At 38.7% G+C, this 144,179-nt stretch overlaps 6 protein-coding genes across 7 annotated transcripts; 4 read left to right on the plus strand and 2 right to left on the minus strand.

The window, feature by feature from the left end:
* Positions 1 to 1,774: 1,774 nt before the first annotated feature.
* Positions 1,775 to 21,549, plus strand: grhl1 (grainyhead-like transcription factor 1). Its single transcript, XM_059353360.1, has 16 exons — positions 1,775 to 1,834; positions 4,485 to 4,674; positions 4,975 to 5,048; positions 6,100 to 6,233; positions 6,324 to 6,559; positions 7,114 to 7,196; positions 7,514 to 7,667; positions 7,765 to 7,876; positions 8,248 to 8,342; positions 11,750 to 11,993; positions 13,115 to 13,242; positions 15,442 to 15,470; positions 15,674 to 15,759; positions 17,790 to 17,875; positions 19,481 to 19,545; positions 20,179 to 21,549. The coding sequence occupies exons 1-16, from the start codon at positions 1,815 to 1,817 to the stop codon at positions 20,291 to 20,293; spliced, it is 1,851 nt and encodes a 616-aa protein (XP_059209343.1). The 5' UTR covers positions 1,775 to 1,814; the 3' UTR covers positions 20,294 to 21,549.
* An 11,443-nt stretch (positions 21,550 to 32,992) lies between these two features.
* Positions 32,993 to 36,714, plus strand: klf11b (Kruppel like factor 11b). Its single transcript, XM_059354103.1, has 4 exons — positions 32,993 to 33,160; positions 34,008 to 34,286; positions 34,700 to 35,690; positions 35,936 to 36,714. Exons 1-4 carry the CDS (start codon positions 33,122 to 33,124, stop codon positions 36,235 to 36,237), a joined length of 1,611 nt encoding a protein of 536 aa, XP_059210086.1. The 5' UTR covers positions 32,993 to 33,121; the 3' UTR covers positions 36,238 to 36,714.
* A 3,476-nt stretch (positions 36,715 to 40,190) lies between these two features.
* dnaaf2 (dynein axonemal assembly factor 2) lies at positions 40,191 to 42,674 on the plus strand. Its single transcript, XM_059353041.1, has 2 exons — positions 40,191 to 42,071; positions 42,147 to 42,674. Exons 1-2 carry the CDS (start codon positions 40,392 to 40,394, stop codon positions 42,519 to 42,521), a joined length of 2,055 nt encoding a protein of 684 aa, XP_059209024.1. The 5' UTR covers positions 40,191 to 40,391; the 3' UTR covers positions 42,522 to 42,674.
* A 5-nt stretch (positions 42,675 to 42,679) lies between these two features.
* On the minus strand, positions 42,680 to 50,386 carry lrr1 (leucine rich repeat protein 1). Its single transcript, XM_059353043.1, has 5 exons — positions 49,815 to 50,386; positions 47,454 to 47,552; positions 46,471 to 46,723; positions 44,007 to 44,481; positions 42,680 to 43,405 (listed from the first exon to the last, which is right to left on the minus strand). Exons 1-5 carry the CDS (start codon positions 49,995 to 49,997, stop codon positions 43,150 to 43,152), a joined length of 1,266 nt encoding a protein of 421 aa, XP_059209026.1. The 5' UTR covers positions 49,998 to 50,386; the 3' UTR covers positions 42,680 to 43,149.
* A 4,700-nt stretch (positions 50,387 to 55,086) lies between these two features.
* si:dkey-13p1.4 (transmembrane protein 151B) lies at positions 55,087 to 60,626 on the minus strand. The gene is made up of 2 exons (XM_059353042.1): positions 60,498 to 60,626; positions 55,087 to 58,188 (listed from the first exon to the last, which is right to left on the minus strand). Exons 1-2 carry the CDS (start codon positions 60,624 to 60,626, stop codon positions 56,557 to 56,559), a joined length of 1,761 nt encoding a protein of 586 aa, XP_059209025.1. The 3' UTR covers positions 55,087 to 56,556.
* Positions 60,627 to 61,204: 578 nt separating this feature from the next.
* On the plus strand, positions 61,205 to 94,625 carry rpap1 (RNA polymerase II associated protein 1). Of its 2 annotated transcripts, none has more exons than XM_059353039.1 (27): positions 61,205 to 61,327; positions 64,249 to 64,448; positions 65,214 to 65,362; positions 65,582 to 65,674; positions 65,821 to 65,971; positions 66,091 to 66,246; positions 68,049 to 68,273; positions 70,986 to 71,101; positions 72,863 to 72,961; positions 73,368 to 73,469; positions 74,151 to 74,318; positions 74,526 to 74,705; positions 74,848 to 74,982; positions 75,482 to 75,652; positions 76,430 to 76,587; positions 77,233 to 77,403; positions 78,552 to 78,747; positions 79,714 to 79,823; positions 80,022 to 80,217; positions 80,846 to 80,992; positions 81,384 to 81,526; positions 82,473 to 82,905; positions 84,120 to 84,238; positions 84,338 to 84,569; positions 89,269 to 89,445; positions 91,069 to 91,125; positions 93,831 to 94,625. In XM_059353039.1, exons 2-27 carry the CDS (start codon positions 64,253 to 64,255, stop codon positions 93,978 to 93,980), a joined length of 4,230 nt encoding a protein of 1,409 aa, XP_059209022.1. In that variant the 5' UTR covers positions 61,205 to 61,327; positions 64,249 to 64,252; the 3' UTR covers positions 93,981 to 94,625. The 2 variants fall into 2 exon arrangements, with proteins under 2 accessions (XP_059209022.1, XP_059209023.1); XM_059353040.1 differs by having other exon boundaries at positions 66,094 to 66,246.
* The last annotated feature ends 49,554 nt before the right edge of the window (positions 94,626 to 144,179 follow it).

The raw sequence follows: 144,179 nt of genomic DNA on the forward strand, positions 1-144,179 counted from the left end.
ATACTTTTTTCACCACTGGTATAAAGTGCTTTTAAAGGTACTAAAAGTCACTCCTACGGGGAATTTAGAGTCACCAGTTAACCCTAATCTGATTGTCTTTGGACTGTGGGAGGAAGCTGGAGGAACCCACGTTGAAAACATGCAAACTCTACACATCAGAACCTACGACCCTCTTGCTGTGAGGAAAAAGTTCGAACCACTACACAACAGCTATTTTTACAAAAAAGAAAGAAAGAAAAAAGCATGCACCTTTTAAGGAGGGAGAATTGTCTTTGTGGAACAGGTTAAATGAACATGATAATTGCTCACCTCTATGCCCCCCCAAGCAGCTGAGCCCCAGAAGTTTCTTTCCTTTTTACCCCCTTATGTATGAAGGGCCCTGGGTATCAGATCAGTACTCGGTACTTGGTATCAGCCGATACTTCAAGTCTAGGTATTAGTGTCCGGACTGAAAAAGTTGGATGGATGCATCCACTGAAGTACCATTAGGCTCTATGACATTAATACTGCAGTGATCATGATGAAAAAGGGTATTTCTTGCTCAACCAGGCCTTAAATTAGCCATCTGCCAATGTGTTGTGTAATTAAGTCATAATTTGTAATATAATTGCACAGGTGTATACTTCATCTTTTAATCACCATTTAAACAACATCAACAAAACCTTTAATTATGAATTCACCTTCCTTTCCTTTTTATTTTTTAATGAATTGAGTACTTGTATATGTCTAATCCCTGTGGTTTGGTCATTGCTTATTGAATCACAGAAATCTATACAATTATGGTTTGAAGGTATGCTGGGATGTAAATAAATTAAGTCCAGATTAAAGTAAAACAGCATCAGAATGTCAGCCATTGCTTTACACTTGGGGTGAGGCTCCTGAACATATTTATTTCCAGTAGTGGAAAGTAACTAAGTACATTTACTCAAGTACTGCACTTAAGTACAATTTTGAGGTACTTGTACTTTACTTTACTTGAGTATTCCCATTTTATGTAACTTTACACTTCTACTACACTACATTTTAGAGGCAAACATTGTACTTTTTACTTCACAACATTTAGCTGAGAGCTTTAGTTACTTTTCAGGCTGAGATTTAACATTAAAAAAATACATTCTACATGTTGTTTTTCAATTAAACCTCATAACAGTATATTAAGTAGTTAAAATGAGCCCTATCTTGATAAAAAAGAAATGCTGCTTACATAAATGCATCATAATATTAACCCAATGATATATTTGGAATATATAAAACAATGAGTGGTTCCACTCTGTATAACAAGTACTTTTACTTTTGATACTTTTGTACTTTTACTTCAGCAAGTTTTGAATGCAGAACTTTTACTTGTAGTGGAGTCATTTCACAGTGTTGTATTAGTACTTTTACTTAAGTAAAGAATCTGAATACTTCTTCCACTACTGTTTATTTCCCAATTAATGACCAAACATCACATTTAAAAAAAATCACAGCTGTTGAAGCAGCCTGCTCCTCCTCTGGCTCAGTCCCTCTGCAGCTCTCAGGTAGGCCACCCGGCTCAGCCAATCACAGCCTCGGAGCGGGCAATTGACAGCGCGGCCCCGCCCCCCCGTCCACCTGTAATCCAATCCGCGGTCCTGTCACAGGTAAAACCGGCCTTAATTTCTCAGCATTGCCCCAAAAAAGCGAGAAAAGCCGACAAAACCCGTTCTCTCAGTAGGGGACACCTTGTTTGTTGCCGCGGCCCTCATCCAGCGTTAGCGGCGGAGTTTTTACACGGTAAAGAAGACGGATCGGATTTTCAGTACCAACTAGAAAGTCCAGTTCGACCGACCGAGATGTCACAGGAGCATGACAAGTAAGTTGTCCTGACTCCACTTTTAGCCTGCACCACGAGCACGAGACACTAAAGCTTCTAATACTCACTCTAAATATTGATTTTGGGATTTTTTAACACTTTTTTCTGTGAGTTTATTGCACGCATGGATTTAAAAAGGTCACACTGTGGTCCACCTCTGACCTGCAGCAGCTGCCTGATATTTTAAAAAAAGTCGTCTGTTATGATTTTAAGATTATTTATTATCTTTTGTATGTGTTTGTGTGTCTGACTGTAAAACTTGGCTGCCAAACGAGAAAAAGATTATATCTCATAGTTTCCCATGGTGTAACTCCGCTCAGTTCACCTGTCATGTTGGAGCTTGTACAGGTGTATCTCCACCTGTCGTGCGAGCAGAGGCGCCTGTTAGAATAAAAAGTGTCCCATGATAGCGATGGGCGGTTTAGTGTTTGATTTTGCTTTAAGCTCTAACAGTTATGTGGATAGTCTTAATGATGTTTGTTCAGGAATAAACATGAAGCTGCTGCAGGGAGCTGTCAGCTAAAGAAAACTGTCTGCAGACAGTTTTATAGCCTATTAATGTAAATGTGAGTTTTGAGCTTCACTAAAAACAATATGTGTATTTTTTCATGTTGGTATAAATGCTCAGCCTATATTCTGTATGTTTTTGAGGGCAATGACAAGGAGACTTTTGAGGGGAGTGAAATTGTACACCTGCTAGGCGTTGGCTCGACTTTACAGACAATGTAAGCAAGCACAGGGCTACATGAGGTTTTAGTGGATTTTACTCTACATGACTCAAATGTTTTGGGTGTCAAATATAAGAGACTACATGCACCCTTTTCTAAATGTTTAAAATGTGTTTTTTTTATGCAATTTTGAGTGCATTAAAATAATCCATGCCGCTTTACTGACTACTAGTATAGTCTAATTTTAATTTCTGTCTGGAAAAACAACCTTTTCTTTGTTTTAGTAATAGATTACATTTCCTTTTAGTGAGTTTTATTGCCAGTAAATAATGGTTCTTATCAGGTTGCCTTTTATGAATAGCACAATTAGATATAGGATTACTAATTATCACTTTGCTCTGACCATTGAGAGGGGGGAGAAAAAAAGCTGTATTTGTTGTAGATACTCACTAGCGTGGAAACCGAGCCAGTCCGTTTACACTTTATCATTATTACTTTGTTGTGGCAGAAAATCCAGCAGACAGATTTGGTGGCGGGATGATTGAGGGCGTATTACACAGGACGGGAGTGTAGTTTCCAGAGTTTGACAAGGAAAGCTAACTATCTAGATGAAAGTTTAACTATGACTTTAATTTGTTTTAGTCATTCAGGTTAACACGTCTAAGTAAACAGAAGCTAAGCAAACATTGAAATCCACTTTAAATATGCAAATTGTTGAAATATCCAATGTTTTCCACTTGTTGAAACTGCCATTAAATTAAATGTATATTAGAGTCAGATATTATATTAGTATATTAGAGGCAGATGAGACACATAAAACACAAGTTGGTGTGTTCCTATTCGTTTTACTGGGGCCTGTTTACAAAGCAATGACTCTAAAAGCCTCACAAGATGGAAGAGGAAGACGAAGGAGAAAGACGCAGTCAGTGACTTTGAATGATAACTCGTGATTCTCTTACAAAAACAGTAGTGAGACGCTGGAATGTGGCCGGGTTAGGTACGTCACTTGCGGTCACCTTCTCAGCCAATGAGAAATCCCGAAACCAGTCGCAGCACCGGACAAGCCTGTAGAACATCTTTCGCTGGAGACACGCCGATGGTTCCATGACTGAGATTTGTTGCACAATCATTGAAAATCTTGAACAACAGGTCCTACAGATAAAGAACATCTACATGGTTGATCTCTCGCTCTTATAACTTGTTTGTCTGTTCTGAACGAGGCTGTGATTGTAGGTCTTTGGCTTTGTGAACTTGCATGAAGTCAGGTCGGAGAAGCTGGCAGGCACTCAGAAGCTAAGCAATGTACTGCTGTGGACCAGGGGCAACAATAAAACATATTAAAGTCAAGACTTTACCTCTTCGTTAGAACTGAAACCGTTCTATGGTCCTGTCGAAGCCACCGGACTGCATTGACAAAAACTGTAATTTTACCTGGCAAAAACGGGGAGTTTCTGGTCGACTGCTACTTCGATTGGATCCTGGAAAGTCACACAATAACACAATCTAACCAAACTAACCCTTTAGAACACCAAAGTCACACAACAACACAAACAACCAAGCCAGCAATAAACCAGCAACTCCGTGTGTTCTGCTAGGTAAAAGAACTAATTTTGTCAATGGAGTCTGGGGGCTTTGAAGATAGATAGATAGATAGATAGATAGATAGATAGATAGATAGATAGGAACTTTATTAATCCCTCGGGAACGTTCCCTCAGGAAATTGGAATAGAATAGAATAAAAGTTAAAAACTAGTATAAATGTGCAAAATTAGAGAGGAGAGCATAGATAATGGCTTCGGTAACCGGGCTGACTCACATAATAATTCAGTTGTGGTCAATAACTGAAGGCTTTATTTCAAAGAGTTTCAACTGACATCTCATGAGCAGATCTCTGCATTGAGAAGCATGAACTTCCTAATAACTTGGTTGGTAGTGCAGTGAGTAAGTTATGACACTTCTTCTTCATCTTCTTCTTGTCACAGTAAGCGTGCGGTCCTGGTTCTCCAGAACGAGCCGGGCTATGGCGGCCAGCGTCGCTCCTTCACCACAGAAGACGAAGCCTGGAAATCCTTTCTGGAGAACCCGCTGACAGCCGCCACCAAAGCCATGATGAGCATCAACGGTGACGAGGACAGCGCCGCAGCTCTCGGCCTGCTCTACGACTACTATAAGGTAACAGAATTACTGTCCATGCTGGAAACAATTTTCCAACTTTCTGAGCTCTGTCCTTCATGAATTTGCAGTGGATCTTAAAGAGAAATCAAGAGTTTAAAATCTTGTGCCAGGGGATTAGTTACCAATCCTTACAGACAGTTCCTATATGATGTTTTTCCTTACTGACATCCGAACATGGAGCAGCATCTGTGAGGCAGAGCTTATGTCATGTAACTGATCTATAGACAGCAGGATGACCCGGGTTATTGGATGTGATGTGGTCAGACGCTGAGCGGCTGTGTTTACCCTCCTATACAGGTGCCCAGGGACAAGAGAACAATAACCCAAAACAAGCCAGAAGCCCTGGTCTGTGATGTGGATCCCAACAAAAGGTAAGCCCTCATCCAATTATATCCCCCTTTAAATAAAAAAATAAAAGCACGGAAAGAAGAGCGTAACCACGGCATGAAGGGAACGTAGAAATTCAAGCTCTTTCACATTCTCTGAATTTTGTGTGTACAATTACAAATATACGAGTGCAGCTAATGTATCCAAATCTATTTAAAACTGCACACATGAGACTGTTAAGAATAATACTAAATTAGAGAATAAATCAATTATAGTATATGAGTGACATTAATTAAAAGCCAAATTAAATAAGTAGGTTTTTAGCTGTCGTATTCAGTGGTGGAAGAAGTATTCATATCCTTTACTTATGTAAAAGTTCTAATACCACACTGTGAAATGACTCCACTACAAGTAAAAGTCCTGCATTCAAAACTTACTGACGTAAAAGTACAAAAGTATCAGCATCAAAATGTACTTAAAGTATCAAAAGTAAAAGTACTCGTTATGCAGAATGAACCCAATCAGACTGTTATATATATTCCAAATATATTATTGGATTATTATTATTATTGATGCATTTCAGGATTCATTTTTATCTTAACATACTGTCATCATGAGGTTTAATTTCAACAAATGTCAACAACAAAAAGTAACTGCTGTCTAAAGCTTGCAGGTAAAAGTACAATATTCACCTCAAAATGTAGTGAAGTAGAAGTATGAAGTAACATAAAATGGATATACTCAAGTAAAGTACAACTTCATCAAAATTGTACGTAAGTACAGTACTTTAGTAAATGTCCTTTAGTAAATGTCCTTAGTTACTTTCCACCACTGGTCATACTCTATACATGTGTGGCATAGCTAAATAAGCTGCACTGCAGATTTTCTTGTGCATTAATTTGTCATTTTACTATCTGACAAGCTTCTGTTCGTTTAAATACACACAGAGAGTCTGCAGGCAGGGTAAGTTAAAATATGAGTTTGGGATCTTATTCTCATACAGTATATAGATTGTGAAAGGGTATATGAAAGAGTTTTTAACATGGATGATACTTTAAATCAGAACTACATATGTGCTGTGTTTCTTTTTTGCAGACACCAGCTCCAGGCCGGACACTCCATAGGCCAGCTTCAGGAAGCTGGTTTAGAGAACAGGATCCAGGTCCTCAAGGGCCCCTTCAATATCCTTCAACTGGCCCAGGACAAGAGGGCCCAGTTCCCCTCTCCAGGTCTGTTCAAGCACCATAACATAAAGACACAGGAGCGGCTTAAAAGAAACAGATAACCTGATCGTCACTTTGCTGGTTTTGTCTCCTCAGACACGACCGTCACTGTTTCCATCGCCGCGGTGCCAAACTACCCAACGGTCAAGACAGAGGTTCCCACCCACGGCTTCTCAGTCACTGTGCCTAACGACTGCGCCGAAAACGACGGGCACGTGAGTGTCTTTGATCGCCAGCTTGCCCACAATTCAGTCCAGTTCAGCCCCAGCACCCAGTCCCGCACGCCGCCCGACTCCACCTTCTCCGAGAGTTACAAGGACGGTTCCCAGGAGGTGTGTGTTTCGATCCCCCTCTTTCTAAAACCCCACTAAAGCTCTCCCTGCACCCCCCCTTCGCTCTCGTCTCCTCTCCGCTCTCAGATCTCTCCCATCACACAATAGGATATTCACCTGATCCCACGGAGCCAGCGGTGGGCTCAGCCTTCCCTGGTTTTATTTGAACATGCCAAAATAGCGGCCAGTGTGTTATTATGCCATTGTCTCACCAACACAATAAAGTGCTGTACTTTTCTCCTACAATAGCCAAAGCCCTTTCTCTCTCCTCTTATTCTATTTTACCTGGAGGGGAATTACCTAAGAATAGAGTAACCCAACAAATCCCAGAGGGGGTTAGCAACATGACGGAACATTTGAACTAAAAGAAATGGGGATGAACAGATTAATTAAATCTACACAAGTGGTGAAAGAAAGAGCGAGAGGAAATCCCTGAGGGACACTAAAATATTCCTCTGGCGAATTATGGGAAGAGGCTCAAAGCGACGTTGATGTTTAATATCTTCTTTTCGCTCTGCCTTACTTCACACTCTGTTTTTCTTTGTGCGCTGCAGGTGTTTTCCTTCCCAGGGGATCTCCAGTTACGTATGGCCACCATGACGCCTGAGGACTACACTCAGTTTAACACCGTGCCGGGGTAAGTCGCGCTGCCGCCGGCCCACCGTCCGACTTCCACCGCTATTCAGCTTTCTGACACAAGACCGCAGAATGGCCTCATTCATGTCAGTCCCAGGGGAGACACCAGACTCCCCTCCGTGTGAAAGACAAGAGTCTGCACACACGGGCGTTATCTGGCCCAACACACTGATTTTAAGGTCATGATTTACCTGCAGCGGCTAAATGAAGCGTGCACCATTGTGCTCTACCAAGATCTTGAATGCTGTTGTTGCATTGTCGTCCAGTTTTACAGAAAAAAGGCTGATCTATACTGCTGCTATTTTGCTGTTTTTTTAGGAATAACTTTGAGTACACTCTTGAGGCGTCCAAGTCTCTGCGCCAAAAGACAGGTGACGGGACGATGACGTACCTCAACAAGGGCCAATTTTACCCGATCAGCCTCAGGGAGATTGACAACAAAGGCATGCAGCAACCCATCACCAAAGTCAGGGTAAGGCACAACAACATAGCATTACTGACAGTTATCACATGCTTAATTATCACTATAACATATTAAGTTGTCAGTGTGTGTGTTCATCCATTTTCAGAGTGTAGTGATGGTGGTGTTTGGAGAAGAGAAGTGCAGAGATGATCAACTGAAACACTGGAAGTACTGGCACTCCAGACAGCACACTGCCAAACAGAGGTGTTTGGACATTGGTAAGACTTTTTAAAAATGATTAATAAAGCTATCAATTACAGACCGAGTGTAACGTCTCAGATGGTGCACAGATGGTGTTGATTTTAATGATCCAATGATTCATTCCTGGTTTTATGATGGAGCAGGCTGATTAATCCTCCCCTGTCTGCACAGTTAAGTGGCTGGTTGAGAGGCCAGCTTAGTGGTAGCCAACAGTAAAAGGTGTGTTGCTAGGGATTAATTCTGCAGCTTTTTAAAAAAACTCAGCAGGACAAACAGTAACTCAGTGAATAAAGAAAAAGTTTTCTTTTACCCTGGCCTGATCGGTTCCACTGTATTATTTCCCTCTGCTATTAAAATGAGTCACTAAATTCTTGTTCTATTGTCACAGCTGACTACAAGGAGAGCTTCAACACCATCGGCAACATCGAGGAGATTTCCTATAACGCTATATCTTTCACCTGGGACACCAACGAGGAGGCCAAAGTAAGAAAACGAGACAATTTACACAGTTTCACAAATACAAAGCTAATTGAGACCCTCTTCCAATCACAAGGCTGCTCCTAACGTTGTGAGGAACTATTTCATAGTCCTTAGATGAGATCCCTTTTTTTTTTAGATTTGTGCCAAAACCATAACTAGCAAGCACCGTAGTTCTTAGAACGTCATTTTGAGGGTCTATTTTAGCTCCTATTTCAGAGTAGATACTCTCCCAGCACAAGAGGAACAGTACGATTGGTCCAGTGGTGGCAGAAGTATTAAGATCCTTTGTTTAATTAAAAGTACTAATACCACACTGTGAAATTACTCCACTACAAGTAAAAGTCCTGCATTCAAAACTTACTTAAGTAAAAGCATCGGCATCAAAATGTACGCAAAGTATCAAAAGTAAAAGTATTCGTTATGCAGAATGGACCCACTCAGACTGTTAAATACATTCCAAATATAATATTGGATCATTATTATTGATGCATTTATGTAAGCAGCGTTTGAATTTTCTTAAGTCATTTAAACTATTTAATATGTTTAAATTATGCTGTTATGAGGTCTAATTTTTGTCTCACTTTAATTTTTATCATGTTTTTATGTTAAATCTCGAACCTGAAAAGTAACTAAAGCTATCAGCTAAATGCAGTGGAGTAAAAAGTACAATATTTGCCTCAAGATGTAGTGGAGTAGAAATATAAAGTTACATAAAACGGAAATACTCAAGTAAAGTACAAGTACCTCAAAATAATACAGTACATGAGTAAATGTACTTAGTTACTTTCCACCACTGTATTGGTCAAACGCTTAAGCCAAGGCTGAAAAAGTATTTTAGCTATGTAAACAACAAACACCAAAAGACACAAAAAAGAGCTGGTAATGAAATAAATGGAAGAAAACACGAAAAAATTAAACTTTGAAAAAAAAGCTCTTGAAGGTACGTAGCACTTGGGGGAGCTCCTCAGTGGGCAGTTCATCTCAGGGAGTCCCCAGAACCGTTTAGTCCCAAAACACCTCTTCATGTAAGAACACGTACAGTGTTTAGGTCCGCCGGGCTCCGTCACACTTCCTTATCTTGAACTCTTAATAGGAGCCTTGAACTTTTCACATCAACTTACTGAAAGCCTTAAGCCCAAAAAAGAAGTCTTGAACTGAATTGAGGTTTCAGGTGTTGACAAGCCTTTTGTCGGTGATCACGAGGGGCTTTGTTCATTGTGATCCTCCAAAACAGTCGTTTGGGGCCTCAATAGAAGAGAGGATGCTGTCATGTCGTCCCTCCCTCCGCTTGTGTGTTTAGTCTCGTTGCGTAGACACATGGAGGTGTGCGGTGTGAGTTTTCTTGACTGGTTCAACCTGCCTGTCACCCCTATTGTGATGCTGCATGTTTAAAGGTATTTCTGCACGCCAGACGGGAGCAACAAAGAGCGCAGGAATGAGGAAACTCAGCAGGGGGGGTGACGAGGACAGGATCGGACAGTTAACAAATAATGTCCTGTTTAACGGGCAGGAGAGGTGACTGGAAAGAGGAGCTCTTTTCCCTCCTTTTGATTTTTCAGTTTGTTGTTGAGACAGCGCGACGCCACGACTCATCACCAGCGTTTGCTCTCTGTAGGCTACGCTCAACTTAAATAAAGTCACACACACAACACTCACACCAGGATGTGGGTCTAGCTGTCTCATGACTCGAGGCTGCTGTCCGTAGGATGTTCATCCTTGTGTGTGTTCATTACTCCTGTGTGTGTGTATTCTTGGAAGCACCGCCCTGCCGCGTTGTTTGAGCGTCTCATCATCGGGATATTAGATGACAGGTTAAGATATGTGTGTGTAAGCAGGTGTGTGTGTGTGTGTGTATGTGTGGTCTGCCCCCGGGGTGATTGCTCTGCATCGTATATGTATTTGCAAAAGGCAGCCCCTCCCTTATGTTTACCTGCTCTGGGGCAGTTAACTGGTGTTATCACAAAAACAGCCTTTGATGACAATGATTTCTTTTGAGTTAAAAATATTTGCCTCCTACTTTATCTCACAATTCTGAGAAAAGTAATTATCTACAGTCATTGAAAAAAATATTAGACCGTCCTTGTTTTCTTTTTCATTTTAATGCCTGGTACAACTAAAGGTACATTTATTTGGACAAATATAATGATAACAACAAAAATAGCTCATAAGAGGTTCATTTAAGAGCTGATATCTAGACATTTTCCATGGTTTTCTTGATAATAACCAAAATCATTATCAAGAAAACCTTGTTTTCATTATATTTGTCCAAACAAATGTACCTTTAGTTGTACTAGGCATTAAAATGAACAAGAAATTGAAGAAAAAGGTGGTGTAATTTTTTTTCCATGACTGTATGTATCCAGAAAAATCAAATGTTTTTCCCATTAAAACTGTTATTAGAATTCTTGGCTAATAATAGAAACAATTCATAAAATGTGATTGATTTCATTACGCTACCATATTTTTTATATTCCTTTAGCAAAATACAAAGCCACTGTAAGCTAAAAAATATACAAATATTTATTCATCATGTCTCCAAATATTATCATAGAACACTGCAAGGTTTTACACAATATTGTTATACAATTTATACACCCAAATACAGCAGAAATGTTTAAGAAAGTGTAACTCTGGGGGAAGTCAAGTCAATTTTAGAAGACAGATAAATAAACTGCACTGTGTAATCATGTAATCGAACTCTTGACCGTTTTCCTTGTAGTGTGTGACTGTATGTAATTTGTGTCTTGTGTGTTTGGTGTAACCATTTTGCTTTTGTGGTGTCTTGGCTGTCTTGGCCAGGTCACAGAAAAGAGGTTTTAAATCTCTTTTTTTACCTGGTTAAATAAATTATATTGAAGAAATACAAGTAAATAGAGACTATTTACATGTAAATAGATAAATACACTTTTGTTACTATAAATAAAAAATACTCGGTGCATTTCCCTATTAATACACTGTACTTATTACTGTATTTATGCACTGCATGAATGCACAAATACAGATTTTTTTAAATATCAGGGTTCTTACCACTTCTAATCCTCCCCGTTCGGCGCTTCTAAAAGCTGTGTTTGATAGTGTGTTTTGTTGACACAATGATAACCTGTTTTCAATACAAGCACCACAGGAGGACAAAGGAAGCATCTCCATGGTAGAAAAAAAAAAAACAGCTTGTGATGAGTGGAGTCGACCGATAGAGGGCAACACAGAACACTGAATGTAGTCTGAACTGCAGAAAGGCCTTCAGTGTTTCACAATGTTGCCAGTGAGCGATAAAATACTTATAGTGGAAACTTTCTTCATGGTTTAGAAACAGCCCTTTAAGAAATGGAGAAAGAGAAATAGCTGCTGTTGACTTTATGATACATTTTCTCTGTTTTAAACACAACTGTCCCTCCTTCCTCCCTCCACAGATCTTCATCTCCGTCAACTGTCTGAGCACCGACTTCTCCTCCCAGAAGGGTGTGAAGGGTCTCCCTCTGAATCTGCAGATCGACACCTACAGCTACAACAACCGCAGCAACAAGCCCATCCACCGCGCCTACTGCCAGATCAAAGTCTTCTGTGACAAAGGAGCCGAGAGGAAGATCCGAGATGAGGAGAGGAAGCAGTCCCGCAGGAAAGGCAAGGTCGCCGAGCTCAACCCCGGCCTGGCCTGTGAGTCACTATCTCACCCCAAAATCGCCCGTATCACAAGATTATTAGCTTCACTAATCAATATTTTTATGGGTCAAATTCAGTGGTGGAATGTAACCAAGTACATTTACTCAAGTACTGTACCTAAGTACAATTTTGAGGTACTTCTTCTTTACTTGAATATTCCCATTTTATGTAACTTTTTACTTCTACTTCACTACATTTTGAGCCAAATATTGTACTTTTTACTCCACTACATTAAGCTGACAGCTTGAGTTACTTTTCAGGTCAAGATTTAACAGGAAAAAATATATAAATGTAAGATGATTACACAGGTTTATAAATTAAACCACACAACATTGTATTAAGTAGTTAAATGAATCCTACCTTGACGTCATTAATAAATGTATCAAAATGAATTATCTTTCAAAGTATTTGGAATGTCTGAGTAGGTCCAGAAGTCCTTGAAGTACATTTTGATGCTGATACTTGTGTACTTTTACTTATAAAATATGAGTGCAGGAGTTTTACTTGTAGTGGAGTAATTTCACAGTGTGTTAACAGTATTTTACTTAAGTTAGGGATCTTCCACCACTGGTCGAATTAAATGACGATGTGTGATGTGAAAGTGAACGCTCAACTATGCATTTACTCTACAAAGCTGGTTAGCTTAGCTTAGCTTGTTTCGGCTCATTGTTTTGGTTTTACCACCCACAACTTTACTATTTTGGTTCACTCACACCACTCCACCACAAAATTAACATTGTGTCTGGCAAAACCCTTCCAAAAAAGCTCTGACCAGCTGTTAGCTACCTGCCTAGCACCAGCGAACATAATGAAACATTTAGCAGCTAAAATTCAGAGTTACTGGAGAGCAAAACCTACCAAAAAACAAAGTGAAAACTGAACTTATATGCACCAGTCGGCAGTCACATCAGTCAAAATAAATACTATTGTTGCTCTGTGTTTGCTGGATGTGTAAAGTACATGTTTAACAACCTTACGCTGCCCCCTAGTGGCCATAAAGATGTATCGATGCATGATGTTTAAATACTTTTATGATGCTTTTCTGCATTAACAGATTGTTAATTGAGACTTGAGAGGAAACTAAACTGCTCCCCTTTTGTGTCTTTTCTTTAAAGTTGTGGATGTCAAAGTTCCCATCCTCCAGAAACGCAACGACGTGACCATCTTCAAGATGATGAGCGACCACGAGACCCAGCCTGTCCTTTTCATTCCTGACATTCACTTCTCTACCTTTCAGCGCCATGTGAGTGAACACAAAACTCTGATACACGGATACTCAACTTAATTTGCCCCCCGGGCCACTTAACTTTGCAAAATAACAAGAGGCTGGGGGCCATGAAAAGACCTGTGACACCTCCTTTTTTTAAATTCTTATTTTTTAAAAACTGACTTACTAACTTATTCACAATTCACGTGGCACAATGATTGACACTCATATAGTCCATATGAGCGCTAAATCAGATATTTTATTGTATTTAGTAGTTGCACCTGCATTTCAGTTATAAATGCTTTGGGTTTTATTTAACAAAATCTATTTTATTGTTTTTTTTTCAATCTGGCTACTAAATAATTATAAACATGTCTTGCATGTGATAAACATTTTGTTTTGCTACACTTGTGTAACATCAGTAGCATGGTCCATAAACAGTTTTTTCTGCCTCTACCCACTCACCAGCCAGCTGGGTCGAGGTGACCCGCTTGCTTGCTAGTTGGCAGGAACAGTGAGTTCTGGTTTTGAGCTCTGATAGGAGTCCTACATACCGATGGCTGTATTTCAAACTGCTTACTCACAGGATGAATCATTCACCAGTGACTCAAAACAATACCGAGCATTTCAGCAGATACTACCTGTACTGCCAACATAATGTGTTTATATGCTCTTGAAAATAAAGAGTTAGATTTAGAGATAAAGAGATATGCAGTTTTAATGACATATGGCACGCTGTAAGCATGCGTTCAGTTTATCTTCTTCCTCTGTGATTGGACTCTGAGCTTTGCTTCTTCCCGTCAAAACGAACACGTCACATGACCTTTACATATGTGTGTGTGCATGTTCACCTGGTCCGCTCACGTTTCTTTTTGGGTAATTTTAGACACATTCTATGATTTATTTTACATTTATGATGAGCTGCTTTATTCTAAGTGAAATGACTCTGCAGGAAAAATTAATTGTGGCTCTTGAGCTCCCCCTGCTGGTGACATTATGATCAGTCCCAGCTGAGTGCAAGTAAAAATGTTCTCTTTCACCCTTTATCTTACTCAATAAGTTTACTTTGCTACCAGCGCAGCCGAGGGTGGGACAGGAGGTTATTTTTGGTGTTGTCGGTGACATTGAACCTGACTGGAATGCTATCAGTTTCTGATAAACTCTGGGTTTACCGGGTTCCCTCTCAGAATAGATTTCTATTAACAGCAACTCCTGAAATCAATCAATACAGTCGCAGAGCAAACAGCTCCAGAAAAGCAGCAACTTTCGTTTGATAATAGATTAAAATTAAGATTTATCTTTTATCAATTACAGAATGTGGAAATTCCATCCCGGCATTTAACCCATTCTTTTTTTTTCTTTTCTTTTTTTTTTACACACAAGTGAACACACCATGCAAGGAGCATTGGGCTGCACATTACTGCACATAGCCTATACATAGAAGCTTACAACATGTAACTGCAGTTTCACTGCACCAGTTGTATTTACTACATTTCATTTTGTCTAATTTTAGAGTTTAGATTTTTTAATCAAAATCAAATTTTATTCTATTTTAATTGATGTTATTGGACTTTTTTCATTGAGTTTTTAAATGGCATTCTAATGCATTTCATCACGTTATGTAAATCACTTTGAATCAGTTCTAGAGTTGAAAGGTGCTATAGGAAAAACGTTGCTTTGCCTTGCAACAAAAGAGGACGTGATAGCAACTGATATGCTTGGTATTTGACAGTAGACCGTAGATTTGTAAAATCTCAAAAACATGTATTTCCTATTTTTAATAACCAACCTTTCTGACTCCCATCAGAGTCCAGATATGCACTTTGATCACTGTTTGGTCCAGCTGTAACTGTACTTCCTCTGCTCTAGAAGTTGGTTAGTTGAGCCGACTTAGCTCTCAGTGATAAAGTAAGAATAAATGGGTCAACATAGGAAACCTTTTAAACTTTGCTATTGACTTTGTCTTTGACCTGGCTGACTGATTAAGTTGCCAACATGCAGGTTTAACACTGCTGCAGTTGCAAGAGCAGTACATTTTAAACATGCATCAAACGTGTAAAATCATATCCAAGTCCATCTTAATGTTGATTATTGATATATGGGGGTATTACAGACATCTATAGCTCACACTATCATACATTCAAAGTAATCTCTGATATTTTACTGTATGTAGTTTGTTGTTTTATCAACTGTTAAGTTCCATATGAGTTAATTTCTCTGTCCTTTCCTCTGCAGCCTTTCCCGACAGAAGATGGAGAGGACAGGTGAGTTCACTGTGGCCCTGCTTTTTTCACACATGCTTTTAAAGGAGTTTTGAACCGAGACAACCTTTGGCACCTTCCCAGTAAAAGGCATACAGAGGTGTTGTTTCTCGGAAATGCCCGTGGGTCTAACATGTGAGTTTAATAGACTGTTAGCTGGCTGTTAGGGGCATTTGAGCAGTGATTTGTGTTTGTGTCCACTGCAGCTCGGGGATGAAGAGATTACCCTTCAGTGATGATGAGTTCGGTTCGCCTCCAAACAAGATGGCAAGAGGGGAGGAACCAAAGAAAGGTACTACATGTGTGTATATGATTTGTGTGTGTGTGTGTGTGTGGGGGCATGTTTGTGACTGTGTATGTGTGTGTGTGTGTGTGTGTGTGTGTGTGTGTGTGTGACTGTGTGTGACTGTGTGTGACTGTGTGTGTGTGTGTGTGTGTGTGTGTGTGTGTGTGTGTGTGTGTGTGTGTGTTGCCATAGTGTAATGTGATGACTGTTCACATGCAGATCAGGTGATCATTATGCTCTTCTGAAGGGATAAATCAGTTGGTTAAAGTGTGGATTGGTTGTCTCCAGGGGCCGACCACAACACACACACACACACACACACACACGCTCACACATGCTCACACACACACACACTCCCTTTGGGCCATGTGATTATTCCAGGTCTTTCAAAACACAGGCACGTGTCTGAGGCCTCGACTGACCCAACAAAATACCACTGATCACTACGTGTACACACATGCAAACAAGTCCATGCCCTTTACCCTATTTCCTATTCATAGGCATACAGCAGGCATTGACATAAGCATTTTCAAAACTTCATCTATGCATTATATACATAAATGTGTTAACATTTATAATATCTAGAAGAGGAAAGTATTGGGCTTTATATTGATCCTTAAAGAAGCTGTTTCACGCAGATTTTGCATGAATATACCTGATAGTCAATAGCTTCACAAAGCCAGGCTGCACTTGATAGATTAAAGTCTGGAAATGGACTTGATGGAGAACTGACTGACCTTATCAAAAATTATTGAACCACAGTGACGTTTCAAGGGAGTCACCAAACGCTCCAGAGTTTTCTCTGAGGTTTCTAAAGGTTATTGAAATGATCAATCTCCAAAGATGAAATCACTCTTTGGTGGTCTTTGAACTGCTCGTCACTCAAGTCCCACTATACGACCATTAACCTGTGATGAGAAGCCGTGACAAGTAGACACGACCTCTGAAGCAGGTGTTGTAGATCTAAAATGAAGCGGGATTTGTCAAGAAGCATGGGAAATTTGTTCCTTCAAAGGTGTAATTTGTAATTCAAAAGCCCTTCTCACCAGCTCCACGAGCCGTAGAAAGGGCGAAAGCGGTGGTCTAGCATGAATCGAGGGAGCGTCATAATTGATGATTGAAAGGGATTCTTTTTTTTTGCTTTAGTTTATTCAGTTTTTTAGGAATATCCTGCATATCATACCTCGAATTGTCTTTGCATCAAACATAGTTGAGTTAAAAGTTTAGATTAACTTTTATAATCTTTCCACAACAGCTGTCGTGATTTTTCCAGTCATAAAATTGGCAGTCGTGCAATGGTTTGGAAGGGATCACAGTGACGTCGGAGTGAAAAAGAGACGTGCCAATCTGCCAGTGTGTTGATTGAACAGCCTCCTTTAAATGACGTCAGGCTTAAACAAAGTTATCCATGGCAGCTCCAGACCACAATGACCTGTGGCCTATATATACTGTAGCATTATGAAACACCAGCATGCAGCCATTTACTGTACTGCTTCACTTCTTTATAGTCATTTTGCTCCATATAAAAACTAGTAGGAACTCCTGTGCACATAGTTAGGTCTTTAAATAAGTGTTGTATGTATGTAGGTTCTGGAACAGGTTGGAAAACAATACAAGAAGATCTATTTAGGGCATGATCTATTTTGAGTGTGTGAATGAGAGGTGGGTCTGTCGCTGTGTGATCAGTGTGCTTTCTAGGTGTGCTTTGTCTGGGCCCAGTGCCACTTCTTTGAGTCTGAATGAGTGCCCATGCAGTCTGGCAGAGGGGGGTATCTATTAAAAATGGCCTGCAATGTTATACAGTATGTACATGTGCATGCTTGCTGTTTGCAGTAAAGCCACAAACCCTCAAGCCCACATAAATGAACCCAACCTGCAGCCAAGCTGTTCAGGCTGACGCAAATGCACGCTTCACGCCCGCCATTGACTTTCGTCTGAGGCCAGATTTAGGGTTTTGTTTTTGTGTCCAACCCATGAACATACGCGCTTTTGCTTTGACGCCTTCACATCTTTCCTTTCTCTTTTTAACCACACAGTCCTGCTGTACGTGCGCAAGGAGACGGAGGAGGTGTTTGATGCCCTCATGCTGAAGAATCCCACGCTGAAAGGCCTGGTGGAAGCTGTAAGTTGTGCTCATTGTACAATTGGTATTCTACTTCATGGTTCTGATTCATGTTGGTGGTCTTGGTCGTGCACTTGGGACTTTTGTCTGTGTGTCTTGGCAATGATGGCGAGACAAAAATGCTGTGACGGGAATATTGTAGGGAAGAATGAGTACAAGGAGTGGGTTGGAGAAATTAGGAGGAAAATAATGTGTGTGTGGGTTAAAAAGGGACACAGTGGAGTAATAAAGTCAGTAATGGTGAAAAGTGTTCAGATCTCTTTTAAGTAAAAGTACTAACACCACACTGTGAAATTACTCCACTATAAATTAAAGTCCTGCATTCAAAACTTAAGTAAAAGTACAAAAGTATCAGCATCAAGAAGTACTTAAAGTATCAAAAGTAAAAGTAATATTTATGCAGAATGGACCCACTCAGATTGTTTATATACTGTATATTCCGAATATATTATTAGTGATGTATTTATCTAAGCAGTTTTTTTTCTCAAGGTAAGACTCAATTTAACTACTTAATATACTGTTATAAGGTTGAATTTTAAAAGAAGTCAAATCCCTTTAAATAAATCATGTTTTATGTGAAATCTTGACCTGAAAAGTAACTAAAGCTGTCAGCTAAATGTGGTGGAATGAAAAGTACAATATTTGCCTCAAAATGTAGTAGCGTAGAAGTATAAAGTTACATAAAATGGAAATACTCAAGTAAAGTACATGTATCTCAAAACTGTACTTAAGTACAGTACTTGAGTAAATGTAATGAGTTACTTTCCACCACTCAAAATACTGTCAGTATTGGACGGGAGGGATGGGGGGAGAAATTGTGGAAAGGAGGCGTCCTGGAGAGAGGGAGAAAAGGAGGAAAATGTGGGTAAAATGCAAAGAGACATGAAGAAAAGAATGGAAAGAGGCAGGTGTGAGGCTGCTTTAAAGTACAAGGGTCATATTCAGTAATTATGATGAACTGGTTACTGATGACAGTGGAGTTTATGAGCAGGTGAGCCAGGTTTTTCTAAAGGATAAGGGTGTTTTCATGCCCCCATGCCAGCCATGTAGTCGGGTTGTCTGTCTGTAGTCTGTCCCATTCTTGTGAATGCGATGGCTCAGAAACGCCTGGAGAGAATTCTTCAAACTTGGCTGGAACATCCACTTAGACTCAAAGGTGAACTGAAACTGATTTAGATTTAAGAGGTCAAAGGTCACGGTCACTGTGATCTCACAATATCCCTTTTTAGCCATCACTCAAGAATTCATACGCTATTCATGACAAAGATTCACACAAACCTGTAATAAGTGATGACATTTTATATTCAAAAGGTCACTCAAAAAACTTTTTTTCTGGCCATTTAAACTATGGCGATCCTATAAATCTTCTGTGCTACCAGGTAGAAGATGTATTTCAAGCATCCATGTTTTAGAATCCCCAGCTTCTTTGTAGCAGCACCAACATTTGAAGCATTATCTGCTGCCATGGCTACATCAGTCTGGAAATGGATGTTAATTGCAACGTGACTGGTTTGCAGAGACATGCAACCTTGAAGCGGTATTTTTAGCTTGTTGTTCAAGCTTTCTTTCAATAATATTAAATTTCATTTTGTCTTTTTCTACCAGATTTCAGAGAAGTATGAATTACCTTTGGACAAGGTTGGAAAAGTCTATAAGAAGTGCAAAAAAGGGTAAGTGTGAGTCAGCAACACTGCACTTATCAATGTCTGCAACTTGAAGTTGCAGACATTAAAGCTAAATGTAGTGGAGCAAAAAGTACAATATTTGCCTCTAAATGTAGCGGAGTAGGAGTAAAAAGTTACATAAAATGGAAATACAAGTACAAGAATCTCACAATTGTACTTAAGTACAGTACTTGAGTAAATGTACTTACACTGAAAAAAAGTGACATTTACTTAAAAAAGTAAAAAAAGTTTTTTTTCACACAAAGTGTTTGTGATCTTTACTCAGGCTGTTTCTAAGTAATATTTATTTAATAGAACCTCTTGTTTTTTAATGAAAATACACAAGTAAATTGCAAGATTCACTGATGTCCCTCAATTACATTTTACTTGGAAATATCAACTAATTAAGCCAATGAACTGTTTTAGTGAATATTACCTGGAACGATATGATTCAATTTACATACAAAACTGAGGACACATAATAACAATCACTAAATAATGCACGACATAAAAAAACTGCTATTTTAAAGTAAAAGCTCTGAATTCAAATTTCTTTGTAGAATTTATATAGATGAGATATATAGATATAGATTTTTTTCAGCACACCACTGACTAAAACCCATATCTGTTTCATAACAGGATCCTAGTCCACATGGACGACAACATCATCAAGCATTACTCCAACGAAGACACCTTCCAGATCACCATGGAGGAGATGGGCGGCATGTACAAACTCACCCTCACTGAAATCTGATTGGACTGGAGGAGGTGACGTCACCCAGAGCAGAGGAATGGAGGGGAATGAAATGGAGCCTGTCATGAGTAGTGGTTTACATGTCTAGCAATGCAGTGATTATGGACTTCTGAAACTTAAATCATGTCATCTTTGCGCTGTTTTTAATGCAGCTTTTAAAAGTCCACAAGAGGTATTTGAAAAAGCTCTTAATTGGCCGCAATGTTGATTCGATATGTAAGTTATACATTATGATTAATTTTGAAAACCATTTATGTGCATCGAAATCAACAAGTGAGTACAGGTTTGATTGTTATGACACCTTATTTTGTATCTAGTAAGTTGCACCTCAGATAATTGTGCCTGTTTTTTGTAAATTTTATGTGCAGAGCGATTATGGTGCTGCTATACCTCATGCTATGCAAGCAGCAGTGTTTCTTTTTATGAGGAGAAACGGCTCGTCTTTCCCTTCCTTAAGCCATAGCACTGATAATTACAATCTGTAAAAGTTGGGTATTTCACACACAAAATGAAAGCAAATTGTTGATGGAGCCCCAGTGGTTCAGTGTATTAATACTAAACAACGAGGCAGTATTTAGTGTGTAAACTCTAACCATCATAGAACTAGATAGAATGTAGAATAAACTCCATGTTTGTTGTATTATTTTAGCTTAGAATACATGTTTGTGAATGAAATGACTTAAAAGATGTTTTTTTTGTCAGATCGATATAAATAACGGCCTCTTTGTAAGTATTAAAAAGCCACTAAATATTATTGATAATGTTAAAATACAGCTACCATTCCCCTGTAGGGTAGTTTTGTGAATGTTGGTAAAATAGGTCAATGGTTCAGTTAATGCAGATTGTTCTAGAAGTGCAATATGATATTTTGGTTCAGAAAATGCACATTCAGAAAATAATTCCTTTGTTTCCATGACTACAACATTATCTGAAGATTTTTTTTTTTTTTAAATGAAAATATTGTGTATATATATAAAAAAAATAATGGATCAGTATGATCCCTCCTTTTGTATCTCAGTACTTATTGTGTATATATTTATTAAGAGAATGGATGTGGGTCATTGTTTTTGTTTTGTTTTTTAACATATATCCAAATTATTCCTATTAATATAATGTTTTTTTTTCTTTTTATATGAAGTTCTTCCAACATTACATGTCAAGGGACAAAAAGTTATTAACATGTGTTTTTAATGAATGTTTCTTTTTGTACAGGATTTGATGCACAAAGTGCCCAATAAAGGCTCTCCAGTAGCTTCTGTTGTAGTTGTCTTCTTCTGTGTGTGCTTTTTATACAGTTTGACCTATTTTAATCCTTTTCAGACATAGCCCATATAGTCTTAAAACAGACTTTATCAAATCTATTGATACTGTTTTAATTGAGTAGTAGTAATAGGTCTGTCTGTGGTTGATGTGTTGAGCTGCAGCAGAGATTAACTGTGTCTATGCCAGTGTTTTCTGTGCCTGTCCACAGGAACAGATGTCTGGGCATCAACCCTAACCCTATGCACAGGAAACAGGCATGACAGGACAGCCTGCTGCAGAGAAGCTGCCCTGTCGGAAACCTGGCCACAAATTCCTGCATAAGAAGGTTTTTTTATATATATTTCAGCCACACTTGCAGTACAATTCTAAGGACTTAATGTCAATCAGCCAGTCTGATTCTGATGGAAATATCTGAAAACTTACAATACAGACATCCTTTCATTCGATTGGTTTGTTTGCATGCTGATGTTATATCTAGCTTGAAGCTCAGCAGTTCCTTCATCATGGATTTATTACTAATCAGAGACCAGACCAAGGGGCTGAAAGCGTCAGGGGGACCCTCCTTTTTATTCACTTGGCCACTCGTAACGCCAAACTTTTAACATGCAGTTGAGTTTGCCGAAGAAAGAGGTCAGTGTGTCAAATGAGTGTGTGACAGTGTGACAGGCACAAGTACACTCACCGTCCACTTATTACATACACCTGTTTAAGTGCTCATTAACACAAACATTTAATCAGCCCATCACATGACAGCAACTCAATGCATGTAGGCATGTAGGCATGTTGAAGACGAGCTGCTGAAGTTCAAACCAGCATCAGAATGGGGAAGAAAGTTGATTTGAGTGACTCTGAATGTGGTGTTTTGGGTGGGCCGAGTATTTCACAAACTGCTGATCTAACAACCATCTCTAGGGTTTAAAGGGAATGCCGGAAAAGGCCGGAAAAGGAGAAAAATATCCAGTAAGCCAAAATGCCTTGCTGAAGCCAGAAGTCAGAGGAGAATGGTCAGACTGGTTCAACAGTTATTAAAAAACTACTCATTAGAACCAAGGTCTGCAGAAGAACGTCTCTGAACGCACAGCACGTCCAACCTTGAAGCAGACGGGCTACAGCAGCAGAAGACCACACTGCCACTTTATTAGGTACACCTCGTTAGCTAATAAAGGGGCCAGTGAGTGTACATTTATTATAGGGCGAACTGTCCTGTCAGCTGTTGGAGTCATGATGCCACCACCTACATAGCACACAACGTCTCTCCGAGGGTTCAAGTGTGCAGGTATAGTAAGGCCCAAACACTCATTTAGTTATAATTTAACCAACTAGCCATGCCAATGTTGCCATGCTGCCCTCGAGTGCAAGGCCATCTGGTCTGTCTCTCTTTTATTGTCTCTCTCATTTTCTTCTGAGATGTCCTCATTTAAACCCACAGTTGGTGTCAAGATGTGTTTCCTGTCCTCTGACTGGCTGTAGTCACACCTCAGACTTTGTTTTTCATCGCATTTTCCCATTAACAGTCAAATGTTACATCAACATTATTTTTATTACATTCACATTATTGTGCATATTTAAATCGAATTCATTTGTTTTTATATCAAATTAAAGTTTCTTAATTTTTCGTAGTCTCACATGCCATAAAAGACTACATTTTTATCCAGGCTGGGACCGGCAAAAGAGACTCAAAAGAGACACTCTGGCAGAGCTATTTAGGTTTATTTAAAAAATATATTATTTAGTTTTTTGTTTTTTATTTAGTTTACCCTTATGCTCCACTTAGGAGCCTACAACACCCCATTACAAAACTAACTAACTAACTAACTAACTAACTAACTAACTAATGTTTCTCTTTTACTGTCTCTCTCCATGTCTTCTAATTAATTCCATCAGACAAAAAGATTGCCTCATTAAATAATAGAGAGCAAACAAAATTAAGAGAAGACTTTAGAATCTATTGAGAATTTGCCAATAGGAAATGAACACCACTTTTATGATGTTGGAAGCCTAAATGTAGCTGACAAGGTGATGCCAATGACTTCATCACCTAATTTGCATATTTGATCATGTTGTTGTAATTGATTCTTGTTTTTCTTTTTATGTAACAATTCCAACCCTCCTCTTTTATCCGGGCTTGGGACCGGCAAAGGTGACTCAAAAGAGACACTCTGGCAGAGTTACAGGTTTTGTTTTTAATATTGTGTTTTTAGTAAACTAACTAACTGACTGACTGACTGACTGACTGACTGACTGAATAACTGACTAATTAACACTAAAACTAATAAAAATTAAACTAGCATAATTTCAATCTAGACACATGCCTGCTACACAGTTACATGTTCACTGAAATCATGCACGCTGACTGTGGTACATAAAATTTACCTAGCACAATAAATAGAGTTCATCCGTTAACGTCAAAACATAGAGTAAAATAAAATCTGGTAAAATAAAATCTGGTGAAATAAAACGGAAGACATACAGGTATGCCTAAAATTCCAAGTTGCAAATATTTAATTTGCACAATTTTTCACATTGGCAAAACATATGTGAATTCACAGTTTATATTTTTTGCTATATAAATAATGAGTCATAATATGAGGAAATGTTTTGATTCTGTTTGACAATTTATTTTGTTATATACTGCCAAAACTTGACAGTTTGATGATGGATTGTGAATTATTACTTGATTATTTCGCTCATTCATTTAAAATAAGTGATGATCTGACACCTGTCGAGCAATGTCTGTGTCAGTGAGAGGAAATGGTTTGCTTTTATGTTTATGTAACTTTCAGGTCGCATTGTGGCTGAGAGATTTTGGCAAATTGTGTCTCTGTGTGTGCATGTGAGACTTTTAGTGCCTCAATAATTATAATTTTGTTATTTATAACAATGTAATATTATTAAAACAATAATAATTATTATAACAATTATAATAGACACCATTATAATAGTTATAACAATAACTATAGAATCATATTTTATAATGTAATTTAGATGCTTTGGTACATGTACTACAGACCACACACACACAGTTAGAAGAATCACCACACAAGTTCACATTTTAGACAGTTTCAAACTCAAAAGTGAGCAATTATTCTTCGCCATGGACCAATCTGAGATGATCAACACTATAGTTATCACACCGGAGTCTGTTCTGCCTATAGTGAACAGATATTTTGAGCGTATCTCCCAAACACAGTGGAGTTTGTTAGCTGCAGAGACAGTGGACTCAGGCACACAAGCTATACTGAGTGACATGCTGGCTGAAATTGTTCAGTCAGTCTCTGCAGACGTCCTGAAAATGATTTTATCAATGTTTCAGGACAACACTTCTCCAAATGATATCCTAACATATTTGGAGAATGTCCAACCTCTACTGGGAGACTCCCTCTCTGACAGCTTTGCCTCTGCTCTTCAGGTAACACAAGAGCAATGTAAGAGTGCTGAAGAGCTGACAGAGATGGTGGAGAGTGAAGTTGCTGCCAAGGTAAACTCTGCTGGTGTCTGAGTATTTCCTAGAAAGAAGCTCTGAATCTCCCATACCTATGCTTGTAATAGCAGAGGCAGAGAGGTGTGATTCAGCTCAGAGCGTAAAATCTAGGATCTCTGTTCCCTCTGCGACTCAGGCGGTGACCGACATCCTCCTCAGATGGTCTGGTAAGACACCAGAGATGGAGCAAGAGGAGGAAAATGTCAGTGCCTCTCTGGATGCTCATTTTGCAGCATCAGACATTGTCAGGACCATAAATAACGACCTTTACTACACAGACGATGGACCCTCTCCCTGCGGCAGTGAGAAAAGTACCTCAATGAAGCCTCATTTCAATATGGGGTTGATCATTAATAAGGTAAAAGACTTTTTTCAGTCTTCAGAAGTTGAGATCAGCCAAAAAGTTAAAAACTCTAGCTTTTTAAAGTTCGCTCAACAGCAGTTTGAAAAGATGAAGACAGAGCTCAGGGCCACATTCACTGAAGAAGATCAGTACTCCCTTGTCACATTGCAATCGTATCCAGGTTCCCCCCAGCCTCGATCTACACAAGATGCAGGCATTGATCAGACTTGTGATGAATCTTTGCCAGGAGTCCCACAGTCTCCCAGGTGCCAATCAGACCCTGAGACCTACAAGAGGCCATTACGTACTGTGACAAAGCAGCAGTCTTCTGAAATGGATTTTGAGACCATCAAAGGTGATGTTGACTGCTTGTTCAACAATCTAATCCAGCAAGAGAATTCATCAGCAGGTGACCGCAAAACTGTGGGAATTGCCAGTAGCGAGGTCAGGAAGTTCTCAAAGGAACTGACTGATAAAATGTACGAGCAAATGATGATTGGCGTGAGATATCGGATTCCCAGTGTTCAAACAGGAAGATGTCTCTCTGACTCTGTCATCTCTGTGGTCAGAAGGAGAGTGGACGCTAGTGGTTACAACTACAACATGCAAAGAGAAGTGTTCACCAGCCTCACACCGCTCTCCTGCAGCATCTTGTGCCAGTAAGATGACCCACTCAGGAAAGTCAGATGAGGTACTGTTGTCGACCAATACCTCATCTGAATCAAGGTGCTTCATCACTGCTCTGCTCACAAGAATTCTTATGAAAGCTCCTTGGACAAGCAGAAGCTCAGTGGCCATGACAGAAATCCAGACGGTGGTCAAACGTCTGTCAGAAAAGGTAGAGGAGGAAGAGGACATGCCAAGATGTTCTGTCAGGACAACCCCAGAGGACCTGAAACAATTCAGCAAGGCTGTAATGAAGGACCTTGAAAATGAGTTTGGCTCTTGAGAGGAAATATTGAAGGCTGCCACTGCATTGGACGACACATCTTTTGATGAGGTTGTTTTAAGCAGTCTGAAAATCCGGCTGATTTCCCTCCAAAGTCCAGCCCCGAAGTCCAAAGTTGCCCCAGCCCTTGTATTGCTTCTGTCAACACCTTAAAGCATCATGCATTCATCTTGACGGAAACAATTTAATAGGTTCAACATCACACCTTCTATCTCACCTGATTTAGGTCAGATGAGGTAGAGGGTAGTGATTTTACCATTGTTACAAAACCTATAAAAATTCTTTCCATCAAGATGAGTGCCATTAAAGACCTTTCTCACAGTGGGCATTTTACATATAATAGCAGCTGGTCCATTTAGAAGTGTTGGTAAGCCACATCTAAATCAAACACAGTTAAACTTCAGGACAAAGAGTGCTTCGGTTTCTTCCCGGTTTTGATTTACAAAATTAAAAAAACATGGTGGTACAGTGTTTAACACTGTCATTGCACGATGGGTACAATTTACATGTGGTTTTCTCTGGGTTGCTCCAGTTTCCTCCAGAATTTTGTGTAACAGCAAAAAAAAAAAAAAACCCCAGAGGTGCAGTGTTAAAACTGTGTGTCTGATGAGGCTCTCTATGAACACCAGCTGCCTGATTATATTTGGCATTTTTTTTGACAAATCAGCTGCTTACCAAGGTTATAATAGTTTTGGATTTTTCATTAGTTTTAGTTTCAGAGTGAGTTTGCTAGTTTTTATTGGTTGTTATTTTTAAATGCTTGGTTTTAGTTTAGTTTTAGTGTTTGTTAGTTAGTTAGTTAGTTAACTAACTAATAATAAAAACAAAACCTAAGTAACTCTGCCGGAGTGTCTCTTTTGAGTCACTTTTGCCGGTCCCAAGCCCGGATAAAAGAGGAGGGTTGGAATTGTTACATAAAAAGAAAAACACGAATAAATTACAACTACATGGTCAAATATGCAAATTAGGTGATGAAGCCATTGGCATCACCTTGTCAGCTGCATTTAGGCTTCCAACATCATAAAAGTGGTGTTCATATGTGAAGATTATCCAGCTTATTTTCTGCAATGATCCGTAACCAAATTCTCAATAGATATTGTGGCAATTCTAACTTCTTCCATTAATTTTGTTTGCTCTCTATTACTGTATGAGGTGATCTTTTGTCTCATGGAATTAATTAGAAGATATGAAGTGCATTCGCCACTCTGAACACCTCAGTAGGTCCCCACTCGTCTTCTCTGCATACATATAAGTTTATAGTCTTGTCAATTATAGGTATGAGAGATCAACATTATAAACACCTGACACATTTGCATTGGCTGTATACCACTGTCTCTGAAATGATGATGAATAGAAACATATTCTTTCTACAGAAGATTTTCCCCACAGACAGACAACCAGACAAAAAAATATTCAAAGGGTATTATTTAATAAAATCTATGATTTTTTTAAAGCCTTCTTCATGAGCACCACACATGCTCAGACCATCACTGGGGGAGCTCCTCCAGGGAGCCCGCAACCTGCCTCCTGCTCCTCATGTTGCCAGGACAACAGAAAGCGAACTGGCAGCATACGAGTCAGTGTCTCATAGCAACAGATTGGCTTTAGAATCCCATTCCGACCAATCAGGAGTCAGGTGCTTGCAGAGGAATCCTTGTTGTTGCTCCATTGTAATGTGTAGGAGGAGAGAAGGTGGGGCCACATGTGTTGTGTGGTACTTGCAGCATCGTCTAGTGCAGAGATGGCTCAAAAAAACAAGCCATTTGTGGTTTGTTGTCAGGCAATATTTACTATCAATAACACACAGATTTGTTATTTCATTGATCAAAAATCTCTGTGTTGGCTCTGCTCTAGCAATAACAAATCATGACTAATTTTTAAATGAATTTCACACATGATGTACCTACAAGCACCTAGTATCAATTTAAACATAGGCAGTGTGTTGTGTTGTGTTGTGTTGTGTTTTGTTTTGTTTTGTTTGTCACAGAATTAGAAAAGTAATTAATTTTAATTCTATTTTCTTTTGTTCTGTTTCAAATCCTCCTTTACAATCAAAGTACTGAGACTAAATGTCAAGGATATTTACATATAAAAAATGCCAGGCTGTCTATGAATCAGTTCAGTATAAAATGATGATATAATCTATTGACCCTTGATAAAAGCCTAAACCTCTGAAAGTGTTTGAAATCACCAGTACAGAAGATGTTACTTTAGTATAAAATGTAGGAGATAATGTAGTTAATTTGGATTTGTGATACATTTGTGATACACTGACATCTTATAATAACCCATTTTGTGAAAGTCAAATCAAGACATCTCGTTATGGTTAAAAAATAGTTCCAAAATGAAAATTATGCCAACATCTGTCACATTACCTGTCTTTCAGCTGGACGTCCTTCTTGGAAATGGACATTATGTCTTTAACAAATATGCATATTACGCTACTTTGGTAAAGCTTGTGTAAAACGTATGCATTCAGCACTTTCATATTATAAAAAATAGTAAAAATAATATATTTATGCCTGGTTAGAACAATTGTGATCCCTCTTGGAGGTTTTCTTTACCCTCTTTGCTTGCTGTGTCCTTTCACCCAGATGGCAGCTTGTAGTGATTGTGGGGAGGAGCAATTTACTGACAAGTGTTTTCCACAAGTTCAGCTGAGCTCACAAAGTATTCTGGATATGAAGTATGCACAACACTAGCATTAAAATATTATCACCAAACCTTGTGAAGCTGTAATAAAATATTCAATTCAGAGGCAGAGTGCAGACATTATCTTCAACAATAATCTGAAAAAATCCAGTTTGCCATTCCATAAAACAAAAAAATAATGTGGCAAGAGCACAAGGAAGAGATTTCACAACACCAAAGCATTCCCACTTTCTGTAGCTCTTGGGAATAAGATAATATCTGTAAGATGGTTTTGGGTCGTTTAACCACAGAAAATAATCACATTAGTTAGGCTTGTGAGTTTTTTTGAGGTACTGAATACACATTCTGCAGCTTTTAGCTTTAATTATTATTAATATGTAACATAAAACCAGACATATTCCACTTTGAACTCTCTTTTAACATTTTGTCAAAATCTTTGTAAGCATGCAAAGCATTCGCAGTCCTTGATATTAGTTTAGATGACTAAAAATTAATTGAGACTACACTGTAAAAAAAGTCTGTTTAATTTATGGTATAATACCAGCAGCTGTAGTTGCCAGAACTTCACCGTAAAAAATACAGTGAGCGTATGTAAATGTAAATATCAGCAAAAACTGTAATTTTTTACTGAAAAATCCCATTACTTTTAGGGTAATTGTGTCACCATGGCATTTCTCCATAAATTGTACATGAAAATTTTATATTTACTGCAAAACTATGTGTTTTCTACAGTTTATGACAGTAGAATTCAAAGTTTTATGCTATTCTTTGATTTACGGTAATTAAAAGTGTCTACTACGGTGATATACAATGTATAATTTTACAACCTGATGCAATTTGACAGTGTTTTACTGTAATTTCTACAAACATTTTTTACAGTGTAGAAGTGTGAACTCGTAAAACAATTTAAAACAGTTTGTATTCATGATCTCAAGACCTCATGTTATTACTCTCAGCAACCAGGATATTTTTAAAAACAAATAACAACCCTTAACAAAATTGTAATATGACAACATTTTGCATTGAGAGTGGATATACCTCATGTGGAAATGAAGCTCTTGTCTACATGTCACAGCCTATGCTGCCTGTCAGAGCTCAGGGCCTGTTAGTGAAATATAGCCCCAGGGTGATATATTTAACCCTGCTGGGGCAACTCCCCCCTTTTTGAGTCCACTCCTGGAGTTCCTGAGTTGGGGGAGTTGGCCGTACGGGGAGGTGTGCATGTGGAGGCCCACGTAGGGCCAGCATAACCTTTCCTCTAGATTCCCTGACTAAGTTGAAACCGCCTGGCCCACTTATATCACAAACAGGCTGCTGTGCTAAGGCCTGGGCTGCCTGAAATGCCGGCGTGCTAACTCGTTTTCCTCGTAACTCCTCCCTCTTCCCCTCTCTTCTCACTAACTGCTGGCACTGCAGCTACAAGCCCTCATTGCTCTCTGAGGTCATGCTTATGTGAGTCATACTGAGGCACGGCCTTTCTGAGCAGCCAGGCGCTGCCAGGGCCCGGCCGACACACCTGCTGCACTCCCTTCTGCTGCAGGCAAACTGAAAACAAACACTTATTTACCAATTTCATCCAAGAAAGTGTAAAAGTGTGGTCATGAGTTGTTTTTTTCTTATATTAGCAAGACAGATCAGAAACAGAAAATAAAAATGCTCATAGAAATGACACTTGGCCTACTATAATACTTTTTATATATGTTTTATTGACTTGGCAACATTTCAAAATTCCAGTTGGAGGCTTTTTCATCTTCCAGAAGTTCACTGGGGCTTCTGACACATTTCTTTCTTTGTCTAAATACAGTTGGTGATGTAACAGCATATGTAGGTCAAGACCAATTTGAATTCTCTTACGTGCTCTGGTGGGATTGATCCCATAGAAATGGTCACAGGAAAAATAGCCCAGCATGCATTAATGTTTCCTCAAAGTTTAAAATATATATTAAGTATCAGGGAAACAAAGTACAGTATTCTTTTCTCTGCACCCAGGACAAAAGGTTATCAGTGCAGTGCATCTGTACACTTGAATGCTGATGGAAATTAATTTGTCTGCTAATGTAACAATAATAATATAAATCAAAAATGTAATATAGGCCATATGTAGGCTATATAACGGGGGCAACGAGGTTGACTCCAGCCCAGAATTCCTAAAAGAAGTGGCTACACCCACAGACAAAACTAGCGTCAAGACCAAGAGTTTGGTATGCCAGTTGTTTCTGAAATTTTTTTTTTTTTAATCTAATGTTAATAATCTATTAAATGTAATTGGTGGCATCTCCTGGGTGACATAACTGATAAACTGAGAAACCATAAACATATGATAAGAAATAATGATAATAATAATAACACAGTAATTATGGCAATAGTGATATGGATAAAAAAAAACATTTTATTCACTTTCTTATTTAGTTACTATGTGTTTGTGCAATAAAATGTGAAGGCTATGACAATAAAGCACTTGTTTGTCTGCTTTTTCTGTGAGAAGGCTGCACAAACAGCTCCAAAAAACAAGACAGAATCCCGGGCTTCATCTGGACACAGGTGTTGCATTCAAGTATTGTGGGAAATTTGGAACAAATTACTTCTCTCAGCCTCCTTGTTTGCAAAAAGAATGTCTGCAAACAATACTAGGGGAATATGTTGATTTCTAATGGTGTTAAAACATCATAGCTGTTCATAATGTGTATCAACCAAGCCTATTTAAATCTAAGATGATGCTGTCAGACAGTTTGTTGCTTTTTTGCACAGAATCATCTAAAAAGCTGTCAGTGGAAATTGGAAAACGGCAGACACTTAAAAAAACAACTCGTTGGCCAGCTAGATGCTGACGTCTGGTGAAAAAATGTTCTTCCTTTTACTTTAAAATATAAAAATGCAGTGCAGCATAACGTTCCAGATTTACACATAATATATGTGACATTAACAAGCTTTTTATGCCTACCTCATATAACTCAACCTGACTGTTAAATTTTCAGTTTGCACTTGCACATGCAGAATTGCTCTGCTTACATTTGCAGTGTTATTATTATAATTGTATAATTGTTGCTTTTTTATTATCACGTGCTGCCTTAAATTTTTTTATCTTGTACATTTTTTTGTATATATTGTATATATTTTTTTAAACTTTTACATTGGTTGGCATTCTGCAGACAGCAAAGCAAGAATTTCATTGTACAGGGAAACATGTTTTCTACTGTGCATATGACATAAACACTTTGAATCTGAGAAAACTCTTTACAATAATTTAAAAAAGAAGAAAAAGAAAAAATTAACATTTGGAACATTATAGAAAACATTTGATCTGAGGTATTCTGTCTCATCACATAATGTCCTGATGATTATCATATTTTGTAACCCACACTTGAGGAGACTCACATTTTTTTTATTATAGAATAAAACAACAGGGGTACTCTTGTTTCAATATAAAATAGTCACATGTTTGAATTTTGTGGAGACTAAAAAGTGAAATAAATCTTTTTAAATGCACAGCAACAATACCGTAAATCAAATTGCCTTATATGGCCATATAGAGGAAAAAAAAAGAGTTGGTGTGGTTTCTTTTGTGGCACTTCGCCTATAATTACAGAAGAGTAATTACAATGCTACTCATCCAATATAAATCATCGTACATAAAATATTTTTCTTTTCTTTAATGAATTATAAATGTCGCAACAAGCAGTCACGTCTTTGTGCAGCGAGCTGTTCCTGTAGCCCGTGAAGGCAGCATAGACTGGATCGACCTTTCGCCTAGTTTAGCGGATGGCAGTTCATCGGGTTTACCCTGACACTGCTGACTCTGGCGGCCACGCCCACCAACGGCCACGCACCCTATTTCCTCCAACCGTCCGGCGTGCACGCACTGTTCACGCGGTCCTCGCCCTCCCATTGGCCGAGGCTCCGCACACACTCAATTGTGATTGGTCGAGTGTTGCCACCCGTCAGTGCGTGTTGTGAGTTTTGTTTTCCTTTTTTTCTCCTCCCCATGTTTTACACACACAGCTGAGAGAAAAGGGAGCCAGTCAGAGAAAAAAAACGACCTCAACCCTACCCCGGTGCAGCCAGCAGCACTGGCAACCGCCGTCTCTTTGTTCTGTACTGCCTTTGACAACAAAAAGTGATATTTAGAAAAAAAATTCCTCAATGCCAGCGCGAAAATTTACAGAAATGGACTCAAACGGGGTAAGAATTCTTTTAAACTGTTACTTCAGCTGAGGCGCGACATTTATTTTGCAGTCTGGGAGCATTCACTTGTTTACTGAGTAATTTTGACTACTATTTGGCAATTTCATAACTGAGGCTCAGTCGTCAGCCTACTTTAACAATATTATACAATTGTGTCATTATTATTTTGTCAGATAAAATCCAAGTGGTGCCAAATATTAAATTAAAATGTGAACACTTGTTTTTTTTCGCAATGTATTGTGCACTTTTTTGTTATTCAGCCTTTGAAAATTAATCGCCTACTATTATATTATGAAAATAAATTGAAACAAGTACGGAAGCCTGTCAATGTTGACAAAGTATTTTATTCAGGTTGAGTTTTTGTAGAGATCAGTAATATTCTTTGTTTACTTTAAAATATGTAATAAGTTATAACGTGATAAACCCACTTCCTGATGCAAACCGCTTTATGGGGATTTCACATGGCTCAACTCTGCAGCACGTCACTGTTTGGTCTATATTTGGCCATGGGAGGTGTCCTGGCTCGGAGCCAGAGGCAGTGCATGCTGGGCTGGGGTGTTGTCACCGACACCCACTCTCCCTTATTGGCAGAATCGTGCAGTTTGGCTGGGAACTTTAGATTTAGGAACAGTGACGGAGCAGATGATAACTGGAAATAGATCTATTTCCCCATTTTGGTAAATCGAATAAAAAGTTTCCCTTTGGTTGCATTTATGCTCTGATGAGTCAAAGTTGAATCAACACAGTGAATCATGCATTTGAAAATGTTCCCAATGATGTGGCGATACTGAGGTGTTTTCATTACGCTTCCTTTGTTTGAAGTTTATTTATTGTTCCTTTCCAGACTGAGTACATGGCTCACTGTGGGTCCAATGCAAAGAGAAGGAGGCATGACAGTGGACAGACTGTCCCAAGTGGTACCTGTGGTCTGGAGTACACAGACCTGGAGGCAGCTGAGGCGTTGGTGTGTATGAGCTCCTGGGGCCAGGGTCACTTCCTCAGCAGCAGCAGGCCAAACCCCTGCAAGCCCAGACCCCTCACCCCGGCCTCGGACTCCTGTGACTCCATCATGCCGCCAGAACTTCCAGAGCCCCCGAAGGACTTTGTGTCCCTCTCCTCCCTCGTAAGTGATTTTTCAAGTGTCAAACCGTATGTCAATTTAGCAACATCAGCTTGTGTTTGATCAGTAAACATTCCTGAGAGTCGAGGTTTGCATTAAACCCGATGACCTTTTCATGTAAAGATAACTGTACCTAGCTGGGCAGTGGTTTATGACAGGAGGCTGGGGCAGGTGAGAGGGTGCTGCAGCATGAAACGCCTTGATACTGTAAGGTGCTTTGACCTTCAGACAGTTACTCCTCTTGAGTCATAAAAATCACAGTTTATAGCTCTTTGCAGCTCAGAGTGATCATTATTCTTGTGTGTACCTGCTCGCCACCTGTGATGCTTATCTCTAAACTCTTTCCCCTGTACAGCTAGAGAAACTGATGTTGGGGTTCACATCTTTAAATGTTCTTCTTTCCCTTCTCCTCCCAGTGCATGACTCCCCCCCACAGCCCCAGCTTCGTTGAGGCATCCAGCACTGCGCTCCAGTCAAGCTCTGGCCCTGCTGTCTCCTCACCACCCTGTTGGTCTGGGCTCCATCAACCTGTCCTGGCACCCATTGCTGAAAAGACCCCCTCCCTCCCCTCTCCGCCACAGCCCTGCAGAGCCATGGCGACCAGCGTCATCCGCCACACCGCAGACAGCACCCCCTGCCAACACCGCATTCCAGTGGCCCCCAGTCCAAAGAAAACTATAGACACAGTAACGGCTGCAACGGGCTGCCAGCAGCAGCAGCAGCAGCAGCAGCAGCAATGGCTGCAGTGCATTACAAAGACTGAGCAGATAACCACACCTCCATCTCCTCCTGCTCCTCTCACACCCACATTGTCCACCTCAATATCAGGGCAGCAAACCAGACCCTCAAAACCTTGTTTGAACAGTGTCTCCACCCCCACTCCTGTCAGTATGCAACCGCAACCCAGCCCACACACTCCCTCTGCTCCTGCAGCCTTGTCCCCGCCCTCGGTCCCCAGCCCTCAAATCATCTGCCAGATGTTCCCTGTCAGCAGCCAATCGGGTATAATCTCAGCCTTCATCCCTGGTGCAGTTCAGACATCCAGTACTGGGATTCGGACCGCCACCACGCCCATCCTCCCCCAGCCCACCGCAGCTAATGGAGCTCCTGTCCAGCAGTCCCTCATTGTGGGCTCAGCGGTGCCTCAGGGCACAGTGATGCTGGTTCTCCCTCAGTCCTCTGTCTCTCAGTCCCCTCACTGCCCTCAGACTGTCATGACGCTGGGCAACACCAAGCTGCTACCTCTGGCCCCGGCCCCTGTCTATGTGCCAGCGGGGCCCAGCGGCGGTACAACAGCCACAAAGATGGACTTTTCCCGCAGGAGAAACTATGTCTGCAACTTCCCGGGCTGCAGGAAGACGTATTTCAAGAGCTCACACCTCAAGGCTCACCTCAGAACACACACAGGTGAGGGTTTACTGCACACACAAGTGTTTGATTTGGTTGATAATCGTGAGGATGTGGAATAAAATGAGACCACCAATGAGTGTTGCATCCTGTTTGTAAGACATTCCTTTCATGGCCTTGTTGTTGATGGGATGTGAGTGAGCTCATTGTTATATCAAAGACACGACAGAATGATGTGGGAAGTTTTTATGACTGAGATGTGACTCACTTGCTGACCTTTTCTCTCCCTGTTTGCCTCCTTTTAGGTGAGAAGCCCTTCAGCTGCAGCTGGGAAGGCTGCGACAAGAGGTTTGCCCGTTCTGACGAGCTCTCCCGACACCGGCGAACACACACCGGGGAGAAGAAGTTTGTGTGTCCCGTGTGCGACCGTCGGTTCATGCGCAGTGATCACCTCACCAAGCACGCCCGCCGCCACATGACCACAAAGAAAATTCCCTCCTGGCAGGCGGATGTTCGGAGCCTGAACAAAATGGCTGCAGGCAAAGCACCCACTTCAAAACCCGGCCTCGCCACACTTAGCATGCTGGTACCTGCCGGCTCTAAGTAGATAATGTACACTGCCATCCTACCCACTCCCAAGATACCACAGGGACACAGAGCAGCCAAGCACACAGGGCTGCTGCTACTTTACTCATGGGAATGAAAGAAAAACATGCACTGGACTCTTTTTTTCTCCTCTACTGCTCATTTGTACATTTTTCTTTAAAGGACTCTTATGTTTACTTTGATATAATTGATAATATTAATGCACTCTTGCCAAAGCCTTTGTATGAAGTTTGTCTTATACGTTTCAGCTTCTCCACCCAACACTTTCTCTTTTGTTTGTGTTGATACTGATATGTGTCTGTGTGAATGTATTGTTTGTTGTACTATGAAATGCATTTATTTGTCATATTTGGAAAAAAACAATGTAAATATGAATATTAATCATCAGTACTATGATTATACCTTGATTATATCTCCCTGTCTAACTTTTCATATTATTTAATACATATTTGTAATAAAAAAAGGATTAAATGAGTCATTCTGTGTGGATTTTGTGAACTTTCTAATCTGGGAAAAAGAATGTGGGATCTAGGTAAAGTCAGCAACCTTTCCCGGTTCTCTCATGCAGCAATGCAGTGAGTGGTGCCTGCCCACATCCTCCGTGCGTCACACTGTGACTCCCCCTCACCACCTCCTCCACCGCCCTCTTTCGGTCTATTGGCTGAATGAATTTTTGGTGTTATAAAAGCTCTTTTGGTGAGACCATCTGGGGACATTGTGTCCTGTTCATTAGCTCAGAGCCAGAGTGTTGATGAGTCAGCAGACAAGACAGACAGAGATTTGTTGGCCTTGTTTCAGAGTTTATTACCAGATCATTTGAGCTCATTCAGCACCATCACATGGGTGAAGGGAGGTGGTGGGGCTGTGTGATTCTTGCATAATACACAACTGACTTTTATTCTCTCAAAAAATCTCTTATCAGTGTGGTATCAATGAGCAAACACCTCCTGTTATTTTTGCTTAGAGGTAACTAGTTCAAGTTCTTGGTATTTTAAAATGCAGAAACATTCCAAAAATAATATTTGTATTAGACAGAAAAACAGGTCACATTTAATTACAATCTAAGATACAAATATTGCAGCAGTTACAATATATGGATATAATTCAATATGTGGTAGACAGGTGTAATCATAAAAGGTATAAACAATGCAATGCAAACAGGTTGTGCAGTGATATTATAAATGTAAGTGCAAATTAGGGCTGCAACTAACGATTATTTTCATTATTGATTAATCTGTTGATTATTTAAACGATTAATCAATTAGTTGTTTGGTCAATAAAATGTTGATAAATATCAATCAGTGTTTCCCAAACCACAAGATGAATCTGAAATATCTTGTTTTGTCCACAAACCAAAGATATATTCAGTTTATTGTCATAAAGGAACAAAGAAACCAGAAATATTCACATTGAAGAAGCTGAAATCAGAGAATTTGGACTTATTGTCTTTAAAAAAGTGCTCAAACCAACTATTCGATTATAAAAATAGTTGACGATTAATTTGATAATCGATCATTGTTCAATTAATTGAATAATTGTTGCAGCTCTAGTGTAAATGCAAATGAATGTAGAGTATGCAAAATGAGATATTTTCAGCTGGAGAAACTGGGACTATGCTGGTGGAAATGATGTTGAATAAACAATAAAAATAAGCCGTTAAGATGCCGCTGAAGCAAAGAGTGTCTCTGTACTGCCTCCATCGTCTCTCTCTTCCTCCATCACCTCCACATTCATAAGCAGTGGTCCCATACCCAGTAACAGCACACCTCTTCCAATCAGACGGAGAGAAATATGAACTGTTGGGGGTGCGACCAATCACTGCTCTCCCCTACATACCCACCCCTTTGCCTTACTGACCGACTTACTCACTGGCTGTTTGCCACCGGAGCGCTGATCTACAGCGACATCTAGTGGCGGATTCACGTCACGTCAGCCTTTACACCAGTGCTGAAGAACATCCTCGTTTGACACGTTTGACACGTACTGTTTATTAAAACAGTACAATAATACAGGAAATCTAATGCACTTCACGATTTGTGCTCATAGCCAAACAATGGTACTGGGTGGTGTACATTTATGTATGTAGATTGCCAATATTCGTTTGCTTAGGAACTAAAAGTAAAGGAAAATGCATGTTTTGCTGCATTACATATCGTCACCCTGTTAAAATAATAGCCTAACTCATTTTTTCAAGTTTTGCAGGAAACACAAAAAACTTCACCAAAAGTGTAACATATAACATTTATTGATCATTTCGCTCAAAAAGGATGTAACGAAGGATGGCTATTGGCATAGTAATAACACTGTGTGTAAATTATGTAACTTAAGAGAAATAAATGACTTAGGCAATTGTTTTGAACATGCCTTTGTGACTTAAGAAAGATATGGTAACACTTTATTTTGAAGGTGTCTACATAAGAGTCACACAAGCCTGTCAGAAACATGACATGACAAGTATCATGAGCATTAATGTTACTTCAAAGTGTCATTAATGTTCATGACACATCCCATGTCATATTTATGTCATGTTTATGACATGCTCATGACACGCTTATGTAGACACCTTCAAAATAAAGTGTTCCCATATCTTGCTTAAGTCACAAAGACATGTTCAAAAATTGCCTAAGTCACATTTTATTTTGACTTAGGCATAATAAATCCGCTTAAGTCTCACACTTGACATAGGCCATTATCTTAAAGGGGCAAAATCACATGATCTGATCAACTGAGGATGTAGGCGATTTTACCATAGATGGATGGCATCATGAGATGATTTAGGCAAAAAAAACAATTTTGACAAAAAATTACGTAGGCGATTATTTTAACAGTGTGACATATATATATATATATATATATATATATATATATGTGTGTGTGTGTGTGTTAACTATTTATTGTTTTTTGCTATCCACTTTGTTGCTGTGACACTTCAAATATATATATATATATATATATATATATATATATATATATATATATATATATATATTTGAAGTGTCACAGCAACAAAATGGATAGCAAAAAACAAAAATAAATAGTTAACAGCAGTATAGACGAGCAATATAAGCAAATTAAAAACAACAAAAATTAAATAAAAAACTTTAGGAACATTATGCAATGTTGACAGAGTCAGAAGTTGGGTATGGACCATTTCACAGAGAATATTGCACATGTAAATTCAATTAAACAACATCTAGGAAGGATTTTGTAATAATAGAATGTGAATTTAAAGACATATAAACTAAAAAGCTAAAGAAAATCACAGTTGAATTTATGTGGCTCATAAAAAATTCAGCTCTGTAAAGTAAGAGTTAAAATGTTTTGTTTTATTCTTGTTTTGTCGCAAATAAAATTATGTAATATTAATGTTATGATAATTTGAATGTCAAAAATAAAAAAAAAAACACTAATAGTGTTGTCAAATTTACATGTTAGTCATTTTCACATACAGCTAATTTTAAAGGGTCTTTACCTCTGGGACCTCAGTTCCAAACATTATAATTACAAGAACAAACACAAACCAAAAATTAGATGAGGAGCTGTGGTCTTAAAGTAACCTTCATTAATGAGTAATTAAACTAATTTCTAAATGGAATAATCCTATAAACTTAAATAAATTCAAAACAATGTGTTTGCGCTTGACATGTCGAAATGTTTTCAGTAAAAATTGCAGTATAAAATGAACAAACCTGTGTATAGAAAAGTCTTAAAGTTCAAAGTGCCAATTAATTAATTAAAACACAATTAAAACAGTGTGTGTGTGTGTGTGTGTGTGTGTGTGTGTGTGTGTGTGTGTGTTTCCCTTCCTTGATATTGTTTTATTTTGGTTAACTTTATTTCTATTACATTATCTGTTTAAATTCGTACTATTATGCTTATTCAGCTGCCGGATCAAGAGAGAGGGAAATGTTTCTTGGGGAAGTGTCTACGTGTTGCACCCATGACTTGTGTTGCTATGGTAACATCAACACAACGAGGACAGTTTGCCGGATGAATCAACAAAAGCTAAAACACCTGGAAATTGACATAAAACGACACTAAATTCGGCAGTTTTTCGGCGAGGACAGCCTGTAAAGGTTTTTAAATGTCGCTAACTTCGACTCTGACTTTTTAAAATTATTTTATTTACTCTATCCGCCTCAATATCTCATCAGCATGGAGGTCGGAGATCAGCTGAAAGAACTAAACATGACAACGGATGAGATGGAAAGACTGACAAAAGCTCTCAAAGACGAGAAATTTAGAGAAATGCTGCGGGATTACGCCCATGAATTATCAGACCCGGAGAATAAGAAAAGGTATGAAGAGGAGATCAAACTCTTGGAGCAGGAGAGAGGTAACACGATTGACTTTATCCACCCGGAGCCGTTCAGGGCTCTCAGGACGAGTGTGAACGGCAAGCAGAAGTGTTTTATCAACATCTGCGCCAATGATAGAGTTGGAAAGCCTGAATGTAAATGGGGGGTGTCGGCGGACGGCCGCAGAGGACAGAGCTGGTCCCTGCCTCACAGTCTGCACCCAGGGAGACAAGACACGGATCCTAAAGGAAACAAGATCATGATCTATGATGCAGTTTTCCACCCTGACACTATCCACATTGCGAGCAAAAACAAGAGGTTTATGGAGATGGTGGACAGCACAGCCATTCAGGGAATCCAGGATGCTTTCAAAGTCACTCTGGATAAAAACAATGTGAGGGAGCTGAAGACGAAATACAAAGGGACCCCGCAGCCTTGTGTCATCCGAAAACCCATACCTGGATATAAAAAGGAGCCTTCAGAGGAGCCTGACCCTCTTGCATTCCCGTACCCATGTGAAAAAAGACCCCCCACATCCCTGCAAGCCGAGCCTGCAGCAACAAAAAACAGCCGTGATGCTGAACAGAAAAGTTTCCAGATCCAGCCTCAGAGAGCCAAAGAGCCCACCAAGCCAAACTACACAGTAAAATATCGATCTTTTGTGGATCTACAGGACTTCAGATGTTCCAGAGACTCTGCACAAAGCCCCAGGCCCAAAGAGATAGTGGTTACCATCGACATGCCACTTCTGAAGGCGGCCACAGACGCCAGCCTTGAGGTGGAAGAGAGACGGCTGCTGCTGGAGGCCAAGAAACCAGCCTACAGACTGGAGCTGCCTTTAGCCTACCCTGTGGATGAAGACAAAGGAGAGGCCATGTTCAACAAACAGAGAGGACAGCTTACAGTCACACTGTCTGTTCTGCCTTCTAACGAAGCTGTGGATTTTGCTGTAGGGTCCGCTCAAACTAGTGATGATGAGAGACAGGAGGAGGTTAGTGAGGTAGAAGAGGAGGATGAATGGATCGAGAAGAGGGAAGACAAGGAAAGTAAAGAGGAGGAGCAAGGAGGTGTCGAGCAGGATTTGAGGGTAGAGGAAGGTGAAGAAGAGGGAGGAAGAGGTCAAAAGAGCGGAGAGGAGCAGATGAAGGAGGGAGAAAATAGTGACGAGGGAAATGGAGTGGAGGTGGAGACGAAATGGAAGGAGGAGAAAGGAAAAGGCCAAGATGTGGAGGAGGAAAAAGTGAACGAACTGAAGCACGAGCTTGAAAAAGAAATCTGGGATTGTAACTCAGATAACAAGGATCCCAGTGTTACAAGTTTAAAATGCAATACTGTAACTAATGTTTCTTCTGGAGAAGAAAACAGGCTCCAAGCTTCACCTGAAACAGAAAGCCAGCCTGTTTTAATCACTGCTGAGCATTCAAGCTGCACAGGAAAAGAGGAAGAAGTTATTATGAAGTTGACCACCAAAATGAAGACTTCAGGAGTCAAAGAGGATACTGGGAAGACAAGAGAGTGTGTCAGTGGAAATGAGAAGGTGAGGTAAATCCCAACAACAGTGTTGATGAGGAGTTAAAGTTTTTGTGATCAAACTAATGTTTTGCTGTTCCAGGTGGAAACAGATGCTGCATCTCTGCACCACGGATCCACTGAGGAATCCACAGCAGCTCACAGGCAGAACGTAAAGGAGAGCAGCACCTCCCAGGAGCCCAGCAAGACGCCTGCAACAGATGAAACAAACAAGTCAAGCAGAGGAGGTTCAGCCTCTGAGGAGCCTGCCGTGGGTTCATTAAAGCAGGAGGCGAGGGGGGACGTAGACGAAGACGACCTGCCCACAGAGCAAATCTTCCAAAGCCCGGTGAACGACAAGCAGCCACCTGTGGTACTGAGGGAAATTGATGAAGATGGAAACGAGACGATCATCAGTGATCATGTCACATGTGCTGGGTTTATCTTCCAAAACTCCCTCATTTATGAGCTGGACTGAGGTCAATGCTCCACAGGAGGCTCTGTAGAGGTTTGAATGTTTGTTATATCAGTACAGTTAATCTGCATTGTGTCCAACAATATTAAATGTTCAGGATATCCTTTAAATAAACCATTTCAATAACTCCAGAATAAACTACTTTAGACAACTTGATGATACTTTTCTTTTATTGAAGTTTTCACATGTATATAAAAACTGTGGGTCATTAGAACAGTAAAAGCCAACTCCATTTAGCCAGCGCTCACAGACCCTGAGGCACTGTTCAGAAAAAAACTCTTAATCATCTAGTTTTTTTATATTCCCCTGCCTGGTAGAAGAAGGGGAGCCTGCAGCGTGCTCCAAGAGGCAGCAAGAACAGGGAGGAGGATGTATAACATTTGTGCTTCCCACTATGATAAAGTCAATGCCACTCAGTTATAGATGGAGCAGGTAAGTGCATTTTAAGTTGAATGGAAGTGTAAAACCGTCTGATTGAAGCATTTTCAAAAAGCTTATCAGAGTCAATATTGTCCTTTCATTTAAAGGCAGAAAGCTGTTCCCCCCCGACAGTCTTAGAACTTGCAATGTATTGCAAAACCCACAGCAATTTCCAGAAGTTGGCGTGTTTCCTGTCAAACCAAAGTCCTCCTCATCTGATTCCTCTCTGGAGGGAGTTGTCTAAAAACTCTGAGTAGCAGGAGAGGGAGCAGAAGTGCTGCTGCACCGGAGCGTCTGTGCCCCCCATGTCGTCCACCAGGACCACTGTGTGAGAGACTTGGTGCAGGTTCATGCTGACGGCCGTCTTGATGTAGAAATTGATGCAGACGCGGCCGCAGTCGCAGGTCTTGGCTACTTCGAGGTCCCGACACAAGTGGGCAGGGATGAGGTGAGGTCCGTATGGTAACCTGTCAGGTCAATCAGAGAGGACACGACATTAATCCTTCACTGAATAACTGTAAAAATTGAATATTACATTGGATCTACTACAAAGTTTAAATCATGTTCTTGTTATTTAAGTCTACAGGACCAGACTGTATGTTAAAAACAACAGGGATAACTATATCTCCTGGAATGTCAAGTCCAATTTAATTTCTGTGGGTCAATACCACAAGACAGAAATCCATGCTGACTCCCTTCAACAACAGTGATTGCAGCTAAGAAACGGAACCTGAAATTAATTTAGTTTCATTTTTAGTTTCTGACCAGGAAATATTGTTTGGCTTAATTTTAGTTTTTAACCCTCTGAACTCCACGATGGGTTTGAAATGCATGGTTTCTTTAAAAAGAAAAAAAGTCTTATTTAAGCAATCTATCATAGCCAGAAACAAAAAAACTGAAATTATAATCAGATTTTCAAATATCAGCTGGTCTTTGAACAAGTAGAGTCTGAAAATAGGGAGATTTTAATCAAAAGACATTTTTCACTACTTATTTTCATTTTAGTTTTATGATAAAATTCCTGCAACAAAGACACAGCATGACACACTGAGCACGTTTCATTCTAACCTGAGGTTGGCCACGGCTCTGGAGGCCAGCTCTTGAAGCGGGAGGGGGAATGTAAGGTTCATTGTGTGGTCAAGGGGGTTCGGTTGGACAAACGGATTCCCAAACAGGTCCAGGTTCTCCAGGCTCAGCTTACGGAAGTCGCTGGGCAACACAGCTAGCTGGTTATGCGCCGCCGACAGGAACCTCAACTTTGAGAGACGGCCGATGTGGAACGGCAGACAGACGAGCTCATTGTCGTCCAGTTTGAGGTTCACTAGTTCTCTGAGCTGGCAGAACTGAGCGGGGAGGGACTGCAGGCGGTTCTGGCTGAGGTCCAGCAGCTGGAGGGTCCGCTGCAGGGTGGACAGGCACAGGGCCTGGCTGAAGGCTTCCAGGTGGTTGTTGTGGAGGATGAGTTCAGAGAGGCAGCTGAGGTCACCGATGGTGGCGGGGAGCTTCTTGATGTGGTTGTTACTGAGGTCTAGCTTGCGGAGCGCTGCACAAACAGAAACAAAGAAAATACAGAAACTAAAAAAGGGGCAATCGAGCTGTTTAATACTGTATAAGAAAAGAATGATCAGATTGAAGCAGCAGAAGTTGAGATATCTTGACTTTTTGTCCCAACCTCATAAAACACTATACATAGTAAACAAGTATTGGTACTGCATTGGTACTGGTTCCTAACCGCTCAGTACCGAAATATTGATCAGTTCCTGGACAGATGGTGACACTTTCGGCATGTAAAATGTGAAATTGAACTGCTTTTCTCTGCTTTATGTCATATTAAACTGAATATATTTGGGTTTTGGCTGACAAAACTAGAAATTTAAAGTTATTACATTGGACTTTAAGAAACTGGGATGGCCATTTTTCACCATATGACATTTTATAGACAAACTAATCTAGAAAATAATCTGTAGATTAATTGATAATGAAAATAATCTGTAGTTGCAGCCCTAAAGATTATTATCTCCCTCCATAGTCACAGAACTACAGGTGTATCACAATACATCAGAATATCATAGAAAGTTTTTTTTTTATGTCAGTAGTTCAATTAAAAAAGTGGAAATAACACATTATATAGATCCATTACACACAGAATGAAACATTTCATGTCTTATTTAATTTAATTTAATTTCTTCTAATTATGATTATGGTTTACATTTAGTGAAGACTTAAAATTCAGTGTCACAAAAAAATGTAATATTACAAAAGACCGATTTTAAAAAAAATTGTTTAATATTGAAATGCTGGCCTCTGAAAAGTATGTCCATCTATATGACTCAATAGTTGGTTGGGGCTGTTTGACTTGAACTACTGGAAATGGACTTTTCCATCATATTCTAATGTATTGAGATGCACCTGTATATTTCACAGGCTAAGCAGGACTCCTCATGATAAATAAACTGACCTCCATATGTTAAATTAGTGAAGTGACACTTTAAACTCCTCCACCTTCACCTTATCAATGCTCTTTAATCTTCCCTATAGAAATAAAAGAAGTGCAGGGTTGCCCCTGGAAAGAATTACATAACGCTTAAGAATAAACAAGAGGTGTTTCAAAGAGTATGGGGATGTTTTATACATTATATTAACAACAATAATCTGGCTCATTTAATAAACGAACCTGGAGCAGAATAATTTTACCCTCTGCTTATTTATGCTTATGTTCATTTGCTCTATACTCATGTACTATTTTTTTGAACGGATCCTCAAGGACTTTTGTTCTTAAATGATGCTACCTTTGGCCGCCATGTTCTTGTATGTTTGCTTGTTTTGTATTTTTCTTGTGACCTATGTGTCAATTTTGTAAAACAAAACTCAATAAATACACTACCGGTCAAAAGTTTTAGAACACCCCAATTTTTCCATTTTTTTATTGAAATTCAAGCAGTTCAAGTCAAATGAACAGCTTGAAAGGGTACAAAGGTAAGTGGTGAACTGCCAGAGGTAAATAAAAAAAGGTAAGCTTAACCAAAACTGGAAAATAATGTACATTTCAGAATTATACAAGTACGGTAGGCCTTTTTCAGGGAACAAGAAATGGGTTAACAACTTAACTCTATGGAGTCTTTTTTTTGTCATTTTGTGTCTTTTTTAGTCATTTTGTGTCTTTTTTAGGTCATTTTGTGTCTTTTTTAGTCATTTTGTGTCTTTTGGTGTCTTTTTTTGTCATTTTGTGTCTTTTTTTAGTCCTTTAGTCCAACATAAAATGTGACTTTGAATCTTTTTTTTACTTTCAAAACACTATCATGCTCAATAAAGAATTTTAAATGTTGCAAATGTGCATTAATTTCAGAGTACACTGAGACATTAAACTGCATCATTTTCAATTAAATTCTGGAAAAGTTGGTGTGTTCTAAAACTTTTGACCAGTAGTGTATATTGTAGGTAGAAACACAATGTAAAATCAAGCACTTTCAAATTCTATAGTTGATAATATCATTTTCAATGTGTAGCAAAAAGCCCTTTGAGCTCACTCCACCTTTGAGCGACAGCATCCGCATGTCCACCCGTGACAGTTTGCAGTAGGACACCTGCAGCTGCTCCAGAGAGTAGGGGAAGTTGGAGGTGAGGGGGTAATCCTTCTTGGAGACAATGGTGAGCTTCTTCTTGGGCTGCTCCACGTCTCTGGCGCGGACAGGAGTGAGCGTGGAGAGAGGAAGGCTGCTCGCTTCACTTCCTCTGTGTGCCAGACGAGCAGCTGAGAGGAAGTTCTTTAAGCTGTTTGCATCGGCCTGCAAATAAATAAATGAATCAATGAAGTCAGAAAAGGATTAATGGGTAACAGAAACTGCACATTCACAGTAACTTCTCAGGTGTATGACCGGATTCCTTGAAATATCTAACCTAGTTTCACTGGCCTGGAATACCACGACACACTTCTGTTGAATGAACATGATGTACTTTTTGCTGCTGGGAATAAAAAGTGAATGACTCATTATGTAAAGTGCAGGGATAAGGCTTAATTTTGTGAATACGTGTACAATCCAATTCTGGTGAAAATAATAGGCCTTCAACCAGCCATTTAAATGTATGCTCAGTATATTTTTAAATCTAAAATGATGGCCCTGTGGGTAAATGAAAGTTTAGTTTAGGAACTTATGCTAACTTTTTATCTGCATAATGTGGCATCAGTCTGTTTCTAGGTGTGTCAGTGAGTGTTCTTCTTTCAACGTGACAGGTTGAACTATGTAATGTAGGTGAAAGGTCATTGCAGACTTCAAAACAGCCAGGAGGGCTTTATAGCAAGTGGAAACAATGCGGCTGTTATGGTGACAGTCCAGGCTTCAGCTGCAGACAAAACAACTCAATGTGTCTGTCTAGTTTGGTAAACGAGTGAGTAGACAGTGTGACTCTTGTCTTGTCTTGTGATGACATTTTCCAAGGAAATAAACAAAAAGTTATTTCATCACAAACCTGACACAAAAACCCTTTAATTCAGACTGTAATTGTTGTACGTCATACCTTGCTCAAACAAATGTCAACAGCAGGCTCCTTTAGTCTCACAGTGGCTTTTCCTTCCTCCACAAACCAAGTGAAGAACTTCTCTATGTTGTCTTTTAGCTGCAAGACAAAGTTGGCAAATGTCAGTGATGGAAAAGTACATGACACAACAACAGGGTGGGTAAAGATTATTTTCAACCGGGAGTGATTCACTGTCTCAACAAGTGTAGACATGGAAGCATTTTTACCTTTTTGTCAACATGCAGTTTCATTTCTTTACAGAGCTTTGGCCTTTTAAATCAGATGCCTCTGAAGCACCTGAAGGCAGCATTTCAGACCATGAAAACAATACTTTTAAAGGTTTTAAAATATATAGCTCTTTAGGGGGAACGAAGAGACGAATTAAAGATTAATTAATGGGATTGAGTTGATTGAAAACTCCAAAATACAGTCAAAGTTGGTGGAATGTGTTGCTAATGCAATGTTTAATATGGTCAGTTTTAAAAGCAGATCTGACAAATAATATAACATGATCAACTCATTAAACTATATTTATTGTAAGAGCTATAATATGGTAATATCTGATCCACCAGGTCAGTACATTAAGGACAGGGCAGATTTGGGGGAAAATAATCTTAAGAAAAGTGTGTGGCACAAATGCATGCTGGGATAGGGTCCAGTGGTCTATATATACAGATATTTAAAATGACAATAGATTACAGACTTGTGAGCATTAAATGTAAAAGAAACCAACACTTAATATACTGTATAAACGGTTAGGCACCTGCTTAAAAGTTCCTTTTTGTATCTCTGTATGACAGGTGTTGTCTGATGATGTTATGAGACTTGAAGTGGCTATAAAATGTTCTTATGACCCTGAGCTAAATCTGAATCAAATCAAAAATCAAATTCAAGCACTTTTCAAGCATTTCAAGCTTATTCCAATATCTGGTAGCTGTGGAAAATGAATAGGGTTGTCACAATGTCAATGATCAAAATCAAAGGTAGGAAAAGTGATTTAATATTTAAATTTGACATAGGACCATAGCATGGTACCTTCCCAAAATATGGCAGATCACACCTGATATCATGTAACGTGTATTTAAAGAAGAATTTGAAAATGTGAATGACATTTATCAAGGCAAAAAAACAAGCAGTCGATCATCTTTATGAATAAATACTTGATGGCCTAAAAATGGCATAGCTTTTAGTGCTGAACTGAATCAAGAATTTGGAGAATCTACAGCACTATAGATTCAATATTTCTATAGAGTAGATTAGATTATAGTTTATTGATTCCACAACGGGGAAATTCACTTGTCACAGCAGCCAAAACAGAAGAAAAAGGTGTGAATATAAATTACAGGAGGGGAAAAGTAGTAGTTTGAATGAAAAATGAAGATTATAAATACAGATCAAGATTATATAAAAGCTATGGTGAGTAGTGTAATGATATGTGCTAACAAAGTTATATACAGTATGCTGAAGTTATGTTTCATGTCAGCATTCTACAGAAGGCTGACACATCAAGAAAAAAGAGTTTCATGTTTCACAATCTGTCTGCTGCTGTTGTATGTAGACTTAACATCCCATGTAGTCAAGCAGTGTAAAGCACCTTATTAAAGAGCCAAACACTGAATTATGATGGGTGTTTTCAAAAGTTTTCCAGCACTTTCGGACCCCTGAAACTCATGCAATTAGTCTGATTAGTAGAACAACAACAACAGAGGCTACCACAAGGAGATACAGTCATGGAAAAAATTATTAGACCATTATTTTCTTCAATTTCTTGTTCATTTTAATGCATGGAATAACTAAAGGTACATTTGTTTGGACACATATAATGATAAAAACAAAAATAGCTCATAAGAGATTCGTTTAAGAGCTGATCTATTGCACGTCTGTCCGTCCTGGGAGATAGATCCCTCCTTTGTCGCTCTCCCTGAGGTTTCTTCTTCTTTTCCCCCTGTTAGAAGGGTTTTTTGAGGAGTTTCTCCCTGGCCGCTGTGAGGGTCTAAGGACAGAGGGTGTTGTACCATGTACAGTCTGTAAAGCCCTTTGAGGCAAATCTGTGATTTGTGACTTGGGGCTGTATAAATAAAATTGACTTGACTTGACATCTAGCCATTTTCTATGGTTGTCTTGATAATAACCAAAAGCATTATCAAGAAAACCATGGAAAATGTCTAGATATCAGCTCTTAAATTAAACTCTTATGAACTATTTTTGTTGTTATCATTATATTTGTTCACACAAATGTACCTTTAGTTGTACCAGGCATTAAAATGAACAAGAAACTGAAGAAAAACAAGGGTGGTGGAATATTTTCCATGACTACATGATGAAGACAGCCCCAGCTGTACCAGCAGCAGAGACACTGACCTTGTACTTGCAGCCTGCTCTGTCTCTGGCTGTGCAGATCATCATGTAAATGTTGCTCCTTTGACTCGTCTTGTCCAAATGTTTCCCGATGGACAGCACGGCTCTCGTCCCCTTCCCTCGACTTTTCATCCCAAACGAGGGAAGCAGCCGATTCACCACCTCGACATCACACTGCAGCTTCATCGCAAATGAGTCCTAAAATAAAAAACCACCCTTAAAGTCCGGCTCAGTGCCGAGTCAGAGTGAACTAAGGGTTTTTAAACGCATACCAGAGAGGGAAAAAGAAACTTCCGCGACAAAGTGACGTCCACAACACACATCCGTCCTCTTCATGGATGTCAACAACCGGACCAGCCCTCTCTGCCGAGCCGCGGCCGCACCTGAAGGGCTGTCGGAGCGGCCACATACAGCGGGGATACCGAGCCTTTAGTGGGCCGCAGCGGTGACTTTAACCGGGTCCTGACAGTCCGTGAAACGATAGTTTGCGGTTGTCAGTTGGCCGTTAGCAGCCGTTAGCATAATCTCGCGCGCGTGGGAAGTGACGTCATGGAAGGGCTCGTCTCGTTAGCGCGCGAGGAGGGACGGTTTGTTTTGTTTGGCTTCAGTATAATATGTCGTCACCCTGTTAAAGTAAACGCCTAACTAAATTTTGCAGGAAAGACAAAAAACTTCACCAAAAGTGTAACATATAACATTTATTGATAATTTCACTCAAAAAGGATGTAACAAAGGATGGCTATTGGCATAGTAATAACACCGTGTGTAAGTTATGTAACTTAATAAAAATAAATGACTTAGTATAGGCAATTTTTTTAACATGCCTTTGTGACTTAAGAAAGATATGGTAACACTTTATTTTGAAGGTGTCTACATAAGAGTCACACAAGCCTGTCAGAAACAAGTATCATGAGCATTAATGTTACTTTAAAATGTCATTAATGTTCATGACACATCCCATGTCATGTTTACGACAGACTCATGTTCTTTATTTGAGTATTTCCATTTTTTCTGCTACTTTCTAGTATAACACATATATTAAACTTTTTTTTTACCCCATTATATTTATTATGCAGATTAATAATACAAAATATAATCAACAAATAAAATGTGATTTATTCGTAATGGTGAAGACAAAAATATATATAATATTCCTATTTATTTCATACTGTATTTAACAAAAAAATAATAATAATTTAACTCAAAGTCCACTTACTAGCTTTTTTTCCAGTTGTATCTCCATGACAACTGAAAAAAAAATCATCTGCTGAGCAAAACTGTGAAAAGCAATTAAACCTTTTTTCTTTTCTTTGGTCAAAGTACTGTTGGATGTATGAAGAGATGCAGTAAAAAAAAAAAATAAATATGGTTCTTAAGAAATTGTGCCATCTAGCGGTCAGCAGAAAGAAACATTTGCTCCCAAATTATGCAAGGCAGGGAGATATACTTTTTTTTAATGACAGCTGTTTTGATTTTGCAGATTCAGATTTTCCATACAAACATCAGTTTGTCTACAATGTCAGTTCACTTTTTATGTGTTTTGAAATGTTCAAATTTATCAGGTCGCAGAAACTGCCTTATCTTTATGATAACAGAATAGGAGGAATATGAGACAATGGTAAACAAATATATATAAAAACCCCACTGTATTATTGGAATTCATAAAAATATTCCCATTTTCTTTATTATATCCTCTATACTGACCCCAGATTTAACTCTAGTTTAAACAATATGTTGAATTTAAACTTTCTTTTTTTGAGCACAAATGGTTTATATGTACCAGCCACCCTCTGTATCACAACCACGAACCATGGAAAGTTATTAGTAGAAGTCATTGGATGTCAGCGTCGTGGTTCCAGTGTTTCTTTACTTGAAGACAGCAGAGGAACCAGTGAGCTGTGAGTCTGAGAGTGTGTGACACTGTCAACTCAGATCAACATCATCACAGGAGAAACTTATTCTTATTCTTTTTCAACACACACACAGGAGGGATTGTATATTTGTGTAAAAAAAAAGGAGGATAAAGCTCCAAAACCCACAACCTGTTAGATAACTCCTTATACAGTCATGAAAAAAAATATTAGGCCATTGTTTTCTTCAATTTCTTGTTCATTTTAATTCCTGGTACAACTAAAGGTACATTTGTTTGGACAAATATAATTATAACAATAAATATAGCTTAGAAGAGTTTAATTTAAGAGCTGATATCTAGCCATTTTCCATGGTTTTCTTGATAATAACCAAAATCATTATCAAGAAAAACATGGAAAATGTCTAGATATCAGCTATTTTTGTCGTAATCGTTATATTTGTCCAAACAAATGAACCTTTAGTTGTACCAGGCATTAAAAATAAACAAGAATTTGAAGAAAGCAAGGGTGGTCTAATAATTTTTTCCATGACTCAACTTGTTTTTAATGTATTTCCCACTTGACAGGGCATAAGTTCACTGATTCATATTCAATAATAATCCATCAGGGCTACTTTTATTGCACACATTTTGACATTCAATTCACGTTTCCACTCCGCATTTCCCTTATTAATAAAAGCTTTTTGGTGGAAAAGAACAAAACAACCAAAACAGAATACATATGTCTTTGGTTTCACTATTAATGAACTAAAAGACATTTTGGTAATAACATGCAACTTTTCTTTGTTCTTTGATTATTCTTATCATCACCCTCACACGTATAACAACACACACAATAAAAAGGTCAAAGTAAGAACTGACGAAGCTTAGCATCCTGTGATTTTAAAAAAAAATATGAGTGATGAAAACATTAAGATGCTGAGGTCATGTTGTTTTCATGTATTAGTGGCATGTATGCACCATTTAAGACAGTTACTATTATCATCATACACACTGTGTTGCATTTAGATACACTCCACACTGTTTGTCCCACACCTGCAGAGACTAGTCCTGTCACGATAATTACTATATCAACTTATTCAAGTTCGATATATAAAAATGGACACAATAGTTTTTTCTGGACTCGACATATTGTCGTTTACATGCGTTTGTTTACATAAGCCATCAACATTTCCACCAGTCGCGCTGCTTCTTTCCCTCTCTTGTCAGACACACACACACACACACAAACAAACATAAGTTTATGATAATAAACGTTTATGATAATTCTAAATGTTCATCTCAGTACATTTTTTTTGTTAACCAGTTGTTTCGATTGTAGTTTATTTATTTATCTATTTTATATTATTATATATATTTTGTTTATCTAGGATATTTTTAATATTTCATTTCCACAATTCAATTCCAACATTTAATATTCTTGAGATTTAAAAATGCTTTAAAAATGGCTTTTTATGAAATGCTTATTATGCTCTAAGTATATATCTATTATATATCATTATATCAGTGGCATGGAATGGTCCTAAAACAACATCATTGATACTATCTTTTATCATGATAGTTTCTGGGAAAATATATCGTCCTAAAAAATGTATTATCGTGACAGGCCTTGCAGAGACAATATAACTGTACTAGTACGGATATGTGCAATTCAATACAGGACGCTTTTACCTAATGTGACTGTGTTAAAAAATAGAAGTTTCTTTTACTTCATATTTACAGTGGAATTTCCTGAAAGAGCTTCATAAATCTTTATTAAAGGGATAGTTTGGCTGTACTGAAGTGGGGTTGTATGAGGTATTTATCCACAGTCAGTGTACGTCTCCAATTTGGAGAAGCAGGCAGGAAATGAAATGAAAGATACTAATTTCTCCCACTGGATTTAATAGAGTAAGACCTAGCGCTGCGCTTCTAAAGGGCGTGGCAGTGACCAATCCCATGTGACAGAGGCACAGGAAATGACAGAAGCTAAGCATTGTACTGGTGAGGACGGGGGCAGCAGCAGCACGTATCATAGCCACCTAAAAAAAATAAGTTTCAGTATGAGTGTATGCTATATTTAGATTATTCTGACCACTGTACCTGCCATCAGACATCCCTGTTATCATATATACAGTCATGGAAAAAAATATTAGACCTTTTACTTTAATTTCTTGTTCATTTTAACCCATAAGAACCCAGACCCAGTTGTCCTTAATGGAAAATTATGGGGGATATACCACAGAACAAGTGGACCACATAGAACACATTTATGATGTTTTAATAAAAAAATACAACCCCTAAATGTCAAAGATCTGTGATATGACATATATGTTACATTGGGCGTTTATGGAAGTTATGTGTATGATATTTCTTATTTTAAAATAAATAAACTAGACACCTTTTCTGCTTACAGAAACACAAATTTGCCTTTTTCTTTACATCTCCACAACACAATTGTGACAGAATAGAATTTTGTTTATATTTGGTCAAATGTACTTAGATTAGAATTAGAATTGTTAAATGGGTTTAAACTTCGTCTCGAAAACAAAAAATATTTTTTTTGAAATTAGCTACTTTTTCACATTTCTGTTTCCAGTCACACACATATTTTGGAGATGTCACTTCCTGTCACAATCAAACAGTCTTGCTAAGGGATTAAATGAGTTAAGGTGAAGCATAAAGCTGTATATGGGAAATTATAGAACATTTAAAGTGTTTGTTACACATGTGTCACCATGGGTTCTTATGGGTTAATGGCCTTGTACCAGGCATTATGAACAAGAAATTGAAGAAAACAAGAGTGGTCTAATAATTTCTCCATATATGTATATTTGTATATTTGCTCTTTTCAAAGACACCAGACCGACGTTACAAAGATTTAACCTTGCAGAACAGTGGAGTTGCCTGTCTACCTCTTCCCCAATTGTTTAGTTTGTTCTATAGTTTGACTTTGGTGTTTTGAAGGATTAGCTGGATTCACCAAAGACACACAATAACACAACAAGCGAATCTGTAGACACAGTGGTAGACAGCAACTCCTGCTGGGTTCTGACAGGTAAAATGATTGTTTTTGTCAATGGAGTCTGGTGGCTTTGAGATGATCACAGAGAATGGATTCAGTCCACACAGCCCTCCCTAATATGAAGGATATTTAGCACATTTAGACAAGGGCTGGGCGATATATCGATATAAAAGATATATCGATATATTTTTTAATGTGATATGGAATTAGACCATATGGAAAATGTCTATATATTTAAAATATTTTTCTTTCTTTATATATAAATGCTGTCATATTTAGTTATTTTGTAATGTTCGTTATCATTTTCTCATATAAATATATTCATATCAGAAAAAGATTGTTTTATTCCACAGGCTATTTTTATTTATTTATTTTATTTTATTTATATTTTTTTATTTAAATGTGCACTTTATGGAGCTTTGATTTTAAAAAAAAGGTACTCCTTTTGTTCTATGGTATTTGTGTTCACTTAAATAACGGTTTCAATAAAACTACTTGCTTCACATGTCATATTTGGCTTTGACTTTGTCTCACTTTAAAATAAATATATCGGGATATATCATATATCGATATTCAGCCTAAATATATCAGGATATGACTTTTGGTCCATATCGCCCAGCCCTAATTAGACAGCTTTTGATTTATTTAGATGGGCTTTTGTAGGACACTAACATACATTTTGCTGCCTCTGTCCACCACAGTACATTGCTTCTGCGTTATACAGGTCTCAATAAATTAGAATATCATAGAAAAGTCCATTTCCAGTAGTTCAAGTCAAACAGCCCCAACCAAGTATTGAGTCATATAGATGGACATACTCTTCAGAGGCCAACATTTCCATATTAAACATTAAAAATTGGTCTTTTGTAATATAACATTTTTTTTGAGACACTGAATTTTAGGTCTTCAGTAAATGTAAGCCATAATCATTATAATTAGAAGAAATTAAATAAATTAAGATATGAAATGTTTCATTCTGTGTTTAATGGATCTATGTAATGTGCTGTTTCCACTTTTTGAATTTAATTACTGACATAAATAAACTTTTTTATGATATTCTAATTTATTGAGATGTACCTGTAGTCCATGGGTCAGAGCCCACAATTTCACTTGTCGGTACCACTCAAGGTGGCAACACTTAGTCATCATTTTTTGAAAATGTCTATGTCTGTAAATGATATTTTAGTATGATAGACATTCCTGAGTGGCAGCTGAGTCCCAGTAACCAGCTCATGAAGTGAACCACCCCCTAAAGTAAATAGCATTTAGATGCTATAGTGTATCTTAGTTTAGGCTCATGCTCAGTAGTGAGCAATGTTTTTATAATATTGTGTTTGGTATAATTTTAAAGATGACCTTCTTGGCTTTTCCCACAATTTTCACCTAAATTATATTAGTTATTTTAGCCCTGTGACATTTAGCAACATCGGGGACAAAAAAATCAGATCCTGGAAAACCGACAGGACTCTATGGATTCAGGAACTGCATAGTATACACATACTATTTCATGAATTAAAAGAATGGCTTTGGCAGAAATCTCTTATTATCTCATTTCGAGCAGTTTGGAGAAACTTGTTGGTATGTGACAGGGCTGAAAAATGTCTAATGTCATTTTTTTAACAATATACTTGAGTTGTCTACTGGAGGAGAGTCATTTTGTGTTTTTAAAATAAAATGTGTTTTCTATGTCTCATAAAAGACCTGCCTGATCTTCAAATTGTTGCATTACTGTAGCTAATACACTGACTATTGATAAGTACCTTGCTTCATTAAATCCAAACTATCCCTTGAAACTGTGTCTATGCAGCAAACAGTGACAGACCATCCATCAATACTGAATTTAATCAATAGTCCATGTGTCTTAATGTCCTTCACAGGGCCGTCTCCACACAGGATGAGCCTCTCCGTATGTAATATCTCCTGACCTCCCTCCCCTCCTCGCCGCCACATCCCTCAGACCGATGCACGATGAGCACCGGGAAGAACCTGGCGTCCCTGTAAGTCGGTGGACTGTCGCTGAGAGCCAGCTGGCTGGAGTCGGACCGGCAGCACTGCTCGTCCACGCAGCAGGGCTCCGTCAGGTTGCTGCTGCGGCTCCTCCACAGAGCCACGGTGCGGTGGGAGCCGTACATGCGGCAGAGGGAGAAGCGAGACGTGTCCGAGGAGAGGTGAGAGTGCAGCAGCGCTCCCCGGCAGGAGAAGAGGGAGGAGCAGCTGGAGCTGGTGATGGTCCTCCTCCTGCCTCCTCCGTCACCTCGTCCCCCCAGCTCCCTGCACTGCTCGCAGTCCTCGGGGCTCTGCAGGGCGCCGTAGCTCTGAGCCGTCTGGCTGCTGTCCACAAGGAAGCAGTTTGAGGACGAGGTGCATTCAGTGTCTTGTAAGGAGTTTGAGTCTGCTGTGCTCATGTTGATCAGCATGGCCTCTGAGTAGCTGGGAATCAGCTGACGGTTGCAGCGGATGTGCCACTCCATCTCGGAGCTGTCCAGGGTGTTGACTCTGGGAATAGCACAGCCAGGATTATTCCCCAAAGGCCTGTCTTCATCTAGAGGAGAGGGGCTGCTGTGGCTGTACTCTAACCCAAATAGTTTCTCTATGCGGTAGTGCACATAAGCAGTGCGGTACTCTATGAGCACCCTCAGAGGCCAGGACAGCATCAGCAGAGCTGCCAGCCAGAAAACAGCCTCGGAGGTGTACCAAGGCATCCTATCTGGGTCTACGTAAGCTATCAGGTTGTCTCTGAAGTCCACATTCTTCAGCTGCATTCCCTCCCTGGCCTCCATGTAATCGTCCAAACCCTCGATTTCCGAGAAGAACCTGGCTCTCTGGTTGAGGTAATCGTTTTCTGGGCCGGCCTCTGTGAAGCTGAAACACTTGGTGAAACGCAAGCGAGTGGCCGGATGTCCCTCCAAGCCCCTGAGGTCACGTGATATGTCTTTCATGCCACAGTGGCTGTAGTCAAACTCCCCCTCAGCCACATGGGTGTTCACCCTCTCACGGTACACCTGCATGGTGGTGTAGGCGTCCCCGTTACGGTATCGAGTGACCTGTCGAGTCCGTCTGACAAAGTGGTAGCTGATGGCCTTCCACCATATGCAAGGCGTGGCCAGTCTCATGCGCAGCACGCGCTCATACACACTGTCCACGTCTGCTTTGCTCTGCAGCTCGCTCCTGGCCCTGCAGTGCCAGCACTCCACCATGTATAAGACGTAGAGCATGAGCAGGAAGGCCAGAGGGATGTAGATGTAGCCATCAGAGCAGGGGCTCTCATGGTAGATCATCGTGTGTCCCCCCACGCCCATCCCAGAGGCCCCCCGCAGGGAGGAGGTGAAGGTGGCCGTGAAGGAGGAGACGAGGGTGGAGTTGAAGCGGATTTTAGTGACGCGGGTCAGGCGACACCAGGCCACGGCGCCCAGGCAGCTGTACATGAGCAGAGAGAGCAGCAGGCAGCGCCAGTGGGACTCCCTGCAGACACAAGCACCCAGGGACTGCTTCACTGGACGCTGCTGCAGAGAGAGAGAGAGAGAGACAGAGTAATGAGGAAAAGGCACTTAGAGCAATGAGGCCCTGAAACCTGGCGGTGACATGCAGTTGAAATGCAAATGAACGCGGCTGCACTATATTCTGCCGAGCTTTTCCATACCTAAGCACAAAGTAAATCAAACTGGAGAAAGCTCAGTGGAATTCAATTAAAGAGTGAAGTGTCCCTGGGAGGCTGTGAGTCACAGCAGATGACATAAATAAATATTGACTGAGGTGTTTTCACACATCTATCTCTGAAATTAACAGAGTTTAAATTGCATGAGGGCAAATGTACTCGCTGGTAAAGATGTCACATTAATATCACAGTGTAACACACCTTAAAACCTCGACTCCATCGTAGAAATAGAGCCTGAGCCTGATTCACGGTTTATTACTTACTTAGATCATATTTAAATGAAGCATCATTGGCAGAAATTATGCTCTAGCCTCTCTACTCTCTAGTGTTTAACTCATTCATCAAGGAAAAATGCAAAAATGTTTCCAGTTTATCAAATGTAAAGAGTTAGTAGTGATTTTATTTTAATATGTTTAATGTATATATATATATATATATATATATATATATATATACATATACAGTAATTGATAATGGAAATAATTTTTAAAGCAGCCCAACATGACCCAATAGATCCTCACCCATCACAGCCAAATGCCTTACCCTAAACTGAACCTTAATGTGACCCTGAAACCAAGTCTTAAACCTCAAACAAACAAACAAACAAACAAACAAACAAACAAACAAACAAACAAACAAACCCTCTTTTGGTTAAAAACTGGTTCCGGTCCTCACTATGTAGGAAGTACAACACACACACACACACACACAGCTCTGCTCTACTGCTATCTGCTGAGTATTGGGCGGTTCGCTCAGGGCAGACAAACAGAAACAGAAATGCTCACATTTGCAATAATGACGACGAAAGTCGAATCGTCCCATTCAGCAGAGAAAACACACTGGCCTAAAGCGATTTCATCAGTAACACTAACAGTAAAAGAAGCTGGAGCGAAACCCTTTATGCATAACAAAGACTGCAAAATTTAATACGTGTGTCTGTAAAGGAGGGTAGTTTTGGAGTTTCACACATTCAGAACTTGATCTGAAGCCATCTTGTCAGTCACATTTATCCCGATTTCTAAATGACATCATGGTACTTTTATAATATTTTGTCTGGTTCTTTGGGTAACAGTCGTCCCCATGAGATCCTGTGTTCTTGTAGACTACCTCTGGTGTTTTATGGAGTGAAACAATTTATGCTGACAAGCAGCCCATCCATTACTGCACTGACACAGGGGTGGGGATGTCACTTTGCTGGTTCCACCTCAGTTATTTATGGAGTAAACAGGGATTCAGTTCTTGGTAGCAGAGAGGACAGACCTTCCAGTGCTCCAGGCCTCCTGGCTGCAGATGCAAGAGACTACAGACCTACCTTAAAATCTACAAAATCTATTCACATTTAAATAAAAATGTCCATTCAATTTATGATTATAACCTCCATGTTTAAAAAAAATCGATATATATGCCTAACTAACTAAATCTGGTGGCTGGAGACAAATGGGACGTTTGTGAAAAAGACTCAAGTTGCTTGCAACTGCATTGTATTTTAATCTATTACACTGTATAAAATAGGACTAAGTAGAGGATCTTAGGTAAGACAACTCGTGCTCTCTTACTATATGTGCATGGCTGGCTGCACACAGCCAATCCCTCAGATAGAATCACAGTAATTACTCCATGACAGTAAAGACAGGGGGCATGGTGAAGCAAACACAGGCACATGCATGAACACTCAACACTTGGACAAACATGGTCCTGCTTTACAAAAAGAATTGTTTGCTGGCTTAACAAGTCTCTGAAGGAATTGAATACATGCATTTATGAGAGTGATAATATATTTCCACATCACTGAATTCGACAGTCACTAACTGAAATGGGCTATTCTGAGATTTCTGCAAATAGAAAGGATGTTTGGCTGCAGGTGCATGCAGATGTAAAAAAAAAAAAAAGGGATGTCAATATAGGATGTAATTTAACAGAGATGAGTAAAATCAGAATGCATGTTTAAAAGCCATTTTTTAAGGACTTTAATGAAATAAGCTGAGGGAAGTTGCATATAAGAGTGGGTTTATTCGTAGCCGATTGATTTTTGGGGGGGGAATTGCTGTTATTTATACTTAAAAAGTGATAAGAACTATTCTTAGCTGATGCTTCTTCATGGTTTTAAGGTTTTGGTTAAAATTTGTAATAATGAATGGCTATCATGTCTACACCTACCTCCTCCGGGACATCACTCTCAGCCGGTGATTCCTCGTCCTCCTCCTCCTCCTCCTGCTCCTCTTCCTCAGCATCATTGGGAGCATCGGCCGCTGTGTCCTCCGCAGAGTCCGGATCGGAGGAGAGCATGCTGCACTTTTCGCATGTCAGAGAAAGATTATGCACTCACTCCTTTTTATTCGCCTTCTCTGTTCTCCTGCTCCCCCCTGTCTGTGCCCCCTTCACCCCCACACCGTCTGGGCCGGAGCCAGCAGGCTGCTGCTGCACGGAGCGGGGGTCCCGCGGTGGTCCCGCCTGGCTGGACGGAGGGGGGCGGGGTTGAGGGATTTCACCGCAGCAGAGGCAGCAGAGGTTGACCATGATGTCAGCGAGGCTTGTTGTCGAAATTACCTCATAAAACCATACAGAATTAAAAAAAACACCTGCTCAATGATCGTCCAGATGCAGGTGCGCTGCGCTGCGCTGCGTCCTGGAGGAGGGAGGAAGGATAACACAGAGCCTGGTAACGGCATGTGGCAAACCGTTATACTGCATAAATCAGCTAAGAAACCATAAAATATTCACCAACAACTCAGATAAATGGTGTATGCAGTTTAGGCCTCTAAATGACCAAATGATGTTTAGAAGAAAGAGGGCGTCTCGATAGAGTAGTCGTTCATAGCGGTTTATCCCGGAAGTGCTTTTATTTTGAAGGTGGAGTTTGGCGTCACATGAAAAATCTTCCGTGTGGTCTCCTGAGAGCGAACCCAGCACCAAACTGAAGGTTAGCTTACGCAAATGTGAAATATTTTAAAACACCAAAGAGAGAAACTTCGTGTTGATACGAGAAGGTATTGCTTTGATTTAATGTAGCTAGAGCTAATTGAGGTTTGGCATTTATTTAAAGGTAGCTAACGTCAGCTAAGCTAACTGTGTGTTGCATTCATTCCCAGTGTGTGTCGGATGTAAACTTAACTACACGTGAAAAGGAAAAAGTAATAACTAGCTAGTTAGCTAACGTGAAATATGATACGTATTTTATTTGTTTAATTCGTTACATTGTGTCCCTTTCTGTTCTTTAAATTACGTACCTTTTACGTTTTTAAATGATCCACGCTAACCAAAGTTCAGCTCCACTAGCAGCAGGTGAGAGTTGATGTATGTTTTTTTAGGGGCTCCAACTAAAAGTGAGTTAAATTAATACATATAACAGGCTTGTTTCAGTTTACTAGTCTGATTCGTTTTCAGTTGATTCGGCTCCATTAAGCAAATCGTCACACTGTTAAAATAATCGCCTAAGTCATTTTTTGTCAAAATTGTTTTTTGTTTTTTTGCCTAAATCATCTCGTAATGACGCCGGCCATCTATGGTAAAATCGCCTCCATCCTCAGTTGATCAGATCATGTGATTTTGCCCCTTTAAGATAATGGCCTATGTCAAGTGTGAGACTTAAGCGGATTTATTATCCCTAAATCGAAATAAAATGTGACTTAGGCAATTTTCTGAACATGCCTTTGTGACTTAAGCAAGATATGGTAACACTTTATTTTGAAGGTGTCTACATAAGAGTGACATGAGCGTGTCTTAAACATGACATGGGATGTGTCATGAACATTAATGACACTTTGAAGTAACATTAATGCTCATGATACTTGTCATGTCATGTTTCTGACAGGCTTGTGTGACTCTTATGTAGACACCTTCAAAATAAAGTGTTACCATATCTTGCTGAAGTCACAAAGGCATGTTAAAAAATTATTTATTTCTCTTAAGTTACATAATTTACACACAGTGTTATTACTATGCCAATAGCCATCCTTCGTTACATCCTTTTTGAGTGAAATGATCATATGTTACACTTTTGGTGAAGTTTTTTGGGTTTCCTGCAAAACTTTAAAAAATTAGTTAGGTGATTATTTTAACAGGGTGACGAAATTCAACATAACGTTAGATGAAAAGCTCTGACAGTTACTATGGCAACTTATGCTGGTAAACGTTGTTTAGTTTTCTTTTTGGAACCTATTTAACCTCAATTAAGCTACTAACATGTCTTATTTGGTAAACACATTAATCACAAGGCCCCAGAGTTAAACAAAAGTGTAATTATCTGTCAGAATGGGCATAACACATTATTTTTGTGGGCACCAACCAGCTTCTGGCCCCTTGAATCCTCTCGACCTCCAACTCCAATTGTCTTGTGTCAAAGTCTTTTTCCCCATCAAAGCCTGATCAGATGCAGAAAACATGCAGCACACTGCACAGCCTTTCTTGTTGGAAGACGCCCCAGTCAGACAGAGCACAGTTTGCAGCATCTTTACACATTTGTACGTTTTTTTTAAATGCAAAAATGGACAGGTAGAGGCTACTTGCTCTGATTTTGATTGAAGGTGAGAGTCTGTTCTTAAATAATACGCAGGGACACAGAAACTGGAGACCCTCAGAAAGAGGAGATATCAGAGGTAGTACCACGTACTGGCCACCTTTTTGGGCTTATTTTAGTATAATCTGATTGGACAATGGTTAGCACTTTCGCCTCGCAGCAAGAGGGTCATGGGGTCAAATCCGACTGGCAGCTCTTCTGTGTGGAGTGTGCATGTTCTCCCCGTGTCAGCGTGGGTTCTCACCAAGTCCTCCGGCTTTCTCACACAGTCCAAAGACACGTAGGAGTGAATGAGAGTGTGAATGGTTGTCTGTCGCTATGTGTCAGCCCTGTGATAGTCCCGTCCAAGGTGCACCCCGCCTCTTGCCTAATGTCAGCTGTGACCCCAGTTCAGATGAAGATAATGAATGAATGATTGGACAATGGTGAAAATGCACAAAGTTGTGGAAACGTTGGAACATTTACATTTAGTCATTTAGCAGACGCTTTTATCCAAAGCGACTTACAGGAAGAGTAAAAGCAAACAATCAAGGTATAGTGCAATAAGAGCTATTAGTGCATCAATAAGTGCTAGTGACAATTCTTTGATGAGTAGAACTATCGTGTGGTGCTAGGAGAGAAGGTCCTCTCTGAAGAGCTGGGTCTTCAGGAGTTTTTTAAAGGTAGAGAGGGACGCCCCTGCTCTGGTAGGAACTGGTAGTGTGTTCCACCAGCGGGGAACAAGAAGTGCAAAGAGTCTGGATTGTCTTGGACCAACGGGGGGCAGAGCCAGGCGCCGTTCATTGGAAGAGCGCAACGGTCGTGAGGTAGCATATGTCTGAATCAGGGCGTTCAGGTAGGTAGGAGCAGCACCGGAGACAACCTTATAGGCAGCATTAGAGATTTGAATTTGATGCGGGCTGCAACAGGTAGCCAGTGGAGCTCAATGAGCAGCGGAGTAACATGTGACCTTTTTGGCTGGTTGTAGACCAGGCGCGCCGCCGCGTTCTGGATCATCTGAAGCGGTTTTACCGTGCAGGCTGGCAGGCCTGTCAGGAGGGCGTTACAGTAGTCAAGTTTTGAGATGACAACAGCTTGTGTCAGGAGTTGAGTGGCATGTTGAGTTAGGTAAGGCATTCAGGGCGCTCCTGCAAAAACACAAGGCACTGAGAGCACAAAGTCACAAGGAGCTTAGCAATGCAAAAGCAGTGAGAATAATGCCTCTATCTCAATTACAAGATGCTGCCCAGCCTGATAAAACGCACTCTGTGTGATCGGGACTGTGTTAGGGCTTAGTTTACTTGCTGCAGAGATTACTGGTTGGGTTCAGGTGGACAGTGTGGAGAGACACACATGGATAGGGAAATCAGAATTACACAACAATGATTTAATATCATCTCGTGTGTCCTTCAGAGGGATGTTGCGGCGTCCCAAGCCAACTGACTCTGAGGCAGACCTCTTAAGAGAGCAGGAGAGCTTTCTGACCTCTGGGGCCCCGTCTGCTGCCAGCGTGGTCCGCCGACCTGACAAGAGGAGAGGAGAGGCTGGAGGAGACGCAGAGGAGCATAACGAGGAGAACGAACAAAGAGACAGGGATGTCGTCACCATAGAGGGTAAGAGATCTTTTTATCATCGAGGATAAAAACTGACTGCTGATCTTTTGTGGGTTCTAACAATGTTCAAACTATTCCACAAAGGGCCGTGTGGCTGCAGGTTTTCGTTCCAACCAAGCAGCAGCACACCAGACTTGACTCAGTTAATCAACTGATCTCAGTCTTCAGACAGTTGATTGGTCAAACTGTGTGCTTTTGCTTGGTTGAAATGAAAACATGCAGCCACACGGCCCTTTGTGGAATAGTTTGGACATGCCTGTACTAGGGTTACTTGTCACGATACTAAAATTTTCAACTCGATACTCAGGAAAATATTTGATACTCGATACCATTTTCGATACCACAAGGATAAAAACAAAGACCCCAAAATTTAACAGAAATATATTTATTAACAAGAAAATGCAACATGTAAAAATTAACAGAACCACAGGTTAAATACTTTTTTATTATACTAATAAAAAACAGTTCTGCAAAAAGAAACTGCAACTATGATAATAAGCTTCAGGTCTGAGGTAGTGCAAAAAATAAATAAATACAATAAACAATAACAATTGGAACAATATGTTTGGCCCTGTGTGTTGCTGTTTGGTAATGTAAAATGATTAACTCTATGTTTATGTATACTGACACTATGTATACTGTCGATGCTTTTGAAAATGAGTATAGTATCCGGATACAACGTTTTAAGATTGATACTTTTGACAACCCTACAATGTACCATATATTCTTAAGAATATTTAAGTTTAACTTTTATGTTTCCTGCAGATCTTCCAGACCAGCTCCCATCTCTGACGCCAGCCCCTCCTAAGAAGTCTCGCTTTAAAGCCAGTCGTGTCACTTTCGAGGATGAGGATGCTGGTGAGAGGCTGGACAGACATGACACTCACGTCAGCGCTGTTCTCTCCAGGATCGTTGTGAGTACCTGTTGTAAAAGAACGGAGATGCAAAGTGTGCCTGACTGACTGTGTGCCAAATAAAGTAGCTTTTCCCCCTTTTAGACCTCTCTACATATACATGCATCTGATACATTTTGTTTATCCGATTTCCTCGGTTATCCAAGTCTACTGGTATCATGTTTTTACACTTTTTAAAAATGATTATTTCACCAATGGATCTGTTATCTTTGTGTCCAGGAGAGAGACACCAGCTCTACTCCAGTATCTCTACCAGCGTTTACAGGCATGGCTTTCCCCAAAGTATTGCACCGCTCAGAAACCAGCAGTAAGGTAAAAAGACATTCATTCCTATCTGAATTTTTTATAAACCCATGTAAAGAATCACATATTACTTCAAAATTTTAAAACTTTATTAAGCTTTGCCACAATAATTTGCATTCATCTTGATGTCTTATTTTATTCACCCTTCCAACCAGGTGCCACTGTCTTCAGCTGGTGGGAAGAAGAGTATTTTTGCACGTCAGATTGCAGCTCAGAGACTGAAGGAGGGAAAGACGCCATTACATTGTGCACCTGAAGCTCCTGAGACCAGCATGGATACAGATCAGTGTGGCGCTGCAGACAGTCGTAAGTAAATGTAATTCCTATGTCAGCAGATATGTCCAAATTCTTAAAGAACAGTTGAATTTGTTTGTGGCAAAACATCTTTCAACACAGAACCCCCTCTTTGTCTCCTCTCCACCCAGCAGTCTCAGGTCCCAGCCTGCTGTCTGGTCAGGGGCTCGGGGGTCCAGATAGATCAGGAGAGGCCATGAGGATCCACAGGGAGAACCAGGCTAAACTCCAGGCCATGTCTCGCTCTGAGATACTGCAGGAGCAGAAGAAACTCTTAACTCAGCTCGGTAGGCAATGCTTGTGTCTACATTCATATCATTAATTCATATAATTTATTGATCGATTGATTGTTTGTTTGCATGGCAGGGAAATAAATAGATTTCATTTCACCTTTATTTATTCAGGGAGGGCCAATTGAGAGCAAGCTCTCATTTCCAATGGCGCCCTGATTACAGTACAAATACATTTCAACACATTACACTACATATCCATTTTTTTTGCCTAAATCATCTCCTCATGATGCCGGCCACCTATGGTAAAATCGCCTACATCCTCAGTTGATCAGATCATGTGATTTTGCCCCTTTAAGATAATGGCCTATGTCAAGTGTGAGACTTAAGCAGATTTATTATGCCTAAATCAAAATAAAATGTGACTTAGGCAATTTTTGAACATGCCTTTGTTACTTAAGCAAGCTATGGTAACACTTTATTTTGAAGGTATCTACATAAGAGTGACATGAGCGTGTCATAAACATGACATGGGATGTGTCATGAACATTAATGACATTTATTCAGGGAGGGACAATTGAGAGCAAGCTCTCATTTCCAATGGCGCCCTGATTACAGTACAAATACATTTCAACACATTACACTACATATCTATAATAATATATACTCAACAGAAGCATTGGTGTGTTCACAATCCTTGGATGATCCCATTTTCCGAGTTGGGAGACGTTCTCCTGACTTCTTTGTGTTCAGGAGCTTTAAGCTCCAATGAGTTAAAAACATGGACCCGACAAAGATGTCATATTTAATATAATATCAGAGTGTTTAACAACAACATTGACAGCTGTTTTCAGTAGAGCAAATTAAAGTGATCAGGGGAAACATGGAATATTAATCATTTTTATGATTGCTCTGACACCACATGAATGCAGCACTAATGGCCATCTTGCAATGTAAATGACAGAGACAAATATTTTGTTTGTCCACCCTGTGACTTCTAAATGTAATGGGTTCTTCCTTGGCAAATGCTACACATTTCCACCAAGTTACATGAACATTTGACCTGTAGATTTCTGTAATCCTGCTGCAAAAAAGAGACAAAAACAAAATGAAAACATACTCTCCTTGGCAGAGGTAATTACAGGTAATTTTACAGCTCAGCAAAGGTACTCTTCCTGAAGCACAACTCAGGTTTTTCAGTCATCTAGCCAAAAGAGATCAACAAAAATGGAGGTCATTTTACTAAAAATGGTACAGGAAAACGGAACAGCAAAACTGAAAAATCTAACCTAATTCTTTTTATTTTTTTAGAATATTTTATTTTTCAGTTTTCAATTCAACAAGATATACATGAAAACACAAACACACAACTCAAAACCCCTTCCCCAACCCACCCACAAACTGAAAAGCGAGAGGAGAGAAAAAATAAATAAATAATAAATAAAAAAAACAGTCGAGAGGCAAGGAAGACAACAATAAGCACTGACAACAAAGAGCTTGCAAAAACTACAACCCATCCACCATATAAGCTGGCAATGTGTCCATATATGCTAAATAGGGCTGCCACATCTCTGTAAAAGTATTATAATCATTCCTGAGTATATATGTAATTTTTTCAAGTGGAACACAGCTATTCATTTCTGAAACCCATCTTCCTATAGAAAGTTGGGAGTCAGATTTCCACGTGAATCTAACCTCATTCTCACAGTGTTACAACTTCTTTGTTCATGGAAAAATCCCAGACTCCAAAACTATAGAGTTGTGTTTAGGTATGGAAGTATATGCTGAGACGAAGATGTGCGTTTGTATCCTAACTTGTTGGTCCCACTGAGTATAACACGATTATTTCTGCTTCCCAGATCCGAGACTGGTGGAGTTTGTAAGGTCTCGCAAAGCCCAAAGCGTCTCGTCCTCTGCCTCCGCATCCAAACAACCCCGGGGCGAAAGCAGCGAGGACAATTTTCCTCTTGAAAATGTGAGCAGAGAGTCAGAGTCCTCCGGTGCTGCTGCGCTGTTTCAGAGACCCGAAGAAGTAGAGATGGAAGGAGAGGAGGAGGAAGAGACACCACCACCTGCTGTCACGGGTATGATGGATTTAAAAACAACCTTTTTATCACATGTAGCTTGTCAGTTGTCCTGCTCTCTGCTGCTGCAGGTATGCATAAATCAATAGCATTCAAACTATTTGGAGCACTATACTTAATATGTACAGGTACATCCCAATACATTAGAATATCATGAAAAAGTCCATTTCCAGTAATTCAAGTCAAATAACTCCAACCAGGTTTTGTGTCATATAGATGGACATACTTTTCAGAGGCCAACATTTCCATATTAAACATACTTTTATGTTTTGTAATATTTCTTTTTGAGACACTGATGTATAGGTCTTCATTAAATGTAAGCCATAATCATTATAATTAGAATAAATTAAATAAATTAAGACATGAAATGTTACATTCTGTGCGTAATTGACCTATATAATGTGTTATTTCGACTTTGTGAATTTTATTACTGACATATACACTCCTGTTCAATAAGAAACATCATAAAGTAATGCACTGACTGGCTATTTTACTTTTCATGCTTTAACAAGGTATCTGGGTCTTAAAAAGTCTTAAAACACCCAAGGCCTTAAAATGTCTAAAAATTCTCTTAAAATCTCATAAAATGTCTTAAATAAGATTTTGAAGGGTCTTAAAAATGTATTTAGTTTACTTTTATTTATAACAAATGCATAAACTTCAGTCTCCGTTTTTAAATATTTCAGTTTTTGACTTCTAAACAAATATTAGTTCACAATAGAGAGGCTTCTGGTGTTTTTAGTTAGGTTATATTTTATTCTAATGTGAAAGAGCTATGAATAAATTCATAAACTTTGCAAGTTATTCCGGGCCTCCGATTTTCCTTCAAGTCTTTTGTACTTTTTTTGCCAGTATGGATGTGAAATGGGTCTTAAATTGAATTCACTATGGTCTTAAAAAAGTCTTAAAAAGTGTTAAATGTGACTTGTTGAAACCTGCAGAGATCCTGTTTAATTCGAGTATTTTCACAGTTTGGTATTAGTACTTTAACTTAGTAAACGATCTGAACAATTGTTTCTCATCTGTTAAGTTATAACCTTGTTGCTGGGACTGTGAAATGATTTGATTAATGAGGTTTTTTTGAGGGAGAAGCCCTGAATGTATCATTGTCAGGTCCATCACATCTGGCGGTCTGCCACTCCAGCCTTCATCTCCCTCCTGATGCATCTCATCTAACTGATTCTCTCCCAAGCATCCACTCTCTAATTGTATAACTGATGTGCGATGCTTCTGCTGCATGGCTAAAATCCTGACATAAGGCTGATCATCGACTTCACTTTGTGTGATTAGCAGAAAGGCCCGAAGTGAGCCAGAAGTAGCTACTCAGTGCAATTACTGCAGATCATTCAAAGAATGCTCGGTCCTGATGAAAGTGTTGCTAATGGATCGTATGAAGACAGATCTTGCACATCATTTATACCATCATCTATTTCCCCCCAAAAAACTGAATGAACAGAGCTGGTTTTGTCATTCTGTTATTCTGGCCAAAGATCGATCATTTCCTCCTCTGCCTTCCATTTTTAGAAAAAAACCCAAACTTGTTTTAAGTTGAGAAGTAATAGGCAGACTTTACTTCAGACTGTGGGTAGTATGGGTGCTGAGAGTACTGAGTGTAGCAGCACTTTGACTTTACTATAATGATGCATGTTGGAGTTGTCTCTTTAAAGTCAAAGTCAGCTTTTTTGCCAGTTCTTCACATGTACCAGACATACAGTACAGGCCAAAAGTTTGGACACACCTTCTCATTCAATGCGTTTCCTTTATTTTCATGACTATTTACATTGTAAATTCATCAAAACTATTAATGAACACATGTAGAATTATGTACTTAACAAAAAAGTGTGAAATAACTGAAAACATGTCTTATATTCTAGTAAACAAAGGGTGGCTACTTTGAGGAATCTAAAATACAAGACATGTTTTCAGTTATTTCACACTTTTTTGTTAAGTACATAATTCCATATGTGTTCATTCATAGTTTTGATGCCTTCAGTGAGAATCCACAATGTAAATAGTCATGAAAATAAAGAAAAACGCATTGAATGAGATGGGTGTGTCCAAACTTTTGGCCTGTACTGTACAAAGGAATACAAATTGCATTTCTAACTATCCCCATAGTAAAGACAAGAAATTTCTAACACTAAAGTAAATAGTAAAGTACTAATAAAGACAAAGCTATCCTAACACTAAAGTAGACATAAATAAATAAAGAGCACAGCAGATGAAGACATATACAAATAAACAATAAGAGAAAAAGAGTTCACAGTGTAAATGTAAGAAGTAGCAGCAAAGTTATGCATAAGTTAGAGGTTGTAATGGTGCAAGACAGTCACTATTAGCAGCAGAAGTTTTCTGTTCGACATACAGTCATGGACAAAATTATTAGACCACCCTTGCTTTCTTGTTCATTTAATGCCTGGCACAACTAAAGGTACATTTGTTTGGAGAAATATAATGATACCAACAAAAATAGCTCATAAGAGCTGATATCTAGACATTTTCCACGATTTTCTTGATAATGATATGGTTATTATCAATTATTGTGCGAATGGCATATTGTGCAAAGACAGTCATTATGTGGGTCAAAGGGTTCTGAGTCCAGAGTGTTTTCTTTTGAATGTGTGTGTGTGTTTTGATTTTTATTACCAATAAAAAAACAAACATACATTGTAACTTATCTTGCTTTTGCCCATCTGTGTGTGTGAATGTTAGAGGAGGATCTGCCGGTGAAGCCTCAGAAGGAATGGGTCCACATGGATAAACTGGAGCCAGAGAAGCTGGAGTGGATGACAAACTTGCCTGCACCCAGAAAGAAAGGGACCAAGCAGGTCAGGAGATAATTCTTACAATACTAGTAGATGCAATTTTCTTAATTTCCATCTGCTGCTTGCATCTGATCAAGCTTTGCATTCAAGCATTAACATGCATGGTGGGTGGACAGTTTTAAGCAGTTGCCACCTGCATTAGAATGCGTCTCCACGTGCATCTCGAGTGATCACTTGAGATCGGAGCGCACTTCCCCACTCTATATGCTAATGCAAACTGATACATAATTTGTGTGTGCAAAGACCAAATACATTGTTGTTTTTAACATCAAATGCATTGTTGTTTTTAAATCACACACTAGTCTGCCAGAAATAAAAAGAAGAAGAAAACAAAACACAACATGTGTTCCAGGCAAACCAAGTCACTCAAGATGTTTGACGCATTCATAATGTGTTATTGGCTTTTTAAACATTTGAGATGGAGTAGACAGGGCCAGCTTATGCGATTTGAGAACCAAATTAGTGTGTGTTTTTTATTAAATTTTTCCAGAATATGATGCAGACAAAGATAACAAATAAAATGTTGTCCAGAAGCCTTTAACTGTACTGTCACAGCTCTTAATGATGTCGTTCAACATATGGGACAAGACGTTAATTACTGTGGTTTCAAAAACCACAGTAATTAACGTCTTTTGTGTCCACAAAATTAAATTCAGTCAAGAATTGTTTTGTCAAAAAAAAATTCTCAGTCTATTCATCTCACTTCAGTCTTTTTATTTCTCCTCAATGAGAGTCAAACCCACAGACTGACCAACAAAGTATTCAGTCAAACTGAACTGAACAGATATCAAACATGTTGGACGACAACAACTGCAGCATTTTATCAAACTTTCCACAACTTTCAGCTTGACTGGTCTGAATTTTATTTTAATAAAACATAAAAAAGCCTAACTTTGCAGCGTTGTTTTCGACAACTTCCCGACACAATATCTCCAGTATATTCCTAAAAGTGTACACTATATATACACTCAGGCATCCGGAAAAAAACAAAAACGGAGAAAATACTGACGGCTCGCCAGCTGTCGGAATGCTAAATAACGATACTTGGCACCCATGAATCGATATAATATTGCCACGCAAAATATCGCAATACTATGCTGTACCAAATGTTTTCCCCCACCTCTAGTAAGAGCCACTTCACTAATGATTAAAATATTTTTAAACCAGCACAACAACGGTCAGCAAACATCAGTCAGTATGTTCCTAACTGACGCATTATAAACAACATTTGGTAACGCTTTATATTAAGGTCCATGTAATAACCATTAATTAACAAGTAATAAGGCCCCTGTAAGTCCTTACAAGATGCTTATTAACATTATTGTGTGTTTATAAGTTTATATAAGTGTTAATAATGGCATTACAAACACCCATGACCCACCCATTATGTCTTTGCCATGCCGTTATTAATCTTATTTGGTTTGCTTATTGATATTAAAATATACTTTATTGCTCATCTATTATAAGTTAACTGTAAGTGAACTATGCTTTTTGCAACTACCGGATCTAAAGCGAGAACAATGCCTTATTACTTGTTAATTAATGGTTATTAAGGACCTTATTATAAAGCGTTACCCAACATTTTCCTCTGAATGTGGTCTGAGGAATCAGCTCTCAGTGCATCTCGGGTGCATTCACACCTGTTAGAGCTGTCCTGTTGGGATGTTAATGCCAGGTGGGATCAGAGCCTTGGTGTTGGGTGGAAAGTGGTCGTGGGTTGAAAAGATGTGTAAGCTGACAACCTTTTGTTCTGTGTGCTGATAGGCCATGCAGGCTCGGTTTGACTTCGCTGGAGCCTTGATTCCACCCAACGAGGATCTGCCGACCCATTTAGGCCTGCACCACCATGGAGAGGAGCCTGAGGTCAGTAGTAAAAGTCTCCTTTTATTATTACTATTATTACATTTATTGTGTCTTTAATCTTTATTGTCTATGAAACATTTTTGTATAAAGCATCTTCACGTCTAGTATGCATGATTTCTTTTTAGTATTCAATATTTGTATAGCAGTACCAAGTACCTGCAAAGTCAGACTCTTGATTCTGGTTCTGAACTTGAAATGTCATTATGGTGGCCCATTTCTCCTCTTCCTTTACTTTTCCTTCTTATTTCTTTGAATGCCGTGTTTTCCTCTGGTTTTATTTTAAATTATCATATAGTAGCATTCGTTACATTTCCTCCACTTCAGCTTTGGTAGTGTCATCCCACTTTTTAGACGGACTCTGTGTGTATTTCTCTGTAATGATTTGACTCTTGTCATCTCTCTGCAGCGGGCAGGTTATTCCCTGCAGGAACTCTTCCTGCTGTCCCGGAGTCAGCTCAACCAGCAGAGGACTCTGGCTCTCAGCACTCTGGCCAGCGTCATCTCAAAGGTACGCAAGGAAACACAGACTGTGTCACTGCAGAGTCGCATGTCAGCGCTCACTCATGTGGCTTTTTTCACTCTGTAGCAAGGTTATAATAGTTTTGGATTTTTCATTAGTTTTAGTTTTAATTTTGTTGTGAATTTTTGTTTTCAAAGTTTTAGTTTTGGTTCGTTTTTAGAGGGAGTTTTAGTTTAGTTTTTATTTTTTGAAAATGCTTAGTTTTAGTTTAGTTTTTATTAGTGTTAGTTTTAGTTTTTTTGTAATGGGCTATACGTTGGGTGCCAGATTCAAAGAGGTCATAATAAATGTTGCGTTTATTTCCTTTAGTTTATCCATCTTAGCCCCAATAAGGTTATTAACTCTTACAGTTCTGGGTGTTTTGAATTTTGGTTCGAGTGTAGACATCCAACTCTCAGTAAACACATTTACCATGTGTTCCTGCATGTTGAAATAGAAACACTGAATTATGAATGAAAAAAGTTGACAAAAACGAAAACTAAGGACATTTTCACTATAATTTTAGTTAGTTTTGGTTAGTTTTGTAACCACACAATACAGTTTCAGTTAGTTATCTTTTTTTTTAAAACTCTAGTTTTTATTTTTATTTCAGTTAACGAAAATGTTGTTACAATTCTAGTTTTCGTTATTTTGTTAGTTTTCGTTAACTATAATAACCTTGGTCTGTAGGCCCGTGCCGGGGGGTACCAGTCCGTTCTGAAAGGCAGCATGCTGTCCACTCTGCTCGATGCCGGCCTGCTCTTCCTGCTCCGCTTTGCACTGGACGACGGCGTGGAGGGAGTGATGTCTGCAGCTGTGCAAGCTCTTAAAGCACTCCTTGTGTGTGCAGAGGATGAAGTAAGACAACTACCTCATCTAAACAGACTCACTAAAGTCTGTGATTCTGCAAAGCATCAGTGCAGAATCACAGGATTATAAAATATGTCAGAAAAACAGAAGTGAAAACTCAGATAATACATGTGGTTTTCTTTCAGTTCTTCTATTGGAGTGTCCCATCCAACGCCTAGTTCCTCTTGTTAATTTCTAAATGGTCTGCCCTCTCAGGAGTGTTTGGACTGCACCTTCTCCTGGTTTCGCGGCTTGGCCTCCTTCCCTCTGCTGCCATCTGCTCAGGAGGAGGAGGAAGAGGAGGATGAAGGTCTGCCTGAATGTATGAAGGAGACGGCGAAAGAGAAGGAGGAGAGGAAGAGCGACCACGATGTGGCCCTGCAGGATGTCGTCAAGGTACAGATGTTTACATTTAACATGCTTTCTTTGGCTTTTTCAGCTGTATGACGAGTTGTTAATTTGCAGCAATCAAGAAGCTCTGTGGATGAAGGTTTAAATGATTCTTGTTGTCTCTTTGCGATTCCTGTCTGTGGTTCAGGGTCTGTTAAAGATGAAACTGCTCCCGAGGCTGCGTTACATCCTGGAGGTGGTTCGACCTTCTCCTCCAGTGGTCCAGGACGTCCTGGAGATCCTTGCTCGAATCGCTCGGCACTCCTCCCTGTCTGCCACCCAGGTAGCAGCACTAACAGTCACTTAGACAGCTATTTATCTACACGCTTTGGTTCAGTCGGTTATTATTGTCAAGTTAAGTCCATTTTATTTATATAGTCCAAAGTCACAAATCACAGATTTGCCTCAAAGGACTGTACATGGCAGGACAAAAGATTTTTTTTTGGCATTTTTACTGCTTTATTTGATAGAGACAGATAGAAAGGGGGAGACAGAGGGGAAGACATGCAGCAAAGGGACCTCAGGCCGGGTTCGAACCCGAGTCCGCTGCAGCAAGCACACGGCCATGTGGTAAGCGCTCTACCTCTTCCGCTCTACGGAAAAAAAAGAAGAAACCTCAGGGAGAGACAGAGGAGGGATCCTCCTGGACGGACTGACCAGACCAGCAATAGATGTGGTCGTACAGGACCGATCAACAGAGGAGAATAGAGTAGATGGAGGTTGGAGGGGCAGAGTACCTTGTTTTTTTGGCCAATTTCAGTAAAATCGCATCTCTCTCTCAGGTGCTTGACTGTCCTCGCTTGATGGCGACAGTGTTGTCAGAATTCCTCCCCACCTCCTGGACAGCACCATCATCGCCTCTTCCTCAGTCTGTTTACGGCCTCCCGCTGGCCAGCGCCATGAAGCTGCTCAGAGTATTGGCCACTTCTGGCAGACACGCCTGTGCCAGACTGGTAAGTGTCACCATGGAATCTCTTGTGTATGTCAGTTTCTGATTTATTTGTGTATATGTAAAGCTGCTTTTACACCATTGCACCGTTACTGGCCTTGACTATGGAAAAATGATCCTATCTTTATTCAAGAGCATAGATTTATTAGTTTGAGAGCATGATTTTATTCCTTTTCAGTGACACAGCTCCTTCTCGTGCTCAGATTTATTCTCCTCATGCTCACATTTTGTGCTCGCACTCAGATTTCTGCTGCTTTCTTTCAAAATGTGCTTGAACCAACTTCAAGTCTTGTTGCTGACTCAGATCACTGACTCTCAGACAGTGTAATTAATTGCCATAACACAGTTCGGCCTCTGTTTTTATGACACTATAATAAAAGGAACGATATTGGAAAATTATAAGCAAGAGACAATTTTATGTCATATTTTCAATTTATATCCTCATATCCCAGCTGAACATGAATAAACATTCATACAGGTGCATACTTTTCAGAGGCCAACATTTCCACATAAAACACACTTTTTAAAATTGGTCTTTTGTAATTTTTTTTTTTTTTTGAGACACTGAACTTTAGGTCTTCATTAATGTAAGCCATAATAATTATAATTAGAAGACATTAAATAAAATAAGACATGAAATGTTTAATTCTGTGTGTAATGGATCTATATAATGTGTTATTTCCACTTTTTGAATTGAATTACTGACATAGAAAAACTTTTCCATGATATTCTAATTTATTGAGATGCACCTGTAGCTCACCTTTTTCTCTCCTCTACCCAGTTCAACTCTCTGGGCGTGAGGGAGCGTCTGCCTTGTCTGCTGAGTGCTGAGCCCAGCGAGCTGCTGCTGGCACCGACCGAGGCCCTCAGGATCACCACCGAGGCCTACAGGCTGTGGGCTGTGGCAGCCGGTTATGGACAGGCATGCCAATTATATATGTAAGTTAAAAATCCAAGCTGACCTCCGAGATCGCTCCTCAGGAGTAGAGAGTAATTTAAATGCAGATCGTAGGATGGAGGATCTGTAATCACAAATGAGATTAGTCTGGAAACCATCCATTCATTTCTTCTTAGAGGAGGCATGGTTTATGATCCTCCAGATCCATTTATTGGGCGCTATGAATGTCTATCACAAGCGTCTGTACGTAGCTCTTAGCCAATCGTATCAGTTATACCAGATGACGTATGTAGAGCGACAGAAATTGATGTTTACATAGCCAGACTAGCCCATCTCTACTTTGAGACTAAAATGCTCAATTCTGCTTCTGCAACGTTTTTCTGCAGCATGTTCTGACTCTGGCTGCTCACAGTCTACCGTGTGTGTGTGTGTGTGTGTGTGTGTGTGTCTGTCTGTGTGTGTGTCTGTCTGTGTGTGTGTCTGTGTGTGTGTGTCTGTGTGTGTGTGTCTGCGTGTGTGTGTGTGTGTTGTTCGAAATGAAATTCAAGCGCGCAGTATGGGTATACCCAGGCTAGAGGATCTGTATAGAAGAGTTTCATTAATTACAGTCCTTACAGCAGCTTGACATCATCTAATCCTCTCCTCTCACAGCGCTCCATCGCTATACTGTCATTATGTTCCCACAGAGACCTGTATCCAGGCTTGGCAAAGGCGTTACAGTCAGTCCACAGAGTCCTGGCCCCCTCAGATCCTCTGTTGCCTCTGCAGCTCCAGCGGCTCCTGGCTCTGCTCTCTCTGCTCACACAGGTCACACACACTGCTGGTTGCCACCAGGAGCTACAGGCCGGCATGGTCAGGTACAGATGAGGATTAACCCATTAAAGCCGGGAAAGCGGATACGTTGTTTTATAGTATTTGTATAAGCTCTCAAATACTTTTTGAATTCCATTTCTATCTGCTACAGAGGCTGAAAAATCTGTTATTTAGTGGAAGCGTTGACACTTCTGTTGAATTTCCAGAAAAACTTCAGGTTTTAGGGGGTTATTTTAAAATCGCCCAGAGGTTTTACAGGCATTTTTTACAGGCGTTTTAGGCTTAAATGGGTTAAAGTCTTTTTATGAAATAATGGCACAATTCACGACTCCTTTCTATCCACAGGTGCATCTCAATAAATTAGAATGCCATAGAAAAGTTTATTTATGTCAGTAATTCATTCGAAAAGGGGAAATAACACATTATATAGATCCATTATACACAGAATGAAACATTTCATGTCTTAATTTATTTAATTTCTTCTAATTATAATGATTATGGCTTACATTTAATGAAGACCTCAAATTGAAATATTTAAAAAGCGAGACTGGAGTTTACGCATTTGTTTTAAATACCTTAATTTAAAAAGGTATGTAAGGTAATTTAAAATACCTTAATACATTTAAGACCATTCAAATACTTATTTAAGACATTTTATGAGATTTTAAGAGAATTTTTAGACATTTTAAGTCTTTTTAAGACCCTGCAGATACCTTATTAAAGCATGAAAAGCAAAATAGCCAGTCAGTGCATTACTTTATGAGGTTTCTTATTGAACAGGACTCTATTCATGTGTATGTTATATTTACCTGCTAATGTATTCAGGTGCATCTCAATAAATTAGAATATCATAGAAAAGTTTATTTATGTCTGTAATTCAATTCACAAAATGGAAATTACACATTATATAGATACATTAAACACAGAATGAAACATTTCATGTCTTAATTTATTTAATCTAATTATAATGATTATGGCTTACATTTAATGAAGAAAAAATTGAATATTACAAAAGACCAAATTTGAAAAAGTATGTTTAATATGGAAATGTTGGCCTCTGAAAAGTATGTCCATCTGTATGACTTAATACTTGGTTGGGGCTGTTTGATTTGAACTACTGGAAATGTATTCCATCATATTCTAATGTATTGAGATACACCTGTTCATGTTGCCCTCTCTGTTTTTTCTGCAGCTCTCAGGGAGAAGAGTGTCCTCCTCCTCCTCCAGTCTCTTGGGGTCATGTCACAGGCTTGCAGGCATCCTTGTTGGGACATTTGAAAGGTTTTGTGAAGAGCCTGGATAATCCAGTTCAGAAAGAGAGCAGCCTGACTGTGATTCCAGCATACCTGGTCTATCTAGAAGCGTACTACCACCAGCTCTCCAGACAGGTACTGCTTCCTGCTGTGTTTGGACTTTTGAAGTTGTAGTTTTTACATACAGTTTTCCTCTTCCATGCGCTGTTCATTGTTTACAGATAGGTTAACTGATAGGCAGCTTGGGAGGTGAGAATGGAGTTTGATTTAAGAGACGACAACTACAAACAAATTGTTTCACAGTTTCTTAATTTAGCTGAACTCTCAAAGTTTCTTAAAAGCTAAATAGTCATCATACGGTAGCTGATTGGTTCTTGGATTGCATTTTGGCATATGTGTTCCACCTCTTTTGCTCTTCACATGGACTGTTTACCTTCAGTCAACCAAAGGCTGCTAAAGTGTGATTGGCAATACTAATCTGACAAAAAAATTATATATTTATATATATATATATATATATAATTCTGTTGCCTACAGATTCTGTATTCATATGCAGATATCTCTTTATAGAGATTATACTTTTTATTACAAGCTTTATCTCTCAAGTAAATGTCTGAAAAACCAACAGAACGGTGGAATCACTAGTATAAAACGTCTTAAGAAGTTGGAACACATCATGATGATTGAGCTCCAGTTCAAAATGAGACCAAACTTTATACGTATGACAAAATATAACCTGCCTTTTGCTGTCTTTTGCTGTGTGATTTTACAGACCAGTTAAAAGGAGTGGAAATCAGCCGATAAAATAAGATATTCCTTTATTAGTCCCACAACTGGAAATTGTGCAGAACAGTCAAAAATAGTAAATCATTGGGACTTATAGATGTCTGTGAGCATAGTTATTAATGTGGCCAATATATATTAATCTGGTTGGTCATGTATGCGAGAATCGCTGAGGACAGACTGATGGATAATTAAATACACTAAGGCACCCCCTGAAGTGAACTGAAGTGATTGTTAGGACAGACTAAATGTCAAAAAAAGGAAACATGCTAACAACATTGATGAACTGAAATGACTACATGTAACTCTCTCCCTCAGAACTGTTTCAAACCAGTAGAAACGCTTCAAGAGCTGGAGCTGCTGACGTCTGACGTCCTCCTCCCCCTGCTGTCCCACCACGCCATTCAAGGCCTGATAAATAACCTCAAGTATGTCTGATACACTGTGAGAACAGTGTAATTGTAGTTCTTGTTGTTATTCATGTCACATTGTCAGATAATGCAATTAAAGTCTCAATAATCTAAACAGATCGCAGTTTATAAATTGCACTTTTTAGAAGCACAGTCTCAAAAAACGATTCATTTGACAACTTTTTTTTGTTATTTTCACATTTGTTTTTACACCAGGTCTTCCTCAGTAGTGTGTAGTGTCCAGACCAGTGATGTGGGCCCAGAGACCACTCCCAGTCTCCCTGGTTTGGCCTGCCCAGGATGGAGGGACAGCCCAGGGTTGGTAGTTCCCAGCTCTCCCTTTCCTCTTCTCACAGGCCTGGGGCTCCTCGTGGAGACGATCACAGGCCTCCACAAAGGCCTCAGCTGCAAGGTAGAGTCTAAATACTTCAGGGAGGATTTTATATACATTATATTTGGAATCTACAGGGTTATTTTCATTGCATTGTATCACTGCTGAGCACACTTTAAGACAGAAATTAGGTACACTTCCGTTTTTATTGCATTTACTTATAAAACAACAGTTAGTATTGACAAAATTATACAAAAATAAGAACAAAAAAGTATAACATCAATAATCAGAAAAAAAAATCTCTGTTGGGGTTTACACATTAGGCAATTAATAGTATTGTTTAAATTTGCAATCTTACCTCTTTATGTCTTGGTACATTTGCTCCTGGTCATTTTCCCCATTTTTGTTTGAACATTGTTTCTTGTGTTCTTAAAATATGTTAATTTCTCAATCATGAAGAATTCCTCTACTATATCTAACCATTGTCTTTAAGGACCATTTTTTATTAATTGTTATCTTGCCAGTAGTACTTTAACCAAATACTCAAAAGATGAGGTTCTTATCTGTAAAACATCCAGTTGCAGCCTAGTGCAAATCAACATGTGTCTCACTTACCCAGGAACACACCCCGGTATATTTCTCTGCCGCCCATATGTTTTATCTCAATGTTTCCCTTTTTCTGTGTGTGACTTTCTCTCCATCTCTCTAGTTCTCTGGTCTCCTCCTGTCAGAACCTGTGATTGGTTACCTGCGAAGCTGCAGTCAGGCTACGCCCACCCTGTCTCACAACAGAGCCTGGCTCCTCCGTCACGAACACCACCTCCTCTACCTGCTGCTCCGGCTGGCACACAGACTGGTAGGCTCACACTTGAATTAAACGCCCATAAACAACATTGTGTTGACCTGATGGTCTGTTTCGTTCAGTAAGACTGTCTCCTGTTCCTATCCAGTAGTGTTGTAGTGCAGCACAACCATTATTAATGCCTAATAACACATAATTTCCCTACTTTTTTTTTTTTTCTCTGTACTGTTTCAGTGTTGTTTATTATTACTGTCATTGTTGTCTTTATTGTTCTAATTTGTAATTGTTTCATTGTTGTCTATTATTACTGCCATTGCTGTTTTATTATTATTGTTTTGTTTTTAATTGTTAATTGTAAGGTGACCTTGAGAGTCCTGAAAGGCGCCTATAAATAAAATGCATTATTATTATTATTACTGTAATCAACCTTTTGTTTTCTCCTCAGGTTCCCATTGAGCCACAAGTAGCCAAGCATGCCTCACTGTACCACCAGGTGGCGCTGGTTCTGCTGCCATGGTTGTTACCCGGCAGTGAATATCTGGGACATGAACTGCTGTCCACCATCATCTTCAGCAAGGATTTTATTTCGTAGGTTTAAATTTATACTTCCTTGGGTTTCACTGGGGATTTACTGTCAGTTAAAACCCAACATTTTTTGCATTTAATACATTCTTTCTAAGTAATCGTTTAGTGGTCGAAAACAGGGCAGACTATTATGATTTAACAAATTATATTATATTCAAAGTTCAATTGAATTTATTTGAAATTGGAGAAAATTAAGTTCACACTAAACAGACTATAAGGATTTAGTGCTTGATATATTTCAGAGCTTTTCTGTAACTCCACCATATTAAAATGTATCACATTAATATGGTGAAGATTAACTGCCTACTATCTGTTAAGACCACATGTATGTAAACTGTTGTGATACACCAGTTTGATCATGTCTTATATATACATATATACAGTCAACTAACTTTTCTTGATAATGACCAAAATCATTATCAAGAAAACCATGGAAAATGTCTAGATATCAGCTCTTAGATTAAACTTTCATGAGCCATTTTTGTTGTTATCATTATATTTGTCCAAACAAATGTACCTTTAGTTGTACCAGGCATTAAATGAACAAGAAATTGAAGAAAACAAGGGTGATCTAATATTTTTTTCCATGACTGTATGTACTGAATTTTATTTTATTTATTTTACTATACTTTATTTAGTTATTTACTTTTTTATTCCTCCATTAATATATGTGTGTTAATTTATACATTTATGAAAACATTTTTAAATTCTTATTATTGATTTATTTATGTTTGACAGGCAGGTCAGGTTGTGTCCCATTGGGTTATTGTGCTTTCTTTTTTTGGCCGTGGTAGCCTCTTTGCATTGTACAAGCAACAGTGAAGTGTTAAGACATTTGGGATCAACACTGGCTGATGATCCTTTTCCATTAAAAGTGATGATTCTTATTCTCTGCTTCCTTTATATTTCAGTGACATCACTCAGTTTGTGTTGTATGTTTGCTTTCCAGCGAGGGCCACAGCGGAGGACCTGAGGCTGTAGAGCTGGGAGAGCTGAGACTCCAAGAGGAGACGCAGCATCAGGCCTCTCCCTCTCTGCAGACTGTCGGGGCTCTCCTGAGAGAAGCCTGCGTCCAGCTGCCCTCCATACGAGGCTGCTTCCTCACCCAGCTGGCCCACCTGGAGTCGTCTGTGCTGACGTCCCGGGACGCTCTGCTCGGCCGCAACCCCTGGATCAGCTCCCATCTCCTCCCAGAGCTCACCGGTCCCACTGTGCCGTCCGATTGGCCTTTCCTCCCGCTCGTCAGCTTGTATGAGCGGACAGGGGTGTCTGACGGCGGAGGGTTAGCAGTGGAAGAACTCCCACAGGGGGCCCTGCAGGCCGTAACACACTGTCTGCAGTGGCTGCTGCTGCTGGAGGTCTGGAGAGAGGAAGCACTAAAGGTACAGAAACAAGTCAAGCTTCTCCATAAAGGTTTTAGAATAGAGTAGAATAGCCTTTGTTGTCACTGCACAGTGTAACAATTACAAGTACGAGAAAAGCCATCAGCCCGTCCAAACGTATAAAACACCCACAAACAGTATGACAGAGTATGAAGAGAGAGAAATACAGCACAACAGACTCATGTGTATAGTGTGAATGTTGAATTGAACATGTGTTGGAGGAATGCAAAGTGCATGTAGGGGGCGTGGCCTCAGTAGGGGGTGTGGCCTCAGCAGCCCTGCAGTAAGCAGTGTGCTGTGTGCATGTGACTGAGGAATAGCATCAGTGGTGAAAAAAAGTATTCAGATCCCTTACTTCAGTAAAAGTACTAATACCACCCTGCAGAATTACTCCAATACAAGTAACAAGTACAACCTGAAAAGTAACTAGTGGAGTAAAATGGTCAATATTTGCATTAAAATGTAATGGAGTTGAAGTATAAAGTTCCATAAAATGGAAATACTCAAGTGAAGTACAATGCCTCAAAATTGTACTTAAGTGCAGTACTTTAGTAAATGTACTGAGTTACCTTCCACCACTGTATAGCAGAGATATTCAAGTGTACTTGCATGAAATCTGGTTGTTTAAGTCAACGCTAAAATATATTTTCCCCAACTACATTTTCTGTTTTTGTTTTTGTTTTGTTTTTTCTGCTGTTTGTGTTTGTCTGTGTCTCAACTCTGTTATGTTAAGCGACTGAGTACCTTTTTAAAACGCTATAAAAATCAAATGTATTATTATTGTTATTTAAGTTACATAAATACAGTTAATTCCTCATAAATTCCCGTTAATTCCCATGAAAAGTTTCCACCTTTCCCTGAATTTTGCAACACTAGTCAGAATCACTTTAATTGATGACAGGTGTGTACTGACTACTATTTACCATCAGTTTAAATGTGACTGGTCCATTCTGATCACAGCCACATCCTAAATTCTAAGAGGTTGTGTAAACATATGCAGACACATTGTTTTATTTTCCCCCACTTAACATTTTAAACTTTTAAAAAACTGAATTGCTAATATATATAATATATATAATTATCATATATAATACATTCTTGCCATAATAACAATATATCTATGTTTAATAAATGTTTGTCATTAATATTGACTCTCTTCTGTTGTAGTCAGACAATATTACATTGTATAATTTGTTGTAACTGTCATGTTGCAGGTGATCCTTCCTGTGGCCAAGCTCGCCCGTCTGTCCTGTGTGTTCCTGTGCTCCAGTGACTTGTTCCTGGAGAGACCGGTTCAGAAACTGACCTGGGGTCTGTTCAGACTACTGACCAGGTCTGAATATGTTTGATATTACTGTTTGGCAGTTTGGCAGTGCAAAGCCTAAAAGTGAGCACAGAGAACAAAGTTGAACCAAATCCATTTCATTTACAGACGAACCAGGCTGGACTCTTTGGACCTGAACGTCCCTCCTCCGGGTCTAGCCTCCTTCCAGGACTTGTACGCTGCTCTTTTGACCCAGTACGAAGCTGTGTCCTTTGGAGACCGGCTCTTTGGCTGCTGGGTGCTTTTACCCCTGCAGAGGAGGTACAGCACCACCATGAGGCTGGCCGTGTTTGGAGAACATGTGGGGATGCTGAGGTCACTGGGAGTCACTCTGGAACAGGTAATGATTATGTGTTAAGATGTCTTATAAAGTAAGATAAGATATGACTTTATTGATCCCGCAGGGGGGGAAATTAGTTGTCACAGCTGCTCTAGATACAGACACATAGATATAGACGACATTAAAAGAATATAAAAGTAATTTGACAGTTGTTTTCTGACTCTTTATAACACTAATATTCTTTGTGAACAAGCAATGACTGATTTTCTCAGTAGATATTATTTCTGAGAATTATTGACAACATACTTGTAACTTTTCTTTTATTGAAAATTGTATCGCATGTCCATAAAAAACCTTTAAAATTAAATCATAAATTTAAAAACAATACCTTGCTCAAATTTTACTTATCAGAGTTTCATTGTAAATAAAATCCAACTCACAATTAATTGCAGTATATCCTAATTAATCTACCATCTTTCGTGGATAGGGGAAGTCTACACACCTCTGTTAAAATGCCAGGTTTATGAGATGTAAAACAATTAGTTCAAGATAAATCACTTCAGAATGTTTTCCACATCTTTCTTTCAATATCGTGGTAGCATAAATATGCACATCCTTTAAGGAACCTTTTGATTTTATGACAGAATTCAGTCTTTTGGGCTATGAGTCTATCAGCATGGCACATTTTGCCATGGGAATCTTTGCCCACTCTTCCTTGCGAAAGTGCTCCAAATCTATTGGACTGTGAGGGTATTTCCAGTACACAGACCTCTTCAGGTCACCCCACAGATCTTTAAGTAGATTCAGATCTGGACTCTGTCTGAGTCAACCAAAACTTTGATCTTTTTGGTGAAGCCATTCTTTTGTTTATTTGAAGATTTGGGGATTTTGGTAATGCCATATTTTCTCCCCCTTGACTGTGTTCCATGGCATAACCAAGCCTCAGGAATGTTTCGGTAATGTTTTCCTGACTAATACCTTCCAACGATGAGATTCCTTTCAGTGCTTTGTAAGCTCTTTGTGGATCATGGCTTTTGCTGTAGGAGGCAACTGAGTAAATGAACAGCTGAACTTTATATGGGGTTCATCAGAATTGGGTTTGCAAAGGGGTGAAAAAAATCCAGTACATTTCCAGAAACGTTCCAGAAACTTTCCATGGGAAGTTAAGCTGGGGAATTTTGGAAATATTCAAAATCTGTAACTTTCCATGGGAATTTACTAGCCTGGGTATACCCATACTGCCTTGCGCGCTCGAATTTCATTTCGAAACTCCAGGTAGTCTGGCAACCAGGGCCGTTTCTTAGCCCTGTTTTAGGGATCCAATCACAGAACGGGGAGGGACGGCAAGACGATGACGCGTACTACTCGGCAGACGGAAGCTTGGAGTTTTTTAGTTTTAGTTTTTTAGTTTTTTTAGTTTTTACTTAGTTTTCTTACGGATCCAACATGGCTGCAGCAGACTCCTGTTTCACCATGAAAAAGGATGTTTTAGCCTTTCTTCCGACAGGATTTTGGAAGTCTAATCTATTAATCGACCAACTAATCTCATTTGTGATTAGTCTGGTGTTAGCCAGGCTAGGAATTTACTGGGAATTTGGGGTCATTTAAACAAACTCAATGTGTAAATGCTGAGCTGAACATGTGATGGAGGAATGCAAAGTGCATGTAGGGGGCGTGGCCTCAGCAGCCTGCAGTGAGCAGTGTGCTATGTGCATGGGATGGAGGAATAGCAGAGATATTCAAGTGTACTTGCATTACATCTGTTTGTTTTAGTCAAGATAATCCTGAAATACATTTTCCTCAACTATATTTAAATTCCCTGATAGGGGCCAACCTTCCATATAGGAAATTCCTGTTTTATTCCCGTTTGTTCCCATAAATTCCAGTTAATTCCCATAAATTCCTGTTAATTCCCATGGAAAGTTTCCAACTTTGAAAATTCCCAGAATTTTGCAACACTAATCAGAATCACTTTAATTGATGGCAGGTGTGTACCGACTACTACTTAACATCAGTTTAAATGTGATTGGTCCATTCTGATCACAGCCACATCCTAAATTATAAGAGGTTGTGTACACATATGCAGACACTTTTTTTATTTTTCCCCACTTAACATTTTTAAAAACTGAATTGCACGGATTATAGGTCACATAAAAGATGAAAAACTATCCAGTGTATCTATATAACGACGCTCCTAATGTCATTTATCAGAGGAAATAGTGAGCTCAGACAGGCTTAATACACATGCCATGCCTCACTCCTCATACATCCTCTAGCAAAACACACCCCCTCTCAATTTGACGATTTATTTAAGCTGTAAAATATCCCCCTGCTCTCCCTCTGCCTGTCAACGCTGCTGCTGCTGCTGCCTGTATTGCTGCCTGTTCTCTCGGCCACCTGCAGTAGGGAATATACGTATTCATCACTCCTCAACACCTCGTGTAACTTCATGCCTGTGAGGAGCGATGAAGTCGGAGTCTAGACGCCAAAATGTAAATCATGTTCTACTGTTGTAATAAACATTTTAACGTGAGTTTACAGACTGAACTATCAAAAAGTGTGTATTTATCTAGGTGTATATTATATTAACTCCCATTCCAGCAGTGAGTGGCGTCCAAGAGGAAACCCTGTTATCTTTCATGGTGTTTCTCTGAGCTCTGGTTATTTTTTTATTAAAAATGATAATAATAATATTAATAATCATATAATCAGTGCATGTACATTAGTTGTGTTACAGAATCGGTTATATGTGAGGCTGATTTATTATCTCAATTCAATTCAGTACAGGTTTATTGGCATGGGAAACGTTTGTTAACATTGTCAAAGCAAGTGTGACATTAATGTACATTATTATGAACTAGAAAATTTCCTCTGGGGAAATTTTGAAAGGGCCACGGGGGCTACTGCCGGTGTGTGTACACTATGATGAGATTCTTCGTGTGTGTGTGTGTGTGTGTGTGTGTGTGTGTGTGTTTTTTACTCTTCCTGTAAGTCGCTTTGGATAAAAGTGTCTGCTAAATGACTAAATGTGTGTGTGTAATTAAAATCACATTAAAGTTACTGTGTGTGTGTGTGTGTGTGTGTGTGTGCGTGCGTGCGTGCGTGCGTGCGTGCATGTGTTTGAAGCATGTGTATGCATGTGTGAGGAGTGTGCGTGCTTTGCCCCGAGCACTGGTCCCTACAGCTATTGCTGTATAGGACCAGTGCTCGGTGCGATTGCCCCGAGGCCCTAATAAGGCATATAATAGTTATTAAAGAGCCTATGTACATATCAGTTAAATGAATAAGAAAATCTATAGAAAGTGAATGATGTCCAGCAGGAGATGGTCTAGGTCTGTCCTTCCTGTCCGCTGGACGTCCTTCTGTAGTCACAGCACTTCACAAATCTTGCTGCTGTGTTTGCACATTGCTGTACTTCACCCAGCAACTATGGAAGTTTTTGGGTCTTGTCTAATCTTTGATTCTTAATTTATAGCTCAAGATTCAAGGTTTCCTATATTGTCATTGTATTAAAAAACACACAACGAAATGTACGTGTTCTTCTCATATATAAGGTGCTTAAAAAAGACATTCAGACATTACGCACGTGTGATAAATAGTCTAAAAGATAATACATAGTTAAAAGGTAAAAAGATAAAGTGACAATGGTTGCAAATTATTTGTTATTGTCCGTTTAGGGTGCGTTTTGCTGTGGAAAAGAAACTGTTCTTTCGTCTGTTTGTCTGTGATTTGTGTGACCTGTAACGTTTTCCTGAAGGCAAGAGGGAAAACAGGTGGAGGCCCGGGTGGTTACAGTCTCTGATGATGGCTGAAGCTCTGCCCGGGAGAGGGCAGCCAGTGATCCTGCCTGCAGTGTTTATCAATTCAGTTCAGTTCAATTCAATTCAATTCAATTCAATTCAATTCAATTCAATTCAATTCAATTGGCTTTATTGGCATGACGTAACACTGTATATATTGCCAAAGCAAGCATCAGAAAAAAAGATAAAAGTAAGGAATATTGGAAGCAATATTTACAATAAATTATTATAATTCTATTATTCATTTTAAAAGAAAAGAAAAACTAATAACAATAAAAGAAAGCAATATTTACAATAATTGAATTACAATCAATATATCATTAATTTATCACCCTCTGTAGGGCCTTCGGTAACACTTTACAATAACCATCATTTATAAATGGTAAACAGATAGTTTATTAATGTTTAATCATCATTTATAAACCGTATATAGGCCATTTAGAATGGTAAATACATGATTTATTAATGTTTAACTAACAAAATAATTTAGAAATGGCAAATACATGGTTTATTAATGTAAGTTTATAGTTACTTTACCATTAACAAACAATTAAATTATAATTAATAGTTTATTAATAGTTTTAGTTGCACTCATTTTAACATTTTTAACACCATATTAAGTATGTTAATGGTTTTGAAATGATTCATATACCTTTAAGAAATTGGTTGAAAACATTTAAAGATTAAATTTGTATAGCACTTTGTACAATGGTTAATAACTGGTTTATAAACCATCTATAAACACTACTTAGTTGGTTACTGTAAAGTGTTACCGGGCCTTCTTGCCTGCTGCAGAACAGGCAACATACTAGATAGTGATTCCATATGACAGAACACTTTCTATGGAGGAGTGATAAAAAGTGACCAGTGTCTGTTCATCCATACATTCCTTTTCAGTAGCCTCAGGAACTAAAGGTGTTGTTGGGCTTTGTCTAATCCCTCTGACTCTTCATTTATAGCTCTGCATCCCTATCGAGCGGTTCACCTCCCCCCCTGAGGACTCCCTCCCTCTCCTCCGTCTCTACTTCCGCTCCTTGGTTACGGGGACCCTGGCGCCCCGCTGGTGTCCCGTCTTATATGTGGTCGCCTTGTCTCATGTCAACTCCTTCATCTTCTCTCAGGACGCTGCAGCACAGGTACAGCACTGCAGAACATTCAACCTCTCTGTCCAACACGGCGAAACCTCACGCCAACTGCCACATGTGTAGCAGTTTAACAAATCCAGAAGGCACTGCAGCTGCTCCGAATGATATTTTGGATTTGTTGAGCAGTGAGCAGTGGATTCACGGGGAGCTATTATATGTTTATTTTCTGATCCAAACATGACCTCATTGGGACTCAAAATCTTAAATATTTTATGAGCGTGAAAAACGTGTATGTTATTGATTAGCTGTCAAGAAGCAGCAAAATGGTGTGCGACTTTTATTTGACTGCGAGTTTTATAAACAACACATTGTGCTCCATTCACGAAGCCGTTATATTGGAGCAGCTGAAAACGGGCATGCATGCATGTGTAGAGTTCATTAAGTCAATAGTTCTCAACCTTTTTGAGTCGCGACCCCCAATTTAACATGCATGTTGTCCGAGACCCCCGCTCACTGAACAGAATCTCACACACACAGTTCAGATCACCAAAAAAAGACACAAAATGACTAAAAAAAGACAAAATGACCAAAAAAAGGAAACAAATTGACCACAAAATGACCAAAAAAGACACAAAATGATCAGAAAATGACACAAAATGACCCCAAAAAGACATAAATGACCAAAGAAAAGACACAAAATTACCATAAAAGACACAAAATGACAAAAAAAAAATCCCACAAAATTTCCAAAAAAAGACATTAAATGGCTAAAGACTAAAACAAAATGATTTGGCGACCCCCAGAAATCATCTCGCGACCCCAATTGACCTATGGCTAAGCCACACCCCCAAACGCGATGAGCCAATCACAGTGCGCATAGCTAACTCAATACACTCGGACATTCTCTGCTTCCACATCCATTGAAATGCATTAGAGTTAGTCCGTTTTCAATCATTTTTATGTGTTTTTTGTTGAGATTTTAAGTTTAAAATGGTCAAACGGTGTGCATGGGGTACATGCAACTCTGACACAAGGTATAGCCCAATAATATGGGAGCAGTAAGCTGGTTCCCTATGGCAGTGATTCCCAACCGCTGTTCCGCACACAAGTGTGCCGTAAGAAATCAATATCTATCAATATCAAATCCATCGACTCCGTCTTAACGAGCGCTAAAGAGGTCAGCCGGCTCGTTAACAAGAGCCTCTTGTTAACGAGCCGGCCGACCTGTTAGCGGCAGTTAGCTACAGTTAGCTCTGTAGCAGTACAGTGTGTATGTGCTGCTGCTGCAGGAGGTGTTCACTTAGCGATCTGTGTTTGTTTACAACAAGCACCGCAGTGAGCGGTGTCAGTGGGGTGAAAAGACGAGTGAAAACCTCTAACCTGTTAATGAAGGCCCTTTTGGTGACTTTGAGATGATATTTCATTTTTCTGTCTCCAAAAGTGATTAATGCCTCCTGTGAAATTTCTCTGACTGTCACAGCTGCCATAGCGCCCGTCACCGAATGTTGACAGTTTGTCCGAGTGAGTGGAGAGGGCGGGGCTTAGCCATAGGTCAATTGGGGTCGGGACCCCAAGGTTGAGAATAGCTGCATTAAGTAAACACTAGGAAGTAGAGTGCTTCAGTGCAGTACATCAATGATGCTTTTGATCTTTAATCTCCTCGTCCTTTTCCAGGAGGTTGAAGCAGCTCGACACAGTATGCTGAGGAAAATCTACTACCTGACTTCTGAGGTACTCATCTCCTCTTTTACTCCCTTTCTGATCTTCACACTCTGCCAGCGTTTTATTGATTATACCACCTCTTCCCCTCCTTTCACATACCTTCCTGATGATTCCTCTGACTTGGCTGATGGTGAACACGATTAGAAACAGACTGGTTTGTCACCGTTCAGCTGCCGGAAGGCTTCTCTTAAAAACTGTTGTTTTGTTTTTTGTTTTCAATCTTCCACTTTTCTATTTTTATATCGCTGTTATTCTGACTTGTTTTGGTGTCTCAGTTTCTGCTCTGTTGTCATGGTTCGAGCTTTTTCTGAATCACTGAGTAATACATTTTCAACACACTCAGACCAATTAACGGTCTGCAATCCCATCTTTAACCCTCCTGTTATGTTCATTTCTCAGGAACAGCAATATGCTTGTGGGTCAATTTGATCCGGGGCATGTTTAATTATCCAAAAGTTGTCAGAAGCCCAAAAAACCCCAATAAACATTGCTTATATTTCATGATTAACTCGATTATTTACCATCTCAATCAATATTTAGTGCAATGGTGTTCTGTACCTCTCACAGTTCATGGTTCAATGAGGATAATTCACTCGTTTTTCATGAAAAAAAAAATGCATGTTAAAACTTTATGTACATTGGAAGACCAACATATAAAATACAATGGTTTTACATCACATTTTTTATTTTTATTTTTTTAATTTACTTTACATTTTAACCTTTTTTTCTTATATAACAAAAGTCATAACACCTGCATTCTCACACTTTGTAGATGAGCATTTTCATTTTATATGTTGATTAAACTTATTAATCCAAAGCAGGAGAAATTTCCTCCCGGAAAAATACTTTTAACTATTTTTTTTCCTATTTTTTAAAACTTTAAAATGGGTCATTTTTACCCCATTTTTTTATTTCAATTTTGGTTGATGTTCCCCCACAGTCCAGTCAGAAACATGTTGATTTGAGTGTATGTTAAACTGGATGTTTATTAACACCATTAATTATGTTAAAGTGGATATTGTTACAGTATTTTTTCTTACAATTGTACTGTCAAAGCTTAGGTTGGTATGATGCAAGATTGTATTTGTCCTGCTACCACTCAAAGAGACAGAATTTTGAAATTTGAACCATTTATCTATTCCTTTTAACCCAACTTGGTTATCTATTTCAATTATTTATTTATTACTCTGAGCGATTTATTTCAACCATTGGTTTAATAATTCTTTAGCTATTTCAACCTTTTGTCCATTAACTTCTATCACTACCCACTTGCTATGTATTTCAACCATTTATTCTTGTTCATTTTTTAGCTATTGCAGCTGCTATTTTAACTTAATATTGAAATTATCTATCATGACATTTTAGCTATTTCTACTGATTAGTTACACACTAACTAATCAACTATTCAGCTGTTTATCTATTACTTTAACCAGTTATCCAATACATTTAGCTATCAAAATTGTTCATCTATTACTTGTAAATTGCTATTAACTAGCTGTTTAAACCTCTCTGCTCACTTCCTGGTTTTTATGTTGTCTCAGCAGAATCGGTATGTTGATATACATTGTTTAATGTTTTTTACAGTTTTAAGATTAAATGGTTTCCACTACATTCATTTAGTAGCGGCGGCCCACTGCAATAAATGCAACGTTCCGGAAATTTTATTTTACTGCATTTTCACAATCAGAAGATTCACTTATGAATACATGGATGGAAGCACATAAATGCTATTCTATTCTATATTTAAAAAAAATACATAAGCAAGTAAAACAAAAAATAAATAATAATAAATAATAAAGGAAAAAGCTCAAGCCTCTTGATGGTTGAGACTTTAGTATTTCAGGTGTGGAGCGCATTCCATTAAGGCCGAGTCCTTGCTGCGGCAGACCGGGGTTCGAATCTGGCCTGAGGTCCCTTTGCCGCATGTCTTCCCCCTCTGTCTCCCCCTTTCTATCTGTCACTATCTAATAAAGCAGAAAAAATCTTAGAGAAAAAAAAAGGACTAAACTAACAAAGACATCTCCTTAGAGTGTCAATAAAAAGTTGTTTTAATCCCAAAAAGCTAAACTTTGTACAGTATTTAATACTAACCTATGAACTACTTCCTTTCTCTAAACACGTGTAGCTTTCAAAATAAGAGCACATGGCTGTGTTAACAGAATCCACCACAGTATCTTCATAAATGGTAAATGGGGTGCACTTATATAGCGCTTTTATCCAAATCGCTTTACACTACAGACTACGCTCATTCACCCATTCACACACACATTCATACTGGTGTTAGAGGCTACCAGGGCACACTGGTGCCACCTGCCACCATTGGGAATTCATTCACACACCAATGAACGCAGCATCAGGAGCCATTTGGGGTTCAGTTTCTTGCTCAAGGATACTTCCACATGTAGGCTGCCATGGTCAAGGATCGAACCGACAACTTTCCGACCAGTAGGCGCCTACTCTACCAACAAAGCCACAGTCGCCTTGATTCAATCTTGTTCGAAACTCTGGTTCTAAAGCTTGTTTTGCAGTCGAGTGTCGTTTTCTATACTTTCTAAATTGTTGATTGATATTTACACACGCACACCATCCAGGGAACAAATAACCCTTAACCCCCGCTGCTTAAAAAAATCCTAGAGGAAACACTGGATTAGTTGCGCTGCCTGGCAACCACCACCCCTGCTGCTCTTCTCACGCTCTTTCTCTCTCCTCTCCAGGTGTTGAGAAACCACTTGCTGCTCTTCCGTCTGCCTCAACAGCACGCAGAGTTTGGCTTCAGCATGTACGAACAGTTGCCTGCCATGAGGGCGAAACGTTTGGAGAACGTCCTGAGAGTGCAGGACAACAGCGATGACAAAGGAGACTGACAGCAGCAGGAAGCGGGAAAATAAAACAGAGCGAGACAAAAAACAGACGATCCAGAGGAGGGACGGTATGGGACTGAGAGCAAATGGAAGGAGAGACTAGAGGATGAGAAAAAGACACTGAGAAAGAAAAGTGAGACATTAAGTCCTGTTAGTAATAGTTTCTTGTTAAGATCGACCTTGGAACAAGAGTCACCTGAAATGTTTCGTGGCTCGTGTCTTCTAGGACACCTGACCTGAGGTAGATTTGGACAGCCCTTAATGAAGAAACAATTCCAAATAACTATATTTGAACCAGCTTCCAACATAATAAAGGGTTCAGACGAAGACTATGTATCACAGACCATCAGTGGAAAAGTTTGGGTAACTTAAAAAACAACCAGTCAAGTCATCACAAAAATGAAACACAAATGCTAAAAAATGAAGTGCAGATGCTGCGGGGGCTGAGGTCCCTGAAAGCTGTTCTTGTAAGCAAACAGGAGGAATTAACAATTCCTCTTGAGACTTGTGCACTTTGCCAGTTACTCTGTCTCATGATCCTGAAAAACAGACCGAGGCAATTTTTGGCTTCCCGCAGTAAAGACAAATGTTTTGACCTTTACAAGTGCCTGAAACTGTCTTTTTGCATTAAAAAAAACATGATTTCTAGTTTGTGAATGCTTCGATATTTTTTATTCTTTAATCACTGTGACTCAGCACTGTTATTATAGCCCATAAATATAACTGAAATAACTACAACTATAACCATATTGAACTGTACTGTCACACCAGAGATGCAAACACGCACACTTTGATTAAAATAGTGCAACAAACATGTTTTCAGTTAAAGAATTGTTCCCTCGGTGTGACTGATCAATATAATTCACTCTGTCAGTCCTCGGACTAACACCCAATGTGATTTCCACTGAAGTTCCTCCAACTGTTTCCAGCGTTAAGTCACATTTGGAAAATGCCCACAAGGGATCAGAGAGTTTTCTGTGCGAGTGCTCGTGCTTCCTGGGTTGGGATTTTAAATTATAAATTTATATTATAAATTGTGAGAATGGATCGAGTTCCACTGCAAACAAGTAACAACTCACAACAACATCGCATACTGATGATTACAGTCTTCTGTACCCAATATGTACACTACCGGTCAAAAGTTTAAGAACACCCCAATTTTTCCAGTTTTTTATTGAAATTCAAGCAGTTCAAGTCAAAGAACAGCTTGAAAGGGTACAAAGGTAAGTGGTGAACTGCCAGAGGTAAATAAAAAAGGTAAGCTTAACCAAAACTGAAAGATAATGTACATTTCAGAATTATACAAGTAGGCCTTTTTTCAGGGAACAAGAAATGGATTAACAACTTAACTCTATGGAGTCTTGGGCTATTTTGTCCATTTTTGAATTCTTTGTAAGTCATTTTGTGTCTTTTTTTAGTCATTTTGTGTCTTTTTTTAGTCCTTTAGTCCAACATAAAATGTGATTTTGAATCTTTTTTTTTTACTTTCAAAACACTATCATGCTCAATAAAGAATTTTAAATGTTGCAAATGTGCATTCATTTCAGAGTAGACTGAGACATTAAACTGCATCATTTTCAATTAAATTTTGGAAAAGTTGGTGTGTTCTAAAACTTTTTACCAGTAGTGTATATTATTACAGTTGGATTTTAACTTAAGGATTTTACTTTTAATTAAGATTAAGATTTAGATTCCCTTATTAGTCATTACAATGGGGAAATTCACCCTCTGTATTTAACCCAGCTTTCTGACACACCAGTGAACACGCCATGTTTAGGAGCAGTGGGCAGCACATAATTGCACCCAGGGAGGTGGATGTGGAGGGTTTGGTACGTTGCTCAAGGGCACTACAGTCCTTGACCTGGCAGTCATGGAATTCAAGCTTGTTATCCAACCTCTAGGCCAGGGATGGGCAACTTAAATGCTGACGGGGGCCTCAATTTTTCATCGGCACTACCACAGGGCCACATATAGGACCATGCACTTAACCAGATATGATGAAACTGCAATTATAAATATGTTTACAGTGCAGTAACTTAACATATTTCATGCTCAAATGCATGTACACTGCAAAAAAGGTGTGTCTAAAAACACTAAATCTGAGGGAAATGATCTTGCTGCATGGACAGATAATTTCACTTGACAAGATTTCTTAAATTAAGATTATTAAATCTAGAAATAAGCATGTTGAACGCTTAAAATAAGAAATTAACTCTTAAAACAAGATAAATTATCTAACACTTCTAAATCTGAGTTTTTTGCAAGAACAGCAGACCAACATTAATTGCAAGAAGTAATTTTGTGCATTTTTACACTGCACTTTTAAGATTTCATGCTCGAATGCATGTAGTTGTACTGAGGGCCACTTCAAGTGAGGGTGTGGACCGTATGCGTCCCCCGGGCCACCAGTTGCCCATCCCTGCTCTAGGTCATAGACTGCCCTATGAAATACATATGTGCACCAAATAACCTTGAAAATAATTTTTTGGGGGCGATTTTTTTAATTTTATGAGCGTAAATATCCTGTTTAAGGATTCAGTTTAAGAATATTCAGTTATCATGTACTGAATTACAGTAGCAAGCAGTTTATAAAGTCAGCCTATGTCTGAAGCATATAGTCATGGAAAACATTATTAGACCACCCTTGTTTCAATCCCTTGGTCATTTCAATGCCTGGTACAACTAAAGGTACATTTGATTGGACAAATATAGCTGAGATTTTCCATTACTGTATGTTACCAGTGGTGGAAGAAGTATTCAGATCCTTTACTGAAGTAAAAGTACTAATACCACATTGTTAAATTACTCCACTACAAGTAAAAGTCCTGCATTCAAAACTTACTGAAATAAAACTACAAAAGTATCAGTATCAAAATGTACTTAATGTATCAAAAGTAAAAGTACTCGTTATGCAGAGTGGGACCACTCAGATGATTATATATATATATTCTAAATATCTGATCAGATTATTTGTATTGATGCATTTTTGCTAGCAGCATTTACATTTCCTCAAAATAGGACTCATTTCATCTACTTAATATACTGTTATGAAATTTAATTTAAAAAAACAAACAACAACATCTTATCACTTTAAATTTGTCTTAATTTTCATGTCAAAAGTAGCTAAAGCTGTCAGCTAAATGTAGTGGAGTTAATGTAAAATAGTTACCATAAAATGTAGTGGAGTAGAAGTATAAAGTTACATAAAATGGAAATACTTAAGTAAAGTACAAGTAGCTCAAAATTGCACTTAAGTACAGTACTTGAGTAAATATACTTAGTTCCATTCCACCACTGTATGTAAGGGTCTTCAACGTTTTTCAGGCTGTGGACCCCAAACCGATGGAGCAGGCACCAACTACTTTACCAGCCTCAGTAGCTGGCTGTTGTGGATCAGAGCTGCAGTGTTTTAGCCATGAATATCTTGCAAAAAATGATTGAACAAGGATTTTTTCTTACTAATATTATTGCAGCATGTGACCTTGTGTCTGGGATCTTAGTCAGCTGTGTAGAAAATACAAAAAAAATGTAATAATCAACCAAAAATGACCTCCCTGCAATACCTCTATGACCCTAGGGCAGCGGTGTCAAACTCAAATACACAATGGGCCAAAATTTAAAACTTGAATAAAATCGCGGACCAACATTGAACAAATAAACCTTTTAATATATACCAAACATGTTTTGCTTTAACATTAAATATGGAACCAGCAACGCTTATAAACATACAATATATAACTAAATAGTGCAGGCATGCAAAATCAAATTTAAAATAAAAAACACATCAATGTCATTAATTTATTAAATAAAAATTAAATAAAAATCGTATGCCTCTTTTCTATTTGCATCCTTCTGATTTAAATATCAAAATAAACTTTTTCAACAGGTTAATAAATTCTGCCTTACTTTTCGCCATTTTTGGGAAGGGGTAGCTCGAAGACAGCTCTAGCTTGAGGTTGCTATGACGACTGTCACAGAGGAGCGTTTCTGGGTCCTGTCCTGATTGACGCGCCAAAACAACAGCAGGGCATTGTGGGATTTGTAGTATTAGCGGTAAATGCGCCATAAAATACCGGCGGGTCAGCTTTTATAGTACAATAATAATATAATAATTTGGTATTTCCTCGCGGGCCAAATAAAATTACACTGCGGGCCAAATTTGGCCCGCAGGCCAGAGTTTGACACCCCTGCCCTAGGGGGTCCCAGGACTTCCTGTTGAAGACCTAATGCCTGATTAGGTGAGCATTGTCAGGAATTAATGGACGACAGGGAGGCCGGACTATTAGAAATAGTAATTGTAAACAGGCTTTGGCGCATTTATTTAAAAACCATGAGCAGATTTAATTGGAAGTGCATGGTAGGTGTCTATTATAGCCTGATAATGGACACCCAGCAGCCAATCAGAATCCACTACCCACAAAGAACATGGTATACTGAGATTTAAAATACTATTGTTAAATAGATAGATTGTGGTTCTTCATTTTTGCAATGCAACAGTGTTTCGTGGTTATAGTTTTCATACAGCACGGTAGCTTTAGTTCCAGTGCAAACGAGGGAGAAAAAACAAGCCAATAAAACATTATCACAAAGCATATAAAAAAGGAAACATATGGAAGTAAAACCATGTACAGTGAATATAATGGCATATGATTTGTACAGTTCAGTTGCTCAGCACATGAAGCAGCCCCAGAGGGAGGAAAGAGAAGCGATTGATTCAATGGTACATATACGTTTGAGTTCAGTCCAGTGCCTGCAGAGCAATGCAGGTCAGTTTATGGGAACTTGTGGTGGAGGGAGTTGTTGCTGACAAACGTTCAGCAGGACTTCAACAACTTGGCCATGCATTTATCTCCAGTAGACTTGACGACTGTAGCTGTATCTTTACAGGTCTGCCTCAGAAATCGATTTGGCAGCTGCAGCTGATTCAGAACGCAGCTTCTGGAGTTCTCAGTGAATCACATCAGTCCAGTTTGTTTTTCTAGTTATGTCACATTTTAGTGTATAACAAATAATAAGTAATAATACATTTTATTTTGGCGTGAAGTAATACCCTCTTAAATAATTTTCTGTCATTTTTTAAAATGTTTTTCAGAAAACAAAAAAACTTCAACCAGATACTGAATATATATTTATTCATAATTTCACTCAAAAAGATTATGACAATACATGACTATTGACATACTAATAACAATGTCTGCCTATTATGTAACATAAGAGAAATGTATAACTTTTTGAACATGCCATTTTAAACCTTCAACTCTGTCAACAATAAAGCATAACTACAGCTAATAGTCAGTGGTGGAATGTAACTAAGTACATTTACTCAAGTACTGTATTTAAGTACAATTTTGAGGTACTTGTACTTTACTTGACTATTTCCATTTTACGTAACTTTATACTTCTACTCTACTACATCTAAAGGCAATTATTGTCCTTTTTACTCCACTACATTTAGCTGACAGCTTCAGTTACTTAACAGGTTGAGATTCAACATTAAAGACATGATTTATAATAATTAAACCTCACAACAGTATATTAAGTAGTTAAAATGAGTCCTGCCTTGAGATAATTCAAGCACTGCTTACATAAATGCATCAATAATAATCATAATCCAATAATAAAGTTGGAATATATATTAAAAGTAAAATCATAAAAATATGTTTTGAGCTGTTTCTTCAAATATCAACAGCGTAAGTCTTCTTTTTGTGCATTGAGCAAACCAGCACTAAACTTAAAGGAACTCTTTCTCAGGTACTGATTCAGAAGTATAAACCGCTCAGCTGCAGAAACAAGGCAGATTGCTGCTGAGCAGGAGGTCCGCATTTTTATGCTTTTAACGTTTAATGGGCGAAAACACTCATTAAATGTCAATGCTTGTTGGATTAAAAACGATAATAAAAATACTAAGGAATACTAAAATACATAATTCCTCAGCAAAAACTTTTACTGCAGCTTTAAAAACTCTCCACTCACCCTTCAAAGTGAGGAAAGTTCTTGGAGCGAGATCAGTCTTTTCTCCCAAATGGCTCACAGAAATATGATAACATATTGTACATTCATTTTTATGTGAAACTCATGCTGAAAAGGCAGACTCCATCTTTGTCAAAATGAGCATGGAGTGGATTAGTTGAACATCAAACTCCCGAATACCAGAGGTAACACATTTCTGCTTGGATTAAAATAGAAGCAATGTGATGAACAGGCCGTTCATAGGGTCAACTTTTAACTTAGCGATATATAATATAAGAATATTCAGTTATTACGTACTGAATTACAGTAGCAACAAGTTTGTCTGAAGCATATACAGTCATGGAAAAAATTATTAGACCACCCTTGTTTTCTTCGATTCCTTATTCATTTTAATACCTGGTACAACTAAAGGTACATTTGTTTGGACAAATATAATGATAACAACAAAAATATTTCAAAAGAGTTTAATGTAAGAGCTGAGATTTTCCATTACTGTATGCAACCAGTGGTGGAAGAAGTATTCAGATCCTTTACTGAAGTAAAAGTACTAATACCACACTGTGAAATTACTCCACTACAAGTAAAAGTCCTGCATTCAAAACTTACTGAAGTAAAAGTACAAAAGTATCAGCATCAAAATGTACTTAAAGTATCAAAAGTAAAAGTACTCGTTATGCAGAATGGACCCACTCAGATTGTTTTATATATTCCAAATATATTATAAGATTAGATTGTATTGATGCATTTATGTAAGCAGTGTTTTACTGTTGTCAATGTTCGGCTCATTTGAAATTTTTTATATACTTTTATGTGGTTTGATTTATAAACATGCCAAATCACTTTAAATGTATCATGTTTTTATGTTAAATCTCACCCTGAAAAGTAACTAAAGCTGTCAGCTAAATGTAGTGGAGTAGAAGTATAAAGTTACAAATGTGGAAATACTCAAGTAAAGTAAAAGTACCTCAAAATGATACTTAAGTACAGTACTTGAATAAATGTACTTAGTGACAGTCCACCACTATCGATATCATCAAGAAACTTCCCCAGTTACATTAAGACTATTATTTTTGTGTTACACAATTTCTGAAATGTCAAATAAGCAAATATGGCCGTATCTAATGCTTACCTTTTTCTGTTTTATGAGAAATCTACAGAGAAAAATAGACAAAGTAGAGGAATAAATGTATTTTTTTTCTTTCCACTAGTCTGAACATGTTGAACATTGAAGGAAAATAGCCCAAAATCTCAGAATTGTACATGAAAAAGCCTGTTGTTTTGGCCTGTTTCCACCTTAACTCTCCTGTTATGTTCATTTCTCAGGAACAGCAATAATATCCGTGGGTCAAGTTGACCCGGGGCATGTTTAATTATCTAAACGTGTCAGAAACTAAAAAATCCCAATAAACATTGTTTATATTTCATTATTAACTCCATTACTAACCATTTCAATCAATATTTAGTGCAGTGGTGTTCTTTACCTCTCACAGATCATGGTTCATTGAGGATAATTCACTTGTTTTTCATTAAAAAAATGCACATTAAAACATTTTTATATACATTGTAAAGACATACATATAAAATACAATGGTTTTACATCACATTGATTTTTAAAAAGTATATATTTTCCTTTTTTTTAAATGACAATTATTTTCATTTACTTTTAAATCTTTTTTTTTGTTTTTTGAACTAACTTTGAAATGGGTCAATTTGACAACACAAAAGCAAAAATGCTTTCATCTTGTGGTCTCTAATTCATTGTTTTGTAGTGATGAAGTTGTCAAGATGAATTTCTGCTTCTGCTCAAACTAATTTTGTTTTAATTTGTCCACATTTTTACATAAAACATCACAGTATGGAGGGGCACCAGGCAGCTTGATCTCAGACTGTTTGTTCATATCTTAGTTTGGCTCTCCCTCCCTCTGACAAAGCTGGCTGTTTTATCTTTAAGACAAAAACTCTATTGTTTTATCATCTGGATTATTATATAATTGGCCGGTAAAAGATGATGGCATCTCCTGTGGGCACTAATACTGCTCACATGCTTCTCTCCACATCTGGTCTGTGTTTGGTCTCATTCGTGGGTAAATGTGCACAATTCCTTTCCAATTCCTTGAAACAGTGAGGAGTCTGCAAATAGTCCCTCTTAACTTAATCATAAAATTACTCAGTGTGATTCCAAAGTAAATTCTCAACAGGGAATCTACACTGAGACTTCATTAGGAAATTCCAAACTACTTGTTTTCAATGCAGCTGTTATTTCTCTTATTTATAACTTTCCCTAACTTTTCCAAAATTGATGACATAACTTTTTGCAACGAACCTCTATATTTGGACATCAATAGTAGTTTTTTCAAGATTTACAGACGGTAATCTGTGTTTTTAAAGCCATTTATGAGCTTTTCTCAAAACATGTCAGTGTACTTTTACATGACTTCTATTTTTATGGATCCCAGTTACAAGATAACATGACTTGGGGCACATTAAAGGGATAGTTCCGAATTTTTGAAGTGGGGTTGTATGATGTAGTTATCCGTAGTCAGTGTGTTACCTACGTTAGATTGCGGTCGAAACAGCCCCAGTTTGGAGGTACAGGCACGAAAACAAATCAATATATTGTTGTGCATGGAGGCTGCAGCAAGACGTACTTTGCAACATATTTCCAGTAAGAGGTCTGATGATATCTCACAACCACGTGTGAGATACCACCTCTGATTGATAAAGCATACAGTAGTGTTCAATATAATAGCAGTCCAATGTGACAAACCAGATTAATCCAGGTTTTTAGTATATTTTTATTGCTACATGGCAAACAAGGTACCAGTAGGTGCAGTAGATTCTCAGAAAACCAACAAGACCCAGCATTGGTGATATGCAGCTCTTAAGGCTGTGCAATAGGGCAATTAGTTGAAAGAGGTGTGTTAAAAAAAAATAGCAGTGTGGCATTAAATCAGTGAGGTCATCAATTTTGTGGAAAAAGCAGGTGTGAATCAGGTGGCCTCTATTTAAGGATGAAGCCAGCACTTGTTGAACATGCATTCCTCTTTGAAAGCCTGAGGAAAATGGGTCGTTCAAGACATTGTTCAGAAGAACAGCGTACTTTGATTAAAAAGTTGATTGGAGAGGGGAAAACTTATAAAGAGGTGCAAACAATTATAGGCTGTTCAGCTAAAATGATCTCCAATGCTTTAAAATGGAGAGCAAAACCAGAGAAACGTGGCAGAAAACGGAAGACAACCATCAAAATGGATGGAAGAATGAGCAGAGTGGCAAAGGCTCAGCCAGTGATCAGCTCCAGGATGATCAGAGACAGTCTGGAGTTATCTGGAAGTGCTGTGACAGTTAGAAGACGTCTGTGTGAAGATAATCTATTTACAAGAATCCCAAAGTCCCTCTGTTAAAAAAAAGGCATGTGCAGAAGAGGTTACAATTTGCCAAAGAACACATCAACTGGCTAAAGAGAAATGGAGGAACATTTTGTGGACTGATGAGAGTAAAATTGTTCTTTTTGGGTCCAAGGGCCGCAGAGAGTTTGTGAGGCGAGCCCCAAACTCTGAATTCAAGCCCCAGTACACAGTGAAGACAGTGAAGCATCATGATATGGGCATGTTTCTCTACTATGGTGTTGGGCCTATTTATCACATACCAGGGATCATGGATCAGTTTGCATATGTCAAAATACTTGAAGAGGTCATGTTGCCTTATGCTGAAGAGGACATGCTCTTGAAATGGGTGTTTCAACCAGACAATGACCCCAAACACACTAGTAAACCAGCAAAATCTTGGTTCCAAACCAACACCATTGATGTTATGGAGTGGACCTTAATCCAATTGAGAATGTGTGGGGTGACATCCAAAATGCTGTTTCTGAAGCAAAAACAAGAAATGTAAATGAATTGTGAAATGTTGTTAGAGAATCTTGGAGTGGAATAACAGCTGAAAGGTCCCACAAGTTTGCTGACTCCATGCCACACAGATGTGAAGCAGTTATAAAAAACTGTGGTCATACAACTAAATATTAGTTTAGTGATTCACAGGATTGCGAAATCCTAGAAACAAACCCCTTTCAACTAATTGCCCAATGTCACAGCCTTAAGAGCTGCATATCACGAATGCTGGGTCTTGTTGTTCTTCTGAGAATCTACTGCAGCTACTGGTACCTTGTTTGCCATGTAGCAATAAAAATATACTAAAAACCTGAATTAATCTGGTTAGTCAAATTGGACTGCTATTATATTGAACACAACTGTATATAACTATTATATATTAACTATTATACTATTATAATCATTTTTAAATATCAATAAGTAAGTAAGTAAAGTGCTTTTTACAGGAAAAAAAAACACAAAGTGCTTTACAAGGGTATAAAACAACATACAGGCAAACAGAAAAACACAATACATCAAGAAAACATAATTAAAGCCTGGACATCTAGTTGACCAGGTACATATAGTTAACTAAATGCCCGTCTAAACAGATTTGTCTGAAGTTGACATTTAAAAGAATCCACAAATACCGCATACCTTGAGGGTGCAGGCAGAGCGTTCCACAGTTTGGGAGCTATGGATTCAAAGGCTCGATCACCCCGAGTCTTAAGGCGGGTGGAGGGACAGACAGTAAACTAAAGTTGTTTGATGGGAGGGAGTGAGCAGAGGGACATGGGTGAAGTAGTTCAGTTAAATATGCCGGGGCCAGATCGTGCAGTGCTCTGTAGGTCAGAGTGAGAATCTTTAACTGGATCCTAATCTAGATCCTAATATAAGTATTCTATTATGTTTGTATGATCCTAACTTTAGGTTACTGATCTTTTTAAAAAAAGAGCAAAAAAACTTTATGGGTGACTGCAATACAGTCAGACAACTGATTCTTACTTGATAATAAGATCAAGAGAGAACCACATGATGGACGGAGAAATTAAGAAACACAGAAAGTGGAAATAATATATAAACTTGATATGCAATACAGTACAGTTCCAAATAATTAAATCATCACGCAACACATGTTGAGGGACAGAAGATGTGGGTAAAACACTTGGTAACACTTTACAATAACCATCATTTATAAATGGATAACAGATAGTTTATTAATGTTTAATCATCATTTATAAACCGTTTATAGGCCATTTAGAATGGTAAATAGATCATTTATTAATGTTTAACTAACTAAATAATTTATAAATGGTAAATAGATGGTATATTAATGTAAGTTTATAGTTACTTTACCATTAAGAAACAATTCAATTATAATTATTAGTTTATTAATAGTTTAATTTGCACCCATTATAACATCTTAACACCATATTAAGTATGTTAATGATTTAGAAAATATTCATAAGAAATTGGTTGAAAACATTTAAAGATTAAATATGTAGTAAATTGTTAATAATTGGTTTATAAACCATCTATAAACATAACTTAGTTGGTTATTGTAAAGTGTTACCAAACACTTTTATATAAGAAATGCAGCTTGAGTTCTTTACAACAAAGATGCATCGATCTGCTCTGCACCGAAACAAATCACCAGAATAAATGCTTTGTTATTTAGAGGTCGCTCATCAGGATCTGTGCCTGGCAGCTCCTCCTTCCCCTTTTGTTTGTTGTTGTTTTTCCCTGTTTGTCTGAGGCTCCACTCCTGTCTGTTCTGTGTGTGTGTGAGTGCATGGGCGTTGCTTTGTTTCACAGGCTGCACCAGTTGAACCTGATCCACGAATCAACCCTCACAGAATAAAACAGTCTTCTCTTCAAGCTTGTATGCTAATAATTTCTGTGTTTTTCTGCATTGCTTAAGATCCTCATGTCTAATGTTCCATTGCCTGTCGCTTGCTACCATGTGCTCCTCAGTCGTGTGAGTTTAATTGCAAGATCCATTCTTTCTACGTGCTGACACGGCATCGCCATTACCACATGGTGGACGCCAAACCCCGTTTCGCTCCCTGTTCCTGAGCACTCCTCTCCTCACCTGCCACAGTTTTATCCTGGGAAGACCCTCCACCCATTCCCCTGCACATTACCTCTGCCCATATCAATAAAAGACTGGTTGCGCTGGAACTTGTCATCTGAGGTTGTGCATTTGGGTCCAGACCTCTCGAAGTCATAACACTGTTTTCACTATTTGTAAATGTTTTTATGCACGCCATAATTTTGCTGCAGCAAGTATTGTGGGACATTTAAGCATCAACATGCAACTTAAAACTGCAAACTTGACAGAGGAAACAGAACTAAACGTAATGCTTAATGCTTCAGTTGCACAAAGCCTCTGACTTCTGTCTGAAACAGTGTGTTCACATTTCAGATAAGTTATTAATATTCTCCTTAAGGATGCATTATTTTGCCCACAAGCAACCGATCTGCTATAAATAAGGTGTAATTTTGTATGTTATTTATGCACTCTTTAAAGCCATCTTCATACAGCAAAATAATAATAATAATAAAAAGATAATATAACGATTTCATCACAATATTACATACCTGGATCTCTGTTAGGACCAGGAGTCTGTCTGCATGTTTGTAGGCTTCAACGATTAGAGGGGGAAAAAATATTGGCTAACTGTTTTAAATTAGACTTTGCCATCCATTTATAGACTCTGCTTTTTATATACCTGGAAGATGTTTAAACAACTTTCTTTTATTATCAGAATAATTAGGCAGAGCAAAAAAAACACTGCGGTTAATGAGCTGGCTGCACCACTCAGGTGGCCGAGCGGCATCCAGCGAGACACACACGCAGAGTGAGAATCCTTTAGTTGTAGTGTTGTGAATCAACTAAATAAGTTGCTCCAAAGCTCTGTCTCATACTTTCCTTTCACCTAGAGTTGTTCAGATTCAGATACCATATCGGCGAGTACAGGAGTCCAGGCACCGTTTTCCAGTTAGTTCCGTTAGCCCGGTTAGCTTCGTTAGCGCCATTAGCGCAGCTACAGTCAAACTGGAGCGGTCCGTTTATTAAACAAAAGGAGCAGTGCGACAAATTAACTGCGTACCTGTGAAGTGCGTACTTGTATCTCTGTTGTTAAAGTTTATCGTTACTTTAGAGCAGGGGTCTCAAACTCAAATTACCTGGGGGCCGTTGGAGGCAGTATCAAAATGACCAAAAAAAGACACAAAATTAATAAAAAGACACAAAATGACAGAAAAAAAACTAAATTACTTAAAAAAGACACAAAATGACCACAAAAAAGACACAAAATGACCGAAAAAAACACACTAAATTACTTAAAAAAGACATAAAATGACCAAAAAAAACACACTAAATTACTTAAAAAAGAAAAGAAATGACCAAAAAAGACACAGAATTACCAAAAAAGACACACAATTACTAAAAAAGACACAAAACTATTTTAAAAAGACACAAAATGACCAAAAAAAGACACAAAATTACTAAAAACGACACAAAATGACCAAAAAAGGCAGAATTACCAAAAAAGACACAAAATTATTTAAAAAAAACACAAAATTACAAAAAAAACACAAAATTACCCAAAAAAGTAATTAAAGGGACTTTCCACACTCAACACAGTAAAGTGCCATTCATATAATACTCACATTAAACTTTCATATCAAGGTAGGGGCCATAAAATATCGTCACGAGGGCCAAAATTGGCACACACACACACACACACACACACACACACAGTAGATCTATATATATAGGCTATTTATAACACACAGGTATGAGATGTGTGAAAGATAACTCTTAGCCTCTCTCCATAATGTTAGTCCATAATGATCTCTGTCTTGTTTTGTTTTTCTGCTGAAGATTGTTAAGCTAAAGTAACAGATAATATAAACCAGCTATCTGTATGTTGTATCAAATTACTTATGTAGGAAATGGTCTGCTACAATATATGTGTGTATGATTGTCAGTGCCAAGGGAAAGAGAGATAGATAGAGAAGGGAAAGGGAGAGCACGCAGGAAGAACCAGGTGAGAAAACAACAACAATAAATTGATATTTAGTGAATAGTGGCAAGCAAAACAGTAACAACTCATACTCCTATACTAATTTATTGGCATTACTGTAGGTGGCCTATATTTTGCATTTTGTTGTCCAAGTAGCTGTTACTTTGTTCAGGGACAATAAAGTAAAGTCAAACATTGCTATCTGACAGCAAGGTTAAGCAGTGACAATATTTAGAATATAGCATTGACTCTAACCGATATTGATTATTTGTGGTTGGACTGTTTCGATGGTAAAAATAGGCTGCTGCCCTCTCCACAGCAGTCCATTGCTTAGCTCTCATGTTGGTTCTCCTGCCTGCATCTTTATAATGGGTCTTTTTCTTAAAGTTTTAAATTCCTTTCCACCTTCATCTTTCAGCCTGCAGATTTGTTCCACAAAAGCCAAGTAGCAGCATCACAAAACCCCAGAAGGCCTGATTTTCTCCAATCTGACGAGTCTCACTGACGTCTCAATCTCCTGCTAGCTATTAAGGTTTTTCATGATTTTTAGGACAGAAAACTGAACACTTTTTTTTTTAAAGCACTCTTAATCCATTGCTAATTCATTCAGCAGCTGTAAGGAGAGTTAGAAGGAAACTAAATAAATACCTCTGAGATTAAACCTTTAAATAAAGATGGTGAATAATTGGCAAGTAAGTGGGTGCTTTGTTTTTTATTTCAGCTCATTAACCGCAGTGTTTTTTTTGCTCTGCCTAATTATTCTGATAATAAAAGAAAGTTGTTTAAACATCTTCCAGGTATATAAAAGCAGAGTCTATAAATGGATGGCAAAGTCTAATTTAAAACAGTTAGCCAATGTTTTTTCCCCCTCTAATCGTTGAAACCTACAAACATGCAGACAGACTCCTGGTCCTAACAGAGATCCAGGTTTGTCATATTGTGATTTTTTTGTTTTAATTATTATTTGTGCTGTATGAAGATCAAGGTTCATTGTGTTCAACACCAGATTGATAAGATATGATAAGATAAGATGTTATTTATCCCACAGTGGGGAAATTTAGTCGTCAGTCATAGAAGACAGAATAAGAATATAAAAAATAAGAAATATACATACATTTTATACATATTATATACATACATTTCTGCTAATTGGCATTTATTATTAATATATATATTTTGTTTTTGTTTGTTTTCCTGAAAGTACTTTTCATTTTTACAGATATTGTACATTGGAAAAGATATTTTGGCATGTTAAATAAGATTATATTTATCCTATTTAACAGATGTAAAATAGGAAATATGTCAGATGTAAACAGAGATAATGATGCTGTATTATGTGATGTTGCGTGCCCTCTAGTCCGTTCAGGGCATGTAGCCACAGTGCAGCAGTGAGAGTATCCAGTCATCATATCTGTGTGTGTGTGTGTGTGTGTGTGTGTGTGTGTGTGTGTGTTGGTCTTCTCTTCACTTGTTGCCAGATCATTTTGTCACCCAGTGTGGTAGATCCTTGAACCTTTTTAGTGTGTCTGATATCTCCTGGTGTTTGTTACCTTGTGTGCTAATAATTTCTGTGTTTTTCTACCATATGCTCCTCCTGTCTTTTGAGTTAAGACGGCAAGATACATTCTTTCCATGTGCTGAAGCGGCGACACCATTACCACATGGACGCCAAACAACCTGCCACCTGCCACAGTTGGATCCTGGGAAGATACTCCACCCATTGCCCCTGCACATTATCTCTGCCCATATCCATAAAAGACTGTCCTCTACTACCTCTTGTAGTTCATAACAGGTACCACAGCAATATCGAATCAGGAACTGAATGGGACATAGGGTGACGTTCTGTCTTTTTAAAAAATAACTGCTCCTCTCACATGCTCTGGTTCCATTATATTTAATAGAGATGGGATTTAACCGGATCTTGTGGAGCCATTCCTTTCAAAGAGCCATTCAATAGACTGTTAAAAACAAATTTTACCTGGAAATAATCACTGGGAGGATTGATAGGGTAAGAGTTGGATCAGAATCATTCAAACTTAGACATCCCCCATTAAATGAATTTCTAAATGAAGGAGAAGACTTGTCTGAGTGCAGCAGGCCTTTATTTAGGTCACTGGTAAAGTTATGCAGCACTGGAGTTACTTTAGAGCAGGGGTCTCAAACTCAAATTACCTGGGGGCCGTTGGAGGCAGTATCAAAATGACCAAAAAATGACACAAAATTAATAAAAAGACACAAAATGACAGAAAAAAAAACTAAATTACTTAAAAAAGACACAAAATGACCACAAAAAAGACACAAAATGACTGAAAAACACACACTAAATTACTTAAAAAAGACATAAAATGACCGAAAAAAACACACTAAATTACTTAAAAAAGAAACGAAATGACCAAAAAAGACACAGAATTACCAAAAAAGACACACAATTACTAAAAAAGACACAAAATTATTTTAAAAAGACACAAAATGACCAAAAAAAGACACAAAATTACTAAAAACGACACAAAATGACCAAAAAAGGCAGAATTACCAAAAAAAGACACAAAATTATATAAAAAAAACACAAAATTACAAAAAAAACACAAAATTACCCAAAAAAGTAATTAAAGGGACCTTCCACACTCAACACAGTAAAGTGCCATTCATATAATACTCACATTAAACTTTCATATCAAGGTAGGGGCCATAAAATATCGTCACGAGGGCCACAATTGGCACACACACACACACACACACACACACACACACACACACACACACACACACAGTAGATCTATATATATAGGCTATTTATAACACACAGGTATGAGATGTGTGAAAGATAACTCCTAGCCTCTCTCTCTCTCTCTCTCTCTCTCTCTCTCTCTCTCTCTCTCTCTGGCCTGCCAGTGACCAATGGACATACGACAGTTCTTTAAAAGGGACAGTCCATAATGATCTCTGTCTTGTTTTGTTTTTCTGCTGAAGATTGTTAAGCTAAAGTAACAGATAATATAAACCAGCTATCTGTATGTTGTATCAAATTACTTATGTAGGAAATAGTCTGCTACAATATATGTGTGTATGATTGTCAGTGCCAAGGGAAAGAGAGATAGATAGAGAAGGGAAAGGGAGAGCACGCAGGAAGAACCAGGTGAGAAAACAACAACAATAAATTGATATTTAGTGAATAGTGGCGAGCAAAAACAGTAACAACTCATACTCCTATACTAATTTATTGGCATTACTGTAGGTGGCCTATATTTTGCATTTTGTTGTCCAAGTAGCTGTTACTTTGTTCAGGGACAATAAAGTAAAGTCAAACATTGCTATCTGACAGCAAGGTTAAGCAGTGACAATATTTAGAATATAGCATTGACTCTAACCGATATTGATTATTTGTGGTTGGACTGTTTCGGTGGTAAAAATAGGCTGCTGCCCTCTCCACAGCAGTCCATTGCTTAGCTCTCATGTTGGTTCTCCTGCCTGCATCTTTATAATGGGTCTTTTTCTTAAAGTTTTAAATTCCTTTCCACCTTCATCTTTCAGCCTGCAGATTTGTTCCACAAAAGCCAAGTAGCAGCATCACAAAACCCCAGAAGGCCTGATTTTCTCCAATCTGACGAGTCTCACTGACGTCTCAATCTCCTGCTAGCTATTAAGGCTTTTCATGATTTTTAGGACAGAAAACTGAACACTTTTTTAAAGCACTCTTAATCCATTGCTAATTCATTCAGCAGCTGTAAGGAGAGTTAGAAGGAAACTAAATAAATACCTCTGAGATTAAACCTTTAAATAAAGATGGTGAATAATTGGCAAGTAAGTGGGTGCTTTGTTTTTTATTTCAGCTCATTAACCGCAGTGTTTTTTTTGCTCTGCCTAATTATTCTGATAATAAAAGAAAGTTGTTTAAACATCTTCCAGGTATATAAAAGCAGAGTCTATAAATGGATGGCAAAGTCTAATTTAAAACAGTTAGCCAATGTTTTTTCCCCCTCTAATCGTTGAAACCTACAAACATGCAGACAGACTCCTGGTCCTAACAGAGATCCAGGTATGTCATATTGTGATTTTTTTTTTTTTTAATTATTATTTGTGCTGTATGAAGATCAAGGTTCATTGTGTTCAACACCAGATTGATAAGATATGATAAGATAAGATGTTATTTATCCCACAGTGGGGAAATTTAGTCGTCAGTCATAGAAGACAGAATAAGAATATAAAAAATAAGAAATATACATACATTTTATACACATTATATACATACATTTCTGCTAATTGGCATTTATTATTAATATATATTTTGTGTTTGTTTGTTTTCCTGAAAGTACTTTTCATTTTTACAGATATTGCACATTGGAAAAAATATATTTTAGCATGTTAAATAGGTTATATTTAACCTATCTACCATGCTAAAATTTATATTTTTATTTTTTTGTTGCATGTAGTAGTATGAACATAAATGAATAAATATATTTAAACATATAAGTGGTATATCACATATATAATATAGAAAAAATACAGAAGGCCTAATATAGGCCTAATGTGGTCAGATGTGAACAGAGATAATGATGCTGTATTATGTGATTTTGCGTGCCCTCTAGTCCGTTCAGGGCATGTAGCCATAGCAGTGAGAGTATCCAGTCATCATATCTGTGTGTGTGTGTGTGTGTGTGTGTGTGTGTGTGTGTGTGTGTGTTAGTCTTCTCCTTGTTGCCAGATCATTTTCTCACCCAGTGTGGTAGATCCTTGTACCTTTTTAGTGTGTTTGATATCTCCTGGTGTTTGTTACCTTGTGTGTGTTTTTCTACCATGTGCTCCTCCTGTCTTTTGAGTTAAGACGGCAAGATCCATTCTTTCCACGTGCTGAAGCGGCGACACCATTACCACATGGACGCCAAACAACCTGCCACCTGCCACAGTTGGATCCTGGGAAGATACCCCACCCATTGCCCCTGCACATTACCTCTGCCCATATCCATAAGAGACTGTCCTCTACTACCTCTCGTAGTTCATAACAGGTACCGCAGCAATATCGAATCAGGAACTGAATGGGACATAGGGTGACGTTCTGTCTTTTTAAAAAATAACTGCTCCTCTCACATGCTCTGGTTCCATTATATTTAATAGAGATGGGATTTAACCAGATCTTGTGGAGCCATTCCTTTCAAAGAGCCATTCAATAGACTTTTAAAAACGAATTTTACCGGGAAATAATCACTGGGAGGATTGATAGGGTAAGAGTTGGATCAGAATCATTCAAACTTAGACATCCCCCATTAAATGAATTTCTAAATGAAGGAGAAGACTTGTCTCAGTGCAGCAGGCCTTTATTTAGGTCACTGGTAAAGTTATGCAGCACTGGACTGACATTGTTCTTGCAGGATCCCAGTAGAATGAGTCCCGATTCTTGTAATAATTCACATGTCATCTTCTTTTGGGCCTGTCCCGCCCCGTACAGAAACTGAGTTCTACTGGCCAGTTACCAATAACATGGACAGGCCAACAGCTGTTCACAAGGTTTGTTATACACAATGTGTGTGTTTGTTGTTCTTACAGGCGTGTATCTATCAGTTTCAAAGCCTAAACATGCTTGTAGTCACATCTTGCTTCTGAAGGAACATAAACTGTGCTCTAACACGTCTGTGGGAAAGAGGAAAGCTAGAGTGGAGCAAATTATCTGAACTATCGGCCTTCTTAAAATTATCCAAATATAACATTGTCTTAGACTGCTGTGGTACTGATTACTGAGGAACTCATGTGAAGGCAGTGTGAACTAACTACTCAGATGATGTCATGCGATATTACAGTGCGTCTCTGTGGTTTGCAGAAACGTACAATGTCAACATTTTTGGCTAGTGACTGGGCAGACAGACATATATATATATATATATATATAGTACAGGCCAAAAGTTTGGACACACCTTCTCATTCAATGTTTTTCCTTTATTTTCATGACTGTTGACATTGTAAATTCATCAAAACTATTAATGAACACATGTGGAATTATGTACTTAACAAAAAAGTGTGAAATAACTGAAAACATGTCTTATATTCTAGTAAGCAAAGGGTGGTTACTTTGAGGAATCTAAAATACAAGACATGTTTTCAGTTATTTCACACTTTTTTTGTTAAGTACATAATTCCAAATGTGTTTATTCATAGTTTTGATGCCTTCAGTGAGAATCTACAATGTAAATAGTCATGAAAATAAAGAAAAACGCATTGAATGAGATGGGTGTGTCAAACTTTTGGCCTGTACTGTATATATATATAATACCATAATATTACCAATAAATATTATTTAAAATATCAAGATTGATAAATAGCACCACAGGTAAATGGAAAATATGTCTTTCTGATTTTGGGGTGAACTCTCCTTTTAAGTTAAAGATTGTAATATATCGTTCACCACTGTACATTGCCCATATGTTACGTGCCGAGCAAAGCCAGAGGCGGGTTATGTGTGTGTGTGTGTGTGTGTGTTTCTGCCTCTCCTCCCCCTCCTCTCTGTTTCCTTCCCAGGTGCTAACTACCTGATTGAGATCCACCTGAAGCTGAGTTCCACCTGTGCAGCTGGCCAATCAGAGGTGGTGTGTTCCAGTCTAAAAGGATCCATTGTCAGGATCCCGTCTCTCTGTCTGTGAGATCTGTGTTTTGTGTGCTGGACAACTTAAATAAGTTTAGTTAGTGTATTTCTGTGGTGGTGAGATTGGGGTGACAGGTTAGTTTGGGTACCCCACACTGTGAATCACGTAGGTCATTTCTGTTGTTAGACACACTAGGATTATTGGTTGGTGCCACCTGTGTATTTATTTCTAAAAACTGTTTGTAGAGAAGTCATTTAGGTCTTTGTTTTGTTGTATAATAGGAGTTAGTCAGGCCTTGTTCTGTTTACTTCATTTATTATTTGGCACCACCTCCTCGTCCCATTCCCCCACCCCTTTGTGAACCTTTGTTGCACATTTTCATTGAAGCACTGTTAGAAATAAAACTAATTTAATTTACACCTCACTTTGGCTCCTGCATATCTTTTAGTTGTTGTGTTGCTCTCCTCCATATCCTTTTCAAGATGGGATGTAACACCATACAATACATGTATGGCTAAATATTATTATTAAAACAGCCTTTTAATAATGCACACCTAAAATCCTTGAACACACATACAAATTAACTTTTGGAAACATAATCCAAGATCCTAAGATAAACAACAAACAACATTAATACAAAAATAATACAACCATAAACAGGTCGGCCTATAAAATATGAGAAAAATGTTCTTCAGTGAAAGTCATTTATTGCCTCAGTCTGCTGCTGCTCTCTTTAAATCATTCGACATGTAAAGTACCAAATCATAAAGAATTAATATCCACAGCTGCTCCCAGAGTTTCACCACCAACATGCTGAGTCAAAGAAGACTGCCTACTTTTTTTTTTTTTTTTACACATTAAAGGCTTTAAAAAGGCATTAGATCATTTGAAGAAGATCACATGCTCAGGGAGAATAATAATTGGTCCATGTGTGTTTATGTATAAATTATGACACCCTTGACTGTATTCTTTTCGCTTTTGATGTTGATAGAAGAGCTTTCTAAGTGTTTCTGATGCTGTTTGTGGCTCAATCTCGTTAGTCACAGAATCACGTGCGGTACATCTTCAAAGGTACAAGAGGCCATAAACTCTGTGTTTAACATGCTAAGAGCAAACACTCTGTAGGTTATCAGAGAAGCAGTATGCAGGTATGAATAACTGACAGAATTGATTTGGCGTCTGCTGACTTAATGTGAAAGAGGGGATTATGTTGGACCAAAGTCTGTTTTTAGCTACGTTTCCTCTTTCTCCGAGGTTTGTGATTTGCATTTTGGACAAATATGGTACATTTTTAATATCACAAAATTGAGCTCATCTTACTTAAACGCCTTGAAAACCCCCCTTCAGACAGATCCTCATATTTAAGATTGAGATTCAGAGCCTGGAGTCGAGATAAGAGATCCTCTTTGAAGGGTTTGACGGCTTCCGAGTGAGATTTTTTATGCTCAAAGCTCCTTCAGCATGGAGCGTCCTCATTGTAATTCTCCTGGTTCACCAGGAAGAGATGCTGTTTAGATAGACGTCACTCTCTCAGCTCCGACTCCAACCAAAGTCGGAGACATGCGGGGCCTTAAGTGGACTAAATGAGTGTCACCAGGTCTTAATGCCATTAGGCGCTGTTGTAATTCACTGAAACTGATTATATTAGAGGGGGGACATGATGCTGTCACGATGCCCGGCTAACAAAGCCGCTCTTCAGGCCACGGCTGCTCTGATGGCAGATTGAAAAACAAGAAGAGAGAGAGAGAGAGAGAGAGAGAGAGAGAGAGAGAGAGAGAGAGAGAGAGAGAGAGAGAGAGCAGCTGGTGTGAAACTTTTTTGAAAGGGGAATGTGCGTCGATAAAAAGCTCAGCGTGCACCCATTTGACAGTGTTTATTTGTAAGCGTAGTATGTAAATGAACTGTATTTATTAAAGGAAATCCCACAAAAGATTTAATAATGAGCCTCCCACAAGCCTCGCCGATTTTAGTGGATGAAGAAGAAAAAGAACACAGTGAATACTTAATGCTGAAGAGCTGCTTCATCAGTGTGTTACAAACTTCAATAGTCTGTTCTCCAGGGCCGTTCATTAAAAAGGATGAACCAAACTAGACAGAAAGAGGACAGAGCATGTCCACGTTTACACGCAAAATGCTTTATTTTGCCAATAAAGCTGAATTATTGTGCAGTAATTACATCATCTGCCGGCTCGTTGTTCAAAGAAAAGCTGCCACTCTGTGTTTGTGTGAGGTTTGCTGCTCGCATCTCCTTCTTTCTTGTCCACTAGTCTCCTTCTCTCTGTAGTTCGGGGAGTATTAATAATTGAACAACCAGCTAACGAGAGGCCGAGCATCTCGAGCCGGGTCTGAGAAGTGTAAAGCTGTGGGAGTGGCGTGTGTCCCGGCATGAAAGTGAACGGGATTCACCAGATTACTCCTTCAAAGGCCCCCACGTCTCAAGCTCACTTTTTAAAGAAGATGCATTGTTTTATTTTTTAGCCTGAAGCCACTTGGGAATTCCTCCACATCCGCTGTCTGTGATATGTGAATGTGTACTTGGTGTGTGTAGGAGGAAGAAACAGAAAGATGGGGGAAAACACTAACAGATGAGAAGCAGAGGGAGGAATCTGCAATCTGGATTCAACCCTGATGTTATGTAACTTTAGTGTTCCTTAGGCTACGGTCAGACTGCAGCCTGAAGTGACCCAAATCCGATTTTTTCGCCCCTATGCGACCTGCATCTGATCTTTTAATGACAGTCTGAACGACACAGATCCGATTTTTTCAAATGCGATCCAGGCCACTTCGATATCTTTTACACCGTGGTGTGCTGGGGGAGCAGCACATCCAAGAAGGACTTATCCAGGCTGGACAAACTAATAAGGCGGGCCGGCTCTGTGGTTGGCGTGAAGCTGGACTCTCTGGTGACGGTGGCAGAGAAGAGAACTCTGGACAAACTGCTGGGCATTATGGATGATGCCAGTCACCCTCTGCACACCGTCATCAGCAACCAGAGGAGCCTGTTCAGCCAAAGACTGCTCCTTCCCAAATGCAGGACTAACAGACTAAAAAACTCCTTTGTCCCTCAGGCCATCAGACTGTACAACTCCTCAAGTTGGGGGAGGAGGAGTAACAGGAAGACAGAGGACTGAGGACAGGAAGGAGCAGTAACAAATAACAAATAACAAATACAATAAGAAATACATAAGGACTATTTAAAAACCATCTCATAACAATATTTATTTATTTATTGTATATAAATTGTTCTTTTTCTCTTATGTGTGCTTTTTAACCTGTTTAATGCTGGAAACTCAATTTCCCTGAGGGAGCTATCCCAAGGGATCAATAAAGTTTTATCTAATCTAACCTAATCTATCTATGTGGTCCTAAAACCGATACAGATCTGATCTTTTGACATGCGACTCCAGTCTGAACGGCCAGGTCGCATTCATCATAATAGGCTTACTGCTGGCGGCCATGTGTTCCGCAAACACTGAGCACGCTTGCTGCGTGTGACGTCGTCGTGTCCTCAAATGCGCATGCGGGACACTTTTGGTACGTTTAAAGTTCACACTGGAGATCATATACAAGTCGCATTTAATTGGAAATGTGAACGACCTCGCAAAAAAATCGTATTCCACAAAAAAATCTGAATTGAGCATTAAGCCCTGCAGTGTGAACGTAGCCTTATTTACCTTCCCAGCTGTCGGCTCAGATGGAACCCAAATGCATTAATTGTATTTGCAACAACACAGTGAGAAACCCAATTGTGGAGAATTACACCAATCAACTCCTCAGTTCACTTCAGCTCTACGGATTCATGCCTGTTGGATGTGTAATTAACCAGCTGTTTGCTGACATGCTCACCATAGGCACTTTATCAGATGTTAATATGTCAGTGCTGTGTTTCCAACTTGTTGTGCTGCCCCCAAAAAGTCTTTGAATGCATGTTTAACTACTACTTGTGCTTGTATTTTGGGTTTCTACTTGAACATACACTCACCAGCCACTTTATTAGTTACACCTGTTCAACTGTGTTAACACAAACATCTAATCAGTTTATCACATGGCAGCAACTCAATGCATTTAGGCATGTACACATGGTGAAGACGAGCTGCTGGAGTTCAAAGCAGCATCAGAATGGAGAAGAAAGGAGATTTAACTGACTCTAAACGTGGCATGGTTGTTGGTCTGAGTATTTCACAGACTGCTGATCTAACAACCATCTCTAGGGTTTACAGAGAATGGTCTGAAAAAGAGAAAATATCCAGTGAGCCTTGATGCTTGTTGATGCCAGAGGTCAGAGGAGAATGGTCAGACTGGTTCAACAGTAACTCAAATAACCACTTGTTACAACCAAGATCTACAGAAGAAGAGCATCTCTGAACTCACAACACGTCCAACCTTGAAGCAGAAGACCACACCGCCACTTCATTACCCCCACCCTCATCTACCTTTACTGGCTCCCAGTTAAATCACACATTGAATATAAACTCCTCCTCCTAACCTACAAATCCCTCCACGCCCTCCCCCCTCCATATCTCACTGACCTCCTCCACCCCTGAAGCCTGAGGTCCTCTGACAGAGGTCTGCTCATCGACCCCACACCAAACTAAAAACTTTTGGGGCTCGTGCCTGCAGCCCCCACCCTCTGGAACTTTCTCCTGGACGAAACCCAAAATGCCTCCTCCCTGGACATTTTCAAAAAACTTCTCAAGCACCATCTCTTCACAAAGGACTCACTTAACCCCCTCAACCCGTCATCAGTGCCAAATTTTTAGTCATGGCTACGGTATTGTATTGTAAAGCATCCTTTGGATTCTTGAAAGGCGCTCTATAAATTTAAATTATTATTAGGTGCACTTTGCTAATAAAGTAGCCAGTGAGTGTATTTTAATGCTTTAATGTTAACAAAAACATTTTGCCTGTCTGAAAATGATAAGTTTAGTTTTTGCGCTTGTCTCATTAAGCCCCGCTCCCGAAAAAACCAACTCTGCTCTGATTGGCCAATGTTTCCACGTCTGTCCCATCTACGTTTTCAGCATCTCTGCACCATCATTGCAGCAGGAGAACTACTGCAATCAATCAATCAATCAATCAATCAATCAATCAATCAATCAATCAATCAATCAATCAATCAATCAATCAATCAATCAATCAATCAATCAATCAATCAATCAATCAATCAAATACTTTATTTGTCCCCGAGGGGCAATGAAGGAGCAAACAGAGTGATCATTATTATTGTAATAGCACTTTCTCTTGCTATTGATGATCGACTCATATCATGACAGCAGCCCGGGACTGATGTTGCTTTTCTCAGCTAACTGTTAACAGACTTTGGCATAAAATACGGATATAACTGACTGCCAAATGAACAGTTGAGTGACGTAATGTATTGAACCCTAATCACAATAAAACTAAAGGCTTTTACAAGGACACCTACATGTTCTGTTTGTGTTTTCAACAGCTGCCGTCACTATGAGCGACGCCTCCAGCTGAGAGCCACCTGTTAACATGGTGACTCGCTGAAATGCTGCACCACATTGTTTCTGTTGCCCAACGAATTCGGTGTACTTTGTGGTGAGAGCAAATGACGTTATATATTTCACAATAACACCACAGTTAGTGACTGAGTTAATTAAATAGTATCGCCACATTCCCAGATATAATACATTTCCTTAAATTACTGCCACAGGGAAGGCTAAGAGATCAAGTCACACTCTTTAAAAAACAAATAATTTGGCCTTGTATAACCTCTGTGAGCTACACCGAACACAGCTGAATCTTCCATCAACTCCCCGAATGCTTTTATTTCCTCTTTGATTGTGGTTCCTGTCGGACAGGGTGGATCTAAGCTGCATGTGGGTCCCGTAAGTTCATGAGGGGGGCTTGACACGCTTTGAATTCAACGGCTGCATATGTGACACTTGGTGATCTACTTCACACTGTCACCCATGGGTGAGCTTAATGTGCACATGTGGTGCACAGTGACTCATCAACTTCACAGCTATTGTGTGTTGGCAACATGAATTTCAGTTGTTTATCAAAGTTTTTTTTTTTTTTTTTTTTTTAACTAAACCTCATGTATCAACCCAGAAATGTTTTGGAAAATAAACTATTCTTTGATTGTCTGTTATTTAAGAAACTATGACTTAAGAGTAAATGAATTCTGTCCGTGGATCTTATCTCCCTGGGGTGTTTTTGTTTTGTGGTTGCATGATGTTTCAAGTCACTAAACTTTGATGCAATTTTTGTAAAATTCCAAACAGCTTGGGATCATACTATCAAATAACACAGACAAATGTGGACAGTAAGTTGATGCAGCTGTTGTAACTTCTTCCTAAAACAAGCATATGTAATGTCTACACAGGTACTTTTAAAAATGTTATTTTTCGTTCTTCGTTCTCAGAACAAAACTCCTGTCCAGACAAGTACTGTTTTAAAAGAATCTCCATCTGTCTGAAAAACTCAAAAACAGTCTGTTGGATTTTTTAGCAGTGACCTTTGTTGGAAAATGTATCTCCACTGGGACAGTAACTGTACATTGATGTGAACACATTTTACTTATTTATTTTAAACCTTTATATAGACAGGAGGTCCCATTGACATACAGGATCTCTTCTTCCAGAGGTTCTTTCACATGGTCTGTGTTATTATTTTTTCAGGCTGCACAGCATTCGGTAAATGCCAATAATTTATAAACTTCTTAACATTTTAAATCAGCCATTATTTATGATTTATTCTTTCTTTTATACTTACATTGGATAATCCATATGTAAGTGGAGGTAAAGGACGGTTCTACACCCAAATCCTAATCCTAACATTTGAGTATAAGACAGTTTCCTAACCCTAACGTCTAACTCCTAACTCTTAACATTAACCCTAACCCTAACTGCTAAATCCTAACTCTAACTCCCAACTCTTAACTCCTTACCCTAACTCCTAACTCCTACCTCCTAACCCTAACCCTAACTCCTAACCCTAACTCCTTACCCTAACCTTAACCCTAATTCCTAACCACTAACTCATAACCTTAACCCTAACCATAACCCTAGCTGCATTACATACATTTATTTATTGTTTATGTCTTTTATAAAGCCTTACCAGGAAGTATTTTGCCCTTGACCTAGGTCAGTGGTTGTGTAGCCTAAATTCAAGCAAACTGCAGCCTTTTTATTCCCATTTTGTCATACATGTATGTAGAATGACATGTGCTCTATTTTTAGAACACTCTGCCTTTGCATTTTTCTGTCTTTGTGAGCAGTTGTGAGTTTTATGCATCTGACCCCTGGTTCAGACGGCAGATTAATCAGTTTCACATAAAACCAATTTCACATGTTAAAACACATATAATGCATAAAGTGACAGTAAAAGAGGAGAGGCTTATGAAGCATTTTATGCTTGTTTATCACCACAGATAGTGAAGGATTCAAAGAAAGTATCACAGATTGTTTCCTCGTGCCATCAGGGAGAAAATCCTTTCAATCATGTTAAAAAGGCTGCAGTTTTGGTCACATGGCCTTATAAACCTGGCAAAAGTAAGAACTATGTATATTTCTGTGTGTGTGTGTCGTGAGTTTTATACATCTAACCGCTAGCCATAACGCCAGCATAATCAGTTTCACATAAAAATAATTTCACATGTTTAAACACATAGAATGCATAAACACAAGTGACAGTAAAAGAGGAGAGGCCGGGCTTACAGTGTCCATAACACATTCCACATCAGTCAAGTGTTCAGGAAAAACAGCAGTAAGTTTCCTTCAGGGAAGTTTGTGAAAGACCTTGAAAAGTATATCAAAGGAAATTATATTTTGCAGCTCATTCCATGTCCAGGATGCATTCAAATGGAAAGCAGTTAACCAAACTCTGAGCTCACCCCGGGGACGATCTGATTTGTGGATCCAGTGCTATAGTTTATTGTTTATTTGGATTAGTTGTTGCCATGGAAGCAGCTACTTTTCCTGGGGTCCAGCAATTGCTCATATGAAAGGATAAGAGATAATTAAGTATGTTTTCTCAATAAATAATACATTTTTTCTTCTGTGGTACAGAGAGGACCACCTTAAAGGGTAATATAAAATGCTCAAGTGTGTGCATGTAAAGCACTTCACCATGGTCCAATGCACATACAAAATTGCAAAAACATGTTAATGATTCTCTGAGCACTTTTTTGGCCTCATCTGCTATTGCACAGTTTGTTGCCTCGTCTGCAAGCCAAGCCTCTGTCTTCAACCTGCTGAGTTTATGTCAGGTCCTTTTTCAGTGACCTAAAAAAACTGTTTGCATGTAAAAGAAAGGCTAAAAATTGCATATAAAAGCTGCATTTAAGCTATGTTCACACTGCAGGTCTTAATGCTCAATTTGGATTATTTGCAGACTCCAGTGTGAACTGCTCTCGGCCCCAAACTGACCCACATGTGCAAAAGAAGAATAACAAGGACGACTGCTAACATCAGCGTTTCCTGTTTCATTCTCAAGTGGATGTGCAGTCGAAGCAAAGATATGAGCAGTTAATAACGAGAAGAAGGATGAGGAGAAAGAAGCAACCTTTTTAACAATGGCTTTTTTGTGGCTGCTCGGTCTGTACTGTGGATCAAGGTTGTTACAGTTAACAAAAACTAATGAAATAAGGGAAACTAGCATTGAAAAAACATTTTAACTGAACAACGTAACTAATTGAAACTGTGTTGTGTGGTCACAAAACAAACTAAAACTAATTAAAATTAAAATGAAAAAGTCCTTTGTTTTCATCTTAACAACTTTTTTCATACAGGAGTCATTGGTAAATCTGTTTATTGAGACTGGGATGTCTACACGACTATGTGAGTCAATCGCCTTCAGAAAGTTCAGCACCTCACTTGAACCAAAATTCAAAACACCCGGAGCTGCAAGAGTTAATAACCTAATTGGGGCTAAGATGGATAAGGCAAAACAAAAATAGGCAATGTATTGTATTGTGACCTTTTTGAATCCATTGCAAAAAAACTAAAACTAATAAAAACTAAAGTAAAACTAACAGACTCACTCTGAAAACTTATCAAAACTAACTGAATTTTGAAAACAAAAATTCACAACGAAATTAAAACTAAAACTAAGGAAAAATCCCAAACTATTTTAACCTTAGTGTAGATGAGGAGTTGAGCCAGGAGTGGTGGGATCATTGCCTTCAACAGAAGTGTCACCCCAAGTCTAAAACCTCACTCTCCTTCCACTGACTACCAGCTGTCTGGTTGTAATCACCATATCCATTGACTCCCACTGCCAGTGCAGAATTGTGACATAAAAGACTCGTGACAAAGACACATGAAATGCGACATGACTGTTTAAACCGAGGTAAAAGTATTCAGATCCCTTACTTAAGTAAAAGTACTAATACCACTCTGTGAAATTACTCCACTACAAGTAAAAGTCCTGCATTCAAAACTTACTAAAGTAAAAGTATAAAAGTATCAGCATCAAAATGTATTTAAAGTATCAAAAGTAAAAGTACTTGTTATGACTTGTTTTTCCAAATATATTATTGGATTATTATTATTAATGCCTTTATACGCAGCATTTTAGTTTTTTGTCAAGATAGGATTATTTTTATTTTCTTAACATACTGTTCTGAGGTTTACTTTCAACAAATGTCTAATCACTTTAATCTGATCATGTTTTTATGTTAAATTTCGACCTGTAAAGTAACCAAAGCTGTCAGCTAAATGTAGTGGAGTAAAAAGTACAATATTTGCCTCTAAATGTAGTGGAATAGAAGTATAAAGTTACATAAAATGGAAATACGCAAGTAAAGTACAACTTCTTCAAAATTGTACTTAAGTACAGTACTTTAGTAAATGTACTTAGTTACTTTCCACCACTGCTGAGGTTGCATTGGAAAACATCTGATTTAGGACCACATATGAAAGTGGCCCAGGTCTGGTTCCATGTGATTTGTGCTGTTCACACTGTTATATAAAACATATCACATATACTCAAAAAATAAATCAGACTAGGAACACTTTTTGCCTGCAGTCTGAATGTAGTCTTAGATAAAAAGTTCCTGTGTAAGTGCAGACTAGGCCTTAATGAAAGATGCTGCTATAATTGGTAAATGGACTGCACTTATATTGTGCTTTTCTAGACTTTGCGACCACTCAAAGTACTTTACATTACAGACAGTGCTCATTTACCCATTCACACACACACACACACACACACACACACACACACATACACACACACACACACACACACACACACACACACACACACACACACACACACACACACTGGTCGCCGAGGCTACTCTAAATGCCCACTATCAGGAATTCATCATTCAGTATCTTGCCCAAGGATACTGTTAGAGAATGACATAGTTCTGTGCAATTAAAAGACAGTTCAAGGAAAGGTAAAGTTGAGGTAAAATCAGGAAAGGCTCTCCGATAAAAGTATGTTTTAAGAAGAGATTTAAAAGAGATCAGTGACTCAGCCGACCTGATTTCCTTGGACAGGTTGTTTCAGAGCCTCGGGGCCCTGACTGCCAACCTTCTGTCCCCCTTAGTTTTCAGACCGCTCTACCAGCCGAGCCACATAAGGAATATATAAAATAATAACAATAAAGGAGGTTTATTTTATCTTGTAACATGTCAAAGTATGCTGACTTTTAAATATGTTGTGAAGACACTTTAATGATCTGTTTTAATGTGTTGACCCATCTGCTGGTTAACTGGTGATTAATAAAATGCTGGTTGTAAAACCTCTGAATGCTGAATGTCATCAAATGTAATAAGTATGTTTTGATTTCAAAGCCTTTGAGGCATCTTATGCTAGTTCACCACAGATCAAAGAAAGTATCACAGATTGTTTCCTCGTGGCATCAGGGAGAAAATCCTTTCCATCATGTTAACAAGGCTGCAGTTTTGGTCACATGGAAGCGTTGTGTCAAACATCCTAACCCCTGAATCTGTAACGACAACAACTAATGTCAACATGAGAGCGTTAAAAACACATTACCATCCGCATGGATGGGAAAGGTGGAAATGTTTCCATTACAGCCATTAACCTACAATGAGGACAGCGATAGAGAGCGAGTTAGTCCACACTAATTAATTAGAGCACCATGTGTGTGTGTGTGTGTGTGTGTGTATGTGTGTGTGAGTGTGTAAGTAAAGAGAGGTGGTGGGTGTGTAAATGTGCTCATAAACCCATTAAAACCATCATTACTGAAGCGATCGTTTTGAGCAAGAGCTTTTTCAGTCTCTTACACACCATCGATGTGATGTGACACACACACACACACACACACACACACACACACACACTGAGAGATATTGACTGTGTGTGTGTGTGTGCAGGATGTGTGGGATGATCACACTTTAGGATTTAGTTGTCCCAGTTAATGACCCAGCATTACATAGTGTGTGTGTGTGTGTGTGTGTGTGTGTGTGTGTGTGTGTGTGCGCATGGAGGCAGACTTTTGGAAACATTTAGAGTCACAGCTGACCGAGTAAGGACTTAGTTGTTGAACGTTTATTTTTCAACAGCGTATGCAACCAACCTTCTATATTTAAAGGGCCGGTCCATCCAAAATGAAACAACAAAAACAAAACAAACAGACAGGAATGTTCTGAGGTAAAAAATAATAATAATAATATTTGAAAAAATTACATAAAAACTAAAAAAAAAATACACCAAGATCTTCTGATCCCAGCTGTAACTAATAACAAAATGTTTCATTGCGTTCCAGTAATTGTTGGAACAGAACTGTCATTAATGTTATAAATTTTATCTGTGTGTTCCCTGCAGCGGAGGCCAGGACGTCCAGATTTTTATAGTATGAGTATAGCTCCAAAAACACAGAATCCAATAATATAGTGTAATGCAAACTCTTTCATTAGATCAAATCTGGCTCCCAAATGTCAGATTCTTTCAGACTCCCCACCTGTTGTTTATAATCAAGCCCCTTATATAAAAATATGTAACCCTGAAGACATCACAACAAGGTATGTGGATTATTTTTATTAACCAGGTGATGATTTCTGGAAAGAGACATTGCTGATTAATGTTGAGGTCTTGTCCACACATACAGAGGTATTTTTAAAAACAGTTTTTTCCCACATTCAAGAATTTTTTAAATGCTTTCTTCAGAAGATCACCGAAAATTGTAAAAACAGGCATCATTGTGGAAAGACAAACTTTCAGACAGTCTATGGATGAATCATAGATCTAGAAAGTTTCCTTTAGCAAAAGTAACCAAAATGAAACTTCAAATTGCAAAATATTATTTAAAAAAAGTATTTCAAATGTAACCATTTGGAATAATTAGATCCTGTTAAAAACATTAAATTCGGCTCCTTAGTGTCACTGTGAAGCAGTCCCACGACAGATATTCACAGAAAACAGACAGAACAGAATACTGTTTACACAGAGCAGAGAGGAGAGGACAGCAGAAGGTGTAAAAATGCAAATAGTTCAATGTGTATAGCATGTAGGACCCATTTCCCCCCAATATTCATGTGGGCTCTTATTTACATTTAATTTTATTAAATTAAAATTAGATAGATAGATGGATAGGATGGATGGATGGATGGATGGATGGATGGATGGATGGATGGATGGATGGATGGATGGATGGATAGATAGATAGATAGATAGATAGATAGATAGATAGATAGATAGATAGATAGATAGATAGATAGATAGATAGATAGATAGATAGATAGATAGATGATATAAATTGAACTTTCTTGCTTTTTCTTTTATGTTTTATGGCTTTCTAACTATTTAGACATTTTTAGTTACTCCAACTTCTAGTCATGATTGTGCCTATTCCATAGAATTGCAGGACTTTTATCTTTTTATGTATAATGCATTACAAACAGGATCACAGGGAGTAAAATGTAAAAAGAAGGTTTTAAACAACGTCCTAATCTTCAACTGGCTTCTTAAAAACATTCATACCACCGAAAACCATCTCACTCTGAGAGCTTTTCTTCCTCTCTGAGCACATCTGATTCACATACGGATGTGTGAAAAAACACAAAAATAAGCATTATGTCCCTGTTTTGTTGACACTCTTTGCTGTGCAGCTTGGCTGCCACAGGCAGCTCCCGCTGCGAGGAAATCTGGAATTAAACTTCCCCCCCACCACCGATCCAGCTGTTTCACTGTTACATGGTTTGATGTGATCCGTTATGAGAATTTAATTTGCGGTCAATTTGGAAGCTTTGATACCATTAAGGCTCAGATTGATATGCAGTATTCCAGACATATATTAACACTCCCCTGCTGCGTTGGCTTCCCTTCTACATGTTTACATCCAGCTGGCAGGTCGAGCCACATTCGCTCTGGTGACTCTGGTGTGTGTGTGTGTGTGTGTGTGTGTGTGTGTATGCTGCTGTGTTGGCATTCCATATGTGCAGACATCCATGACATTCCTGGCTGTGTGAGGACTGTATCATTCCCATCCGGCACATTATCTTCACAGGTTTTCCCAGTGACATGCTCCTGTTCTCAGAAATGATTTAAGTGTTATGTGGAACTGCATGTTTTATTTCTGAACAGTGTAAATGTCGTAGAGGGAAAAAAGCCCCGTTGGTGGTGTCCTCACACTAACACTCACACTCACACTCACAATCACATTGGACCCATTATGATCTGATTATTGTGTTTTGCATTTCCTTGAACTATCACAACTTTCTGTTGAATGTTGGCCGTTCAGTCCAAAATTTTTGGACCACTGGATGGATTGCCATGAAAATGTGTATAGGCATAGACATGATAACGCCTACTGGCTATCTGACAATCCCCATAACACACCATGAGATTCATAATTGTTTTTGTCAAGTGTAATAGGTGAATAAATATTAGATTGCCGGGGCACTTGGTACAGACATCAATGGGGAATTTTGGATTTATTAGTTGGGTTGTTTGAGGTAGTCAGTGTATTAACTATAGTAAATGGCAATCAGCAGCACGTCCCCAGTTTGGAGAAACAGGCAGGAGTACTGACATGTCAGCTAAGCAATGTACCTCTTTGGACAAGGACAGCAGCAAGACATAGTTTAAAATCAGTATCAATTAGTGTATACTATATTTAGAATATTTTTATTGCTTCACCTTGCTGTCAAAAAGCCATTTCCCAATGTGAAACTAAAGTTATGCTCGATTCAAAACCACCAGACTCCATTGAAATAAACAGCAATTTTTCATGCAGAACGAGGGAGCTGGTGGTCTACCACTGCCTGGATTGTTTCTTTTTGTATATATATATATATATATATATATATATATATACATACATACATACATATATAAAAAAAATGCCAAATGTCCGATTCTTTCAGACTCCCCACCTGTTGTTTATAATCAAGCCCCTTATATAAAAATATGTAACCCTGAAGACATCACAACAAGACCTGTGGATTATTTTTAATAACTACGTTATGATTTCTAGAAAGAGACATTGCTGATCTCAAGGTCTTGTCCACACATACAGCTAATATTAAAAACAGGTTTTTCCCCACACTCATTTAATATGATTCAATATGTCCTCAGAAATAAACCGTTTGGAATAATTAGATCCTGTTAAAAACATTAAATTCTGCTCTCCTCAGTGACACTGTGAAGCCATGATTGATTCTGCTGAGACGAATTGTCACGTGACAAATATTCACTGAAAATCAAACAGAACAGAAGACTGTTTACACAGAGCAGAGAGGAGAGGACAGGAGAAGTTGTAAAAATGCAAATAATTCAATATGTACAGCATATACTGCTTCACCTTGCTGTCAAACAGCCCTTCCCAACATGGAACCAAAGTTATGCTCTCTTCAAAACCACCAGACTCCATTGATAAAAACAACAATTTTCCTTGCAGAACAAGGAAGTTGATGGGCTTGATTGTTTCTTTTGGTTATTGTGTAACTTTGGTGTTATTTCAGATACCCCAAGGTCACACAAAAACCCAACTGAGGCAGCTGTTGACTTGAAATGACTGTGTTCTGGCTGTATAATGTTCTGTTTTACTGCTGCCTCTGTCCAGCAGTACACTGTTAGCTTCAGTGCCACTACTCCTGCCTGCTTCCCAGAGAGCAGGTGTATCAAGCACCATCAACTGTAATAGGTGATACACTGACAATCATTTACTTCAAATTCTGAACTTTCCTTTTAACGTTCTTCTAAGTTTTACCTTAATTTTCATAAAAATGACTCCGTTTCTGGTTATCTGCCTTCCATGTCCATAGAGATTCATTAACAGGCCATTGCACTAAATGTGCCTTGACTTGAAGCAGATTAGAAGAGCAGGTCACGAAAGGACAAGAAGAAATATTGATAGATGCATGTCCAAAAATGTCTGGCTTGAGTTCTTCTCGACAGGAATGTCCTCGTATCGTTTTCACTTCTCCACTTGATGATTTTGCCAGAAACAAAGGGAGCATAAATTATCTCTGAGTATTAGTCTTCTCCAGACTGAGTGGATGGATTGACCTGAAGAAGAACTGCTCTGTGCCTATTTATCCCGGTGCTCATCCATCATCCTTTTACATTATACAACGAAAGGCAGATAAAAGAGAGTTGCACAGTCATTAATAACGCCAGCTGTCATATTACTGTCTGGCCCCTGTAGAAAATGCAGCCAAAGATATTGTTTTAATAAATGTGTCTGAGTGCAGGCTCTTAATTCAGAGGAGCTGGGTGAGAGTCTTTGTTTTCCTCTGGATCCAAATCCTCTCTGCCACCTCCTGACATGAAGCTGACGCAGCGTGCCATAGCTTCTCCATGCTGGATGTGTACACATCAGGTCCTGTCAGATTAACCAGCTTCAGTATATACATTTTCCTGGGATTTCTCTCCTCTCCTCTGTATAGGGATTTAAAAACATCTGTAAGGAATAGAGTTCAGACCGGTAAAAATTCATTGATGTTATTCCACAAATTTGCTACATGTGTACAGCACATATGGAGGAAGGGCCTGGTTGCATTTCCTGGCTCCGGCTAAGAGAGTGCATTTGTTGTGGAATTTCACGGCTATACTGAAAATTAACTGGGTCTGTGGATGTGACGTGAAATATGGTGGTTGACAGGAGTCTGTATAGTGTGTGATAGTGTGTGTGTGTGTGTGTGTGTCTGTGTGGTGGTATATATGACTGAGCAAGACTGTTTTTAGTCTTTCGATGCAGTTATTTCCCAAACTCAGGTACATGTGCTGTTTCTAGGGGGGAAAGATTGGTGAGTAGTTGATATCTGTGGGTCAGCTTGTTCTCTGTCATTACTGGACGTTAGATGCAGTTTTGTCTCTCCTCATGGACTGATACTATCCTGATTTATGACCTCAGCACTAACATATGTTACTTTATAATTCAGTAGTAGTAGTAGTTAACTGTATCCCCATTGGAAGCATGATCGGGCAGTGCATATACTATGTTCTGTTATCCCTCTGAACACCAAGCTGTTTCACGTTTTTTTGCGTCTTTTTACATTTTATCAGTGGTGGAAGAAGTATTCAGATCCTTTACTTAAGTAAAAGTACTAATATCACATTGTGAAACGACTCCACTACACTGCAAAAAAGACAACTTGTATTTTTTGGCCTAAAACAGTGATTTAAGTTGGTAAAACTCGGAAATATAAATTATTGACATTTAGGGCAATAATGTAAGTTAGCACAACAAAGCAAGCCAGTTGTCTGCTCCAAAACAAGTTGGTGAGTTGTTGTTACTTATATCTTTATGTTGGGGATCAAAACAAAGGACAATAGTTCTGCTAACTCTTATTTCTTTGTTGTGAAATGCGGGAAAGCCAACTTTCCGAGTTGGCACTGCACTTGGAGTCTCATTGCGGCTGTGCTGCCTGAGCTTGAGTCCACAAAGGTAAGCAACCCTTAATTAAATTAATTAAAATGATACGGGAATTTTATCCTGAGCTGTGTTGTGCAGTGTTTTACGTCGTTTGTTGGAGAAGGCAACCTACAGATTTTAAACATTTAAACACAAACAGGTTTTCGGCCATTAGTGAAAGCTAGCGGCTAACTGATGCTAGCGGCTAACTGATGCTAGCCGCGCTGCATGTTACAGCTACAAGAGTAGCCATTAGCGTATCAATGCTAACTCAAAATTGTGGTCGCAACATTAGCTGACATTTCATAGCAGCGTTACAATCGTGCCAATTCAGCACATTGCAGAAGTTAGCAGAAGTAAGGATTAAAAGTTATTACAATGTAAAATTATAAGTTAGTACAACTTACAGTTGAGTTGACAAAATCTGAATTAAGAGTTGAGCAAACTCAGAAACAAAGCTTAAAATATTTAGTTTAATTGTCCAACTTAAAATTTTATAGAAAGTTCACTCAACTTTCCTTTTTTTGCAGTGTACAAGTAAAAGTCCTGCATTTAAAACTTACTCAAGTAAAAGTACAAAAGTATCAGCATCAAAATGTACTTAAAGTATCAAAAGAAAAAGTACTTGTGTTGAAGAATGCCCTCTTTTATATATTTCAGATATACTGATTATTTGTAATGATGCATTTTTGTAAGCAGCATTTTATTGTCCAGGTAGGATTCATTTTAACTACTTTATATGCTGTTATGTGGTTTAATTAATAAGAATGCAGAATCATTTTGTAATAATCACATGTTTTTTATGCTAAATCTTGACCTGAAAAGTAACTATAGCTGTCAACTGAATGTAGTGGAGTAAAAAGTACAATATTTGCCTCAAAATGTAGCAGTAAAGTAGAGTGGAGTAGAAGTAAAAAGTTAAAATGAAATGAAAATACTTAAGAAAATCGACTTAAGTACAGTACTTGAGTAAATGTACTTAGTTACATTCCACCACTCCAGTTTACTCACTGTGGCCTTGTATTTCACAGCAATATATAAAAAAACATATCCAATATAAGTCCTTCACCTCTATGGAATCAGTACAATCATAGAAGTATAAAAACTCATCAGAATAACACAGTTACAATGACATAACCTACCTGACCTCCTTTATTCAGGTCCACAAACCCTTCTGCTCACTGTGCTCTTCTCCTCCTCCTCCTGCTGCTGCAGGGCCCTCCGTCTAAACTTTTAAGTCTAAATGTCTAAACCATTCTAGGGATGGGCTTTGTGAAGGGTCTAATAGTAATGTTCTTTATCCAATGGGTAATTGTTATGGTTCTGTCAATGTCTAGGTGTGTGTAGTTTTTATTGTCATTGCACAGTTATACAGAGACGTTTAAAAAGAACAGCTCTCATTTAGTGCAAATAGATATAATAAAAAAACATAAAAAAAAATACAAATCCCATGAAAAAGCACAAAAAGAAGAGAATGGGAGACATTCCGCATAAATAAATATAAGAAAATATTGTACTGTTGTTCCACAGTATTGATATGTTTGCTGTTTTCTGTTTTTATTTTATTTTTTGGAAGCTCTCGGTAAGACACTGTTTCTGTTTGTTTTTGTCTTTATTGCCCTGAAACGCTGTTTTTAAGGTGATTGACAGGGTCAGACTGACATGTACACACATGAGGGGTGTGGTGTTTGACTCAATCAAGCCCAACAGGCTGCAGGTGGTTGGAACCAATGAAGCCCAGCAAGCTGCAGCACCACACTGAAAAAGACACTGGAGGGAGAGCACTGGAGGAAGACAGGAGGGTGAAACTGTTCTTGTGTTTCCCACATACCACAACTTTTGTAAATACACCTTTTAAAACTGAACAACTACACTCAAGAGCGGGCTGGCAGTCTGAAGAGTCTGGGTGAGTCTTGGACACAGTCACACTCACCCTGACAAGCTTCAGGCGCCATTTACACAAAAGGAAAACGCAGATATATGCATGTGATTTGGCCTCTCATTTACATGAAAACCCTGTTTTTATCACAGAAAACGATTATTTCTAAAAACTCCGGGCAAGGTGGAGAATTTGGAAAACTCCCATTATGTGTTGTCGTGTCAACTGGGAGAAACGGGGGTTTAGGTTCTCACGCTCATTCTATCTAGTTGTTTTGAAAGGAACAGGAAGTCGCTCATGTTATTTGTTGTTGTTGATTCTGAGGATTCTGATTGGCTTGCGTGGCTTTATCCTTCTCCCTGCCACCCAGAGGTTTGGCATAGTTATAATGGCACTCAACGTATTTATGCTGGTTGATGCAAATGACAACTTTTTTTGGAAACGATGTCGTGTGCACAATGTTATTTTTGAAAACGGAGTGGGGGAAATATTTGTTTCTCTAAATACCCTGCTATTTATACATGTGGCCTAGGTCTCACTCTCAAGTTAACTACAACATGCAGGGAAAGGAGACCAGTGATTTATGTTGTCTGCTAGGCTAGCTTTTAATAGCTACAAAGCTTCCCCTCAGACTACCGGGGAAAAAAAGTGCTGGATCTGGTTTACCATTCATGTTGTGGAAAAATCTTAACAGACGACAAGAGTTTCTTAAAAAGACAGCCCTGTGCGGGATCTATTGACAAGTTTCAAAAACAGATACAATAGGCAAAATACAGAAATGGGTACTTGATCCAAGCAGCAATTGTGCCGTTCATTTTCTATTCCTGGTAATATTATACCTAATGTTCGTGCTTAAGTCTCATTAATTCCTGTTTTCTTCCCATCTGGTATCCCATCTTGGGATACCAGAGCGGCTCTTAACTCACTCAAGCAACACATAAGGACAGGAAGTACAGAGGGCCTATTAAATCTCGACAAAATGAAACATTGGAATTGAGATGTGGAAAGAAATATTAAAATATCCTCGATAAATAAAACATAAATAAACTAGAACCAAAACAAATAAAATAGAAAAGACTTTCAGACTCTGTTCACAAAAAAATGCACTGAGATAAATATGTTTTATTTTATTATTAAAATAACATTTAAACAGCTGGAATGGATGCTTGGGAAATTTTCGGCAATTCATACTGCCTGTCAAACATTTGCAGCTTTACTTTAAACACGACACAAAAAAGCACAAAATGTCACGCATGTAAATGACAATATATTGAGTCCAGAAAAAAGTCGATATAGTAATTATCGTGACCTAATTGTCACTGCTACTAACATAAATGCACTAAACACTTGTCCTGTTGCCCTGAGTCAACAATAGTTTTAGTTGAATTTGAGAGTTTGTGAAAACTGTCTGTATACAAGCAGAGAAACACTGGAACATGTGGCAGCAAGATTAATCTAGTGCATAAAAAGTCATAATGAACAATTCCATGATCAATAATTCTTATATAAACCTATAAATTATATAATCAATAGTGTTGATAAACACCTAGCTAAAACTCATTTCAAATGAATACGTGGAATATAATGAAACTCTTTAGAGGCTCTCAGATAAAAAAAACCTGTCTGTTTTCTTGTTATTGTTTCAGGCCTGTCAATTTTTTTTAAATCAAAGGCTCTTTGTGAGTTGAATGACACGCTGTTGCACTATGTGATTGTTTGTTCTCGCTGCTGGCTGTTTGTGAGCAAATATAGATTTGAAATTTAAAAATGCTCAGAAGAGGGTATTAAAGACAGTCATGCGGCTTCAGATCTTTTGTGTGTTCTTTCATTTATAAAGAAGAGGAGTGGGGGGTCTGACGAGTAACAGTGGACCTTTGAACCGGGGCTAAAAGCTGTTTTAAATAAGACAACACTCAATAATTGATCGAACGTATAATAGTGTGTGCTGTAAGATAAGAGATGAAGGCGGAGTTTTTGATGTGGTTGCAAGTCATCTGTGTAGGCTTAAACTTAAGATTACAAAGCATGTGAAAAAACAAAACAAAACAAACTATATTAAAACCAATTTGACCTGAGATTCCACACATGTGGTCTTTGGAAAAGGCATAAATAGACCACATCAAAAACAAACCGCAAATGACAGCTCAAAACAAAACAAACCATTAAAGCACATCTGTCCTGTATGAACGGGTTTATAGGTAACAGAACATGCCACTACTTGGGTTTTCTCTCTCTCTCTCTCTCTTTCTCTCTCTCTCACACACACACACTCACACACAGTTTGTGTTGACTCAGGAGAATCAGCAGCATCTTTTGATCACTTAAATCAGGTTTTTGCTGCTTCTGCTTCGTTCAAAAGCCAAATATCCTGAAGAACAGATGGAGGTGGGCAAGGTGAAGGACAAACAGGTCAGCCTTTATTCAAAGCTGTCATTATCATTCCCATTACTTCCTTCGCTTCCTTTAATGGATAAAAAACAGACAGTCAGCATTTCTGAAGTAGTTGCACTGCACTTTTTGGCTCCCCTGTTGCTGAAAGTAGCATCCTTTGACTCTGCTCTTTTATATAATAGACTTTCTATATACATTTACACCGCACTTGAAAAAAATTGAAATCGAAAGAATTGACATGTTGGGAAGTATGCTCATTTGCTTTCTCCTCGTGTGCTACATTGTTATACCTTCATGTGTCTATAGAGAATCTGCCCTATTATTCCAATCGCCCATTATTTTGACAATGAGACAGTCTGAACATGTCCCATTGTAAGTAAGTAAACTTTATTTATGTAACACCTTTCGCAGACAGAAGTCACAAAGTGCTTCACATTGACAGAGGATAAACAAGTAAAAAAATAAAATATAAAATAAATATAAAATAAAAATGTACATACAAGTTTTAAAAGACCAAAACAACAGCAATTAAACAACCAAAGCAGACCCAAAGCAACTAATCAAAAGCCTGAACAAATAAAAATGTCTTCAGTTGGCTTCTAAAAGTGACAACAGAATCTACTGAGCGCAGTGAGACCAAAAGTCCATTTGTCCAACAGCCCGTTATCCTGAAAACAGCTGGGCTTAAAGCCCATTGTGCAGAAAACACACTAATGCAATGGTTAGAAGCACATGGCTCATTATTATGCAGAACTGTCATTGAACCTTAGGTGCAATGGAAGGAAACTAAGCTTTCGTACCTTGTGATTTAATCTAACAAACCTTTCCTGATCGGCTCTATGTAGCGCTCCATGCAGCAGTGGTGGTGATGGTAGTGAGGCTTTTCTAGCTGCAGGGAGAGTGTGTATTTTCTGAGCAATGGGCTTTTGGCACCGTTGGCGACAGAGCCTTTGCCACTGCTGCTCCAACTCTCTGGAACTCCCCTCAAAGCAATTCAGACACTACACGTCTTCAAAAATCAACTCAAAACCACCTTTTCAAGATGGCTTACAAGACCTGACTCCCTTCGGCAAACCTGAACTCATAAACTCTCATCTCTGTTCTCTGTATTTTGTATTTCTTTCAATGTGGCTGAGGCTCAGTTGGTAGAGCTTTCGTCCAGTAACCGGAAGGTTGATGGTTTGATCCCTGACCATGGCAGCCTACATGTCAAAGTATCCTTGAGCAAGATATTGAACCCCAGGTGGCACCAGCAGTGTAAAGCGCTTTGGATAAAAGCGCTATATAAGTGCACCCCATTTACCATGTTTAGGAGGTGTAGGAACGCTGAATGTGCTATGTTAAGCGACTTTGAGTACCTTTTGTAAGCCCTATATCAAATGTATTATTTTTAATTGTTATTGTTATTATTTTTATTATTTTCAGGATAGAGGGCTGTCGGACAAATGGGCTTCAGTCCAATGGGACTTTAGACGACGGGGTTTTTTCGGAAAAATAGAACAATGGCACAGAACCACAGGAAGCTACCACCAGCATCAGGTTAGCTTAGCTTAACCCCACAATAGATTGCTGCAGGAATGACGTATGTTTGAATGCCAACCTGGAAGTGAGCAACAGGATATTTCCATTGGAATTTGGGTTTTTGAAAAAAAAAAAAAAAAGTTCTGTGGCAAACAAATGTTAAAACTTACACATTTTGTTCAGCAAGTAATCATCAGTGTGGGTTCTCACCGGGTACTCCGGCTTCCTCCCACAGTCCAAAAACATTCACTTAGGTTTAATTGGTGACTCTAATGACCCGTAGGAGTGAAGGAGAGTGTGATTGTCTGTCTCTATGTGTCAGCCCTGTGATAGTCTGGTGATCTGTCCAGGGTGACCCCGCCTCTCACCCAGTGTCAGCTGGGATCGACTCCAGCCCCCTGCGACTGGATAAGCGGTTAAGAATAATGAATAAATGAATGAATAAATGCAATCACCAGAGGTAAAAAGCTAGTGCTAGGCTTAGAATGAACTACACCACGGCTGCATGTCTACTAAGCTGAAAACCAGTGTATTCTTATTGAGCCACTTGTTGGCCTGCAACTGCCTATTTTAAGACCCGTAAAAGCAAAAATGGGGCATTTACTTGCCTATTTTATGTGGTACAACAAAGCAAGTAAATCCCTTAAATCTGTGTTAACCACAGACAGACATCTCACCAAAACACATTGAAGAAACCCATTGACTTTGAGACAAGGGAAGGCAAAAATGCTTTTTCTGGGCTTTAGGAGTCACTCCCGCAGTACTTTTTTTAAAATGTTGATTAAAGAGCTTTTATAGGTGCATGTTTTTGTTTTTTCATTACTTTTTAGTTGTTTCCCCTTGCTGCCAGTCTTGGGCTAAGATAAGCTATTTTTATATCTTTACTATACAGTTATATGTATATATTCATATAACAGAACCCATTGAAGAAGAAATAATTGTGCATCATTGGCTTATCCAACATTTATCAAGTAGCAACCATGTGTAATGCTGCAGCCCAGCCATATAGAAAATATGATGGAAAATTAAGAAAATATTATCTTCTCCAGAGACTCCACTGCAGATGAAACGCTTCCGTCTCAACACAACCATGCAAAATTCATGCAAATCCCACTCATTTGTGTAAAGCAATCTTTGGCTGAAGGAAACATTTTAAACAAGTCTTTCAGATTCAATATACTTTTACATATTTCATTTTAGAATTGTGTCCAAACACAAATGTGCTCCACAGATGGACTCTTTGTGCATGTTGATGTTTTAACAACTGGCTTATTGTTCAACATCTTTTTTCTTTCAGCTGTTTGTTTTCCTCGTCATTTAGAGACTATGAGTGACTTCACTTTTCGGACACATAATAAATCATCAACACCAGTGTTTAATGTCTCCGTTCTGATGACAGTTGTGACCGGAGATGTTGTGTTTTCAGGTTGTCCGTCTGTCCTATTCTTGGACTGGGATATCTCAGGAACACCTAGAGAGAATTTCATGATATTTGGGTCAAGCATCCACTTAGACTCAAGAACTGACTGATTAGAATCAAATGTTCAAAAGTCACTGTGACCTCACAAAACATGTTTTTGGCCCACAACAAAAGAAGTCACACTCTTATAATTGCTAAATTTCAAACATGTGTAATATGAGATGATGAAGGGATGACATTTTGTATCCAAAAGGAAAAAAAGGTCAACTTCAATGTGACATCAAAATGTTCTGAAAAAAACACCTTTCTGGCCATAATTCAACTCCATAACTCAGGAACAGAGTGGGAGGCATTTGGTCAGATACCAAATTGGTGACCCCAGAATCACCATAATCCTGCAAAATACAGAATAAATTACAGTAATATACAGTTAATATACTCAATACATCAATAACTGACTGTCATTAAGTGCATTTTCATGTACTGATGTGCAAACACTCATAGAACTACAAATGCACCACGATGTCCTCTTGTCAAGGCCACTCACTCACATATGAGGTTATGAAAACAAAACACATCAGCAGCAGTATAATCTGGCAAAATTGGCCCTATACATAGAGAATAATAATAACAATAATAATATTACATTTTATTTGGAAGGCACCTTTCTTGGCACTCAAAGACACCTTACAAAAAGATAGAAAAAGAAAGGGAAGGAAGTGTCCTCAATTTTCACAAAAAAATAAGCATCCAATATTTATTTAACAACACCTATTCCCAGCAGCACTAATGTATTGAATTGATAGAGACATCACAGAGGAAGACAAAACACAAACAAAAATCAAGAATCTAAAATGAAGTAGCATTTTGGTCCTCAGCTCATTTTAAACAGAAATCACCCTGAAATCACCTCAAAATTCATTTTTGAGCAACGGCTCAGATGGACAGTTTAACATATAAGCGACAGATAACCAGATATTTTTGCTTGTGCCCACACTGCCCTGTGCCCTTTAGAGGTTGTGGGCCCCTGGGCAATTGCCCAGTTGCCCATTTGGTTAATCCGGCCTTGCTCCCACAATCCAAAAACATTCAGCTTAGATTTAATTGGTGACTCTAAATTACCCGTAGGAGTGAATGAGTGCAAATGGTTGTCTTTCTCTATTTGTCAGCCCAGATGACCTGTCCAGGGTGAACCCCGCCTCTCGACCAATGTCAGCTGGGATCAGCTCCAGCCCCTTGTGACTGGAGTGCGGATAACTGTTAAGGATAATGAATGAATGAATGTATCTTGGGTGTTCACAGGGAGGGACTGAGACAAAAAAAGGCCCTGGACTTTTTCCAAAAGTTAGGCCAACAATGCATATGTGATTACACGTTTAAATATCCAATTGCCCATGTATTAAGATACTACATTACAAGCCTACTAGACAAGTTATTCACAGCCAATAACATTAATTAATTATAACATTATAACATTATAACATAACATTATAACATATAACATTACATTAATTAATTCAGTAATTTGTGTTGTGTTTATTCTACAATTCTACAATGTCAACTAGCTGACGCTTTTATCCAAAGCGACAGACATTTGAGAGTTAATACAACACAGGCAAAGATGAAGTCAAGAAACATAGCAAGAGTAAGTGCCATGGGTCAAGTTTGAGTCCATTAGGACTTAAGTGGTTTCTCTCTGTTAGTTCTCATCTGTGTGGGTAAGTGTGAAGGTGCTCAGTAAAGAGCTGGGTCTTCAGTCTCGGATGGAAGTTTGCTCCACCACCGGGGCTCTATAGAGTCTGGTTTGAGACGTAGAGACCTTCAGTGGCGGAGGAGCCAGACGTCTTTCACCTGAGTTCAGGAGTAGCAGGAGTAGTATTTTGTAGGCAAGAGACAAGGCTTTGATTCTGATGTGGGCTGGGGCCGGGAGCTAGTGCAGAGAGACAGTGCAGGTGCAGAGAGCACCACCAAGCCTCTGCAGATGATCCAGAACGCGGCTGCATCTAAACTCCTTTGTTCAGGTTCACAAACCCTCCTGTCCACTACGCTCCTCGAGTGAAAGACGTCTGGCTCCTCCACCGCTGAAGGCCTCTGCATTTTTATTTTATTTATTTATTTATTTTTTTGCTTTTTTATTGAAAGTGATAGATTGAAAGGGGGTGATAGAGGGGAAGACATGCGGCAAAGGGAGCTCAGGCCGGATTCGAACCCGGCTCCGCCACAGCAAGGACTCAGCCTTAATGGTAAGCGCTCTACCAGTGTGAGCCACTGGAGCCACTGGGACGCCCCGCTGAAGGCCTCTGCGTCTCAAACCCGACTCTTCTACTCTATAGCCCTGGTGGTGGAACAAACTTCCAAACTCCATCCGTTCTTGAGTCCTTCTCAATCTTTAAGAAGAGACTGAAGACCAACTCTTTACTGAACACCTTCACTCTTGATCTACACTGACGACTACAACAAGTATCTCACTGACCGCTCTTGCGACCTATAAAGCACTTGAGTCCTAATGGACTCGAACTTAACCTACGGCACTTACTCTTGCTATGTTTCTTGACTTCATCCTTGCTTGTGTTGTATTAACTCTCATTTGTACGTTGCTTCGGATAAAAGCGTCTGATAAATGACATTGTAGAATTGTAGAGATGAGGAGCGGAGTGACATGTGCTCTCCTTGGCTGGTAGAAGACCAGAAGAGCAGATACGCCGCCGCCTTCTGGATCATCTGCAAAAGTTTGGTGGTGCATGCAGGGAGTCCTGTCAGTAGATAGTTGCATTAGTTTATGCGTGATATCACAAGAGCCTGTATCAGGAGTTGTCGATTGCTCGGTCAAGTAGGGTCTGATTTTTCTGGTGTTGTAGGGGGCAAATCGACACGATCGGGCAATTGGACACATGAACCTTAAAGGTCAGTTGGTCATCAATCATCACACCCAAGTTCCATGCAGAGCTTGTGGGCACAAGTTGCTTGGATTTATTTATGTAGTCCCAGTCTTAAAATAATGATGCAGTCATCCTGGAACTTCCCTGCACTCCCCCTGTCATATTTTAAGCTGAAACTACCTTCAACCTGAATTAACAAACGGTTTAAAAATAAAATGTTGTTACCCAATGTGTATCGTCAGTTGATGGTATAACATATATCAGATTCTTGAGAATCACCCTCAAATAACCTATTCAGTATTTCTTCAATATCATACCCTAATAAATCAAACTGTCAAGTGTGTGTGACATTTTCTCACATTGATCTTTGTGTTTTTGTTTCAAGTTTTGTGTCTTTTTCCCAGGTAATAAATTATCGTACTGGCGCCCCCCGTTGTTTTGACATTAATATCGTTAATCAGATTTTGTTTCTGATGAACCACAAAGGACACAAACACATCTTAAACACATACAATATTTCTCTCAATCATCTGAACATGAATAAAAGGCTTAACAAAGTCACATCAGTTTTATTTTTGTTCCCCTATATCACAAATCAAATACCTGTCTCAAGGGGCTTCACAATCTGTGCAGCAGATGACATTCCTTGTCCTTGAACCCTCGACTTGGATGAGGAATGTTTTCCACACTGAAGCATCTCCTCAGAACGGTCTGCTCTGTGCCTCCTGAAGAGGGCTTCACTGTGTTATTGATTTTGACTCTGAAGTACTTGTATGAGTCCACCTTCTTCACTTCCTCCTGTTCCTCTGGTATTCCACCTCCAGTTCATTGGTTGTGCTGATATTGAGCTTCCTCTGTGAAATAGTCTCTTAGGGAAAATAGTAGAGGTACAAATCGATACATATTTTGCCTGGCAATATTAAATCAATTCATGGTCGCCAAGTATCGATATTAAGTGTTTCGCTGTTCTTGTTTTTTCCGGAGCAAAAGACGATGCTTACTTTGATTCTATGAGCCTGTTAAAAGGCCAATTTCAAGTGTACTGTATGTGAGTTATTATGGTGGACCCAAAATTTAATTTGTTAGTTAGTGAAGGCCTGAATTTGGGGTAAACAAGACACACATCACAACAGTAGTGTTTGATCGTTTTGTTTTTTTTTTTCATTTTTTTTTTAAGAACAGATGAGAGGAGAGTAAAATTCTTTTGACTATTTATTTAAGACAATAATGAGAGAGTGAGCATGTACATGGACCTTCTCTGTTCAGAAATCACAGGCTGCTAAGCAATTAGCTGTAACCACCTTCCAGAAAAGGATGCCTAACTTGCTTTTACACAGAGTTTTATAATATAAATGTGCGACTGTCTGATTGGTCAAAACTGTTGGTGCAGCGCCATGGTTTAGACTCGGCCCGCCCATTTCATTGGCACGCAGGCTAGTCCTAGCCTCTTGGTGCTTCAGCTTCCGGTCACCGCCCTGTGGAAGAAAAAAAAAAGCTAACGGCACACTTTTGTATCTTGTCTGGTGTTCGTCAGTGCCTGTCTCCACCTGGGCCCGTGGCCTTGAATTGGAGCACAAAGAGTGCTTCAGTGTTTCATCTGCTTGCCCTCAAATATTTGGTGATGTGCAAACTATTATCAGTATGTCCTTTCTGTTAATACTCCTTATTTCTGTGTGCTGTGCCTGGCACATAAAATGTGTGCTCCATGCCCCGCCAGATACACCTCTAAGCAGCATTTTACTAAAGTTCATAATGCATAATGCTAATTTTTTTAATTTTTAAATCTGCCTAGAGCTGGCCGTCCTCACAGCCAGACGTCTTATAGTCTTTATTTGGAAAGAGCCCCAACTTCCATCTCAGCAACCTGTTTTTGCAATATTTTAAAGCATAGTCTACTACCAATGCAGTATAGCTGTTTTTGTTTTTTGTTTCTGCAAAGCTGTGGTCAGGACAGACTGCACAGGCAGAATATGTCCTAATATAACCTTTTACTTGTATTTCTATATTTTTATTCTGGCCCTACTCTGCATGTGGTGGAGAACCATTGTTCTAGTGCTGCTGTATATGTTGGGAAAACCAATACAAATAAATAAAAGGTTCCTCTTTTTGAAAAAATGTAAACAGAGCTTTGAGCAGAACATTTTGTTTAAGACTTCGGACTACTTTCAGAGAAATTGGCCTGTTAGTAGTTTGAAACTTGGCTTGAATGGAGTTAGTTATATTCCTATGCACATGTGAAGGTGTTCATTGGTGAGCCTGGAGCAGTACACGGTTTTAATAAAGTTCATAGTGGAGAAGGCCGACTCACAAATGTAAGTCGATCCGAACGTACTGTAACTGTTGTTGGTAGTAGTACAGAAAAAAAATCCTTCACATCTGTCTTTTGGCGTGTACAGACCACATGCAAAGCATTTTTCCTGATAAAATGCAAAGTCATGGATGTGAATAGACATGAATTTGGTTCGTGTATACCCATCCATGCAGGTTAAAATATTTAATTGTGCAAAAGGAAGAAAAGTGTGCAACAGTGGTGGTATAAAACTAAGTACATTTACTCAAGTACTGTATTAAAGTACGATTTGACGTATTTGTACTTACTGGAGTATTTCCATTTTATGTTACTTTATACTTTTACTCCACTACATTTAGCTGACAGCTGTAGTTACTTTACAGGTCGAGATTAACCATGAAATGAAACACATGATCAATCTAAAGCGATTAGACTTTTAAAAAATAAATGTAAGTAGTTTAAATGAGTCTAACCTTTAAAAAATTAAAATAAACATATCACAAATGAATCAATACAAATGATCTAGTAATAGATTTATAATTTATAAAACAATCTGAGTGGATCCATTCTGCATAACGAGTA

This window comes from Centropristis striata, chromosome 16, assembly GCF_030273125.1.
Source record: "Centropristis striata isolate RG_2023a ecotype Rhode Island chromosome 16, C.striata_1.0, whole genome shotgun sequence".
Taxonomy (NCBI): Eukaryota; Metazoa; Chordata; class Actinopteri; order Perciformes; family Serranidae; genus Centropristis; species Centropristis striata.

Bases quoted from the DNA above. Each gene is read 5' to 3' on its own strand.
- si:dkey-13p1.4 (XM_059353042.1), bottom strand. From the start codon at position 60,626: ATGCTCTCCTCCGATCCGGACTCTGCGGAGGACACAGCGGCCGATGCT. The intron at 58,189-60,497 runs GTAGGTGTAGAC...CTCTCTCTGCAG, and splicing joins AGAGTGATGTCCCGGAGGAG to CAGCGTCCAGTGAAGCAGTC.
- dnaaf2 (XM_059353041.1), top strand. From the start codon at position 40,392: ATGGAGGTCGGAGATCAGCTGAAAGAACTAAACATGACAACGGATGAG. The intron at 42,072-42,146 runs GTGAGGTAAATC...TTGCTGTTCCAG, and splicing joins GTGTCAGTGGAAATGAGAAG to GTGGAAACAGATGCTGCATC.
- rpap1 (XM_059353039.1), top strand. From the start codon at position 64,253: ATGTTGCGGCGTCCCAAGCCAACTGACTCTGAGGCAGACCTCTTAAGA. The intron at 73,470-74,150 runs GTACGCAAGGAA...CTTGGTCTGTAG, and splicing joins TGGCCAGCGTCATCTCAAAG to GCCCGTGCCGGGGGGTACCA. The intron at 77,404-78,551 runs GTACAGATGAGG...TTTTTTCTGCAG, and splicing joins CTACAGGCCGGCATGGTCAG to CTCTCAGGGAGAAGAGTGTC.
- klf11b (XM_059354103.1), top strand. From the start codon at position 33,122: ATGCCAGCGCGAAAATTTACAGAAATGGACTCAAACGGG. The intron at 33,161-34,007 runs GTAAGAATTCTT...GTTCCTTTCCAG, and splicing joins CAGAAATGGACTCAAACGGG to ACTGAGTACATGGCTCACTG. The intron at 35,691-35,935 runs GTGAGGGTTTAC...GCCTCCTTTTAG, and splicing joins TCACCTCAGAACACACACAG to GTGAGAAGCCCTTCAGCTGC.
- grhl1 (XM_059353360.1), top strand. From the start codon at position 1,815: ATGTCACAGGAGCATGACAA. The intron at 6,560-7,113 runs GTGTGTGTTTCG...TGTGCGCTGCAG, and splicing joins ACAAGGACGGTTCCCAGGAG to GTGTTTTCCTTCCCAGGGGA. The intron at 8,343-11,749 runs GTAAGAAAACGA...CTCCCTCCACAG, and splicing joins ACACCAACGAGGAGGCCAAA to ATCTTCATCTCCGTCAACTG.
- lrr1 (XM_059353043.1), bottom strand. From the start codon at position 49,997: ATGAAGCTGCAGTGTGATGTCGAGGTGGTGAATCGGCTGCTTCCCTCG. The intron at 44,482-46,470 runs GTGGAGTGAGCT...CTGTTTGTGCAG, and splicing joins GCGGATGCTGTCGCTCAAAG to CGCTCCGCAAGCTAGACCTC. The intron at 43,406-44,006 runs GTTAGAATGAAA...TTGACCTGACAG, and splicing joins AGAGCCGTGGCCAACCTCAG to GTTACCATACGGACCTCACC.